General features: G+C 40.2%; 2 protein-coding genes and 1 pseudogene across 2 annotated transcripts; 1 reads left to right on the top strand and 2 right to left on the bottom strand.

Moving 5' to 3' along the window:
• The first annotated feature begins 4,354 nt into the window (after window positions 1-4,354).
• LOC127452948 (melanocortin-2 receptor accessory protein 2A-like) lies at window positions 4,355-17,935 on the top strand. Its single transcript, XM_051718861.1, has 3 exons — window positions 4,355-5,119; window positions 5,742-5,841; window positions 16,430-17,935. The coding sequence occupies exons 1-3, from the start codon at window positions 5,002-5,004 to the stop codon at window positions 16,863-16,865; spliced, it is 654 nt and encodes a 217-aa protein (XP_051574821.1). The 5' UTR covers window positions 4,355-5,001; the 3' UTR covers window positions 16,866-17,935.
• Window positions 17,936-18,363: 428 nt separating this feature from the next.
• On the bottom strand, window positions 18,364-65,861 carry LOC127453396 (centrosomal protein of 162 kDa-like; annotated as a pseudogene).
• A 9,335-nt stretch (window positions 65,862-75,196) lies between these two features.
• On the bottom strand, window positions 75,197-77,097 carry si:ch211-198c19.1 (uncharacterized protein LOC100151013 homolog). Its single transcript, XM_051718864.1, has 2 exons — window positions 76,957-77,097; window positions 75,197-76,205 (listed from the first exon to the last, which is right to left on the bottom strand). Exon 2 carries the CDS (start codon window positions 76,190-76,192, stop codon window positions 75,677-75,679), a length of 516 nt encoding a protein of 171 aa, XP_051574824.1. The 5' UTR covers window positions 76,193-76,205; window positions 76,957-77,097; the 3' UTR covers window positions 75,197-75,676.
• Between the last annotated feature and the right edge of the window lie 45,696 nt (window positions 77,098-122,793).

The following is a 122,793-nucleotide window of genomic DNA, read 5'->3' as shown; positions in this document are numbered from 1 at the left end:
AACATTTGTAAACATTTACTCCCTGAGCTGCCTGTTTTCTTAAAGGGACAGTACCAATTTAGTGCTTGCTATACATGTCAATGTAAACTCGCACAAGTGCATATAAACTAACATGTTACAAAATGTAGTAACATAGTATGTGTAATAAATGTGTAAATACAGAAATATTTAAAGGCACAATAATACATTGTGAAATATTTTAACTTCAGAAAACATTAAATATTTCAGAATTTAACAAATAGGCTATTCTAGGCTTTGGTAAAAAAGTGTTTTTGCATAGTAGTTTTGATATAGTTGCACTTAACTTATTATTTCTATAATATAATTATTTAATAAATGTTATATGCGTAATTCTATTTTCATTATTAGTTTCCAACCTTGTGAATATTTTGTTAAAATTGTGAACGAAATTTCAAACAGTGACAACAGCTTGTATTATTATTAAAAATGCGATTTCATGACATCATATAAATGGATAGAATGTGAAATTTGTACATTTGTACTTAAGCTATAATGTGATTAAAATGATCAAAAGTGAAATACTTTATGAAAATTTAATTCTCACGTAATCTCACATACTTTATTGCATGACATGATGTATTTGAAATCAATAAATATGTGAAGATGCCTGCTTCTCGGTTTTCTTAATATCTTTTTTCAGTTTTATTACACTTATATGTTGTCAAAAGTCTGGCGAGTAAAAACACAAAACAAGCCACTGGCGATTCTTTCTCCAACATGTCCGTAGAGGGTTAATCAGCTACCCACTATTAACATTTTTAAACATCTATGAGGCCAGAACCGGTATAAAACCAGCTTGTGACTTTTAAGATACTGTTCAGCAGTTTTCTCTCTCTCGTCTCATTGAGTCGATTTTTTGGAAAAATGAAAAATAGCAACACTTGAACACATGCCTCAGGGTAGAGAAATAATAAAATTTCCATTCATGGCTGAACCTACAGATGATATCTACAGAATTAATTGTGATTACCCAGTGGCTATATTTTAATTAAGAAAGTTGTAATGACATACCTTGGCACAGATAAATCAAATTCCTGAGTTCTGTTTTGAAGAATTCATTGTTTGTTTTTATTACATGGCTCTCTGGAATATTTGATTCTGATGGGTCAAATACAGCATTACATATAATGACCACTAAACTTTATAATTGATCATTTTAGCAGGCAACCAATTTTCTACATACAGCTGTGCTAGCTTCGTGTCTCTCACATCACTCTGCAGTCTCCTTCTTTTTATATAACTTAATGTTAATGTTCTTAATGTTAATTTTTTTGTTTATTTGGTAAGTAAGTATGTAATAAGCATGGTAAATGGGTTGTACAGTCAATGGGCTGTTATTGCAAAACAATAAGACCTGATCACCCTATCTGGGATTATTTTGCTATAATGACTGGCTGACTGTACATTATCCCTTACATTTGTGCTTATTGTTGTTTGATTTATAATAAACAAGGCAGTGCAAAGAACGAATGGTCTTTCTGCACAAATTCCCAAGATTACCGGTTTTTGTTTTTTCAGTCCTGGCAGGTACTACATCTGACAATGACGAAGTTTATGATGATATGACACCAACACCAGATTATGACTACAACTCTACTTTTGACTACTATTATTACAGTAAGTTGGCATGTTACTATGGACTGCTGGTGAGTACATTCATCTAATAGCAGGAGTTCCTATTGCTATAACATACTTGTTGTTTCTATTTCAGATGGCACTGGCCCAGCCATTATAAATTATGATCTGTATGCAATTCTTCATGAAACAAATGGAGATGAAAATATGGGCAGAGCAAACAATGTCTATGCGCAAGATACTAATAATCAAAGGAATAAGGTACAGTGGCATAAACACCATTATTGTAATCTTTTTCTAAAAAGGTAATTTCTAAAAATGTAATTAACCAGCCTCTGCTTTGTTTGGTCAAAAAGACTAACAAGAGCTACACCTTACAAGAATTAGAATAAAATGCTGTTTAGACAAGTTTGATTACTCTATTTAACCCCGGACACTCGCCAAACCTTTGGGTTTTTTTTAGGAGTCATTGCCAGTGTATAGACACTATGTAATGTTAACCGGACTGCTGGTACTGCAAGTCTGCCAACAGACATGAATTAGACAGTCCACAGTGGGCCTCAAAGGTGAGTTGAATCAACCAGTCCTACTGTAAGTCATAGGTGATGTTTATTGTATAGCAGCAGCTATGACACTGTTACTAAAGTTATTTTCAATTCAATTTGATAGTACTGGGACATTCATGATACCGCCTTAAGTCTTAAAGAAATGCTATTCATACAACTCTACATGTAGTTATAATTTTGTATCACAGCTCTTGATACAAATCTCTATTAAGAGCACTGTTCTGTATGACAAATACACCATAGTAGTCTAGAGATGCAGAAAGATTGTGATAACAATTTATGGTTGTGCTATGACAAGTAAACGGGTTCTTACATCTCTTTCTCTCTCTCTTTTAAAGAGATTAAGCTGCTGATGTAAGAGGAAGGGCCATAACATCCTATGTCTGCAAAGAAAAAGGTCAATATTGATGGATTCATTTTCAGTGAATCATCACGGAGCTTTGAAAAAAAAAATCTTTGTAAAAAATGTATCTTTTAATATGGCCGTTTTGTTTAGAATAATTGTTTCTTTTATATCAGACTTGAAATGAGCACAGATTTGACATGTTTTCGACCTTTTGCTATCCAAGAATAAGTACTGTAGATGTATAATCATTGTCTGAGAAAGTTTTCTGAGAAATGAAATCTTCACTTTCACATTTTTTTTTAGCCTTTTTAAAAAAGTGTCTTACTGATTGCTCAACCAACTCTCATGTCTAATTACAGTCTGTAACTTCCAGCAATAATGTGTTGACTTCTTTAATCTTTGACATAAAAAATGAACACATTTCAGTAACTAAGCAGAAAAAATAAAACAAGTAAAATGTGTCATAGAAAGAATAATATCAATGTTGATTAAAAAACAGAGAAGAAAAGCTAAAGCAACCAAATAAGCAATATATGAGATGTAATGTTCCAGTTCTGAAACTTCAGAACCCCACAAGCATCACTTCCTGTTAAACATGTCAACTAGAGAAGAAAAGTTTAGTTAAAGGTCTGACAAAGGCAGACTAAGATCTATGTAGTGTAGACAGAATATTATCATGTATGACTACATTTATTAAGCAACAATTATTTGCTCCCTGATCTTTGAACACCTGAAACTGTAGTCAAACATGCTGCTTTCATTACCATACAGCCATAAATAACATGCATCTAATTTACTGTGGGACAGGTCCCAGAGCTCTGATACCAAGGTCCTCATCAACCTGCCTGCAGATGTATACTGTCCCCGCTATCTCACTAAACCACACACAAGTGTATGACAGTTTCCTGAACAGACCACACAAATAAGCTTCTGTTTTCTCTGTCTTGTCTGGGCAACATAAGAGAGTCACCTTCTGGACTATCTCCAATCAATAGTTGAACCCAGACCAGTATATTACTCAAATTCTACAAATAAAAGGCTTCCCATTTGCATGAAAAGATGCTGTTATTAACTACTTCAAACTAGTGTTTGACAGGTTTAAATATTGGTCTATTCTACTGGACCATTTAAAGAAAATTAGACAAGTAGAAAAATAAAGCCACTGCAAGAAAGTGGTCTGTGCACAACCAAAAAGGATGTAAATGATCTAGTCTTTGTAAACATAACAACGATATATTACATGGACATTCAGGTCATCTACAGTGCCTGTTCCTTGGTCCTTTCATAAGACATTCAGTTATTTTGAATAGAGAAAATATCTAAAGCAATCATTACTGCATTATTTAAGCCTCTTATTATATGTGAACATCAATCATTGTAGAAATTTAGGAAATTTCTGTTTTTTCCCCCCTATTCTTTTTGGGAAATTATCTTTTTTCAAACACCTATTCCTTAATGTAACACATATGTACTTTTCCTCTTTGTTCTATATATATAAAATTAACATTCTTATCATAGAATTGTTAGAGCAGTGACCGAGCAGTTAGCATGCATGTTCTAAAATGTTGAGCTGTGGTGCCCATGCAGGCTGTGAGTTTGAGTCTGACTTGCAACACTTCCGGATCCGTTTCCTCTATCCATTATCTTATAAATAAAACAATATGGCCAAAAATGCAATACATAACTAAAAAAGTAATATAATTACAAGCCCAATGCAGGTCAATTGTAGAAAGAAAGAAAGAAAGAACATATGAAAATTGTGCTGTTGTGGCAGTGTGGTTGATTAATATTTATTTACTATCCTCTCTCCAGTATTCTGTCAATAAAAATGTTGCGAAACGGTAAAATAAAATAGAAAAATAGTCTAAAATAAATTAAAACGTCATAACATCACAAGCCATGAATCATATTAAGAAGAACAGAACAGAAGAAAAGAAAAAGCTACATGCAAACATTTAAGAAACGTGCAGATAGCCTAATGTCCACGTTCACATGTGTACAGCTAGTAGCCTATTAACTGAACAGCCATAGCTCAATCAGTAGCCTGTCAATTATCGTTGATGGTCACCATTAGCCGCGCTCACCGACGCCCCCTGCAGCGCTTTACTGCAGCTCCTGTCACATTTCCCCATTCACATGGAGCGCCTGGATTACAGAGAAGAGGAAGAGAGAAGCGTGATCTCATCATACATTCACCTCATTTCTCCTGATACCACTAGAGACCGCAAGTGGAGCGGCGATAGCCTACACGCACCTAACACACATTCATTTTTTCCTTTCATTTTTTTTTTTCTTCGATCATGCAAATGTAAGATTTTCTCAGGAAAATAAGGAATTATATTTTCTGGAACAATAGTCAGCTGCTGTTGCGCTGAAGGATCCAGCAGATGCGACTCTGGGCTCCTGCTGACCACACAGTGAGTGCTTTGTGGAACTGTGATGTTTTCTTTCTCTTAAGCTCCGTTATTGTCAGTTTCCATCTGCCATTAAAAGATGCAGAGGTTGCAGTATTTAAACAGCACTAGTATGCCAAACCACAATTATGAATGGAGCTACGAATACTACGACGACGAAGAGCCCTTGTCTTTCGAGGAACTCAAAGCACATAGATGTGAGTCTCTCCATTGTGTTTTGTGCATTATGTCTTGATGTGTTTTATTCTACTGCATATCTATATCTTATCTATTTTTACTAGGCTATTTTACCACAGCTTTATATAATATAAAATGAAATAATTAATTCAAGACATAAGTAAAAGAAATGAAACATTTATCTATCTATCTATCTATCTATCTATCTATCTATCTATCTATCTATCTATCACAAAACAACAAAGATAAATAATTTTTTTAATTATGTGAATTATAATTTAATAGACATTAGTATGTTTTATATTTATTATAATTTATTTGTGATTTTTTTATATTATTAAAATTATTTTAAAAAAGCATTTTATTTATATTTTTACTTTTTTTTAAATGTTCTAATAAAATACATATTTTATGTATGATATATATTTTAATATAATATTATGATATAATATTCTATGCATTTTTACAGATCTGATGTTAGCTGTAGTGTCATTTTGAACACATTTTTAATTTATGCGAATTCCCAATGTTTGTAATTTTGATGATGGGAGTAGAGACCGTAAACAAAATATGGGCTGAAAGACACATTTTAAGATCCATTTCAGTCCCACGTTTATGTCACACAGTTGTGTTTTCTTGCAGATTCCATTGTGATCGGATTCTGGGTGGGTCTTGCAGTTTTTGTCATTTTCATGTTTTTTGTTCTGACTCTCCTGACCAAAACAGGAGCCCCACATCCAGAGTAAGTACATGCAATTAACTGCTAAATACTGCTTTGCTTATTATCTGTAGTAATCAGGACAAAACAGACCAAATAAAAGTGAAAGTTTCCCTTTACATTCCAAAAGTCAAATTCTTTCTGATCATCTGTAGCACAATTGCGATGTACTGAACCAAGGCAGTGTTTCAGCATCCCCAGTCTGCCTGCACTTTGGCCACCTTGCGGCCTCATTATTTTGTCTTTGCTTCAGAGCGCTGTGTGTGTGTTTTTATGTGCTTCCACACAACCTAGTTGAAACCTCTCTACAATAACGGCAATATTCTAATATTGGCTATGGTGTTTGAGCCCCTCCTTTTAGAAGCAAAGATGTCCGCTATAAAAGCAGGCGCGCAAACACCATTCCTCAGATTTTTCTGACTGAGGGACAAAGAGCGCATCGCTCGCACCTCAAAGAACTCTGAGTCTTGTAGTGCGGCCAGCATTCGGAATGTCTCGTTCCCCTTCATCTCAGGGAACCGAGGTTACATACGTAAATGAGATGTTCCCTTACGACTCAGTACACTTGACATTGCGTTCTGCTAATGCATATGGGGAACAGAATCCCATCACGCAGCACTACACGACATAACCTCCCAGAGAGGAAACATGATGCTGCAGTCTCGTGGGACGGCGACTGACATGAGTATGCCGCAGTGAGAATTGGGTCAGGAGGGGAGCACTCCCAATGGATATATGAACTATAGCCATATAGTATGAATTAACCCCTTCATGAACCCAGTCGGGAAGGAAGTTTATTTATAATGAAAGTGTTTGTGACTTTATGGTAAATTACAATGGCCTGAATGCAGGCGGTTGTGTTAAATGATGGGGAGCCCGTACTTAAAGGGAGTGGCAGAAGTATATGTTTGGCAAATGAAATAGCAAGTGCTCTAAACAGAGAGGACTTGTGAAGAGTGAGATGTTATGTGTAAAAACACACCATTCGTCCATCCCCATGAGGAGGCCATGCCTCTAGTTGAGTGTGCTTTAACACCAATTGGGCAAATCTTACCCTGCGACTAGTAAGCCAGGAAACTGCATCAACGATCAAGTGAGAAAGTCTTTGCTTGGAGACAGACATTCCTTTTGTGCATCCTCCATAGCACACAAAGAGCAGACAGTCTGAACTGGCGAGTTAGCTCAACGTATGCGTGTAGTGCCAGCACAGGGCATAACAAATGCAAGGATGTTCATCATCCGAATTAAATGGAGGGAAGAAGGCTTGAAGGTGAACAACCTTTGCTCTGAAGGGTGTGGTTAGAACCTTAGGCACATAGCCTTTTCTTGGTTTGACAGTGGCTTTTGAAAGACCAGGGCCAAACTCCAGACATGAATTATCAATCGATAGTGCATGTAAGTCACTGACCCGTTTTACTGAGGCCAGAGCCAGCAGTAGTGTGGTCTTATTAGAGAGCATGCGCAAATCAACAGAGTCCAAAGGCTCGAAAGGGGGCCCTGCGAGCACATTTAGGACCAAAGTTAGGTCCCAAGTCAGGACTGTAGCTGGCTGAGGTGGATTTAATCGTCTTGCTCCTCTAAGGAACTTTTTTAAATCATGTTTGCCTATATTGGGGCTGGCTTCAGATGCGTAGTCGCCACATAAACTTTGAGCGCTGACAGAGTGAGTCCTGCATCTAATCGCTCTTGAAGAAATATGAGAATTTCATGTATGGGGCAGTTTACTGGGTCTTTGCCATGTGAAAGACCCCAATCAGTGAACACATTCCATTTTAGCGCATAGAGGCGTCTTGTGGACGGTGCTCTGATCTGTAAAATGGTGTTCATGACTGAATGCATTAGTTCTGGTGCGTGTAGCACACTCCGTTCAAAGGCCACACCTGTAGGCTTCGCAGCTCTGGCTGGGGATGCCAAACCATGCCTTTTGTTTGAGAGAGAAGATCTTTCTTCAGCGGTATTTCCCATGGAGGCCCGTCCATTTTGGCGCAATTAACAGAACTGTTTCCATGTCCACTCTGACTTTGCTGATGACAGAATGGAGGCGGCACACTGGGGGGGCCACAACTGTTGTGTTGTCCGAACGAATCAGAATGTGGTGATTCACAATATTGGAATGAAATCTCTCAAAGCTAGAAAGACAGCCAGTAGCTCTAGGCGGTTGACATGTCACGGCCGTTTCACACCTGTTTCCAGGTGTTGAAAGTCGGGTGTCCATTACACACCATGCCCCAACCTGTGTTGGATGCATTTGTAGTCAGCACTTTCTTTCTGAAAACTTGACCCAGCATAACACCCTGTTTGTAGAAGGTGGGCACTGTCCATGGTGCTAGAGCAGCCAGACAGTGGTGAGTTACTGTGATGAACATGTAATTGAAATGACTTCAGTGGTAATGTTTTTTCAGTTTGAATTGAAACAGACACCGAAGAATGGTCTGTAAATTCTCATTCATGAGGTGTGCATGCATGAACTCCTGAAAAGGAGATTTACTGGCTGGGGAAAAATGTTTTTTTTTGCCCAGTTGACATTAAACCAGATTTTCCATATGGCAAAGCAGCAAGTCTCTGATTGGCTAGTAATAACCAATCACTGAGGTAATTCAAAACACACACCGTTCATCTTCAATGGGGCGAGTGCCACATCGATACATTTCGTGAACGTGTGGGGAGCCAGAGTTAGACCGAAATGAAGGACTTTAAATTGATACGCAGTTCCCTTGAATGCGAATCTAAAAAGCCGCCTGTAACGCGGTGCAATTGGTACATGAAGTACGCGCCCTTCAGATCTATTGATGCAAATCAGTCCTGAGGATGGATGTGCGATAAGATCTGTTTCTGAGTTAACATTTTTAATGGGCGTGTCGCAAGCAAGCGATTCAAGCTTCTCAGAAATAGAATGGGCTTAAGCCTGCCTTCCTTCTCCAGTATGAGGAAATAATGGCTGTAAATCCTGCTGTGTGTGTCGCAGTCTGCGCACGCAACAGCAGCATATCGTGTGGTCGGACCACAGATTATGCTCGATCATTGTAAACACCAGCTCTGACATGCCCGTGAGAACTTGCCACGCATTCGCAACAGGACAGAGGGCAATTTGGTATGTTCATAACATGATATAATGCGCCGCTCACCACTGGGAAGTGGTTGCGCATAATGTGAGCCTCCGAAGAGGGAAAGCTCTTTATTGAAAAAAAGTGAGTGTCTTGTGCATGTGCAACGAGCGCTGTAATCTTTTTGCAATCTTTGTAATTCATTACAAGATATAATGCGCCACTCACCATTGGGAAGTGGTTGTGCAATATATGTGGGCTTTGAAGTAGGAAAGCCCTTTATTGAAAAAGTGTGAGCGTCTCGTGCGAGTGCTGTACTCTTTTTACAATCTTTGTATGTACATACATGATATAATGTGCCGCTCACCATTGGGAAGCGGTTGTGCATAATGTGTGGTCTTTGGAGTGGGAAAGCCCTTATTGAAAAAGTGTGAACGTCTCGTGCGAGCGCTGTACAGTTTTTGCAGTCTTGTATGTTCATACATGATATAATTGGCCGCTCACCATTGGGAAGTGGTTGTGCATAATGTGCAAACTTTATTGCATGTGATTAATGTGAGACACAGAAAACAACATATTGAACAACAATTTCATCAACAATATTCCTTTCATGACAAACAGCAGTGGGGAAGAGTGGAACAGTATTGTGTGTCAGGAGCACTTTGCTGCGTGGGGGGGTGGGGGGTGCTGAGGCAGTTGGTGTGGAGTTTTTAGCCGGGCGCTGGACCGAGACAGAGCGGGAGTGAGCAGTTTGTGATGATGTACTGCTCCGTTTTGGCATAAAATGTCTCATAGCCTGTGATTGTTGCTGAGTCGTGATGTAGCGCTCAGAAATTCTATTTGCAGAGCCTCTGAAAAGGCTGGCTGGAGACACAGGAGCATCAAATCAAAAAGAGCAGCTTTTCCTGTGTCACGCATTTCCGTGAGTGTCAGCCAGATGTGACGATCCAAAAACACCAGGTTGCTCATTGACTTGCCAATGGCCTGTGCAGTGAATTTTGTGCCTTGCAGCGCTAAGTCTGTAGTGGTGCGGAGCTCTTTGAACATCTCTGGATCATAGCCTTGCTCATCCATTTGTTTAAGGAACTTAGCTTGGAAAACTTGGAGCACTGTCGTCGCGTGGAGTGCTGAACCAGTTTGGCCCACCACTGAGTATGCTCTTCCAGTCAGTGCGGACGTTAGTCGACATGGCTTAGAAAGATGAAGGGAGTGTGAGTTCCATGCCCTGCTACACGCTGGGCAGAGATGTGCCGCTACCGCTTCTTTCAAGGTGGGTAGTTGGGCATTACCATTTTCTTTCCCGTGATCCACATTAGAGAGGATGTAATCGCTGCGCGGGTGAGCTGAATAGGGCACGCAACAGGATTTTGACAGTTTGTTATGAACTTCAGGGAAGAATGGGGTAGACCTACAGGACGCGGTCGCTTGACGGCATCCGGTCTGCAGGAACCATTCATTACGGCGAGATTGCGTAGGTTCCTTTGGAGGAGACCACTCGATATTGAGCTCTTCGACCACCCTTGAAAGGACGCAAAGCATCTCCTTGTCAGTGGCGCGTACACGCTCCTCGCCCTCGTTGGGGGAATCCATTGACCACTCGCCTGATGCAGCGAGAGACATGACATCGTCATCATCCCCAGCATCAGAACTGCCGAACAAGACGAGGCCGTGCGCTCCTGCAGAGGGCCGGAGCTCGTCACGCACATAATGTTCGGCATAGACGCATTACATAGAGATTGAGAGACTTGCGGGGCGTTTGCCAGCACGAGCACCACCACAAATTCATCCTGATCGACCTTGCCGGCCCCACTCTGCCTCCTCGTGTGATCCCTCGGGTGTCACAGGTGGGTGGGAGGGCGCGGGAGGCTGAATTATCCCTCAGAACGAGAATGATTCGCGAGTGAAGCATCTTGAGACTTATGCTCTCGCAGTGAGGGCAGTCTGTCTCCATGAGAGCTGACTCTGCGTGGGCGTGGACCAGACAATGAATGCAGCTCATGCTGATCTAACAGCAGAATATGCCTCTCGCACAAGGAACACTTACGGAATGACATCTTTAAAAAGACACGAACATGTAAGCGACTCTTTTATTTATATATATATATATATATATATATATATATATATATATATATATATATATATATATATACACACACACAATATAACAATATACAGTTGTTTATAAGGATACACAACTCCTGACAAAGCGCTGCAGAGAATCAGGATGCTGAAGTGGCCCATTCACCAGCGAAGCGTAAAATAGTGCCTACAAGATTTGCATGCACACAGAACGTTTTGTAAATGTGTAAATCAAGTTGCAACAGAGAAGTGAAATGAGCACCAGTGCTTTTGGAGTGTGGGAGTACCTTTAGCCATGTTTCATATTCTATCCTCCATCTGTGTGTGTGCATGTGTATGGAAGATCACATATTGCTTTTTCCCTTTCGGTGATCTTGAGTATAAGAGGTCGGTGCTGTGCTGCTGTGCTGTGTTAATGGATGACTCACATCTATAGAGTAGCTGAATTAAAAGACCACTAAACAGACAGCCGGCTTGGCCCCTAAACTACCCCACTGCTCCATTAGACCAGAGGTCAGGGGCTATTAGTGCCTCACTATTAAAACCAAGATGCCAGACAATAAAACCTCCTCAAAATTAAGAGTTAGGGCGTTATTGGATATAAATTTGCCTTTTAAATGAATTCTTTTTCCGTGCCAGAATGCAGGAGGTAATTGCGTCGGGTTAGTGTGTGGGCATACATGCATATGTACAAGCCCACAAGATGCAAGGAACCAGACTGGATTCTGTGAAGGTAAAATAGTGCCTAAATGATTTGCATGGGCAGAGTAAGATTTGTGAAAGCGTAAATCAAATTGCAAGCGTAAAAATAAATTACAACATTTTGTAAAGGTGTAAATCAAGATGCAAGTATAAGAAAAAAATATTAGCAATACTTTAACATTTTGCATAAGTGTAATTCATGTGTTGTGAATCTTAATTTCGTATTAACACAAAGTAAATTTGGTGTGTATTCTTCTGACTTCCTTTTTCTCACACTTACGGCACTGTTTTTGCACCTAAACATGGCCAAAAACATTGCAAACCTGCAATCAGCGATATGCAAGCAAAGGTGTCATGAACAGCAAAACGGATTGGCCGCATAGAATCAGTCTGTATGTGTAAAATATACTACTGCAAACGTGTGAATGACTTGTGTTTGTGGCATAAATATTTTCCAGAAATAATCTGATATACACTGTTCTGTCTTCCTTTTGTTGCGCTCACAATTTTGGCACAAATTTCTCACTGAAAAAGAGTTTTGCAAGTGCAAGGAGGAAGGCGGGTCTACCTGCTTCTAGTAACCAATCAAATAAGGTTTTCGTTGACCAGTTTACTCTGACCTGATTGGTTTAATAATGTGACAGACAGCTTCTTCTTCATATGGCGTTGTTTCTCTGGGTAGACCCGCCTTCCTCCTCGTGCTTGCAAAACTCTTTTCAGTGAGAAATTCTTGCCAAAAGTGTGATTACAACAAAGGGAAGATGGAACAGTGTATATCTGATTATTTCTGGAAAATATTTATGCCACAAACACAAGTCATTAATATGTTTGCAGTAGTTTATTTTACACACACAGACTGATTATATGCGGTCAATCCGTTTTGCTGTTCATGACACCTTTGCTTGCATATCACTGATTGCTGGTTTGCAATGTTTTTGGCCATGTTTAGGTGCAAAAACAGTGCCAAAAGTGTAAGTGCGGAAAAAAAGGAAGGCAGAAGAATACAGACCAAATTTACTTTGGGTTAATACGAAATTACAGATTCACAACACATGAATTACACTTATGCAAAACGTTAAAATATTGCTAATATTTTTTTCTTATACTTGCATCTTGATTTACACCTTTACAAAATGTTGTAATTTATTTTTACGCTTGCAATTTGATTTACGCTTTCACAAATCTTACTCTGCCCATGCAAATCATTTAGGCACTATTTTACCTTCACAGAATCCAGTCTGGTTCCTTGCATCTTGTGGGCTTGTACATATGCATGTATGCCCACACACTAACACGATGCAATTACCTCCTGCATTCTGGCACGGAAAAAGAATTCATTTAAAAGGCAAATTTATATCCAATAACGCCCTAACTCTTTCTATATTCAAATGTATTGGATAAATAATTTTGAGGAGGTTTTATTGTCTGGCATCTTGGTTTTAATAGTGAGGCAGTAATAGCCCCTGGCCTCTGGTCTAATGGAGCAGTGGGGTAGTTTAGGGGCCGAGCTGGCTGTCTGTTTAGTGGTCTTTTAATTCAACTACTCTATAGATGTGAGTCATCCATTAACACAGCACAGCAGCACAGCACCGACCTCTTACTACTCAAGATCACCGAAAGGAAAAAAGCAATATGTGATCTCCCATACACATGCACACACACAGATGGAGGATAGAATATGAAACATGGCTAAAGGTACTCCCACACTCCAAAAGCACTGGTGCTCATTTCACTTCTCTGTTGCTATGTTCACACAGCAGCAAAATAGTTGTCAGTCACGTTTTGGAGTGCTAAATACAGTTACGTTCACAAACAGTTCGGTTATAAATGAGAGTGACAACCGCACTTTATGTGAATATCAAACTGACCCCCTTACATTTTCAGAACTCACATCAGCACATTGCCCATGTTCACACAGCAGCAGAAAATGGTTGTCAGTCCGTTTTTAGAGTGCTACATGCAGTTACGTTCCCACACAGTTTGATAACTGACAGCATTCTAAAACCAAACTGACTTTAAATTTTCAAGACTCACACCTGTGCTGTGTGAAAGGAACCACAGTGGACAACTTGTTAACAAATTGGGAACTGCTCTCATCTGTTTTGAGGTTTGGGAATGACTTAAATGCGAAACTCTACACTCTGTTAAAAAACAAAAATAAGTGTTCAAAGCCAACGAATGAACTCGTACCTCGATTTTTTGTATCCAATAAAATAATTCAGCATTTTCCACCATCGGGCTGAACGTTTCTAAGCATGGTGAGTAACGGTTCCACTTGAGCACGGTTTGGTATGATACGATTACAAACTGTACCCGGTCTGGATTTCTCAGCATGGTTACCTAACCTGGGAAACGAGTCTTTCCCTGCTATTCCACATTTCAGAAATCCACGTCCTGTTATACAACTGTTTACAGGAGTCTGTATGAATGAATAACCTCAGCCAAGCCACTTTTCTATTCTCACGATTGCCTTGAGCAATACTTGTAACCATAGGCTGCGTTCACACAGTCAGTGTTTGGGATTGACAACTATGTTTACTAACAGGTTTGACTCTCAATTTGTCTTGTTTTTACAACAGCTTACAGGAGCAGGTCAAATAATGTCTGTATGAACAAATTACCCAAGTCATGATGCCTGTAATAAATATCAAAGATGTCAGCTTTCAAAATACCTGAAATTCAAATTTGTTTTGTTTTTACCATTAGACCGAATGGTTCTTGTTGTGAAACTGTGCCATTCCATACTGATCTGGGCTCGTTGACACAGTTACGTCTTTTTCCACTTTGGAGCTGCAATATCCAACGGTGGCCCAGGGGTACACAATAGAGTTCTGCAACCCGACCCAACAAACCGGCGGGTTTCGGACTGGGTTCGGGTCAGTATGACTACGGGTTCTGTTTGGGTCTAGCTGAACCCGTAAGCCTTCCTAACTTGTTTCGTGCACATGCTTTAACTCACATGCAAATGGACGAGTTAGGGGCCTTTCAGAAGGAATGTGATTTTGCGTGCATCTGTGCTGCATTTAAATTGTGTAAACGTGCTGGACGGACATCTTTGACTGTTGCATCGCATCTCACTGTCTTGCACAGGGCCACTGTATTATGTAGACACCATCTCAAGTTAGAAAGAACTTTCAAGTTTTTAAAACGCATCTTGAGATACTATCATTCTTTGTGCTGCGTTTAGCTTGTCGAGTCACAAAGATTAAATTTTCTGAAGGGGCTTCGTGCCATGTTAAAACTGTGTATGTTTTCTGTTACACATGTTGCCTACGATGCTTACATAAAGTACAGCCTATTGCAAGAATAGTTGCATGGAGAAGAAATTATAATGAGAGTGAGCGATTTTTGGAGGTCCGGTTTGGTATTAAAATCTGATGGGATGGGTCGGATCAGGTCCGGGCCTAAAATCTGACAGTAACGCTAGGGATGGGTCACAGGGCCTCGGGTATGGGTCAGGTTCGAGCTTCATTTTAAGACCCGTGCAGACCTCTAGTGCACCATATTGTAAAATTTGCAGTCAATAAATTCTGAAAACAGCACAATGAAAATAAGCCATACACAATGGAAATAAGAGAAAAGAGAAAAGCCTCAGTACAAGAAAATTATCCTATATATATATATATATATATATATATATATATATATATATATATATATATAGAGGACAAATAAGTACAGCATATATATATATATATATATATATATATATATATATATATATATATGTATATATATATATATATATATATATATATATATATATATATATATATATATATATATATATATATATATATATATATATATATATATATATATATATATATATATATATGCTGTACTTATTTGTCCTCAAGTAGGCTACTCTGAACAACTCATGTTGGGTTTCTTCCAGAACTCTTATTGCACATAACTTTATCATTTTCAAAGCTATCAAATAAATTTATAAATAAAAAAGAAATTTCTAGCAGACAAGGGATATTTTCTATTTAGACTTCCACGATGGAAAACCATTATGCATTGACCAAGGAACTTAGGGTTGCCAAGTGTTCTATATTTAGGCTGAAGTAAAAACATCTTGTACGGGACGCCTCTTATTCCATATTTAAGTGGTAAAACGCTTACATTTATTGTGTTTTGGCTTAATCTTGTTGTGTTGTGGCTTAATTTTGTTGTGTTGAAGCTTAATTTCGTTGTTGCGCATTAATTTTGTTTTGTTGTGGCTTAATTTTGTTGTGTTGTGCCTTAATTTTATTGCGTTGCGACTTATTTCCATTGTGTTTTTTTAATTCACTTTTTTGAGTATTTTGTCGTGCACCATTGGGCCACCATAGAAATCAGAATTAGAATGGACTGAGTGGGCAAGTGACCAAGTCACTTGCTTGGTGAGTTGCTACATCACTAAAAGCGATCTACCAGTATGGTTCTCTGTCCTGAGTATGGTCAGGGAAAGTACTACCTGGTTGGTTAGGGTTAGGTTTAGAGTTGGGTTGTAATTCTCTGACAAATCAGGGAGTGCTTTTCTGATGAATATTACTGATTCATCCTATCAGGTATGGCTTTCTTCATGAATATAAATGTCTGTTCCCAACATCCTACATTCCAGAACTTCGTGAACAAGACAATTAACTAGTCTATCCTGTTAATTGCCATTGTTGCCAAACACTGCCAGTGTAATCTTAATCTAACAGAAAGGCAAAATGTTGCTCTTTAATGCTGCTTATGATGCTTTGCTTAAGAGTTCAATTCTACCTTGCTCCTGTGTTGTCTCCAACCTGCAGGGCTGCCGAGCCTTATGAAAAACGGATGCGGCTCATCAGCTGTGCAGAGGGTCTGAGGGGTCAGCGTGTGGCAGACACCCGGACGGGTCTCTCTCGCCCTTTACTGGAGGAGTCCCAGTCTCTTTTTCACTGTTACATCAATGAGGAGGCGCGAGAAGGGGTAAGGACTCTGAATGATGTTAATGGTGCTGTCCATGGACGTACGGGAAGAGGTGACTCCAGAGGGCATGTGGAGACAACTGGTTTAGTCGTCCAGAATACGGTCTTGGAGACTAGGGTGGAAAGAGAGGCTGCACTCCTGGCCCATTTCAACATTCCCAACTTTGTGAACTCTGAACTGAGCTCGGCTCTGGGGGAAGAAGACTTACTGCTGGGTGATCCCCCAATCATAATGGAGGAGGCCCGTCCTCGTTGTACACATCACATCATTGACTGAATTACCGATTTTAGACTTGCGGTGGAGTTTGAGGATGTTCGAAGATGCCTTTATTCACTCATTATTGCTCCATTCATTATCTTCAACTAAGCCTTTGATCTGGTGGAGACTGATGGTGTTTTGCTTCAACACTTCCACACCTCACCTCCAAAATGAGCTGTGTTCAAAGACTGGGCTCAGAGTGCTTTAAGGCTGAGCTATTATCTCACTTTTGTGTAAAATGTTAGGTTAGGTCAGGCTGTCAGACTGCAAGATCTAAAGATCCAAATGGGATATTGCAAAGAATTCTTGACAGCAGAGACAAAAAAGCTAGAACAAGAGTGAACAAACAACAAAGACAGGATGACTTTGTTTGGAAACTAGTGGTTAGAAAGAGTCAAAGATGAAGTAAGAAAAAATGTAATCCAACAAGGACTCTGTTGCCAGAGTTACAACTGTTGGGAGAGATTCCAACAGATTGCAATGCCTTATTGGTTCATATCATTCCTATTATATGCATGATTTGAAAATGCTCTTCATGTGCAGTGGAAATACATTTTTTTTTTAAACATTCACATGCCATCATCCTTATGTAGCCTAATAGCAAAATTGCACCAATTTGGTATTGCACTGCCTAGTTCTCTGGGCTTGTCATGCGACCAAATACGCAAGTAGAAAATAGATTAGAGCTGTCTGCACCTGTTGGCTGAAACGGAAGCTTGCATTCTTGCTCCTCTTGATTGTCTACATCAGCTGCCTGAGTTGCTGTAGAAAAATTAAATAATTCAATTCTTTCTCTCCTGTTTTACTGAACACCTGTATACCGATAAAGTTCAGTTGAAAACACTTTGCAAAGCTTCCTGTGGTGATATTGCATGTGTTGTGAAAGCAGTTTGGACCCTTATATATCTGATGATGCTAGTAAGCAATGCCCGAGAAACCATCCAGAAAACCCTAGCGCCTGCACAGCAGTGTGCTACAAACAACTCAGAATACATAAGCAACCACACAGAAACGCCACTGTAGCAATACATTTTTCACAGGCAAACACCACTTACATTTTCTTCACATAGTATAAAAATCTAGTTGAAAGTACGCTTGTAGTTTATAGTTTGTTGTCTTATAGTTTTGGGATATCATGCAATACAATGATTAAAACCATCATGTCCTGAGTCCATTTATGATTAACTACGAAGACAAAATCGTATGTTATTTTTGAAGACCATTCACTGTCCATTTAAAAAGGTTTAAATTCAAGATATGGTGCTTATGTTGGGAAGAGTGATGTTCTTACACCATCAACTACACACAAATTCAGAATTTATACAGATGACAGCAAAGGAGAGCTTAAAAAAAAGAGATCTAAATAAAAATTAGCCGGTGACAAGTACTTCATTTAATTTAAGCCATTACCTGAATTTTAGATTATGCAAATGTTTGAATAAAACTTTTACATTTTTGGTTTAATCAAGTACATTTCCAGTTCAAAATTCTTCATAATCCATGACCTCTCCTCAAATGTATCTTTTGTCTCCAATTAAATTATATTTTCAGTACCTGTGGTGTTATAAAAAATACTGTATTCTAATCAACTCTTAATAGTCATCACACAATGTACTTACGCAATATATGGTCTCTTAGTTTGTTCATTAGCATGCAGACTGTGTGCAGTGAGCCCAGCTCTAAGGCAAGTAATAAATCCTGGCGTATGCGTTATTTGCCATCAAGCTGTGTAAATGTACTTTTAGGCAAGCTTTTGAAATCAGCTTTTGTTTCCAACTCTTTAGTGGGTGGTGTATCAACAGCATTAATTTTACTTCTTCACAGTTTGTTTCACAGCTTAACTTTATGGATTCTGATCAAGTGGATGCAAAACCAACAGAGCAGCAAAATATGACAAATAATTGTGCAATCAAATTAATTTTAATACAAAATATTAATAATTTAATTACACAAATGTGTAATAAAATGACCTTTATCTTACAAAAAAACATATAATTGTACACATTGCCATAGAATGTTCACTGCAGCCAAAGGAAGTCTGCTAGTCCAGAGCATAAGAGATATACCAATTTGTAGTAAAGTTTATATCCCTGTTCTGACTGGTGCAGAGCAAAGACAGCTCAGGATCAGAGGGGCAGGTATGTGCAGGTGGATGTGGATGTGTGTTCAGGGGCAGGGATAACCACACCCTTTCTCTGGAGCTCTTGGAGCACATCCAGTATGGAGTCCAGCTCCAGTCTGAAGGCCTCCAGTTCTTTCGCCCTACCTTGGCGAGACTCTGCCAGCGCTCCACTTCAACCTGCTGCTCCAGTTCCACCATCCGTCATGTGTCTGCAATCACCTGCACCACAATGGCAACCAACATCAGTTTTCCAGCCTGAATCGTCTAACAGTGTGTGTGTGAGAGTGTTTGTGTATAGTTGGGGTGAAAATCAATATTTGAAAGTATCACAATATTTTACCTCTTGATCCTCAATATTATCAATATTATAACATCAATATTTTTAGTTACATTTTTTTGGGGGGGGGAAGAAAAGCTATAAACGGTAATCCTCTATATTGCTAACACTCATATACCAATGTCTGCCTTTCAGCAAATCAGTCAGGGTGAACGTCACATAATTCCATTAATATTCATGACCCTTTTTCAGATATAAATAGGGATATTCGTTGCTACACCTAACCCCTAAATCTACTGCAAAGGCTTACCAGTATTCGTCAGTAGCTCATGAGGTCCAGGAGCCGGTCGTAAGAGTGAAGCCCTCTGCCTTCTCAAGCTGCGTACGTGCAATAGTCTTTGTCTCTTCATACATATTTCTCAACACAACTTTAGTAAAGTGTGAGCAGCAGTGTAAATTAAACTCCGGGTTCATTTTCTCTAACATGTTTTGGAAAAAGAGACTCTCCACCACAATTTGTATGCTTTCTGCCCATTGGCAAATCACTTGATAATTTTTTCGTAGAGTTCAAAGCTTCCGCAATAGTAGGTTGTACTTGTTTACTGTCTTTCTCTGCACATCCCTGCCATTCGCCATGACTTCTTACACACTGTTTTTATCCTGGTATTGGCCAGCTCCATCAACCCAGAATCTGAAATGACCTGAAACTCTCCCATTTGTTTATCTGCCATAACATTACCCACAACGAAACACCCTGCGAAACACCAGTTGCACAAATGTAGGGGTGACAGAAGTGACGATAACTCAGAATTAAGTACAGTAAATGTAATATCACCCCCTTGTGGTCCCCCAAAGCTATTATGCCATACTACATTAAACGGAAGGCCAACTGACAGTGAACTGAAAAGCACACAAATTAGGCATCTAATTGAAATGTCAGCTAATGTTAATATATACTGTATATATATATATGCCTCAAAAGCGTAACGGGAAAATAACATGCTGATCAATAAATGATATTTTATGACATTCCCAGCCATTTCAGATGCATAGTTGTCGCAAATTTTATTTTTGGGGCTAATTATTAAACTTATGACAAAAAGGCTAGAGTGACTGGTGTATTCTGAAAAGAGCAAGTGTGTGAGAAGATTAAACTTAATGTGGCATTAGTTCAATGGAAACTCAATTATTTCTATTTGACCAAAATACAAACAGACTGCAAGGGTTTTTGTGTACAGATACACACAAATCAAGGTGCACTCTTTCCTCACCCCGTTTTTTATTACTCACACTGATGTGCCTATGCTCTACGCAATTACTCTGGCTCTACTATTGAGTAAAGCAGGAAGTTCAGCACTTGTCTATGTATAGCACTGAAGTGCAATGACAATGAAGGAAAAACGAGTAAAAGATTTTACAATACATCACAGTTTTGAATCGCAATCATAAAAAAAAAAATTTTTTTACTCCAGATGATAATGTCGCTGCTGATTCCAACCCCCAGTATGCTGTTACCTGTTGGAGTTGTTCCTCACGTTGATTGTAGCGGAGCTCCATGGATTGAATCTTTTGCTCGAGACAAGTAAAGTGTTTTAGTTCAGGACTGTGGGCCTCTTTTGCCTGTTTCAACTCTTCCAGAAGCTTAGATAGCTATTGACACACACAAGAATGGGAACAATTGAGTAATATGCAGAGAAAATTAAAACCCAGTGTTGAACAAAGAAAGGCAGCAAGTAGAAAAAAAAAGAATCATTAAACCTTGGTAGCACAGTGAAGGAAAGACAAATATACAGTCAAAATCTGCCTCACTACCTGATTCTTCAAGGTTTCCTCTTTAAACTTGGAAATAGCCAGAGCATCTTTGTTTCCCTGGAGCTTTTTCACTTGCCCTTGTAAATGCTGTACGATGATGTACATTTGTACATTTTTTACAGTAATGCATTAAAGGTATATATTTGATCAGAAACGAACCCATGACCGTGATATTTTCAAATGCCATACAAAACGAACTAGCTAGTGCCAAACAAATGCACACAGCCATGTAAACAGATTTGTTGGAGAATCATAAACAACTAAGAATTCATTCGTTTAAAGAACCAACCTCTTGTGTGTTAATTTGATTGGTGAGTTCAGCCACTTTAGAGGAGGAATGCTCAAGGGCATGGCAAGCCACGAGGCGTTCAATCTCTTTATGATGTTCAGCCTTGTCCAAGGCGAGTTGTTAAGCATTCTGCCCCTGAACCCTGGAAACGTTACACAACACAAAAATAAATTTTCATACTGTTACTATTACATATCATTAATTCAGATTCATAGATGACTAAATCTTAAGGCAGACAACATTGAATGTGTTAATAAAAATGATATTAAAGGAACAGTTCACCTCAAAATATACATTTAATTATTAATTAATTCATAATTTCCAAACCCGTATAATACTGACCATAACTGTCAAGCTAAAAAAAAAAAAAAAAAAAAAAAAAAAAAAAAGCAGCACCATAAAAGAAGCCCATATGACTTTCTGAAATTTAATTTGTGTTCATATGTTGTGTGAAGACAGTTCGTATGTTGTGTGGAATATAGTAAAAAAAAATCTTATTTTGTGTTCCAAGGAAAAAATAAATCATGAAGCATATGGGCAAGGAATGACAGGATGGTGAGTAAATGTCAGAATTTTAATTTTGGGGTGAACCTTTCCTTTATGCTTTTTTTATTAAAGGTATAGTTCACCCAAAAATGAAAATTCTCTCATCATTTATCCCAGATGTGTGACTTTCTTTCTTCTGCAGAACATAAATGAAGATTATTAGAAGAATATCACAGCTCTGTAGGTCAATACAATGCAAGTGTATGGTGACCAGAACTTTGAAGCTCCAAAAAGCATATAAAGGCAGCATAAAAGTAATCAATACAACTCAAGTGGTTTAATCCATGTCTTCAGACGCGATATGATAGGTGTAGGTGAGAAACAGATCAATTTGTATTTTTTTAAATTTTTTTTTTTTTTTTACTATAAATCTTCACTTTCACTTCCACGTTCTTTTTCTTTAGTTTTTTTGGCAATTCGTATTCTTTGTGCATATTGCCACCTACTGGTTGGTGCTGGTCAAATGTGGAGATCTATAGTAAAAAGGACTTACATAATGATTTGTTTCTCACCCATACCTATCATATTACTTCTGAAGACATGAATTTAACAACTGGAGTTGTATGGATTACATTTTTTGCTGCCTTTATGAGCCTCAAAGTTCTGGTTACCATTCACTTGCATTGTATGGATCTACAAAGCTAAGATCTTCTCAAAAAAAATCTCATTTTTGTTCTGCAAAAAATAAACTATTCCTTTAATAATTTTTAATACAGTATTTAGTTATTTTGCATGTCAATTTTAAAGTTAAATCCTGCAATTTTAAGCCTTAATGCCTGTTTAGTTCCGTAACAGTTATTTCGAGGGACCTTTGAAATTAGTTTGGAACTCCCTTGTAATGGTGATTGATTATATTGCCACTTGAAGGGCACTGCAAAGGATTTACAAAAACCTGACTGGACCACACCAAAAGGCTCTACCTCTGGAGTTGACTCTGTGCCTGTGAGACTGCAGCCTGCAGGGAAACTCTATCTTGTTCTCTGCGTATCTCCAGCTGTTCCAGATTCAGCCACACACTACCATTCTCTAGCTGCACCTCTGAGATATGCAACCCTGCGAACGCTCCAGGATGGTACTCTTTCTCGTCCTGGGTAGGAGAAAATGTCTCAGCCATCGTTCTTTTGGCCTCTTTGGCTACATCCAAGTTCCGTTTGGCCTCCATAGCAGTTTGGTCAAAGCCAGGGGCCGAGAGCATTGTCCTCCTCTCTCTCTGCAGACACTCCACAGTGCGACTCAGCTCCTGGATGGTGTGGCTCTTGATGCACAGATCTTGGATCAGCTTCTCAATGCGGGTTGCTTGTGCTGCCTCCACTTGCAGCTGGTGATGAAAGGGGCTTCGGGCGGGCTTGTCGGATTGTGTTAAAGCCTGGGCCTGGTGGAGCTTCTCTCGCAGAGAAGCCACCTCTGCCTGGAGGGCACTCTCTTGCTTCTGATGTTCCTTCTTCAATTCTCCCAGCTCTATCTTTAACCAATGAGTTTGTGATTCAGATTCTTCTGACAAAATGGTGTGTTCGTTCTGGCTTTTCTTGGCCAAACACTGCTCCAGATCTGAGATCTGCTGTTTGTACTGGAGCTGAAGCGATACAGGGAGAGAACACACATCAGAAGTAAATATTTAATTCAGCTATCTTAAAATAGCATTTAAATATAGCAGTACGTAAAACCTGATTGCTCTTGACATAAGTGTTCATTTCTAATTATGACTTCTTGACAGAAAGCCAAATGAATGGAAAATGTCAGCATCGGATAAACATAATGCCTCTTTTACAGTTAAAGGAGCAATATGTAACATTGACATCAAGCGTTTAAAATGGGTACTGCAGTACAAATGCAAAATATTGGAGAGAGTTGTCTCCCCGTCCCCTCCTCCCCAGACTCGAAGCTCACGTGGGTTGCCAGGTTGAGAACATGCAACAGCAACGAGCAAATTGACAATGACAAGCGACGAGCCTTACACTGTAAGTTGATCTGCTAATGTATACGTTTGCAATGTTTTTATTGTTTGCAAATTATAAACCAGCTCATGTAGATTTTTTATAACTCTGTCAGTGTTAGCTAGATGTGTTGTGGGTGGGATCTCACAGTCCAAAACACAAACAGAAATTCTGGCCCAGAACAGACATTTCAAAGCAGAATATACTGGCTGTAGCATTGTTTTCGGAGAAGCCAGTATTTCAACTTAGCATGTTTCCTAAATCTCTGATAACATATAATTTTATGCTTTAGTACAGTTCCTGTATGCTCTTTTAAAGTGCTCTGCACTCAGAAAGCTATTCTGAGATGCGGGTTGGTGCTGTTTTGGCGGCAGGAGGGGGACGTACACAATATTAGGCAGGTGGTTTTAATGTTGAGGCTGATATATATATATATATATATATATATATATATATATATATATATATATATATATATATACACACATACATACATACATACACACACACACACACACATCAGAATGAGCTTTATTGCCAAGTGTTCTCACGTACACAATACTTTTTTTTTGGTGATCAAGTGCACACAGAACATTACAGTGAGACAGATTATAAAACAAGGTAAGAGTATAAATATACATACAAATAATAGGACTTATAACAGAATGGCGTATGTACATGTGCAAGTGGTAATTTATGTGCAAGGTAGGGAAGGAAAATGATGTTGATATATTGAAGCAACATCTCAAGACATCAGCCAGGAAATTAAAGCTTGGTCGCAAATGGGTCTTCCAAATGGATAATGACCCCAAGCATACCTCCAAAGTTGTGGCAAAATGGCTTAAGGACAACAAATTCAAGGTACTGGAGTAGCCATCACAAAGCCCTGACTTCAATCGGATAGAAAATTTGTGGGCAGAACTGAAAAAGTATGTGCGAGCAAGGAGGCCTACAAACCTGACTACAGTGAGACAGATTATAAAACAACGTAAGAGTATAAATAGACATATAAATAATAGGACATAACAGAATGGTGTATGTACATGTGCAAGTGGTAATGTATGTGCAAGGTAGGGTATTCAGATATATATATATTTATATATATATAAAAATCCTCAACTGTAATACTTTATAAATCGGATTGGATAAGCCACGATTAAAGTGTTTGTAAAATTGCTCTGTAACGAGGCAGACATGGAATGAGGATCTAAATGCAGCTTTTAATGGAAACCAAAGATAAACAAAGTAACTCAGAATAAAATGAAACTAAAACACGGGAAACCAAGCACAGAACATGACAACACATGTGAAGACTGACAAAGAAACCAGGGGAAACAAGGGCTTAAATACACATGGGCAAACAAGTAAATGAGGAACACCTGGGGAAAACCAATCATAAAAATGAAACTACAAAAAGGACTAAAAAGTAAACAGGAACTAAACAAGAATTTCAACATAAGTCAACACAAAAACAGGGAATATATGACAGAGCCCCCCCTTTTAAGGAGCAGATTACAGACACTCCAAAAAACAAAAACAAATTGTCCATGGAGTGTGGGGAAAAACAGGTAGTTCAGGGGGGCACAAGGGGCAAGGGGAGCAGAGGATCAAGGCAAGGTCAGGGAGGTTTGAAACCAAGGCGGAGCCGGAGGGATGGAGTGCCAGAGAGACACTGCAGGCTTGGAGGACCAAGTAGACCAGAGCAGATCAGGTGGGTGGCCAGGAGGCCAGGGAGACCAGAGCAGATCAGGAGGATGGCCAGGAGACCAAGGAGACCACAGCAGATCAGGCGGACAGCCAGGAGACCAGAGCAGATCAGGCAGATGGCCAGGAGACCAGGGAGACCAGGGCAGATCAGGCGGATGGCCAGGAGATGGCAGGCATGGGCAGAGACTCAGGAATGACCTCTGTGATCGTGAACATGGGCAGAGACTCATGAATGACCTCTGTGGTTGTGAACATGGGTGGAGACTCAGGAATGACTTCTGTGGTCGTGAACATGGGTGGAAACTCGGGAACGACCTCCGTGGTTGTGTACACGGGAAGAGACTTGGGAACAGAAACTTTTCTTCTCCTCTTCCGGATGGCCAAAGTTGACAACGCAGGCTCTGGGACGGATGAGGTTGGAAACGCTGGCTCTGGGACGAACGAGGCTGGCAACGCTGGCTCTGGGACGGACGAGGCTTCTAGCTCATTGGCCGTGGCAGGCGTGGGCGCTGGCTCGTTGGCCGTGGCAGGCGTGACCCTACGCACCGTCATAAGTGGTGAATAATTTAACTTGGAAACAAGGGCTGTGGGAGGCTGGGCTGTGGTATGGCGTGGAGTAGACTTAAACTTGGTGGTGATATGGCGTGGAGCAGACTGAGGCGTTGCTGTGACATGACATGGAACAGGCTGAGGCGTAGAAGACTCGGAAACTGGAACCGGGGTTGAGAGAGGAGGTTCCTCAGAAGCGAATGTCTCTAAAATGAACTCCACATATTCCTCCCACTTGTAATCACCAGTCTCTGGCAATTCCCTCCACTTGTGAGCTAGGAGGCCGATCTGATACAAGGACTTCAAGTGGGAATCGGTAAATCCAGTGTATCTGGCAACGGTGCTAAACAGACGAGAGTATTCTCTAATTGGTAAGTTTGCTCGGCTCAACTGGATATAGCATGCTGCTAGATCCATTTCGGATGGTCAGTCTTTTTGTAATGAGGCAGATGTGGAATGAGGATCTAAATGCAGCTTTTAATAGAAACCAAAGATAAACAAAGTAACTCAGAATAAAATGAAACTAAAACATGGGAATCCAAGCACAGAACATGACAACACATGTGAAGACTGACAAAGAAACCAGGGGAAACAAGGGCTTAAATACACATGGGCAAACAAGGAAATGAGGAACTCCTGGGGAAAACAGTCAGGGGAAAACCAATCATAAAATGAAACTACAAAAGGACTACAAACTAACAGGAAACAGGAACTAAACAAGAATGTCAAGATAAAAGTCAACACAAAAACAGGGAATATATGACAGCTCACATCTGTGACTGCACATCAGTTGAATTAGATATTATTGTGCTAAGTTGTGATGTCGCTTAGCAACAATAAACACCCTACACCACCATGTCTACACTAGGAGGGAGTGGCCTTAAAATAGAAAACCAAAGTGGATTTTGACTCAGTGTCTGTTTATGACCAGTGCCATGGTGTAGCAGAAACTTAATGGGCTGACACATTTCTACCAGCAGTACATATAACGTCATACCACCCAGCCCTAAGGGCAAATGTAAAACAAGCATTTTAGTGCCTTGAAACTCAGATCAGGGTCGGAATTTTATATGAACAGATAATCTAACTTTCAGGGCTCTCACCCAAAATTCTGTTTGCTTAATTTTGTGCTGTACTTAAACATCACATGCTTTCTGCAACCTAACTATGAAAGTACATAGGCCACATAACATTGGTGAGGTGTTTTACCAGCAATTTGTCTCGTTGTATTAAATTCAATGCCATTAAATATATAGCTTACCAGAGGCACGTCAGTCAAAGAAAAGCATTTATAATGGAGAGCAGGTGGTGGGGAAACTGGCATCTGACTCTATACTCAGACAAATGTGCTACTATTATTTGCAGAAATGGCTGCATAATTCCAGCTCTCAGGAAACAAAGCATAAAAGAAGAGAACATGCAACTACATAAGCAGCATCTGCAGAATCAGGGAGCTGGAAAGTGTAGAGATGTTGTGTCTGACCTGTCGCTCCAGATCCTGGACTCTTTTAGCTTCACCCGCCCTCTCCTTCGCCTTTTTCTGCTGTTCATTGGCTCTCCTGTTAAACTCCGTCTTTAGCTTTTCCACCTAAATGAAGACACACATCAGTTACATGCTTTCAGTTAAGTTCTCAAAACCAGTTAAAACACTGATTGTGCACATACAATAACAAAAACAACTTTCATATAGACATATAGATGACTACACGCGATCTGCAGCACTTTTATGCAGAAATATGTACATTTTAATTCTCTAAAATAAATAAGACTTATTGTAGGGTCACTTAGTTATTCACTTCCTAATAAATTTATATGTAAATATATTATGTGATGGAATGACACGCCCCTCCCTGGCATTGTTTGGCAGCACATGATAAGCACCTGAAGTTAAAGGGATAGTTCACACAAAAATGAAAATTCACTCATCATTTACTCACCCTCATGCCATCCCAGATGTGTATGACTTTCTTTCTTCTGCTGAACACAAATGAAGATTTTTAGAAAAATATTTCAGCTCTGTAGGTCCTCACAGTGCATGTGAATGGGTACAAAAATTGTTATGCTCCAAAATGCATATAAAGGCAGCACAAAAGTAATCCATAAGACTCCAGTGGATAAATCTAAGTTTTCAGAAGTGAAATGATAGGTGTGGATGAGAAACAGATCAATATTTCTGTCCTTTTTTACAAAATTCTCCTTAATGCCAGGAGGTGTTGGTATGCACAAAGAATGCGAATTGCCAAAAACAAAAGGATAAGAATGTGAAAGTGAAGACTGATAGTAAAAAAGGACTTAAATATTGATCTGTTTCTCACCATCACTTATCATATTGCTTCTGAAGATATGGATTTAACCACTGGTGTCATATGGATAACGTTTATGCTGCCTTTATGTGCTTTTTGGAGCTTCAAAAATTTGGTACCCATTTTAGAAATTTTTCTAAAAATCTTAATTTGTGTTCTGCAGAAGAAAGTAAATCACACACATCTGGGATGGCAAGAGGGTGAGTAACTGATGAGAGAATTTTCACTTTAAATAGAGCCTTATCACCACTGCCTTTAAGAACATAGTGCCCCTCTCCTCTAGCAAATTAGGTGCATCTCTAGGGCCTGCTTCTCATATAGGAGCACACGCGTGTTCTGTGCCAGGATACCATTCCCCTCACTCGCTGTGGCCCAGATAAGCCAGAGCACTTTGGAGAACCAGCCACCCAGATCCCAACCCTTTAACCTGGACAGAACCCTTTCTTCACTCCCTGACCTTCACAAAGCCTCAATTGCACTGCTAGGTTGCAAAACTTCCTGTTTATTTTGGACAATAATTCCCCCACAGACATAAGTGCCTGACGCCACACCCACTGTGTCTGTCTCTTGCTCACCCCACTATTATATATATATATATATATATATATATATATATATATATATATATATATATATATATACACTATATTGCCAAAAGTATTCGCTCACCCATCCAAATAATTGAATTCAGGTGTTCCAATCACTTCCATGGCCACAGGTGTATAAAATGAAGCACCTAGGCATGCAGACTGCTTCTACAAACATTTGTGAAAGAATGGGCCGCTCTCAGGAGCTCAGTGAATTCCAGCGTGCTACTGTGATAGGATGCCACCTGTGCATCAAGTCCAGTTGTGAAATTTCCTCGCTACTAAATATTCCACAGTCAACTGTCAGTGGTATTATAACAAAGTGGAAGTGACTGGGAATGACAGAAACTCAGTCACGAAGTGGTAGGCCACGTAAAATGACAGAGCGGGATCAGCGGATGCTGAGGCGCATAGTGCGCAGAGGTCGCCAACTTTCTGCAGAGTCAATCGTTACAGACCTCCAAAGTTAATGTGGCCTTCAGATTAGCTCAAGAACAGTGCGTAGAGAGCTTCATGGAATGGGTTTCCATGGCCGAGCAGCTGCATCCAAGCCATACATCACCAAGTGCAATGCAAAGTGTCGGATGCAGTGGTGTAAAGCACGCCACCACTGGACTCTAGAGCAGTGGAGACGCGTTCTCTGGAGTGACGAATCACGCTTCTCCATCTGGCAATCTGATGGACGAGTCTGGGTTTGGTGGTTGCCAGGAGAACAGTACTTGTCTGACTGCATTGTGCCAACTGTGAAGTTTGGTGGAGGGGGGATTATGGTGTGGGGTTGTTTTTCAGGAGCTGGGCTTGGCCCCTTAGTTCCAGTGAAAGGAACTCTGAATGCTTCAGCATACCAAGAGATTTTGGACAATTCCATGCTCCCAACTTTGTGGGAACAGTTTGGGGATGGCCCCTTCCTGTTCCAACATGACTGCACACCAGTGCACAAAGCAAGGCACATAAAGACATGGATGAGCGAGTTTGGTGTGGAAGAACTTGACTGGCCTGCACAGAGTCCTGACCTCAACCCGCTAGAGCACCTTTGGGATGAATTAGAGCGAAGACTGCGAGCCAGGCCTTCTCGTCCTACATCAGTGTCTGACCTCACAAATGCGCTTCTGGAAGAATGGTCAAAAATTCCCATAAACACACTCCTAAACCTTGTGGAAAGCCTTCGCAGAAGAGTTGAAGCTGTTATAGCTGCAAAGGGTGGGCCGACGTCATAATAAAACCTATGGATTAAGAATGGGATGTCACTTAAGTTCATATGCGTCTAAAGGCAGATGAGCGAATACTTTTGGCAATATAGTGTATATATATATATATATATATATATACACACACACATATACACAAACATTTGAAGTCAGAAGTTTACATACACCTTAGTCAAATACATTTAAACTCATTTTTCACAATTCCTGACATTTAATTGTAGAAAACATTCCCTGTCTTAGGTCAGTTAGGATTACTACTTTATTTTAAGAATGTGAAATGTCAGAATAATAGTAGAGAGAATTATTTATTTCAGCTTTGATTTCTTTCATCACATTCCCAGTGGGTCAGAAGTTTACATACAATTTGTTAGTATATGGTGGCATTGCCTTTAAATTGTTTAACTTGTGTCAAATATTTTGGGTAGCCTTCCACAAGCTTCTCACAATAAGTTGTTGGAATTTTGGCCCATTAAAGGTTTGAAGGCCTCCTTGCTCGCACACGCTTTTTCAGTTCTGCCCACAAATTTTCTATCTGATTGAAGTCGGGGCTTTGTGATGGTCACTCCAGTACCTTGAATTTGTTATCCTTAAGCCATTTTGCCACAACTTTGGAGGTATGCTTCATTGTCCATTTGGAAGACCCATTTGCGACCGAGCTTTAACTTCATGGCTGATGTCTTGAGATGTTGCTTCAATATATCCACATCATTTTCCTTCCTAATTATGCCATCTATTTTGTGAAGTGCACCAGTCCCTCTGGCAGCAAAGCACCCACACAACATGATGCTGCCACCCCCATGCTACACAGTTGGGATGGTGTTCTTCAGCTTGCAAGCCTCACCCTTTTTCCTCCAAACATAACAATGGTCATTATGGCCAAAAAGTTCAATTTCTGTTTCATCAGACCAGAGGACATTTCTCTAATAAATAAGATCTTTGTCCCCATGTGCACTTGCAAACTGTAGTCTGGCTTTTTTATGGCAGTTCTGGAGCATTGGCTTCTTCCTTGCTGAGCAGCCTTTCAGGTTATGTCGATATAGGACACGTTTTACTGTGGATATAGATACTTGTCTACCTGTTTCCTCCAGCATCTTCACAAGGTCCTTTGCTGTTGTTCTGGGATTGAGTTGCACTTTTCACACCAAATACATTCATCTCTAGGAGACAAAATGCATATCCTTCCTGAGCGGTATGATGGCTGCATGGTCCCATGGTGTTTATACTTCCATACTATTGTTTTTACAGATGAATGTGGTACCTTCAGACATTTGGAAATTGCTCCCAAGGATGAACCAGACTTGTAGAGGTCCACAATTTTTTTTCTGAGGTCTTGGCTGATTTCTTTTGATTTTCCCATGATGCCAAGCAAAGAGGCACTGAATTTGAAGGTAGGCCTTAAAATACATCCACAGGTACACCTCCTATCAGAAGCTAATTGTCTAATTGTCTAAAGGCTTGACATCATTTTCTGGAATTTTACAAGCTGCTTAAAGGCACAGTTAACTTAGTGTATGTAAACTTCTGACTTCAACTGTATACACTGGACGGCCAAATGCTTCGGCAGGAAATTGGTACTTTAATTCACCAAAGTGGCATTCAACTGATCACAAAGCATAGTCAGGACATTACTGATGTAAAAAACAGCACCATCACTATTTTTTTTTTTATTTAAAATTTTTTACAATAAATTGTAAACATATATATATATATATATATATATATATATACATATATATATATGTATATATACATATATATATATATATATATATATATATATATATATATATAAATAAATCAACATTTAAACCCCACAACCCCCCTCCCCGACCCCCCCCCCCCAAAAAAAACAACCCTGTGGTCAATATACATACATACATATTCAAACATAAATACATATACATATATATACACATTCATACATACATACACACACATAATAATCATACAAACTATAATACACTACTCTCTCCACACCCCACCCGAGAGCCCTCCAAAAACTCCAAATACCTGCCCCATTTCCAAACAAACTTATCCAAGCCACCCCGTCTTCCAGATGACACCTCCTCATAAGCTGCCACCCTCCCCACCTCCGTGCACCACTCCGGATATGGGGGCACACCAGCTGACCTCCAACCCCTCAAAATAACCTGCCTGGCGATCATCACACATGTCAGAACCCAGTTCCCTATATGGCCATCCCCCACATTGATGACCGCCCCATCACTCAGAACACAAAGTCTGGGGCAAAATGAAACCTGAGTGCCCACCACGTCGCACACAAAATTCTGAACCTTCGACCAGAATTTTTGGATCTCGACATACCACCAAAAAACATGGGCCATGTTTCCATCCTCCAACTGGCATCTCCAGCAGGTGGGTGTGTCTTTAAGACCAAGCCTATACAGACTAGAGGGGGTCCAATAAAATCTATGCAAAATTTGGAATTGTATAAGACGCACCCTTGCATCACTAGATGCAGACTTAACGTTTTTAAGAATCTTAGCCCACACTCCTTCCTCCAATGCCAAGTTGAAATCTTTCTCCCATACTCTCTTGAGAGAAGTTAAGGCTCCGTCCCCCATACTCTGAATTAACAGGGAGTAGTACACTGATGCCTCATGACCTTTTCCAAAAGCCGCAATCACCTCTCCCAAAGCATCTGCCTCCTTAGGGGGATGTGAGCTACTCCCAAAAATAGTGCAAAGCAGGTGGCGCAGTTGTAAATACCTATAAAACTGAGGTCTGGGGATCCCAAAATGTTGGACCAAGTTTTCAAATGATCTCAACACACCACCTTCATATAGGTCACCGAGTGTAGCAACCCCCCTCACAATCCACTCCGGCCAGCAGAAAGGAGACTTGCCAATACATAGTCTTGGGTTCTGCCATATGCTCGAGGCAGCATTTAAATAAGTGTCCAATTTAAACAATCTGGACACTTTAGTCCATACCGAGTGTAAATGCAAAATAATGGGGTGTAACTTAACTTTTCCGATTAGTTTGATAGAGATGCTTTGTAATGGCGAAATAGGGGCAAGAACTGCCTGTTCAATAACAAACCAGGGAGGGGCTCTCTCAGGTGGAAGTGACCAATGAGCCAAATGTCTGAGACTGAACACATAGTAATAAAACAAAATCTTGGGTAGGCCTAGCCCTCCTTTGTCTATCGGCCTATGTAACTTATTAAAATGCAATCTGGGACGTTTACCATTCCAAATGAAGGACTTCGCTATGCTATCAAATTCCTTGAAATAAGAGAGGGGGACATCTACAGGGAGAGATTGTAGCAGGTAGTTAAATTTTGGAATACAATTCATTTTAATAACATTAACCTTCCCAATCATCGATAAATGTAATGAAGCCCACCTGCTGACATCGCTCGAAAACTTTTTTATTAAAAGGTCAAAATTAACTCTGACTAAATCAGAAAAATTTGCTGGGAATAAAATGCCCAAATACTTAATGCCCTGTTTAGGCCACTGGAAGGTGCCTGGCTGGAAAGCTGTTACTGGGCAGTACGCTGTCAGAGCCAAAGCTTCGGATTTAGACCAATTGACTCTGTATCCCGAGAACTTTGAAAAGGAATTAATAATTCTGTGGAGGCAAGGCATAGATCTAATGGGGTCAGAGACGAATAATAAAATATCATCTGCATAAAGCAAAAGCTTATGCGCCATACCTCCCGCCACCACCCCTGGAAAATCATCTTCCCTTCTTATAGCAGCAGCTAATGGTTCCAGGGCAAGACAGAACAATAATGGGGAAAGAGAGCAACCCTGCCATATGCCATTATCCAGAGTAAAATAATCTGAAATTAAACCATTTGTTTGTACCGCCGCTACCGGGTGTCTATAAAGTAACTTAATCCATCCAATAAAAGTATTCCCGAACCCGTATATTTCCAAAATCTTAAAAAAATAATCCCATTCTACCATATCAAATGCCTTTTCGGCATCAAGTGAGATGGCCGCGACCGGAGTCTGATCATTCGCCACTGACCACATCATATTGATGAAATGCCTAATATTATCAGAAGAGCTGCGGCCCCACATAAACCCCACCTGATCTATATGTACGTATAAGAGATGTCATAACTTAATCAGTTAGCCAGAATTTTTGACAATATTTTTACATCTAGCTGGATCAGGGAAATTGGAAGGTAACTCTTACACTCGCTTGGATCTTTGTCCTTTTTAAGGATCAGACTGATCCGGGCTTGTGTCATGATTGACGGAAGCTTTCCATTCTCAGTTGCCTCCGCGTCTGAGACCGTCAACCCACGCATCTTATCACGTGGCTTGTTGAGCGCATTACCGTGGAGACATAGCACATGTGAAGGCTTCACATCATCCACCACGGCATCCACGCACAACTCATCACGCGCCCCACCGAGAGCGAACCACATTATAGCGAAAATAATATTATATTACACCATGTGACTTTACCCTCCCTAGCAACCAGCCAATTTGGTTGCTTAGGAGACTTGGCTGGAGTCACTCAGCACGCCCTGGATTTGAACTCGCAAACTCCAGGGGTGGTAGTCAGCATCTTTACTCGCTGAGCTACCCAGGCCCTCAGTAGCTTTCCATTCTTTAATGATTCTGTATAAACTTATAACAAAAGTGGAGCCAATTCTGTAGCATAAAATCTAAAAAATTCTGCGGCAAAACCATCTGGCCCCGGAGCCTTACCTGCAGGCAAGGCCTTAATTACCTCACCAAGCTCTTCCAAGTTTATCTCAGAATCAAGAGAATTTTTTGCTCAGTTGTTCGTTTAGGGAGTTCTAATTGTTCCACAAAGTTCCTAATATCTTCATCAGTAGAGAAGATCAAGATAAAATTCTATAAAAGCATTATTAATATCAATGGCCGAGGTAAATATTTCCCCACCAGCAGATTTTACTGAGGGAATGTTAGAAAAAGACTCTCTCTGCTTTATGTATCTAGCCAAAAGCTTCCCTGCATTGTCTCCCGACTCAAAGTATGACTGTCTTGCCCTGAATAGCCAAAACTCCACCTTCGGCGACAAAATAGTATTATATCTGTATTTCAATCGGGTCAATTCTCTGCGGCCATCAGATGACATTCAGCGCTTCAGCTCTGCCTCGGCACTTTTAATATTCCCTTCCAGTTCTCTTGCTTTGGATTTTTTGGTGAATGATGCATACTGTACTATCCGGCCCCTAAGAACCGCCTTAAGTGCCTCCCAAGCCACACCCACAGAGGACACTGAGGATCAGTTGGTCTCCATATAAACATTCATTTCAGCCTTTAACATTTGTTGAAATTCAGGATTTTTCAAAAGGGTTACATTAAAGCACCAACTATATGATTTCTTTTTCTCTGAATGTGGCGACACCTCTAAACACACCAGGGCGTGATCTGAGACTAAGATGTTTCCAATTGAGTGATCAACAACAGATGAAATGAGGGACTTAGATATATAAAAAAAAAATCTATTCTAGAATAAATCTTATGGACTGATGAAAAACATTTATAGTCCCTACCAGATGGGTTCAAAAGTCTCCAAATATCTGTAAGGCCAATATATTTACACATCCTGAGAAGCGTCAATGTTGCCCTAGGGGGCTTGCACACAATTGCTTCACTATGATCAAGGACTGAGTCCATCAAAAATTAAAGTCTCCTCCAAATATTATATAATGAGGGGTGCCAGCGGCTTGCAACATCCCTTCAATATCAATAAAAAAGCCCTGGTCATCAGCGTTAGGTGCGCAGATATTAGCCAAAATCAACCTTTGCCCCTGAATTTCTGCTAAAACAATAATGAATCTTCCTAAATTATCTTTAATCTGTTTGAGACATTTTAATTGTAAAGATGTTTACTTATCAATGTAATGACTCCCCTGCTCTTACTTGAGCCAGCACTAAAGAAAACATGTCCACCCCATATCTTCACAAATTTTTCAGCTTCCTGCAGGGAAAGATGCGTTTCTTGAAGAAACACTATATCATATATCTTACATTTAAGAATAGAAATAACCTTCCTTCTTTTTATGGGGTGCCCCAACCCATTCACATTCCATGTGGAGAGAGAAAATCCACTCATATTAACATTTGACATATTAGAAAAAATAGATTGTATGTCAAAAACAATATTATAAAGACCACATTCCAACATCAGTGTAACAATCAAACCCCAAACCTTTCCCCCGAACCAAACAAAGAAAAAAAAGAAAAACGTGCACATTAACCCCGCGCACGACAGCGCCAACCGGCGTCCACCCCTCTAAACTCAAATAGTCTATGTACGCCTACTAGAGTCCCCGTGACAACTTGCCGTCATATTGCTCAAGTCTGGTGTTTCTAATCAGATTTTGTGAGACAGAATTTCACAGCAAAAAATAGTCTATAAAACAAACTACAGCCAATAAGCGGAATAAACACAAAATACATGTAGATTCATCCACATAACTGTTCCGAAGGAGTTTTCCTCCACAGAACAAGCTCCAGCCGCTAGCGGAACCAGCACAAAAAAAAAAAAAAAAAATTCAGTTTCCCTGGACAGTCAAACAAATGTTCAGTAAGCCCGCCCATTTGGCCGATAAATGAGTACAACAAAAGACCCAATCACTCCAATGTCCTGCAAGAGATGTTCCACAAAACAAACTCCATGCCACAGGAGGCATAAGCACCAAAAACGTGCAGATTTATCCACAAGCTGTCCCGAAGAAATCATATTACACAAAACAAACTCCAGCCGCTAGGTGGAACCAGCACAAAAAAAACAAAGAAGGCGCCCAGCTTCTTCGGGCAGTCGAGTGTATGTTCAGTGAGTTAGGCCCACTAAACAGAAACATGAAAATCACCAAATGGCTAACTCACTCCAATGTTTTTATGAAGGACAATGCTTGCTGTTGGCATGTAAATTCTCTACAGCCATCCTTAGTATCTATTCTCAGTTTGGCCAGAAACATCAGAGCAAAAGCGATCTTCCTTTAATGTAAGAGATTCTTGCATTCCCTGAATCGATCACGTTTCTCTCTTGTCGAATTTGCAAAATCTGGGACAGGAAAATGCTGTAGTTCTTCCAAGAAATCTTTCCTTTACTCATCGCCTCTTGTAACACGAGATCTTTATCGGATGATCTCAGAAATTTGGCCAGAATTGATTGGGGCCTGTCTCCCTAAGCCGATCTCCGAACCGGAACCCTGTGAGCTTGCTCGATTTCCAGCTTATGGCCTGTTATGTCGAGCAGACTCGGGAAGAGCTCGTCTAGGAATTTCACCATATCTCTGCCTTCCTCATGCTGAGGAATTCCAACAATTTGGACGTTGTTTTGTCGATTATGATTCTCCAAATCCTCCAGTTTTTCCCAAACGTGCTGCAAATCTGTCTTGGTCGCTAGCGGGTTAGCAGCTAATTCCCTCTCCGATGACTCCAGATAATCGATCCGTTTCTCGACGTCCGACAATCTTGTAACCAACTCAAAGAATTTTGTCTCCATGGAAGTGATCGATCGACATATTACAACCAGATCCTCCAAGTCTACGATGACCTTCGCCAGCATTGCAGACATGCTGGACATTTGACGCTGAATTTCTCCCGCCGCACCATCCAAATTGAGTCCCTGGTCTGTGGCCTTGTCAGGGATATCAGCATGAGCACGTAAGTGTCTTTTAATGTCTCCAGAGCCTGAGGATTTTGAATTCTTTGATATACTGTCTTCATAAAACAGTTAAGAATCAGGGTGTATCGAATCTCACCGGTTTATGACATAAAAAGTATTAAAAACTAGCAAAGTGCGCAGAGCTTGCCGTTCACACGTCCGAACCTCTCATGGCGTCACGCGACTCCCGATCAGCCACAACATTAAAACCACCTACCTAATATTGTGTAGGTCCCCCTCGTGCCACCAAAACAGCGCCAACCTGCATCTCAGAATGCTAAAACTCAAAAGCTATTCTTCTCACCACAATTGTACAGAGCAGGTATCTGAGTTACCATAGACTTTGTCAGTTCGAACCAGTCAGGCCATTCTCTGTTGACCTCTCTCATCAACAAGGCATTTCCGTCCACAGAACTGCCGCTCACTAGATGTTTTTTGTTTTTGGCACCATTCGGAGTAAATTCTAGAGACTGTTGTGTTTGAAAATCCAAGGAGATCAGCAGTTACAGAAATACTCAAACCAGCCCGTCTGGCACCAACAATCATCCATGTGATTATCTAATCAGCCAATCATGTGGCAGCAGTGCAGTGTATAAAATCATGCAAATATGGGTTAGGATCTTCAGTTAATGTTCACATCAACCATCAGAATGGGTAAAAATTTGATCTCAGTGATTTGGACGGTGGCATGATTGTTGGTGCCAGATGAGCTGATTTGAGTATTTCTGTAACTGCTGATCTCCTGGGATTTTCATGCACAACAGTCTCTAGAATTTACTCAGAATGGCACCAAAAATATCCAGTGAGTGGCAGTCCTGTGGATGGAAATGCCTTGTTGATGAGGTCAACAGAAAATGGCCAGACTGGTTCGAACTGACAAAATCTACGGTAACTCAGATAACTGCTCTGTACAATTGTGGTGAGAAGAATAGAATGCTATTCTGAGATGCAGGTTGGTGCTCTTTTGACGGCACAAGGGGAACCTACACAATATTAGGCAGGTAGTGTTAATGTTGTGGCTGATCCTGTATATATATACAGGATCGCTTGGAACCTCGACCAAGGTACTATCCACAGTGGAAAACCCCCAAAAAGTGAGCAGAGTTGAGTCGAGCCGTACCGTGCAGTGGAAAAGCCCCATTAGATCTCTATACAACTGTAGTGAGCAGAACAGCATCTCAGAATGCACAACACGTTGGACCTTGAGGAGTATGGGCTACAACAGCAGAAGACCATGTTGGGCACTTTATTAGGACCATTGTATTCCTAATAAAGATGTCGGTGAGTGTATGTTCATACTGTTTGCATAATTTGTCAAAATTACAGCTTGATTAAACATAACAAGCAACAAAAATACTCTGCTCAAAAGGGATATTTAAAGGTATGTTGCGCTTATTTATGAATTATAACCTACTAAAGAATAATACTTATGTGTGAAAAGTTCACACACAAGTTTTATGTGCAAATACGAGCCTACGCACAGTTAGTGAGTGAGACCCAGTTTCTGTGTGTGGCCCCACATGCAAGGTGAGTCTCTGAGTCTCAGCAGTGGCAGCTCGCAGTCTGGCTGCATCTTTGTCCAGCAGCTCCTGGTTCTCTGCATACCACTTCAGCCTCTTCTTCAGCACTGTCACCTCCTCCTGATGTTTCTCCTGGAGCATCCTCAGCTCGAAAACTTTATCACCTGCCAGATGCAGCTAGACGCTTTCTGCTTTCAAACTGACAATTATACCCCACAGAATATACAGCCACTTTAACACCTCCACATCTGATACTCCTACCTGATATGTAAACTGCTTGCTCTTTGGCAAGGTCTCGCTCTTTCCTCATCATCTCCAGGTCTACATGCAGGGCTTGTTTCTCCTGTTTTAGCCTACGGACTTCGTCTTGCAGTCTCTCCTCATTTCTCTGCATATAAATATGTGACATGATGACATATCTCGATGACCTTCATGTGAAATAAATCCAAAACCTTGTAAGCTACTTTGTTGTATTACTGCTAAGGCAGCATGCTAACTAAAATGGAACCTCATAAGTAGCTGAATTGGACCACTCTAGGTAGACACCACCAAATCATGGCACACACTGTCCTCATGAAAAGCCCACATTATCACGTTAACATAAAAATCAACTGCAAACACAAATAATGGGTAAAATAGTTGGTTGTAACTACCTTTTGTAACAGTTGTTCAGTAGCAAGCCTTTGGTGCCTTAAAATGCTAAGTAGGCAGCTTATTAGTTTTCATAACAGAGCTACTGTACTGATATTGTGTGGTCTCCTTACAGTACCTGTGCAGCTTGCACCTGACTCGTCAGCTCTGCAATACTGAAGCTTTGATCAGCAAAGCTTTTTGCAGTTCTTTGGCTGCTGTTCGTATTCAACTGGACCCTGACAGGGAAATTGATATTGCTTTTATCTCTGCTACAGCAAAGAAGAGTGTGAATACATAAAGCCTGCTGTGATATGTATTGTAACACTCTATACATACACTCAGAGCACTGACCTGGTGAGGACAAGCTCAGTCAGAAGTTCTTTGCTTCTCTATGAACAAAGCCTCATTTTGTTTGCTTTGAGCCTGGAGTGCTTTTATTTGCAGATAGAGTTTCTCATTCTCCTACATGGTCAAAACCATCAAAATATTAGGAATACGTTTCAGACATGTTTTACTCTGAATCCATTTGTAGTACATGAATACTAATGTCCAAATGCAAATATATTCAGCACATTTATAGTTATAGATAAGAAATAATTGGATGTGGTTTGTGGAAAGGCCATGACTACTTCTGTCATTAAAGAAAGTATGAGCAGCAATTACAAATGTGATTCTAAATTGTTAGTGGTAATATTGTAATCTTATCACTTATAAAAAGAACTATGTTTAATGACCTGCCTCGTTGTGTCAAAATGAACTACAGCGATCTGAAAGCTTAAAAGTTTTGTGTAGTATGATTATCTGACATTTAGCATGCAGAGCGCAACAATAAGGATAACCTGAATTGTGAGAATACATAATGAGATAATGATTTTTATACTGTAGGAACTATAGATTCTATCCCCTAACCCTAACCCTACCCCTAAACCTAACCCTCACAAAAAACTTTCTGCATTTGTACATTTAAAAAAAAAATACAGTTTAGTATGTTTTTTAAGCAATTTGAATTATGGGGACACTAGAAATGTCCTCATAAACCACAATTATAGCATTACACCCTTGTAATTACCAGTTCGTAACCTAAAAAAATGTCCTCGTAAACCACCCAAACCCGCCCACACACACACACACAAAAAGAGTAAATATATATATAATGTTATTTTGTAATGTAACAAATACTACCATATTATTATTATTATTATTATTATTATTATCATAATGATAGTTTTGCAACATACAATTGGAGGCTTAAGAGTAGAAAAGCACTTTTTGTTCAAGAACCATTTCTGAGGCTGTACTGAATTATGATGCACAAATGACAATTCATTGCATGTCATTTGTTACGGTTATGTATCCACCTTTTTCCTGAACGTGGAAGTGTTCCTGTTTTCAGTTTCCGGTCTCCGGTGTTTTTACTCCTATCAGCATTTATTTTTAGCAGACACTATGATGTTTAGCACATTCACTGTGTAAAAATTGTGAAAAAATCATGTGGCATTCGTGACAACCTTTTTTGACAGTGCCTCACTCATCAAAGTTTAACGAGTGGTTGCATGACGTGGGGCTATGAAATGAGATGAGTTATGTTGATCTCAAAACTATTTCAAATTGTTATGACAGCCATGGCGGTGCACAGTGGTTAGTCAGAAAAACTGTGGATGAAGCCATAAATATTGCAATAAAAAATGTCAAAATAAATTGAACCTGCACTGTTGCATTCACAATGCATGTAAACACAAACTGCTCCTTCTTATAGACGACAATATTCTAGAAAACTGAAACAGAGAAGAAACAGTGAGAACTCTGTGCATGTGTATGTTCTGTGAGAAGAGCCTGCGCTGCGCACGAGTGGCAGAGTGCCACTGAACTGAATTGAACTGAATTTTTGTCATATGTCTCTCCGAAACGTCTTACAGTTCGCCTGCCACAAATAAAGAAAAATAACCAACAAAAAAATCCTTATTGTTGAGGATCAAACCACCACTTCGAAGAATAGATCTAGAAGAGAGAAAAAATGACTAAACCTATACAAAAATGACTAGAGAGATGAGTAAAGACAGAGAGACAGTGAAAGAGAGAGAGAGAGAGAGAGAGAGAGAGAGAGAGAGAGAGAGAGAGAGAGAGAGAGAGAGAGAGAGAGAGAGAGTGTGTGTGTGTGTGTGTGTGACACACCTGATGGTATCCCTGAATCAGAGTCTCCTGCTCCTTCATCTCTTTCTCGATGAGTTTCAGTTTCTCTTCAGTCACTGGGTCCGAGGCCTCGCCAAAATTCTGCCTTCCTTTCTTACTGGCCTCCTCTGCACTGTGTAGCTGCAGAATCAGCATTTAACAGGTCAACATGACTTTGGTAAAGGGATGGGATATTTTTGCCCAGAGAGCTCAGTTAGTAGAGCATTAGACTTTTGAATTGAGAGTCCAGGATTCAAGGCTTTGTTTGGGAGAAGGCTGTTCAGATTAAAAGGTGGGATATTGAAGGGGTGCTGTGTAAGGCTATCAAAACTATGAAAGTCTGGCTGGTGATAAATTGCCACACCTATAATTGCAATTAACTAATTCATATATAAGAACTCTTATGATCCAAGAGTAAAAAATAAGAGATTATTACATATCAGGGGCCTCATGCATATAACTTGGCGTAGATTTCATCCTAAAAGTGGGCATACTCACAAAAGTCAGATTTTGCGTATGAACAAAAATTTTCACCACCGGAACCTGCGCAAAGTTCCCTTTATTAGTTATCTGAAGATTGTGTACATGCACATGCTTTATTCCCCACCCCATCCTCCCCACAAAATAACCATATATGCATGTACAATGCCTGTTTTTGCTATGAATAACATCATTTGCATTTAATTATCATATGCATATTGCCATCCAGACATGTGATACTGCCGCGTTTAATGGTATGAGAAAGAAGATAATACACACTGACGCCTACATGTTGCATGTGAATAGATGCTGCTGCTTAAAATATTTTCTTAATCTTTGTCTTGTTTTAGTGTATACATATTTAAACATCCGTTTAACAAGATCAATTTACCTGAGAAGCATAATTATATTATAAGTCTTGTTTACAGAGAATATGTTCTATTTAAGTTTCTTCTTACACAATCAGGACATTTTTATTTTATTTTATTAAGCATAAACCTAACCTAACTTATGCAGTTTTGCTACTCAGGTAATTTTTAAAAATAGTTTTTACAGATCCTTAAAATTAAGATTTTTTTTTTTTCTGGAAGCAAAACTAAGATAGTGATTAAGAAAAATATTTATGTTGTGTAAAACACTATCTGATAATCAGATCACAACCTTTTTTTAAATAAATAAAATGTGCAATGTGTAAGCTTATCTTTTGATTTATATGGTATTTTTCATGTTTTTCAGTACCACAGGGTTGTCATTACGTTCCACGTCTGTATTACTGGTAAATGGGACAGAAAGGACATTATATGCCTATTTGTTGTTCAGCAGACAGCCTAGCACCAGTCTTTCAATGGTCCATTTGTCTACTGATGTGTTTATTTTACCTGGCCATTCCACATCAGTTATAGTTAACATCACAGATCATCTTTATTTGAATGTTGGCTTTTGCCTCAAAACATGGTTTTCTGTGATGAAACACAATTCCAAAATAATGGTCTTTGGGAATCGAAAATATCACAAGCCAAGAAATCCTTGCTGTCATTAAAAGTATGTTTCCTCTGTATGATGCAACGGGAAAGACTTCCAAAAGCAGCGCATCCATTGTAACATTGTAGTAATGGCAACAGGTTTAGTGTTGTGGTTTAATGATTAAGGTTCAGGGGCCAGATGCACCAGCCATGAGTAAGTTACAACTTAGCCAAGTTGTGGCATAAATAGGCACTAAGTAACAACATTCACAGGAGTAACATATACTGTATAAACCGTAGCAACCTAATGTAATAATTTTTTCTTTCTCACATAATGATAACCAACGATTGCACTTTAACAAAGCTGTGGATAAAAGGTCTTCATTCCCATATTCCTCAATGTACAGGACTAGTTTACATTCATATCCTGTTGGAGAAAATGTTTCATGTCAAATGAAGACATTATTTGCGAGCACAACAAAAACCACTTCAGAAAAAGAACTCACGGCACAACTTTTAAAATAATGCTATATTTTTCTGATAAGTCCTTCAGAAGGAACTAAAAAAAATACTTAGAAAAAAACCCTACTTACATAACACACCTGCGCTAAAAGCACAATCTATTATTGGCAAGATATTGAACAGCTATTTAAACAGCATACGAGTGAAAATTAATGTATGTACGTGGGTGGAGTATCCATAGAAATACATGTCTTCAGTGAATGCTATAAATATATGCATTAACAAAACATTCACCTGCAAATACTGATTGCCCTTTTACAGAAGAAACACTAATGTTGTTTGTTACAAAACCTACAATTTGGCATTCATTCATACCTGGGGAGAGCTGCTAGAGAGCTGAAGGTTTTCTGTTGAAACTTAAAAAGCTCATATGTGCAGTAAGGCAATGAAAATGGATGAACTTGAGTGGACATTTCGTCTTTATTCAGAACCAATTATTAAGAGGAAGAGCTGACAGCTCCTTGAGGTTTTTTTTTTTTTTTTACAAAGTCTGAACACACAAAAATACCTGTGGGTGATAAAGTGCCATGGCAACTCCCTGAAGCAAGACCGTTCTCCAAAAGCATGACTTGCTCAAATTTTCCAGAATGTTAATACATTTTCATACCTATTCATATGTGCTCTTAATTTATATTACTTAATTTTTAAAAGGGAGATCTCTGAAAATATGATTTTCCTTGGGCTATTAAAATAAGAGTTTGGTGTAGCACACACTCTTCTGTTTAATTTAAAGGAATAGTTGACAGTGAATAACTTAAATTTAATTCTGATGAACACAGAATACTTGGAATAAAATGCAGAAGTTTAATTGATTACTTTTAATGTGATTTTATGTTGTTTTTTTGGCCTTTTTTGAGTCACTATTTAAATTCATTATATGGCAAATAAACATTGTGAAAACGTATTAATCATTCACTTTTTGCATTCCATGGAAGACAGAAAGTCAAAAGTGTTCAGAGCAACAATAAGGTGTGCAAATATTGATAGAATTTCCATTTGGGGGTGAACTGCTTCTTTACGATATGCACGTACGCATGCGTGTTTGTGTGTGAGTAGAAATGTAACTGTGTCAAGGTTTCATGGTATACCATGGTTTTAAAAAGAGACTGTTATCAAACCATTGACATTTAAAATTCACAGTATTGCATACATGGTATTACTTTAATTTAAATGTAATAAAATAATTGCTTTATTTCATTCCAAGTAAAGGAATGAACGTTTCCATTGTAAATATCAGTTACGGCTACATTTACAAAGCATCATATAAACTTGATAAAATAAATCTCTAAATTGCGACATATGTCTCCTGTTTCACTGAACTATCACTTCATTTTAAAAGCCACACACGCGAACTGCACGGCAGAGAGAGTGCAGCACACTGAAATGTCAAGGCCTGAAACTTTATTTCCCTCCTCCAAGCAGCTGAAGTCCATGGTGTGGGAATATTATGGTTATTTAAAAAACCCACAAGGCATCATCAATGTTGATGGTCAGCCAATTTGTAAACTTTGTCGACAAAAGTGTGATCGGAATCGGAGCTGATCAAGATCAAAGCAGCAGCGCAGCTCTCTTCCTCTCTCTCCACCTCTCACTCGCTCACTCACTCACTCACGCGCGCGTGTGTGTGTGTTTGTGCATGCACGAGACAGGACATATCTTTTGCACTCTTCGTATGGTGGATTTAATAACCATCGTAGCTCAACAAGATCACCATCGAGTGCAACAACGGAATGAAACGCGAACACCAGCGAAGTGGTAAGTCTACTGCATCTAAACTGTTTAAAGTTTTTAGAAACTTGCCAGTCAGACACAAGTCAGTCAGACAATTGTGGATGCGCGAGACAAACCGCGTGTCCCGAAAATGATAGAAATTATGTTTTATCTCAAATGTAAATCTGTATATTGTGTGAAAATATGCAAAGAGCATAGAGATGTAGGCGCAAAACAGTAGAAAAACAAGTGGTTTAAATGTTATCACAAAGGGGGAGAACAAGATGACAGAGGATTTTTTCCTGTCTTACCATTATTGTATTCCAAAACAGCAAAAAAAAAACAAAACAAAAAACATGCAGAACTGTATCCATTTCACTTGGGATTGTTTTTCCTTCATTCACAAGATGCACCTATTCGGAATTACCTGGAAAAAAATGTCATATTTTAATGTAGGCCTATGTATTATAACATTGTGTAACAATTGTTTATAATTTTTTTGGTTCCTGGGTAGTAAGTGTTATTTCCTAATTAATTATGCCTCAAAAGTATAGAAAATGACTATTATTCCCCACAAAATTTGCTTTTGTGACCAGGACAGTGATATTTTTAAATTGACCTATTTCCAATGAGAAACGTTCACATAAAGTCAGAAAAAAACAACATATGAATCCAAATTAACATTATATACTAAATTAGCATTTATACTAAAGTAATACAAAAATGACTACAAAAGATTTAGGAGTAGCTTTTCGAGATTTACGATTATACTGTAAATCACTAACATGAATCAGCCCCCAAATGTTGTCTCCCATCATGTTCTCATTATACTGTCCTTGGTAGCGGCTTTCAAAGTCCAGTATATCCTGATGGAAGCGCTCGCCTTGCTCCTCTGAGTACGCTCCCATGTTCTCCTTGAATTTATCAAGATGAGCATCAAGGATATGGACTTTAAGGGATTTCAGAGGTGGAGCTGAGGAGAGGAAACTATACTACCCCAACCAAAAAGACCTCAACGACTTGATTAGAGATCTTGGTCTCACCAAGTCCAATGCCAAGCTTTTGACGTCTAGGCTCAAGCAATGGAACTTGTTGGATGAAAGTGTGCAAGTCGCAGATCAGAGGAAACCTCACCAACCTTTTTCCAACTTCTTCACCCATCAAGATGGGCTCTGCTTCTGCCACGATGTGACCAGTCTGTTCAAGGCAATCAGAATCGCCTGTAACCAGAATGTGTGGCGCCTCTTCACTGACAACTCATCCAGGAGCCTCAAAGCCGTTCTGCTCCATAATGGTAACAAGTACCCGTCTCTTCCCCTGGCTCACTCGGTGCAACTCAAAGAGGATTACAACAGCATCAAGACCATGCTGGATGCCTTGAAGTATGATGAGTATGGCTGGGAGGTCATAGGAGACTTAAAAATGGTGGCATTCCTGATGGGTCTCCAAGGCGGTTTTACCAAGTTTCCCTGCTATCTTTGCCTTTGGGACAGCAGGGACACCAAGGCGCTCTACCACAGGCAGGACTGGCCACAGCGGAACGAGTTCTCTGTGGGGAGGAACAACGTCAAGTGGTAGCCACTGGTGGACCCCCGGAAGGTGCTGATGCCACCACTGCACATCAAATTGGGCCTTATGAAACAATTTGTCAGAGCTCTAGATAAGGAGTTGGCAGCCTTCAAGTACCTTCAAGACTTCTTCCCTAAGCTGTCTGAGGCAAAGGTCAAAGCCGGTATCTTCGTCGGACCACAGATAAAGAAGATCCTGGAGTGCAATGAATTCCCCAAGAAGCTCACTAGTAAGGAGAAAGCGGCTTGGAACAGCTTTGTCGCAGTGGTTCAAGGCTTCCTGGGCAATCACAAGGCCGAAAACTATGTGGAGCTGGTTGAGACTCTGGTGAAGAACTACGGCACAATGGGCTGTAGGATGTCCCTCAAGGTCCATGTCCTTGATGCTCATCTTGATAAATTCAAGGAGAACATAGGAGCGTACTCGGAGGAGCAAGGCAAGTGCTTCCATCAGGATATACTGGACTTTGAACGCTGCTACCAAGGACAGTATAACAAGAACATGATGGGAGACTACATTTGGGGGCTGATTCGTGAAAGTGATTTACAGTATAATCGTAATTCTCGAAAAACTACTCACTTCTAAATCTTTTGTAGTCATTTTTGTATTACTTTAGTATAAATACATGTTAATTTGGATTCATATGTTGTTTTTTTCTGACTTTGTGAACGAAAAGACACAAATCCACCCGTTTTCTCAATGGAAATAGGTAAATTTCAAAATATCACTGTCCTGGTCACAAAAGAAAGTTTGTGCGGAATAATAGCCATTTTCTATACTTATGAGGCATAAGCAATTAGGAAATAACACTTACTACCCAGGAACAAAAATTGTGTTACATAGTGTAATTTATAACGTTGCCTGCGTTTAAAAAATCATTTAGGCACGGCATCAATGAACTATAAAGATTTCAAATGTATTTATTTATTCATCCAGAAAAATTCCCCAATATCACATCCTGGGCCATCATCCAGTCAGACGGCTCGTTGCTGTATTTTTCTAATAATTTTAGCAAAGCACCTTAATACCGTGATACAGCGATATATTTTGTGAAGGTTATTCTGCTGTGAACATTTCATACCGTTACACTGCTATGTGTGAGTTTCTGCACAGACAATGCACAGTGACAGAACCTCTCAAGAGAGTAAAGTTTTCCCCTAACGCAAAAAAAAGAGACATGTTCTGCTAGAACATTAGATCATATATCCAACACTTATAACACATTTTTCAGACTGTATAATGAAGTACAGCTATACAAAAGAGCTTACCTTGCTCTGCAGTATGAAGTTTTCCTGTCTGAGTGCTGCCAGTTCTCGGCTATGCTCTTGTCGCAACAGCTCTTCTCTCAGGTGGAGCTCTCTCTCTTTCTGGGCAAGCTGCAAACGGCAACGTTCCAGTGAGGTGTGCTCCTGCTGAAAGGTCGGACCACTTTCTGTTTCCTCCTCTATCGCCTGAGGCTGACAGGCAAACAGAATGGATCAGGAGGTTAGCAAACTGGAAGACTTGGTCCAATGCTTCAGTTAACCAGTTAACACACTTCTATTTCAACGTGGGGTGTGATCCTGTCTGCTTGGTGAGGGCTGTCATCCTGTAGACTGCTGGCTTGAACCTGATGCTGGAGGAATGTAGCGAAGGACTGCATGGAGGCCACCAGTTCCCTGCTTAGCCTTAAACTTGTGTCTAAACCTGTAAGAAAAAAAAAATACTTTAGTAAAGGACAGCTTACCATTTACCACCATGCAAGCAAAAATTAGGGCTGGGTTTTGCTAACTACCTTACCATACAATACACATATACTAAGGTCATAAAGTATTGATTAGTGACTCACCGATGTGGGTTTTTTAATGGCTAATGCCAATACCGATATTCAGAGAGAAAGATACAATTTAGATAGCAAATAAGATGTGAACAAAATTGCAGAATTTAAATTAACACTTATTTCACACAAAACGTACTCAAAACACAGTTATCAGCCAATGCCAGTAACACCAAAACAGCAAAATTGCCTGGCCAATCTATTTGTCTAAAAATAGTATTAATGCAATATTGTGAGAAAGGCAAATATAGTGCATCAAAGCACAGCATTGCAGGTACCTTTCACTGTTTGTGTCTGGCTGAGGATTTGAGTCTTTTTAGGGAACTGGTTCTGAGCTTTTCTCTGCGTTAGATGTGAGGGAGGTTTAGCAGCTGTTGACTGGTTCTGCTGGGTGCAGGTGCTCTGGGTAACGGCCTGCTCTCAGCACTTTTGGTCCTTAATGATGGAACAGGAGCTTTTCTAGAAGGAGCTAAAAGGTGTGCAGATCCACTGGGTCTGGGAGGAACCTGAAAAAGAAGTTAATATGCCCTGTTATCATAATTAATGTGATTATCACAACCATGTGAAGAAGTAGTTACCCTTTAAAATTATCCCTCATTTACTTTGCAGTCTGTGCACCTACCTTTCAATTTTCACTTATCAAAACCATTAAAATTCTAGAATCTAAGGCTCACTTACACACCCGCAGTACCTAATTCTGATATTCTGAACAACTCCAATGTTTGTAAGGTTGTTTACATGAACTTGTTGATTTGACCCACATAAAAACTGGTCTGAACAGGCAACGATCCTACACTGAAACATATTCATATAGCAACCTACCCGGCAACTGAGGCAATTATAGTGAAGCTCATGAGTAGTGGAGGCCTGCATCAAATTGTACCACATAATTATGTGGACAAGGATGCGAAAAGGGGCAAAAATGTAATAAGGACATTTTATGGGGGGCCTGGGTAGCTCAGCGAGTATTGACACTGACTACCACCCCTGGAGTCGCGAGTTAGAATCCAGGGCATGCTGAGTGACTCCAGCCAGGTCTCCTAAGCAACCAAATTGGCCCGGTTGCTAGGGAGGGTAGAGTCACATGGGGTAACCTCCTCGTGGTCGCGATTAGTGGTTCTCGCTCTCAATGGGGCACCTGGTAAGTGGATCACGGAGAGTAGCATGAGCCTCCACGTGCTCTGAGTCTTCGTGGTGTCATGCACAGCGAGTGATGTAATAAGATGCACGGATTAACTGTCTCAGAAGCGGAGGCAACTGAGACTTGTCCTCTGCCACCCGGATTGAAGTGAGTAACTGCGCCACCACAAGGACCTACTAAGTAGTGGGAACTGGGCATTCCAAATTGGGGATAAAAAGGGGATAAAAAAAATAATAAAAAATAATAATAATTAAAAGAAATAAAATAAATTAGGACATTTTATGTACGACATCAATCAAATGGAGTGTATGTGTGCACAATCAGAGCCAGACATGGTGGGACCGTGGCGTATATGTATTATCTTCATCTAGAACATTAGGATGTCCAAAGTGACTCTTTAAGAAATAGTTCACTCAAAACTTCAATTCTCTCATCATTTACTCACCTTCATGCCATCCCAGATGTGTGACTTTCTTACTTCTGCAGAACACAAGCAAAGATTTTTGGAAGACATATATCAGCTCTGTAGGTCCATACAATGCAAGTGAATCGTGACCAAAACTTTGAAGCTCCAAAAAGCACATAAAGGCAGCATAAAAGTAATCCTTTAGACACCACTGTTAATCCATGTCTTCTGAAGCTATCCAATCAGTTTTGGGTGAGAACAGACCAAAATGTAACTCTCTTTTCATTATAAATCTTGACAATAGCAGTCTCATTGGCGATCATGATTTCAAGCTCAATTACACTTCCAAGTGCCATCAAGCACTCTGCGCATGTGGCAAGCACTAGGGAGTGTAATCGAGCTTGAAAGCATGATCGTGCCCAGAGACTGCAATGGCAAAATGTACAGTGAAAAAGAAGTTACAATTTGCTCTGTTCTCACCCAGAATCGATTGGATCGCATAAGAAGACATGGATTAAACCACTGAAGTCATACTTTTATGTTGCCTTTATGTGCTTTGAGCTTCAGAGTTTTGGTCACCATTCACCTAAAGAGCTGAGTCATTCACATCTGGGATGGCGTGAGGGTGAGTAAATGATGAGAGAATTTTTATTCTTATTTATTTTATCAGCATGTATAGGTAGATCTTAATTTTGATAAATGTCAACAAAAATTGACGAAAAAATGACTGTTCACCTGAGAGTTCACACTGAAGTTCAGCTGTCAAAATATTTATTTCAGCTTGAAGAGTTACTGCGGCATCCACTGAAGCTTTTGCAGCATGCTCCAGATAATAAAGCTATACAATAGCCGTTTAGGGTGACTGTATTGCTTTGGGTCTCTTTTCTCTTTTAGCCATGCAATCTCTCCTTTCAGGCTCTCTTTAACTTCATTTATCCTTGCATTGATTGTGTTACATATTTTTGGCTTTAACTGCCTAATTTTGTATCGGAGAGATTCAACTGCCCAGAGAAATAGGACAATTACATTGATGTGACTTAGGGTTAATGCTCTCAGGTGAACCAGAAGCTGCACACAGACATTCTGTCCACTGCTTTCTTTTTTTCCCCGGTCTTCATGGAGGCATTTTAACAGGTAGATTTGGGACTACACTACCGGTCAAAAGTTTTGAAACACTTGACTGAAATGTTTCTCATGATCTTAAAAATATTTTGATCTGAAGGCGTATACTTAAATGTTTGAAATTTGTTTTGTAGACAAAAATATAATTGTGCCACCATATTAATTTATTTAATTATAAAACTAAAATGTAATTAAAAAAAAAAGTTTTTGAAATTGATGTCTTGGACCAAATAATAAAGAAAAGCAGCCAATAAGTGTTCAACATAGATGAGAACTACTTCAATACTGTTTAAAAAGCCCAGGGTGATACCTCAAGAAGTTGGTTGAGAAAATGTCAAGAGTACATGTCTGCAAATTTTAGGCAAAGGGTGACTACTTTAAAGATGCTAAAATATAACACAGTTTTGATTTATTTTGGATTTTGTTTAGTCACAACATAATTCCCATAGTTCCATTTATGTTATTCCATAGTTTTGATGACTTTACTATTATTCTAAAATGTAAAGAAAAAAAAATTATAATAAAGAATAAGTGTTTCAAAACTTTTGACCGGTAGTGTATATCTTTGTATATTAATGCTACAAACAATTGTGTGGATTCTTTTGTCTTGTTTTCATGAAAAAAAAAAAAATGAAAAAAAAAAAATAATAATTCACAGGAGTTAGCAAAAGTGTCTCTTATTCTATACACCCCGAAAGTTCTAGCTTTCACACTGAAGTCATATGGCAATATGACTCTGATGCATATCTGATTTATTTCCACATATGAAAGTGGCCTGGATAAGAATTTAAAATGTCAGATTCAATATGATTTTTTCTTTTTACATTGTCACCAAAATAGAGCTGTCACATGTGAGAGACAAAAACAGATTTGGGTCAACTTTGGTGTAAACATTGCCTAATTTAAAAAGGAAATTCACATTCATAATAGCCCTGTGCTTGTCTCTCACCTGGCGCTTCTTTAGTCTGGGAGGAGGAGGCTCTACATAGGCACTTTCCTGCTCCTCCATCAGCCATTTGATCTTCTCAGCAATGCTCTTATGAGTGGACTGAAGGGAGGCTGCATGTTCCCCTCCTGCTAGACTAGCTGTATTACCTCCTCCAATGTCATCATTAGCAGAACTGAAAGGGCTCTCATCTGAAGATATCCTTAATTGACTAGGAGTCGCGCTGCCTCTAGGCCCTACCTCACTGTAAGAGAAAACCTGCCTCAGCATCTGTGCTTTCATCTAAAGCAACTGTATTGTAATTTTATGGCTCATTCTGTGTGATGGTGTCAAGCAGACTTGCATTATGGGCTGGAGAGAAAAGCCACGGGTGAATCCAGAGTCAGGTCCTATTGGGCGCATCAGTTCCTCAGCAGTGGGTAAATCTGTGGTACATAAACAAGAACCTGGTGACGCATATCTCATTAAGGCTAATAATTCTCACTGGCCAATTTTCATTTGTAAGCTTCATTTACATTGACGTTGTAAGGGCGCATCTCTCAGCAGGGGAACATTAACAGCCCTAGCAACTCAACTTACTGTTGAGTAATGGCCTTGCCAACAACTTCCAACTTGTTGTAATTATCACTGGTAGTCACTGTGGCAGACCCTCGTAGCCGTGCCAGTGACCAATGTGCTTCTTCTTACACTAAAGCACTGACAAGCCATTGTCCTGCTGGGATCTGATCCATACAGTTTTTCTCAGCAAACACAACACATATTGCAAATGCCGATTGTTAAAGTGTTAAAAGTGAAAATTATTTGAACTAAAATGAATGAATATAACTAGAGGCAGACCGATATATTGGTTTTACTGATTAATTGTTGCCGATATTTGCATTTTGGAACTATTCGTTGTTGTCAAAAATCTATCCCCAGTGTTTTTAAGGCTTGTTTACATTTAAAAGTCCCATGTTATGCACCAAATCTTACTTTTTCCTGGTCATTATGGGGATTTTGGTTGCACAGTAAACTGTATTTGGGATTTTATTCATTTTGGCACTTGTATGCCTCAATGTCTGAGCCCTTCATAGTAAGGAAAGACTAAGAAAATTTTGCAACATTCTATAAATCGATTTTAACGATCTGCCGATTAAACAGTTATCCACTTTTCCACCACATTTGTTATCGGTATCGGCAAAAAACACAATCAGTCGGTCTCTAAATATGATATGATGAAATACTGACTAAATTTAAAGGACATCTTGGTCAAAAGACAAAAATGATGACTAAAATAAAAAACTGTAAAAATGAAAACTGGTTTATTTAATGTAATTCCTTTTCTAATATACTTTCAACAGCAAGCCCCAAAAGGACAAATGCAAAATAACATGCATCCACAGGGTAAAGGTACTCTATGAATTACATTTTAATTCACTCTATTACAATATTGTTTATGTTTGTGCAGTACTCCTGTCCTTTTTGTTTTGCATAGATTTGTTGCCAAAATGCATGCCATCTCTGACATGGAATCAGAGAGAAATGTGAGAGGCAGTCATCTATTCCCTCACCCCTATTTCATTCTTAACTGGTGACCTCTGAAAGAAGAGGCCAAGATTTAATCAAAAACTGTTGATATGTGTGACACCCTCCAACCAAAAATCGAGTTGTTTTCAGTCAGCTAGTTGGATGCCCATGGTACAAACAAGAGGGTTGGCAAAAATCTCACGTCCTTTGGTTTAAACTATTACTGGAAACATTTGCAGAGAAAAGGCTGCTAATCAAAAGGTTCGAAGCAGTGGCATGAACACCGTGACTGGCAACAGTTAGCTTGATGCTGAGTCTGACCTGACTCTGCAGTGGAGGCAGGTTGGAGGGTAGACGGAGAGAGGGGAGTCCTGCTACCCCCCACATGCCTCTCCTCGCAATCCCCCACTGATCCACTGATCTGCCTGTACACCTCCTACAGTGCCTCTGTTTCGCTCGCAGCACTCTGACTGTATGTTTGTCCTTCAAAGAGGTGATGAATAGAATGTATTGCGTCACTCATTTTATTACCAGTCAAAGGTTAACTTCAACAATACAAGCTTTAAGAAAATAAATTGTCTCTCAAACCTGCAGGTTCCAGTGCTTGCGTCTCAGGTTTTTTGGGGTCCAACCATTTCTTTTCCCCAGAAGCCAAAATGGCAACAGGAGTGGGTAGCGCTCCATCTGTGGAGTTTAGAGAGTCATGTAGTGACACTAGGACAGAAAAAGTGCATTTAACGGACTGATCAGAACATACACAGCTTAAAGAACATTTTTAATCAAAAAGCTCTTTACCTTTGGCCAACATCCCACGTCTTTCAGGTACCTTAAACAAAGTGGAACAGATTAAAATTAGGGCTCCATGATTTGGTCAAATAATGATTTATTTTGAGACACTGTGATTGCAATTTGAACTACAAAATGATACACATTGAAAATTGAATTTTGTTAATGCTGAGACAAACCTACAAGTACACAAATCCATTCAATCACTTTGAAACAGAAGCTCTCATGTTCAGTAGGGTGTATAAAAAAAATACAAACTAGCCTTCATGAGGTTCACATCACATGCTTATTGTAGTAGACTGCAGACAAAACATAATGCATGCAGAATCTGTTGGATGTAAGGGATAAAGTATAAGCCAGTCAATACTGCAAAATAAACAGGATGGATGAATAGACAGGACGATCAGGTCTTGTATCACCCTGCATTTTTTTAATGGCTGTACATTATCCCACTTACATGTACCAAACACATAAATAAAAGGAAATTAAATATTGATTTGAGTATTTTTATTATGTTAAGAAAAGAATGTGCAGTGCTACAAGAGACATGACACCATCACAGCTATGTAGGAAATCGGTTGCCTGGGACAACTGAGCCCTTGTTAAAATATTGCTGTGTAAGTATTAGTTGCTTATTTCTTGGACAGTATATATTATTAAGTGCAGATACAAATATCTGTCAAAAGCAATTTGTTTCAATGGATATCTGCATAATGCAGGGCTCGTTTTACTACTTAAAAGGGCATTCAAAATATTGATTTACCTTCTCTTGAGGCTCTTCGTCACTTTTCTCACTGGCCTCTTCTTCAAAATCTTCACTATATGCAGGAGATGCTGCCACAAACACAATAAACAAGTGTTTTATTGCTTTAAGTAATACCAGCAAATCATATCTAATCAATTTTACATTCTCTCTGCTGTGCTTTTACTAGTATCTCTATTCTTCCTCTGTTCTTCCTCATTTGTTGAATCAATCTCTTCTCCCCTGAAAGGAACACAATGAAGTTAAATTTAAAGAAAATGAATATGCAACTGTTCCTTCACAAACAGCAATCATAGTGCACATTATGCTTCTTCTCATTTCTTCAGACAGCACAAGCACCTTTGTGGGGAGGTGAGGGTGGACTTCTCTCGTACTTGGTTTGGTTTGGAAGAGTCGATGGAGGATGAGGTCTCCTTCTTCAGTTTGAATAAAAACCTGGTCTTGTCCTCCTCATCCAATGCATCCAATCCTAGAGCACCTGTGCTTGCTCCCGGTCCAGACGCCATCACAGAATCTATATTGAAGTAATCACAGATGGTGCTGGTCAAACAAACAGAGCGGTTGTGGACTTCAGCACTTCAGAGGTAGGCTGGGTGAAGGAGCATAGACTGAGCATAGAGACTGACCCTCAGGCTCTAGACTGTCTCTGCTGAAGATGACCGGATCTCCTTTTCCTTCATCCTCCAAGACCAGCTCTCTTGACTGCTGTTCATCCACCTCTTTAACAGATGGAGTCTTCCTCAAGGATATGAGGAAGGACTTTCCTGAATATGTCATCCCTACAAGTGAATGAGACCAAATGTTGTAATCTGCAGGTCTGAACTGGAACATATTCTACACTTTCGTAACATCTATTTACGAAAGGTTCACTTTTAATGTTAGTCAAAAGTTTCTTGCACAAAAAAGGCCATTATTTAGTGCTACATGACCATTTTCGACCCCCTTTCTGAATCTCAGGTTTAGACTTTTTTACTATTGTACCTTTAAGATATCTATACGTACTGTTCTCTATGCACATCAATATAGTTCACATTGTCATTCAACAGTCTGGCCCAAATTGCTAAACGCTCACAAAAAAAAAAAAAAAAAAAAAAAAAAAAGATATAAACATTTTCTCATGGTTTCTGTTTCATGGAACTATTTTTGCAATTTAGATTTAATAAATGGTTAGAGGGACAGTTTGTCATTGTGAACTTTAGAGTATGTTAACACAGATCACCAAACCTTTATTTAAAATGAGCTGACAAAATCCTGTTTCAATTATATGTATAATTTAACAACCAAATTTTTTCTAAAGAAAAAAAAAAAAAACAGCACAGAGTTAAGAGGTGAGGTGAAGTTCAAAACGGACTCTCTTGATTGATAATGCATGACTAAAAACAATGTTTGAAACACTGGCCTTCTATGTGGCCTCTTATTATTCTGAGCCACACGCATTCAAGAGATTCAGACTTAAGAGAAATTACTGGCACAGTACGTTCTTCAAACAGGCACTAGGCCAAGGGTTTGTTTACTGCAAAAAAATTTTCTTAAAATATTCTGCTGCAATTACATGTAACCAAAACAACTGTATAACACAGCACTGGTCTACTGCGAATAATTATGTGTAATGGTAAAATTACAAAGAGCATTTTCCCCAAAAATATAAATTAAACCAGCATCTATCTATCGATCTACAGTATTTATCTATCTATCCATCCATCCATCCCACTAAACATCTTAAATAACACAAAATCTACTGATGCATCCCTTTGTCAGAATGTCCACGTTTGTTTTACAACATGACATTTTGAAGTGCCACTGACTCTTTACCATTTCCTTTCTCGATTGAATAACCACCACTGCCCTTCTTGGGTAACTCAGAGTCCATATGGATGGGACTCTTCTGTCCTGATGTACTGGAGGAGTTGTCAGGTGCTTGAGATTGCACACAGCGAGAGTCTTCATCTGATACCCTTTGCTGTTCTAAACAGTTAGAGTTGTCAGGTGATGGCCTCTTTTCATCAACTGCATCATGTTCAGGACTCTCCTGCCTGCCTGTGTCATGGGAGGCCTTCTTCTTTGACAGATGAATATTGGATAACTGGCAGACCCTATCAAGGACTCTGCTACGAGGTTTAGGGGTGGGCTTACTAGGTACTATTGTGCTGAAAAATGGCCAAGAAACAGAGTGAGAAGAAATAACACAACAGAAGTTAAACAAAAATCTGGTACACAGGAAGGCAACAGGTCAATATAGTGACAGACACACTGCCAAAGAGGGCTCATATAGGTGTTACAGTTGCAATCAAATATATTCAACCCCACTGACCAGCAAAACATTCTGGTGATGTGAATTAAAAACCATCAACTAAAACCTCAGTAAACAGTCAAAGTAAGTTTTTAATACACATTTGACTGATTTTGAGAACAAAGTGTTCAGTTTACCCAAATTTTAAAATAAAAAATAACTAATTCTCTCCACAAATGTCATGTCAAAAATATTCAACCCCCAAAGTCAATCATTTGTGGAGCATCCTTTATCCTTAATAACAGCAAATAAATGTTTCAGGTAAGTGTTCTCAGGCTTCAGACACCTCTCTATTAGAATTTTTACACATTTCTCATGAGCAAAAGCTTCCGGCTCATTGACATTCTTTGGTTTCTGTGCTGCCACTGCTTACTTGAAATCCCAACAAAGGTTTACAATGGGATTTTAATGATGGACTGAAAGGGCCATTTAAGGACATTCCACGACCTATCCCTGAACCAGATTTTGGACAACTTGGATGTAACCTTGGTGTTATTGTCTTGCTGGAAAGTCCAGTGATCACCGAGCTTCAATTTACACACTGAAGGCATCACATTTTTCATGCCAAAATGGCCTGATACCTGAAAGAATCCATGGTGTCAGTCACATAGTCAGGATAGCCGTTTCCTGCAGCCGCAAAACACCCCAATAACAGGACTGACCCACCTACATGCTTGAATGTGGGGATGGTGTCATTCTTGTCATCTTACTCCAGACGTACTGCTGACCCATGGGTCTAAAACTAATTTTCAGTTTAGTGTCATACGTCTATAAAACCTTCTTCCAGGACTCCACAGATCTTTCCTACTTCTTTCCTATTACTTCTTGAATATTCAAGTCAACATTTCCCTTGGTGAAGTTTTGCTTTCTTCCACACCCCAAGAAGGTTGCTGTTGTACCATATTTAAAAAATGTATGAATGGTGCTGCCAACTTTGTCTATTGGAAATTGAAGTGCCTTGGAAATGTACTTTTAGCCATGACCATTCTTGTGTAATGAAATAATCTCCTCTATTAGCTTTTGAGACAGCTTATTTTTTATTGCATTTTTTGCATAGAAATACATTTTTGCTTACAACACTAAACTTACATTTTAAAACTTAAATAAGTACCACTGCAGATTGATGACTTAATTTTGTTTTAAAACAATTACTTGTGTAGCCTTACATATTTAAGAATCAGCTACATGCAATAGTGGTTGAATAATTATGACATGGCTGTATTTTTTAAAAATCCTGCTATTTACAAATATTAGGTTATATATTCACACTATGACTTGAATGTGTCACTCAACTGATATACAGTTGTGCTCAAAAGTTTGCATACCCTTGGAGAATTGGTAATATATGTACCATTTTTAAAGAAAACACGAGTGAGCAGGCAAAACACATTTCTTTTATTTCTTATGGGATTGATATTCAACTGTAGGTTATAACAGAATGGCACAATCATAAAACAAAACATGGCAACAATGGAAAAAAAAATGAAATGACCCCTGTTCAAAAGTCTGCATACCCTTAGTTCTTAATACTGTGTATTGCCCCTTTTAGCATCAATGACAGCGTGCAGTCTTTTGTAATAGTTGTCTATGAGGCCCCAAATTCTTGCAGGTGGTATAGCTGCCCATTCGTCTTGGCAAAATGCCTCCAGGTCATGCAAAGTCTTTGGTCATCTTGCATGAACCGCACGTTTGAGATCTCCCCAGAGTGGCTCGATGATATTAAGGACAGAAGACTGTTATAGCCACTCCAGAACCTTCACCTTTATCTGCTGTAACCACTGGAGGGTCAACTTGGCCTTGTGCTTAGGGTCACTGTCGTGCTGGAAAGTCCAAGAGCATCCCATGCGCAGCTTTCGTGCAGAAGAATGCAAATTGTCTGCCAGTATTTTCTGATAACATGCTGCATTCATCTTACCATCATTTTTTACAAGATTCCCCGTGCCTTTAGGGCTCACACACCCCCAAAACATCAGTGAGTCACCACCATGCTTTACAGTGGGGATGGTATTCTTTTCACTATAGGCCTTGTTGACCCCTCTCCAAATATAACGCTTATGGTTGTGACCATAAAGCTCTATTTTGGTCTCGTCACTCCAAATTACAGTGTGCCAGAAGCTGTGAGGTGTGTCAAGGTGTTGTCGGGCATATTGTATCCGGGCTTTTTTGTGGCATTGGCACAGTAAAGGCGTCTTTCTGGCAACTTGACCATATAGCTCATTTTTGTTCAAGTATCGTCGTATTGTAATCCTTGAAACAACCACACTGTCTTTTTCCAGAGCTGCCTGTATTTCTTCCGAGGTTACCTGTGGGTTTTTCTTTGTATCCCGAACAATTCTTCTGGCAGTTGTGGCTGAAATCTTTCTTGGTCTACCTGACCTTGGCTTGGTATCAAGAGATCCTTGAATTTTCCACTTCTTAATAAGTGATTAAACAGTACTGACCGGCATTTTCAAGGCTTTGGATATCTTTTTATATCCTTTTCCATCTTTATACAGTTCCATTACCTTGTTACGCAGGTCTTTTGACAGTTCTTTTCTGCTCCCCATGGCTCAGTATCTAGCCTGCTCAGTGCATCCACGTGGGGTTGAATAATTTCGATTGCAACTGTATAGGCTGAGAGGTCATAAAGTAAAACGTACGACAAAAGAAACATGCGACAAGAACACTGGAAGCTCTGGAAAACAAACTAGATCCTGATGTTAAGTGTGATACCACAAAAAAAAAAATAAATAAAAAAAAGATGGATCCAGAATAGGTCTAAGTCAGGGAAACACTGCGGATACATCAGGAATCTAAGGGAATAACCTAAATGGACAGATCACCCCTCCCACCCCCCCCCAAAAAAAAAGAACATTCTGTCATAATTTACTCACCCTCATGTTGCTTTAAACCTGTATAACTTTCTTCCATAGAACACAAAAGGAGAGGCAAAATATTAGACTCGATCAGCATTCAGTTTTATTGTATGGAAAAAAAAGATTAATGAAAGTGAATGAGACAGAGGATAAAATTCTGCCTAACATCTTTTGTGTTCTATGGAAGTCAGTCATTCATGAGGGTTTGGAAAAACATGAGGTGAGTAAATGACAGAATTTCCATTTTCAGATGAACTATCCCTTTAAGGATATTTAGGTAAAATCATTAAATAATGAAAGTGTACCCAGAGGGGGACTTTCTCTCTGTTTGGTTTCATCCTGAGGATTCACCGCTTGGGACTTTTTTATTTTAGTGAATTGTTTTGTGGCCTTACCTGTAAGAGTTAAAGAAACAGAAAGAGAGAGACAGAGGGAGTGAGAATATAAGTGAAAGAGTGAGAGAGAAAACAATATACTGCCCTAATAGCACAGACAAGACAATTGTCAAATACAAAAATAATCTCCAGAGCTGGGTGAAACGTGAAATTTGACAAAGTACATAAGTGCTGATGGCAGAGGAAATGTTTTCATTTGTTGAAATGCTCAACAGTAACAGCAGTAAATGATATCTCTATGAGGACATAGTGGAAGACAATCTTCATTCTTGGAAATGTAAGAAGTTAACATTTACCAGACACACAATGTTCTTTTATCAGCTTACTATGCACTCGTTGAACACAAAACTAGATGGGTAGTTGACACATACCTGTACGTAATATGTCAATGGGTTTTTAAACGTCAAGATTTTAGATTAGCAGTTGAATGTAAGTGAAATGTTAGGTGCTATGACTGGCTTTTCACCACTGTTTGCATTTAAATAGTAATAATATCTTTTAAATAGTTTTTCATAGCATAGTATTCACTACTCAGGACTGCATGTGGATTTTCCTAAAAGTATTTCATGTCAACTCCCCACACACAAAATTTGGAGGAAATGTATTACTTTCCTTAGTTCTTATTATGGACTGCTCTTTGATTTGAGAAAAATATACAAAGCAATATTTAATATATAAAAAAACAAAGCAATATTTGTTTAGTCAGCATAAAAATATCGACTCATTTCCTTGCTGATAAAAGTTCTGAAAATGTTTTATAGGTCTACAGAGTGATTTTCAGAAGTCATTCATGTAATTAGATTAAAGGCTTACAGAGACAAAAGAAAGGCTAGTTCATCCACATTGTGTTTATGTAGTAGTAAAGACTTAAATCGCTGCAAAAAGAGCAGAACAAAACATAATGTTTTTCCATTATGCCATACAGCTTTAATGTAGTTAAAAATACACTTGTAAGGCACATTAGACCATCCCAAAATGTTTTATGTTAGGTGTTGATAGGCAAACAAAATCTAAAGGCAAGCAAGTGCAAAGAAACAGTGACACCAAAAATCCAACACAAAACAATTCCTTTAAGAGCAGACTGTAATGAGAAAACCACAGTTCTTCATTCCCGGAGGACAAATTAGCCTGCCTAGATGACTGTCAGGCGAAGACCAGGGTAGGTTTATTCATATCAATAAACCAACTGCATCAGCTTATCTCTTGGATTATCTATGCAAGATAGCTATCCAGCTTCATTCATGTTCTAATGTGCACGCCAACAACCTAGCAGCTTTTATCATGGACATAAACACGGATTAGTCAAGCTGTGGATTTGGAGTGGATTAGAAACAAAAGCCGCACATTTCATGGTTAATCAGATAATTTTCTTGCATCCCAGAGGAACCCTAATCTGGAGCTGAAAGTGAAAAAACAGCCTATACTTTTGAGCAGGGAGACAAGTTTTGCCATGATTTATTTTGTCTACTGCTTTGTACTTGCTTCCCTCAAGTGGACAAATGCCTTAACTACAGTTTTGTTTTGAATACCTCCAAGATTACTGTAAGATAGTTGAATGCCTCATTAAGGTAACACTTTCCTATCCAAAGAGACTTACAATACAGTTATTTAAAGGTATAGTTCAACCAAAAAATAAGAATTCTTCATCATTTACTCACCCTCAGGCAATCCCAGATCTGCATTACTTTCTTTCTTCTGCAGAACACAAATTAAGATTTTCAGAAAAATATCTCAGCACTGTAGGTCCATTCAAAGCAAGTGAATGGTGGCTAAAACTTTGAATCTCCAAAATACATTTAAAGTTGGCATTGAAGTAATCAATATGACTCCAATTGTTAAAACAATATCTTCTGAAGCAAAATGATAGGTGTGGGTGAGAAACAGATTAATATTTAAATTCTTTTTCACTGTAAATCTCCATTTCCACTTATACATTCACATCCTTTTTTTGTTTGTTTTTTTGGCGATACGCATTCTTTGTGCATATATTACCAACTGGAGAGGGCTGGTCAATGGTGGAGATTTACAGTAAAAAAGGACTTCAATATTGATCTGTTTCTCTCTCACACCTATCATATCGCTACAGAAGATATGGATTTAGCCACTGGACACTTATGGATTACTCTGAATCTCCAAAAATCACATAAAGCCAGCACAAAGTTCTGCCCATCATTCACTTGCACTGAATGGACCAATAAAGCTGAAATATTCTTCTAAAAATTCTTCATTTGTATGTGTGACATAAATTCCATCATCTGTGTGCATCATCAGTGCATGCGCCGGCCATTGACTGTACTAAAAGAGTATCACAAACAAGTTGTCATGGGCATGCATCAAACGCGTTCATATTCGCTCGCGGTCAGAAGAGTATACTCACAAAGGCAACGTGGTCAACCAGCCGCGAGCTGATCTGGAACCCGCAAAAACTAAGTATACCAGGGCCTTAAGGCAGTGTTTTCCAAACTTGGGTATGCGTACCCCTGGGGGTACACGAGGTGACAATAGGGGTTTGCGAAAATAAATTCTGAGATTTACAGTTCTTTTCATTTTAACCCAGTCTAAAAGAACATTCAAACCGAGTTTGTGTATTTCTCACTGGCAAAAAATAATACTGTTTACCCTCTAGTGTGGAAACACCAAAATGGCAAAATGGTAGTCATAAAGATCAGATATATAGCATGCAATGAAATAACCCTATCTTTTGCAGTTCATCTTCTCATGCGTCGTGAGTGAGTACACAACATAATGTGGTGCAAGATTCTTTTTTTACAAGCCCAGCACACTGCAAGGTGACCTAGCTAAGTGATAGTTAGTAAAACGGATACTTCGCTGTTTTATCAGTGTCGCACTTGTCAGTCTTTCATGATTTTAGTTAATTTTTGTTTTTTCAAGTTTAGTTTGAAACATAATTTGTATATAAGGTGAGATGCATAGTGAGTTTTAATTTTGATGGTATAAGTTCACAAGTTTTAAATTTTTCTGTAAAGTTGTTTTGAATCAATGTGTGTTGTGAAAAGCACTATATAAATAAAAATGACTTGACTTTTGACGACAGGTGTCACATTTTTTTTTTTTTTACATTCACACTCATTAATTGTCCCCCGCATTTGCTCGGGCCCTACAGCCTTATTTTTTCACTGATGCATGATTTCTTCTCTCAACAAATGAGCTCAACTTTGATGATAGTTTCAAATGTGACATTAAAAAGCACCTTGAGCAATTGCATAGATACTTTCCAACAATGATAGAAGTTGGCCTGCAATAACATGTAAATAGTATGAACAAATATAACATGTTTAACATAAGGGAGTTGATTTACAATGCTAATTGTGTTAATGCGTTAAACATATTTTCAAAATTCTTTGTGTGATTGTTATCAATGCGTTAGAGAGAGGATGCACAAAAGGATGTTTAATGTTTGGAGGGGTACACCACTGCAAAAAGTTTGGGAACCACTGCCTTTAAGGCATTTCAGCAGTTTCATGAATCACCCCACACCTTATAGAGTGTAAAATGAAAACTTTAGCTTTCTAGCCCAGTTGCAACAAAACACCTTAACTAGTGGTTTGATGTGACTGGTCCATTACTTTCAAACACTAGGCAACCATTACTGTTCTCTTGCTGTTTTAGGCAACAGAGTATCACTAACCTGTTCCCCCCTCACTGTCATCATCATTCTGCCACCAAGGCACAGACACTGGGGCCTTCTTCACTGCCCTAGTGGGGGTTTTCCCAAGCTGTCAAGAACACTGGGGCCCAATTCAACAGTCATCAGTGACAGACTGTTAAAAAACACAGTACCTTAAGCATCAATGCATAAAATCAAAACAACTTAAAGTACACCTGTCATGATCCCATTAATGCAGATATCATCATTACACATTCAAATGCGTTTAAACAAACACCCACCTGTGACAACAGTTAACAAAAGACTGTAAACAGTACATCTTTCAGGAATTGCTCATACTCTTGATTCAACTCCTCTTTAGTCAGTCTATGGGCCATAATTCAACACACTGACATACTGCAAGATAAACGTATAAACATTATAAGTGTTATGAACAGATGCTCTTTATAAGAATAAATAACTAGCTGTAGGCATACCACACATACATTGATACCAGTTAAATGCCTTTTAAAAGTTAATATCCTAGACAAAGAGCCTGAGAAAGAGAGTCCACCCGTGCGCCATAACAAACATAATGTTGTTTAACTGTTTGAAAATGAAATAAAAAAGATGTTTATGTGTTGCGAATCTCGGTTTAGCGCGTTAACTCGATAGTCATGGCAACCGGGAAAAAAGGAACACCTACCAAAATAAAGGAAACATTGGAAGCAAAAGGGACTCACCAATACAAAAGAAACAATTTCAGATTCAAATCAAATAATGTTCACATTATTTTGAAATTATGCTGTTCGTCGTAAGACTCAAAATGTTTCTCTCACGCTGCGACAACAAACGGGGGATTACTGACAGTTTATTGGTCATGTTACGTCACGTGCGTCCGGGGATTTGATTGTTCAGCACAGTTGGCCTGGGTTGCCATGTTGGAGAAATCTTCATGTTTGCACATAGGAAAAGATGATGCTCAGACTTGAGGTTTTTCCAAATGATTTCGTTGCAAACCCACAGTATTTTTTTTTTTTTTAAATAATATGTTCTTGTACAGGTATATTACTAAATGTACTTTAAATTTATTTTCAAACATTTAAAGAACAGAAAATACCGTGTACGCTCTAATTTGAAATGTTCTAATGCATTGGCGGTTCATCACCTGTAGGGGCAGTGTTGTTCCATATATGAATATTTGCTGCACTCTAGGTCATAGTGTGCGTACAACCAGGTCCATTGCAGAAAGAAAGTTGCAAAAATATGACAACACTGAACAACATAAAAAAATAAATAAAAAAATAAATATATATTTTTTTATTAATGCTAACGTTACTCCTTAACATAACTGGATGTGGAAATAAAAAAAAATCTTGATAATATTAACTTAAAGTTAGTTTCATGTTGTAACCGGTGGGTCGCAGGTCTGTTCGGATAGGGTCGTGGACAGCAGGGAAAGAGCAATGTCATGGTTCTCCCTCCATTTGAAAAACTTCCTGTGGCCACCCAAGTGTAATTTCGGGGTGCCTAGGCAAATTTCATGATATACTTGCATTCAATGCTTTATACACACTAAATATGTTTCTGATCTGCTCTGCCCTAACCTAGTGTGTCACTGGAGAGCATGTCTGTAAACCAGACTTCCCTCGATATTGTGGTGCAGATCACAAAACTGATGCAACCCATTCTATTTAGAATCTTCTAGTTTAAAGCACAATGGAGGAAGTCAAATCTCTCAAACTATAGACTGTTCCAAAATTAAAAACAGCACTTTGGAGGAAAAGAGCTATGCACTAAAATAAAGATTTTTCAAATTACACATTATCTCCATTGCTAAAATTTATCATGATTTTACAGTATACAGTAACTGTAGTATCTTGCCAAAAATGTAATATTTTTAGATTAAATAATCTTAATCTATTGCATATAATCTATTAGACCTCATTTTAATTACAACTGTGGCAGTTGTGATTAAAGTTTCTAAATGTGTTTAGGCTACTTTTTTCATAACAACCTACTATAATTTATTATTTTATTTTATACTATTATGACATCAACAACAAAAATTATGTCACTTGATACATACCCCTCTACTTGAAAACCATGAACAAAACAAAGATTAAAAAAAAAAAAAATTGTGACCCAAGCTACATTCAAGTTTTTATATATATATATATATATATATATATATATATATATATATATATATATATATATTTTTACATGTTGGGTCGCCACTTGATGTCCAATGCAAAATCTGGGTCCTGAATCAAAACCAGTTGAAAACCACTGGTCTAGAATTAGACCAACACTATGTGTATATTAAAATGTAAGAAACAGCCTAAAAACAACATCTAAAACGTGATTAAGATTTTAAAAGAATTAAGCATGTGGTGTGTAAATGACTGAAACTTCAGTGTGTGAGATCATAAAACCATATAAAAACTCCAGCCCAATCTATTGTACATCATTTGCCTTGTCATTTGTATTGCATTAGCCCCCCGAAGCATGCCTGAATGGGACAATCAGCAAATCACAGCCGTGAATTCGGTGAAGCAAACATCTGAGAGTGTGATTTACGCACATCTTTGTCTCCGGTTTCTCTAAATGAATGCATAATGCATTCTAATCGTGACCCTGGTGTCATCAGAGTTCTATCTAACTCTGTCTCAATGAGATAACTGAATGATTGATTAGGATGTGAACGTTTCCCTCTGCCCTTGTTTCACATGTAAATGTGCTCCCACCATCCACCAAATGCCCATAACTTAATGAAGGCAGTGTCCTCTCTTGTCACCTTGACATTGGGATGCTGGTGAGCTCGCTGTTAGCCGGACAAGATCTCCCCATCTGCCCCACCCTCAGTGTAATTCATATTCATGCAAGGCGCTGTTAATATTTTTGGTGGGTTGAGCATCTTGCAAGGGGGGAGGGCTCCATTACAGATAATTGGACTGATCTTCAGTTGTATTTTAACGTCATGCACAACATTGACATTGGTCGTCCTTTACCAAACTTATACATTTGAAAGCCACATAGAATACATTACATTTCACCAGGCTCTGCTTTTTAAAGATTGCTATAACTCCAAGTTTAATTCACCAGGCAAAGAACTTTGAATAAATCTATTGTATTGATGACCATTTTTTTTTTTTTTAGATGCTATGGTGCTGTTTAAGTAAGGTCACACTATGAACTTTGTAGTGCTGACAATATGTAGTACAAAGTCTGAAATGTTTCCAGAAAGCATTGATTATTGTAACAATTAACTATTTTCTCTTAGAATCATAGTTACTATTAATAATTCACCCCAAAATGAAAATTCTGTCGTTATTTACTCACCCTCATGTTATTCCAATTGCTAATGACTGACTTTCTATGGAACACAAAAAGAGATGGTTGGCTGAATGTTAAGGACTGATAGCTTCAGTCTCCATGCACTTTCATTGCATCTTTCACTCATACAATAAAAGTGAACAGTGATTGAGGCAGGTTTGGAATAACAAGAGGAAGAGTAAATTATGTCAAAATTGTCATTTTTGGGTGAACTATCCCTTTAAGTATTTAAATTCCTGTTTTAACATCTTTTTTTAAATTTAAAGTAATTTTTTCTTCTTTTATATGTCATTTGGTAATATCTGCTGGCAGGGATGTGCACAGACATTTTGAGGGGCAAGGGTTCTAAACCTCAGGGGCAGTCGCTTCATAATTGACTGTCAGGGTGGGGGGTCGATGAGACATTACGATCTCTGTTGGAGGGGCACCTCAGGAAAGGGTCAGAGGCTCGAGCCACCAGAGCCACACCCTCTGCACGTGCCTGCTGCTCAGGAGCTACAGTTTAGGGACTACAGAATATTAGCTTTAATAGCCGAACTGACACATTTACAAAATGTTTATCCATCTGCACTGACCCAAAACATGCAGTAACAGCCATTAAATGTGACATTATCACTATCTTCATCATCATGTCTAGATGATCTGAACATGCAGTGAGATTTCAGCCCTGCAACATGACTATGGCCACTCTTCCCACTTTAATTAATTTGTTGGAAATTTAGTGTCACCCACTCTCTTTAAAGAAAAGAGGAATACAAATGTGGTTTCTTCTGTGAATGTGTCTCAGATGGTGTTGGTGGTGAAGGAAAATTACTCTGCACATTTGAGTATAGATGAAGCCCATTAGACACTTGAGCTGGCAGTCTCTCCAGACATCATCTCCTTCACTCGTGCTCTTTTCCTGGCTGATCAATTACTACTGCCTCCTGAAACACTTTGGCGGGGGACACTCAATCCTGGCAGCCTGTGTCATCATCAGCTTTCTGGGCTTGTTGCCTCAGGCCCATTGCTGTCACAAGAAAGCTGTTTACGACAGTAGGGTAGGGGATTTGGCAACTGAGATGGGTGTGTCTATTTTCATTTACATATAAGTTTTAGTGTACGCCCGCCTGTTCAGTTTTGTTAAAGGGATAGTTAATTAAAACATGAAAATTCTCTCTTCATTGACTCTAAAGTACTGTACTGCTGCATTATTCCAAACAGTGGTGTAGTAGGAGTGTCTGAAGAGGTGGGAATACTGTGAATTTTTCAAGGATTCATTTATTTAAGAAATAAAATGTGTAATATTCATTAAAGAAAAAAATTATGGTCTGTTGTTATTATGGTCCCATATGAACTTACAAAATGTTTAGCAGTTTCTCGCTGGTATGGTGTACAAAAACCTACACTACTAAGTGAACCATAGTATGGTATGGTAACTTGATGTTAAATATCTATTTAAATTAATAGGTTTCATTATTGTTCTTTTTATTAATAGAAATGGGTAATAATTTATAATAACTCTAAGTTAATAAACAAATACATACATAATATGCAAGGACGGATTAAGACTTGAGAGGCCCATGGGACGATACACCGCGGAGGCCCTCCATGACTTAACTACGTTCACCTTTATATGCTACAGGACGCTTGTCAGATTTGGTTGGATTTTTCACATAGATGTAAGAAAAGTTTGTAGTAATGTCTGACACGGGCAATTATATGTACTTTTTAATTATGAACCGTTTCAAAATCATGCGTTATTAATAGGGATGTGCACGGTATTCAAATATCAAAATCACTATTCGGAGATCTTCAACCTGATCTGAGTCCGATGGTACCCGACAAACCTACAGGTTTTGGGCCAGGTTCGGGTCAGTTTTACAAGTAAGCTATATGGCGAGTTACGGGCTGTTCACACGTGCGTCTGCGCTGTTTTTAAATGGTTTTTCTATGTAAACACGCACTGGACGGACATCTTTGATCACTGCGCCGCGTCACAACACAGGACCGTCACGAGACACCTGTGCTCTGTTTTACCATTTGTTGCGCTGCATCAAGCTTTTTCAGCGTTGGTGTCACAAATCAACATTCTGATGAAGTTCAAGTTGCAAAAAATGTGACTGTTACACAGGGGCGGACTGGCCCTAGGGAGAACCAGGACTTTTCCCGGTGGGTCAGCTGCAAAACGGGGCCAAACGGGAGGTGATAAGCTGAAACGGGCCGCAACTGGCTGAAGAGGGTCACAAAACCGCGCCATGAAATGCAGAAAAGGACAGCGACACAACCCCCACCCTCACATAGCTCACTGTGCACTTTATTCCCTGCTAATCTGAGATTGTGTTTGACGCATCCATGGCAATAAATGTTCTTTAGTTCCAAGTCCCGACAAAGAACACAATAACCGTTCGTGAACTCTCGCGGTTAACCAAATATTACAAAAGTTTACCGTGCACATACTCAGGCATTAAGGCATCTTTCGCTTTATCATTTAACATTAAATGCATGCACGATTTAAACATTTTAAAGTCATCTATACTGGTGCATGAATTCTGTTGCTTATATTAATTTAAACCATCAGCCATCATTTGTACACAGCCAGGGTAAACTGCACCTTATCTTTTTGTTTGGAATCGTTTTGTAAATCAGACGCTGTTCTCTGTAGTCCTTCAAATAAACACACTGCACCTGTGAAACGCAGATTACCTGAGCGTGCACTCGAGTGCCTGTGCTCGTACTGCTGTTGTCCAGCATGCACTCGGCCGAACAAATGGTATTTCACATAAGGCTGACATTTATGTGGATTTATAACAGAAATCTCAAAATAAATAAATAAATAACTGATTTAGAGCTCGGGCCCTTTGGGTTTAGAGGCCCCCTAGGCAACAGCCCAATCAGCCCGGTGGTTTATCCGTCCTTGATAATATGTAAGAAACTGTTAAGCTTTATACAGCTATGAGTGAATTAATGTTCACTTTTACTATCATACTGTATATTACTATACATAAGAATTTATGGTTATTTGTTGTACTTGTACGATGATGTGCTTTTATGTGTATAGTGAAATTGTTTTCCTACTTAGAAATATAAATTGAAATGATTTGATATCACGAGAAAAAAGGCACCACTTAAAGCAGTAAAAGGCTGAAAAAACGGACATTTGATATAATTACGGGACAGCTCAGTTAACTGGCCCAGCATCTGTGAAGATCATCAAAAACTAGCACGGGTGAAGTCAGTATTTACACAAAGTTTATTAGCTAAAGTTATTTAAATGCACAAATATTTTCATTTTTAGCAGTAAAGTAAATATACATTGCAAATTATGACAACTCAATCGCTGCTGGTGCATCAGCATTCCACTGAAGACTCTAAAAGAATGTCCCACCCCTCACTGAAATGGAAAATATAACTGGTTAGCATATTTCCAGTTGCGTCTGAAAAGAACGTTCTGATTGATTTCTCAGCTGAGTCCCACTGTATAAGCGCTCCCGCCTTCCGTTGCTCCGTGCGCTTTTAGAGAGAATCACAATTCACTCAACGGTGCTGCGGCATCTCCCTAGTAGATTGAAAAGTGATGGGTCAAAAGCCTACTTGGTGTTCTGGTGGCCATATTTATCATTACTCATTGTAGGTGAGCATACGCAAAATCCTTAGAAAGATAGGTGGGCATACGATGTATGATTGTGCTCAACCTGCTCCAGGTGGGATTCAAACCGGCATCAGTCGGCATGGGAGGCAGGCACGCTAACGAGAAGGCTAAAGGCTATAGCCTCTAGTGTCAATCGCTTTTACACCTCTTGAAGCCAGGGGAGTGAGGGTTACACATACTGCACAGCTATCATGTACCAGCTGGCTCCCGTTACAATTGTTGCACTAGACTACACAAACCTGTATTACTTTCTTGCTTGCGTGGAACACAAAATGAATGTCGAAGCTGCTCTGTCCCTGGTCACCATTCACTTTCATTGAACAAAGCAGCTTGGACATTTTGCTAAATATCTCTGTTTGTGTTCATCACAAGAAAGAAAGTCATATGAGTTTGGAACAACATCAGGGTGAGTAAAGGATACAGGATTTTCATTTTTGGATAAACTATCCCTTTAAACTTTCAGAATATCTGATTATGAAAACAAAGTGTTTGGGAGTTATTATTAAATAAATGGAAGAATATGTGGGCAGCGTTGGGAGATATTTCTATAAAAAGTAATGTGTGGGATCCTAATGTTTTAATAAACAGAGATGGCCTGTAGTCCTGTTTAAGAGCAAGATTTCCTGGTTTAAATTGTGTTTCTATGAAATATTTAATGCATTTAAAATACTAAATTTAACCATTAAATATGTACAACACCGTAAATATTTAATACCGACCCTTTGCTATATGGTCAGATGTTCATTGGCATTCTGCTGTGGATTTAAATGGGCAGTTCTCTGGGGAATGAAAGGTGGACCTATGCTGCATTTTAGCACATTATGCAGCAGGGAGCGCAAATAATCTCTCTCTCTCTCTCTCTCTCTCGTTTCTCTCTCTCTCTCTCTCTCTCTCTCTCTCTCTCTCTCTGTTCAACTCTCTTCAATTTTCAGCCACTCTCCACTATATCTGTTTGAGACCGATAGCATTCAGCGCCTTTGGTGGTTATCCACATGCAGGCTATATTGGGGTCCAAAAGTCCACATTGAAAATCTGGGATTTCAAAATCTAATTTAAATCTGAAAATAAACAAAGTTTTAAGAAATTTAAAAATATATATAAAACTAAGAAACATTATGACATAAAATGACTAAGATATGCATGACACTGCACTATTTCTAGTCACTAATCAAATAAGCAAATTTGTGTTTTTGACCATGTTAATTATTTTGTACAAGAGGTCAAATATTTTTGTTTCCATTGAAGCACACAAGATGCTCTTTTAAACATTCTAAGATCATTCTGGGATAACATGAATCATCAGATTTTGCAAAAACGTATCAAGTCCATGCCAGCTTGAGTGCATTTAAGCAAAAAGTGAAACCGACAAAATAATAAGAAATTCTAAAATTCATGCCCACTTTTCAGTTAAAATTTTCACTCAAAGTGTTATACTGATATTTTTTTTCATATAATTCTAATTATAAACTGATATTAGAAAAGTGCAAAATAGAGGCATTCTCCTATGTGGCCCTAGGATTTTGGAATCCACTATTATGTAATAAACAGTGATAAAATTAGATAAAAAAAAATTTACCTGTCATTTTGAATTTGTTCGTTTTCATTTGTATTTTTCTGTACATAGATATGGTACAAGGTGTGAAAAAATATTATTGAATTCCTGGAGGAAAAGGCTTTTATTAGTTTGGTTGTTAGTGGGAACTACATTTCCAACATCTATCAGAAGGGGGCAACATTGCTCTATGCCAACGTACATAGCTCCAACAACCCTCACCCTGATAAACAGTCGCACTTGGCTTCTGTTCATCTTTTCTGCCCCTCTCCATCTCTGGGATTTAGACATAATCCCCTGAGGATACAAACCTTCCCTCCAAGCACCAAAGCCCATTGGTTACCAACTGTAACTGTCTCAAGACCACTACAAAAGCACCCAAACTCCTGTCATAACAGTACACTACTGAGACAAAAGAACAGCAATATTCAATATTGCTCATTATCTCTACAAAATCACTTCTTCAGACTACAACTTATCTCTCAGAGGTCCTTCATCTAAAACTCTTCTCCCAGCGAGCTTTCCAAATCATCATGGTCTTAACATTCACAAGCGCTGAGATTTCAGATTGCACATTATCGCCTCATCCCACGGAGTCTCTGACTCTTTGCAGCTCACCGTCCCGTCAGAGTGCGACAGGCAGCAAGACACAAAGCTGGAGGTTAGCCCTGACTCTGGGGGATGAGAATACGGGAGGGAGGGACTCTGGCTCTGCACAGTAAAACTCTGGAGAGGAGGGTGCAAGAGGCACAGGCGCACTGCTCAGAGGAGTGGAAGAGAGGCACATTAATCATCCCAAGACATCTGTTCTTTCTGCTGCTTTAGAATTCTGTCAAAGCGCTTCTGACTTCCACCCATAGTTGCAGAGAAAAAGGGTGGAACAAAAGAGAAAGGTGGAGGACAAAAAAGTAGATATTTTTTGTCATGAGTGAATAGTGATATTCCATGATAGTGATAGTCCATGAGATTCATGCCCCATATTCCAAGTCTTCTGAAGCTATGCAATAGGTTTTGGTGAGAGACATTAGTGCTATAAGAGAAGCTCGTTCATAGTGGCAATGCAACAATGCAAGTTCTTGTGTACAACAAACATTTGTGCCTTTTTTTGGGTAAAATATTTCTTTAAGTCTCAAGTGTCAATTATGATATTCACAGAATGAATGCATGTATATAGAGCCTTACAATGACTCAGTTACAAATTAAATACAATATTGCTTTTGTCTCGCATTATTCAGCATTACTCATTATATGTCATTGTGACATATGCACATGCATATACAAAGGGAGATGTTTACATTATTAAAAAATGCTGTAGGCTGTTGTGTTTTCAGTATGCCTCGTTAAATTTTTAGGAAGGAAAATGTCTTACATCATTATTTATAAACAGAATTAATGAATCAGTCAGGCCTGCTATCCTTTTGTTCACGTTGTAACTCTTTCACATGCACCCAGTAGCCTGTTCAGGTAACAATCCTTGAATTACATCAAAATCAAAGCCTATAAATCTAGAATAAATGCAATACTGATTATGGCAAAAAGTTTTAAGATATTTTATATTAAAATATTACTGTAATCACATTGCTGTAAACAGTAAAAACAGAAAACCCTCCAAAGACAACACATTAAATTTCTGAAACTTTGAGAGCAGAAGTTAAAGAAGAGGTAAATGTTAAAGGGTTTTTATTATAGAATTTTGTTAAAAATAGTTGGGTTTTGTGGCTTGTGATCGAAAGAATGAAAAAGAGAAGTGCAATACATTAGGGAAACACAGTGGGGAAGACATATTCAGAAGTGAAAGTTGACCACCAAATCAGTAAACTGAAACTGCAAAAACTCACATCAGAATAGTAGGGTCTAGATAATCAGTTATTCCCAGTCCTGAGATTCCATCTTATTATGAAATGTTAAAGAAATATTCATTACTACTTAAATGAGACATTGTGTGTTTTAATGTTCATTGACTGGCCCCATTCACTTCTATTGTAAGTGACTTACTATAACCGCAATTTTTAAATAAACTAGTCAAAACTATTTTCTGTGGTAATCAACATTATGCCACAAATGCTGTCACTTGAGCTTAACTTGTACTGAACCTGGAATATTGCTTTAATTAAAAGACATTCTACTTTTTTAAATTGATTATTTATAAAATTATCTGTTTTGAGTTCTCAGTTCGCCGTAAGTCTTCGATGAGACGGGCCCCTAACTGAAAAGTTCTGGGAGGGTTATAGTGCTCTGATATGTAGATCTCCTCAATTTTGTTCTTGTTCTTGTTGAGCTTGACAATGACCCTGTCCATGTTACTCAATTGATTATGTCGATCATAGTATTTCCTCACTTCATAGGGAAGATCCTCAGCGTGCTGGTAGTGAAGGTTTCCTACGGTGAAGTATGCATATGTGTGTTTGTCCTTCAACTTGGGGAGCAGGGGCCCACTGTTATGGAACACATGGAACCCAAAGACTCCTGCCACAGGATCACAGAGAGCCACCATGTTATTGTCAATGCATGTTTTCACATACCACTTAAGTAAGGCGAGTCCGTGTCGGGGTGGTGGATAACCAAATCTTGTCTCTGTGAGCTCCTCTTCAGAGTTTAACTCTATTATAGAGGACACGATGACCAAGATGGTAAGCAAATGGCTCACAAGTTTCATCATTGCAATATGCAATCTGTAGGGAGAATGTGAAATCATAATCATATCCAAACTGCTGGAGCAGATGACTACAAGCCTCACCTGTATGTCTTTGTGGAACACAAGAATAGATGTTTGGCACCATTTACTTTCATTGCACCCCCTTTTTTCCCTCCCGTACAATGACAGTGAATGGTGACTGAGGCTGTCATTCTGCTGAACATTTCTTCTTGTGTGCAACAGAAAGTCATACAGAATTGAAACAACATGAGTGTGAGTAATTGATGACAGAATTTTCATTTTTGGGTGAACCCATTAAAATTAACATGAAATTAAATTATCCTATTTACCTTCTTACACTGATACACATTCTTGGACTTTTTTTAATGATTCATCTTTACTATTCACATTTATTTTAAAAGATGTGGACGTTTACCCTGTTAGCTTTTTTCAACTAGCATTTATTATCATGTGTGCAGAAAACAAAACATGCAGATCATGTTTCATTTTCTTTTCTTACAACACTTTTCCTGTAGGGACAAATTTTTTCTCAATTATATAAAATGATCTCTCTGGATAAATAATAATTCTGTAAAAACATACAGATAGCAAACTTAAACTAGCTCAGCATAAATATCAACTATGACACTGCTGTCAAATTTCAAGGTGTTTCTGGCAGAGTAAACAACTTGCATCTCATTTATGGTTTTTAGAAGCTGTGCTGAGCTTTTGAAAAAGAATACAAGCAAAAAATCCACTACTGAGGAACTATATTAATGTTAATTTACCTGAATGAGTCAGCAGAAAGTGGGGGGTGGAATGTCTTGAGGCTGTGGATATTTTGGGAGGCTAACTGAGTCTGTAAAGAGTCTTCTCAGAATATGCAAGCCCTTGGTTTGAAAGATATCTTTTGTAACTCTTTTACTCCACTATCTTTCTCACAGGAAGTGGAACTGCCCTGTTGGCCACTCTCAGTTCCACATTCAAAATTGAAATGTAATACAGAACATGACAGCTGTGAAATTACAAAAAAAAAAACAACAACAGTATGCTGACTGAAAGAATACATTTTCTATCTTGAGAAAAGCAAAACAATTGCATACACTAACCATCAGGTGATCCATGATTTTATATTTTTCTGATTACATGTGAATATCCTAAAGTGCTTTACCTGCCCACAGATTATGTAAACCTAGAGGAAAATGTTATTGCTCAAAGGTTGCTCTTTCATAGCTCTGGAAACTTTGGTTGTTTTCTTACTGGGCACATTTGCTGTGGTCCGAGTCTGAGTGCAAATGTTCCCGGTGCACCCCCACAGCGTTGGTCTAGTTTCAGACTCACCCATTATTCTCTCGAACCCCATTGCTTTTTCATCATCAACTTGGTCAAACGTGCACATGATAGAGAACACAATGGGGGTCACTATATTTGTGTGGTTTTTATGAAATTTGTGCCATTATGCACAGTAGCCAATGGAGTGAAATCAAGAGTGGGCTGACATGAGCCCCTTGACATAAGCAGCATTCTGGACCATCTGCAGTGGCTTAAACGTACTAGCTGGGAGGCCGGCCAACAGGGCATTACAGTGGTCCAGTCTTGAAATGACAAGAGCTTGGACCAGGAGCTGTGTAGCATATTCAGACAGGAAAGGTCTGATTTTCCTGATGTTGTAAAGAGCGAACCTGCAAGACCAGGTGGTTGATCAGATGTTGGAAGTGAAGTTACGCTGGTCATCCACCACCACTCCCAGGTTCCAGGGCTGTCCTAGTTGGCGTTAGTGTAGTTGAACTAAGATGAAATCCCCTCACCTCTTCTGTCCCTCAGTATTCCCCTGCCACTCATAGTGCACCTGTGTGTGTGTGTTTGTGCAGCTGATGATGTTATCATGTTTAAATCGGCAAAGACACATGTGCTACTTATTTTACTTCCTGCAGACCAGAGTACAGGTTGCTTTCTCACTCATGCAGACTGTGCCACAGATCCATTGAAACCAAACTCAGACCACTTCCTACAGGTATTCTAAGATTCGGTACCACGGACTGCTCTCTGGTCCGCAAAATATCCCGTTCAAGATGCTGATGCAAAAACGCATTCTAGCGAGTGTCCGGCATCAAGATTGGTCGTTTTCACGACCACCGGCCACCATTCCTTTATGGCAGGTATGGCGCTCCAGGGGCGGCCCCCCCTGCCCCTGCATGCCCAGCTATGGCACAAACACGGCCACACCAGGTTGGTTCCAACAGACTGTGGGGACGATATTCCTCATCCCCCCTCCCCGGCCAATCCTATGGTGGTATCAGGAGCCAGGTAATTGCTTCGATGTCCCTGGACTCAGCATGGCCACAGGGCTTGAGCCCTCTCGACGTGGTGCCTCAGGCTCCACCTCCACCCAGGTGCCAGCCCAGGTTCAGCAGCGTCTGCTTCACCTCGGTGAAGGGCGAGAACGCCGCTATGTTGCGTGTGGAGATCGCTACCCTTCTACGGAAGGGTGCGATAGAGCCTGTCCCTCTGGCCGAGATGAAGAAGGGATTTTACAGCCCCTACTTCATTGTACCGAAGAAAGGCGGTGAGTTACGGCCAATCTTGGACCTGCGAGTACTGAACCTGGCTTTGCACAGACTCCCGTTGAAGATGCTGATGCAAAAACGCATTCTAGCAAGTGTCTGGCATTAAGATTGGTTCTCAGCGGTAGACCTGAAGGATGCGTACTTCCACGTCTCGGTTTTACCTCGACACAGACCCTTCCTGTGGTTTGCTTTTGAGGGCCAGGCATACCAGTACAAAGAGCAAGCTCTCCCCAGTTCAGAGCATCTCTTTTCTCGGCTTGGAGTTGGACTCGGTCTTGATGTCGGCGCGCCTCACGAACGAGCGTGCACAGTCAGTGCTGAACTGTTTGAAGGCGTTCAGACAGAGGACAGCGGTTCCACTGAAACTTTTTCAGAGGCTCCTGGGGCATATGGCATCCTCAGCGGTGGCCACAACGCTTGGGTTGATGCATATGAGACTGCTTCATCACTGGCTTCAGACTTGAGTCCTGAGATGGGCATGGCACCACGGGACACATCGCGTGGTCGTCACGCCGATCTGTCACCGCCTCTTCAGCCCTTGGACCAACCTAGCATTTCTATGGGCAGGGGTTCCCCTACAGCAGGTCTCCAGGTGCATCATGGTTACGACGGATGCCTCCAAGACAGGCTGGTGCACCGGCACATCAACTGCGTTGGCACATCAACTGCCTCAAGTTGTTGGCAGTACTGCTCGCCCTGCGGAGGCTCCGGCCATTGATCCAGGGCAAGCATGTGTTGGTCCGAACAGACAACACGGCGATGGTAGCGTACATCAACCTCCTCTGGAGTCAGCAGCTCCTCAAGTTGCTGCGAGCCACTCACATCCCGTGCGACCTCAACACCGCAGCGGACATGCTGTCTCGACAGGTTACGCTCAGGGGAGAGTGGAGACTCCACCCCCAGGTGGTCCAGCTGATTTGGAGTAGATTCGGTTGAGCACAGGTAGACCTGTTTGCTTCCTGGGAATCCTCCCACTGCCTGCTTTGGTATGCCTTGACCGAGGCATCCCTTGGTATAGACGCGCTGGCCCCCTGGCCTATGTAAATATGCGTTTCCCCCAGTGAGCCTGCTTGCACAGACCCTGTGCAAGGTCAGGGAGGATGAGGAGCAGGTCATCCTAGTAGCACCCTACTGGCCCACCCAGACATGGTTCTCGGACCTCACGCTCCTCGCAACAGTCCCCCCCCCGCCTGGCGAATTCCCCTGAGGAAGGACCTTCTTTCTCTGGGAGGGGGCACCATCTGGCACCCACGACCAGACCTCTGGAATCTCCACGTCTGACCCTTGGACGGGACATGGAAGACCTAAGTGGACAACCACCTGTGGTAGTAGACACAATCACTCAGGCTAGGGCTCCCTCTACGAGGTGCCTGTTTGCCTTGAAATGGCATCTGTTCACTAAGTGGTGTTCTTCCCGATGCGAAGACCCCCAGAGATGCGCAGTTGGATTGGTGCTTTCCTTCCTGCAGGAGAGGCTGGAGGGGCGGCTGTCCCCCTCCACCTTGAAGGTGTATGTAGCCGCCATTTTGGCACATCACGATGCAGTAGATGGTAAGTATTTGGGGAAGCACGACTTGATCATCAGGTTCCTGAGAGGCGCTAGGAGGTTGAATCCCTCCAGACCGCACCTCATCGCCTCGTGGGACCTCTCTGTAGTCCTTTGGGGTCTACGGGGAGCTCCCTTCGAGCCCCTGCAGTCAGTTGAGCTTAAGGCACTCTCTTTGAAGACTGCCCTCCTGACTGCGCTCACTTCCATCATGAGGGTAGGGGACCTGCAGGTGTTCTCTGTCAGTGAAACGTGCCTGGAGTTCGGTCCAGGCTACTCTCACGTGATCCTGAGACCACGACCCAGGCTATGTGCCGGTCTTAGGGATCAGGTGGTGAACCTGCAAACGCTGCCCTGGGAGGAGGCAGACCCAGCCTTGGTGTTGCTGTGTCCGGTGCATGCTTTACGCATCTATTTGGATCGCACGCAGAGCTTAAGAAGCTCTGAGCAGCTCTTTGTCTGCTTTGGCGGGCAGCGGAAAGGGAGCGCTGTCTCCAAACAGAGGATCGCCCATTGGGTCATTGACGCCATCGTGATGGCATATCACACTCAGGATGTGCCGCCCCCCATGAGGCTACGAGCTCACTCTACTAGGAGTGTGGCGGCCTCCTGGGCCCTGACCAATGGCGCCTCTTTGGCAGACATCTGCAGAGCAGCAGGCTGAGCAACACCCAACACCTTTGCGAGGTTCTACAATCTCTGGGTTGAGCCGGTCTCGTCCCGTATATTGTCAGGTACGAGCAGGTGAGTTCCGGGACAGCTGGCCGGGTGTACCACTTGCTCATAGCGCCTTTACCCTCTCCTGAGGTGAAGACGTGGGCTTTTGACTCCCAGTCGTGTTCACAAGTTGTGGTCCCTGGATGACTTTCCTCCTTAGCCCTGTGGCAGGCGAGTTTGCGGAGAAATTTGCTGCCGGCCCAGTACATGTGCTAACTAAACCCTGTATGGGGGTAGGTGCTCCACATGCGCTGGTTCCCCATAGGTGACCCCATGTGATATATCTGCCGCTAAATCGTTTCCCTGTCGGTAAACTGCATCTTCCTTGGGCAGAGGGTCCTCTACCTCTGGTCACCCTGTTTGTAGAGTTCCTCCCCTCTCGAGTAGGACCTACCATGGGACTGCTCCACATGACATACTTCCGACAAGACTCAGTAAGACCATGTGACGTATTTCCACTCGAAATGCCCTCCTCCCCCCCGGTCGGGGTGTGGTCTCCGCCGTGTCTTCCCCTTGGGAGTGACAACCCCTGACGTAGACACTTATGGCCCCCAGCCGGTAAACAAAATTCCACTCTTTCTGAAAAAAGAGGAAAAGAGGCCATGGCTGGGCTAGCCTGTCCCTATTTGTTGGGCAAGTTCGACTCTCATAAGATCGTTGGGGAAGGTTACGTGACGGCCTGGTGCGCTGGCTTCGAGGCACAAAGCGGTCTGCCCATCTCGCACCGCCAGTCCACGTGACACAGTTCAGCTTATTGTGCCGTTTCGTATAGGGACCCCTAGTGTCACTACATCGACACAACGTCGAGTGAGTGACAGATAGGGAACGTCCTGGTTACTTTCTTAACCTCTGTTCCCTGATGGAGGGAACGAGACGTTGTGTCCCTCTTGCCACAATACTGAACTACCTGCTGAAATGGCCGGGACCTTGTCTCGGCTCCTCAGCACAAAACCTGCATGAGTGGTTGCGAGCCAGCTCCTTTTATACCCGTATGTCCGGGGGAGTGGCATGCAAATTCCACTCGCCAATTCCCATTGGCCTTTTTTCAAAATCAGAGGTGTTTGGGGCTCCCAAGAATGACCCCTAGTGTCACTACATCGACACATTGTCTCGTTCCCTCCATCAGGGAACGGACGTTACGACAGGACATTTTTCCACCCTTTCCCTCACTCTTACCATTTTCACTACAAAGTAATAGCTTAGCATGTGCCTTGAGGTGGGAAGAGAAAGTGACAGTTACTCTCCTGTACACATTTCCTGTAATACAGAAACAAGTCTTTTTTTTTTTTTTATACAGTCAGCTCATTCCAACTCAGTGTCATATCAAAGCCTCCCCACTTCATTACAAATAAATTATACTTTTAAATGATTCCCAGCATGCCAAACAAGCCCAGCTCTTAGAGAAAGGTATGAATAAAAGAGAGAGAGAGAGAGAGAGAGAGAGAGAGCAGGCATTTCATTTCTGAAGTAAATGTTCAATTTTGCTGCTTTTATTTATTTATTTTGCCATCTTCCTGCTTACATTGATGCACACATAAAAGCTCGCTGGGCTATTCTTTCTGGCAATGCAGCAGCGCTTGCTCTCGGGTTGTTTTGTTAATTCCTCTGGTGTATGTAGACACGACTTTAGGGTCACACCATGTTAGTTCCCCCAGCCTCTGGGTGTTATAAGCTATCCAAAGCTGCACAGAGTATAAAGATCAGTTTCTTCCATTCCATGCTGAGTGTGACCTGAAGTTAACCAGCTGAGCCCGACAGAAATGACTCACTGAATTACAAACTCTCTGTTTATAAGCCCCCTGGTTGGGGGATTAATATGTATGGATTTAAATTGTAAATTATAATTCCTAAAATCCAGAATAAAATAAGAATGGTTTTAAAGAGGTAACAGGTATAAAAAGACTTTTATTGGATGTGAGAAGCTGCTTCCAAACCTTATACTGGTAGTTTTAATTACAAGTCTTGCTGTTCACGTCCTCATTTGACACTCAGGTTTTGATCATCAATGGTGATGAAATGAAGGATGTTTTAGACTATTTAGGTAAAAAGGGAGATTTAACATTTCACTGGGTCCCACCTGATTAGGTTAAAGTTAAATCAGTTCAAATTAAAGGTGCATTAAAGCTGCTCTCTCTGTTCAAACAGTTTCTCCTATCCCATCTTATTGTGCAGAGACAACTATAAGTGAGCCATTCATAGGTTGATTTCACCAAAAAGTTGTAATTAGATTACATGTGCATAATCAGTCTTGCCTTTCAAAGAACCACAGAGGGCTGACAAATAGCAAATTGTTTTTGATTTAATGTTTGCTAATGTCATCTCAAATAATACACACGTTTTAACAGAAGAGTTAATGTGTGTTTATACAATATTAAGATAAACATTTCTGCCTTTAAATTTTTATAAAAATGGCCCCATTCACTTCCATTGCAAGTGCCTCACTATACCCACAGCTTTTTATTTTTTATTTTATTTGTATAATTTTTAATCAGTACCAGATTACATTCCAGAAGTAATCTACTCAAAACTGCATATACATGTGTTACATAAGGAAAGGAAGGAATGTTAAGGAACACAAAAATGAGGCAGCGAAACATGACTGAAATGACGTACAGTCTCTTTAAGTAACAGCTCCTTAAAGTGGAGGAAAAGTTACACACGAGTCTAGATCATTATGAGGTTAATACGTAGATACAACTAAATTGATATAGGAAGGTTATAGATGTTGCACATTAAATTGTATCTCCAGCAAGAGCACCTTCACCTACTGTATGTGTGCGTATTCTGATGAATGCACAAAATAGTGAGCGAATGTCAATTTTTCTTGCTCTTTTTTGAAAGTATATTTATATCTCTGATGAATTGACAGGCAAGTCCATGGGAGACACAATAGGAACACAAGCCGGTGGATCCTTCAGTGTCTGTCTGCATTGACTGCGGGGGCCAGAGAGGCAGTAAAAACTCTCATAAGCGTGTTTGACACTTCTAATGCAATGCTGCCAAGCGCTCCGGGGTCCGATTTATATTTTATCCCCTCACTGCTGTGTCAGCCTGCACGAAAAGGCACTTTTTAAATTGCTCTGCACACTCAATTTACACAGTTTCTCCCCAATGAAACGGCTCTCCATCAAACCCACAGCAGAAGCAACATATAATCACTCTAACACATAATAGTCACATAATAAATCTAGAGTTCATCATCATATTGCATGTTTCTGATTCTGATTGCATGATGAGGACATCTCAGTAGGTTCTTTATATGTGTGTGTGTGTGAAAAGGCAGGGATTATGGTTGTAGGTGGTTCTGCATGTAAAATTATGCAATATCTCTGGTATGTGGATGTGGTTTTTGCATATGTGTGAGTGTGCATGTACTTATCCTCCATGATTGATAGGGGTAGGGGAATAGAGACATTGTTCAGGTTAGTTTTCTATGTATAAGTTCAGCTTTATGTCAGGATCAGGAATTAATGAAAAAATTATTTATTATAAATATTTTATCTTTCAATTTTACATCAACAGATCTTGTTTTTTGTATGCACATTAACACTTAATTTTAGTTTAGTTTTAGAGTCATTGAGAATCTGTGTGTCTGGGTCTGTTCGCTTGGAAAAGAAATAAAAGAATGAGCAATTTTGGGTTTGGGTTAGGTTTAGTCCTAAGATTTGACAGTATTAGTGGGCCGAGTCAGGTCATCAGGTTTATGAGCTGGATTTCAGCTTGAATTAAAAGGGATAGTTCACCCCAAAATGAAACTTCTGTCATCATTTACTCACCCTCATGTTCACGTTCCAAGCCTGTATGACTTTCTTTCTTGGGTGTAACACAAAATTAAACATTGAGCAGAATGTCAAACCTGCTCTGTCCCTGGTCACCATTCAATTTCATTGTATAGATTAGCTTGGATATTCTAATAAATATCTTCATTTGTGTTCCACGGAAGAATGTCATGTGAGTTTGGAATAAATGATTCATAATTTTCTCAACTATCCCTTTAAACGGTCAGAAAATATGATTATGAAAACAGTGTTTGGGAGATATTAAATAAATGTTTTTAACCCCTATGACCTTTCTTCTTCCATGCAGCACAAAAGGAGAACCGTTCACTTACATTTTATGGAAAAAAAAGGTCTAGCATTGTGTGTGTAACGTGTGCTGGCTTCTGACAATGATGATGACAAAGACGATGACAGTGTAGAGAACCCAAGTGCAGATTATTTACAAAAGTGAATGCCCTAACTATACATGTGAACTAAACAAACATGAACTTGATAAACCTGACTTGATAAACTTGGCTTGACATAAACGTGGCCTGACATAAACATCTATACTCACATTCAATACTTGAACCAGACACAATGCAAACATGAGGGCTTAAATATAAGACATGGGAGAACATAAACCAATGAACAAACAGAACTCATAACAAGCTAATTAATCCATAAACCAATGAAAACATGACACATGAACATGGAGGGAACAGAAATCACATGACAAGGGAAACAGGAACTAAACATTTCAAAATAAAAGACATGAATCAACAAAATACACGACATATCTCCCCCACTAAAGGGTGGCTCTTGACACCCCAACACAAACAAAACACGTAAAACATGACATAAATTCAAAGTTCTGTAGGGAGCTGGTGGGGGGGGGGGTGTCTTGAGGTGTGGGGCGTGACATGGCGAGAAAGGGCGAGGGGCATGGGACCAAGGCAACGTGGGGGGTGGAGCCATAAGAGGCTCGAGGGGCGGAGCCATGGAACTTTGTGCCCGGAGAGTAGCCGAAGACTCGAAGGGCCAGGGTGGAGCCGATGGCAGGGAGGACCAAGGCGGTGCTGGAGGCTCAGAGGAGCAAGGCGGAGCTGGGGGATCGGAAGACTGAGGTGGAGCCGGTGGGACTGAGGACCAAGGTGGAGCCGTAGGGAAGGAGGTCCCCGGTGAAGCTGACAGATCGGAGGGACGAGGCGCAGCCAGTGGATCAGAGAGACAAAGTGGAGCCAGGTGACCGACAGACCAAGGAGGAGCCGGAGGGACGAGGGACCCCGGCAAAGCCGACAGGCTGAAGGACCGCAGTGGAGCCGAGGGAACGCAGAGCTGAGGCAATGTCGAGGGACTGACAGGCCAAGGTGAAGTCCAGGGCTCGGAGGGTCCAGGCGGGGTCGGAGGGCCGAAAGTTCCCCTTGCCTGCTCAGGAGAACTAAGGGTGGGTAGAAGGGTGGGAACCATCTCCAGGTCCCACTGCTCAGGTGTGGCTGTGACATGGCATGGAGCAGGCTGTGGCGTTGCTGTGACGTGGAGCAAAAGATGGCGCTAGCTCAGCAACCATGTTGTGGACCTCTGGCTCGGCGGCGGCCATGACGTGGACCTCTGGCTCGGCGGCGGCCATGACGTGGACCTCTGGCTCGGCGGCGGCCATGACGTGGACCTCTGGCTCGGCATCCACCTCCCCCACAGTGAACGGGGAACCAATGAACCGTAGGGCGAGGTTGATATATTGAGCCAGGCTGAGGGAACTGCGACCGCCAGGCATCAAAAAAGAAATGGACTCATTCAGTCCAAATCTAAAACAGTCTTTGAGGGCAACCTCATTAAAGTCCACCTGGAAGGCCAGATCGCAAAAGTCCTCCACATAGTCCTCCAGGGGACGATTCCCCTGACGTAGGCGCAGAAGCCGAACTGCTGGGTTCATGGTTGGGTCAAGTATTCTGTAACGTGTTCTGGCTGCTGACAATGATGATGACGAAGACGATGACATAGTGTAGAGAACCCAAGTGCAGTTTATTTACAAAAGTGAATGCCCTAACTATACACGTGAACTAATAAACATGAACATGAACATGAGATAAACCTGACTTGATATAAACTTGGCTTGACATAAACATCTATACTCACATTCAATACTTGAACCAGACACAATGCAAACATGAGGGCTTAAATACAAGACATGGGAGACCATAAACCAATGAACAAACAGAACTCATAACAAGCTAATTAAACCATAAACCAATGAAAACATGACACATGAACATGGAGGGAAAACAGAAATCACATGACAAGGGAAACAGGAACTAAACATTTCAAAATAAAAGACATGAATCAACAAAATACACATGACAATGTGTAACATCTCTTTTTGTATTCTACGGAGGAATGAAAGTCATATTGGTTTGGAGCAACATGAGGGAGAGTAAATGATGGTGAATTATACATTTAATGTCCATGCAGACCCCAGAGGGAATGTGTTTATTTATTTATTTTTTGCACAGATCTTCTATTCAGTAAGTAAAAAAAAAAAAAAATAAAAAAATAAAGTGGCTTGTAATTGCTTTTACAAAGGCTCATCATTTAAGCAGCAAGAAAACAACTTTAGTGAAGTAACTATATATCTGAGCACTATTTTATTTTCCTTCTATTCCAATTTTTTTATTTATTTATTTTTTTTATTCTTTGAGCAGGGGCTCTGAAACAGAAATAGGTATGTCAATCACAAATTGAAAAGTTGAGTCATTATGCATTCTAGTTTTACATCCAGGAAGTAAAACACAAAGAAAGAAAATGAACTTTGGGTTTGAAATTAGTTTGATTAGTTTGAACAAATCCAGGTTCTCTGCCCAAAAACAATCATCAAGGAACCAGGCCTTCTTTTTGAAAATCAAAGAATAATGATGGAAAACATTTGTCACATTACATATTGGAGTAGCATTTTTATGGACAATGATGCATTGCAATAATTTCATTCAAATGAGAGCTCAAACAACAAGTGATTTCTATTCATCATACACATTTCACTGTAAAAGACCAGGATGCCATTACAAAAGATAAATTTAAAAACCAATCTCACCACCTTTTGTATAATTAATGAAATACCACAATCTGTGCCAATTAGCAAATAACAATTAAACCGCATCAAGCTGGAGAACAGGACCTATCACAATGAAATACACAGCAAAATGTGGCAATCTTTTTGTCATAATTTTTTTATCAATTTGTTACTTTAAAACTACACTATGGAACTTTTAGAACTGCAAGTTACTTGCGGAGGAACACTGTTGTTGGTAATGGTAATTATGCCAGTCTGGTCGAGCTCTGCTCTTCTGTGCGGATGAATCTGATGGTTTGAGGAGTACCAGTGTAACCATGGTTACAGGTGATCAACTTTTCAGAGCGAATGTCACAAACAAAAACAAAACTCGCCCCTACCCTCAAAAATAAATAAATAAATAACGAAAGGAAGAAAAAGATGGATATCTGAAATACGTGTTTTATGAGCAGGTAAGTAGCATATCTTCCGCTGATGTTTTGACTTGTTTGTTTCAATAACGTAACAAAAGTTAGGCAACAATGACGTTAGACATAACGATTGCTATTCATATCAGATAAAGTAAAACGGTGGAAACTATTAGAACGTAGCAAGCAGGCAAATAGTCTAAGGTAGTAACTGGTTTAGAGATTGGCATTGTAACCAGCATAAAGTTTATTTTTTTCCATTGTCCTTCCTTGAAAATGAAGTCAGACACTGCAGTACCACAATCCATAATAAAATGCCCCATTAGAGTGGCTAATGCTATCTAATGAAATTCCGCGCTAGGAGAGCTTATTGGCTAACTATCGGTCCAATAATATATCTTACCTGTAGAGCAAGAATAAGCCATCTCTGGATTGGTTTTAAATCCTTTCAGATCTCAGAGTTATCGCCACCTCTGAAATGCCACGTCGATGTTGATTCATGTTTTATTATGGGGTCTGTCGCTTTCCATTTTTGCTTGCAGACCCTTCTTGGTCTCTTTATTCTGAAAACGGGTGATTCCCCAGAAAGTTTTGGAATGATCAATGGTTAATGATGCTCATTTGTTTTGGCTACAAGTTGTCAGTTTCAAACTACTACCACCAGGGGCGGACTGGCCATAGGGAGATCCGGGGGGCCGGCCGTGAAATACATGCATTGAATAGTGGCACATGGCAATTATATTATTTAATATGGTGGGCTTATATACTGTATGTCTGTGTTTGTGTAAGCCTCACCAGGGCAGCAGAACATTAACTGATGGGCTTTTAGTAAGGGGTGAGGGTGCAGTGGGGTTAGAGAGATGTGGAGGGCTGGCAGTTTGCAAAGCATGTCGATTTGGGCAGATAAAATAAATGGGAGGAAGATGGGAGTGAGACCTCCCTGAGGCCAAGAGGGAGTAAGCTATTAAGAGATAAATGAATACTAATGGAAAGATGATTGGCACAGAAGATGGGACACAAATGGAAGGGATTGTGGACAGGGCTCAGACTGTGAGTGATCACAAACCAAGCGCTCCATCACTGCCCTCTTTGCATGTAGAGCCAGGGGCGGACTGGGAAGAAAAATCAGCCCTGGACATTCTGTCCTTTTCTGCATACCGCAGCGCCGTTTTGCAGCCCTATTCAGCCTGTCGCGACCCTGTTCGGCACGGTTTTGTGGCCGGCCCACCGGGAAAAGTCTCGGTTCTCCCTATAGCCAGTCCGCCCCAGTGTAGAGCCACCCTCTTAAAGGTTGGTCTAAAAACATTACACAGTTTGGCTGTGATTTGCTCCTTGTAGCTTGAATAACAAGGTGTTTTTTAGGTTAAAGAAGAAAAACCCTATTGGGACTTGGTTCTTGGCTGACCCTGCTGGAATCATGACAGTCCTATCTGAGAACAATGTTACCAGGTTTAAATCTAGGATTTTTGGTCTAAGTGTTAGACCAGTGGTTCACAACTTCAGCTTCAAAAACCATTTATATAAAGTGAAGATTCAACTCAGTAGCAAAAGTGTTTATTCACACATAAGAAAGCAAAATGTCCTTAAAATCAAATATTGAAATGTATTAATATTTATAATAGTAGGCTAAAATATTATTAAATACAAATAATAAGTGCATAATTCATTCATTATTTGCATTAATTCATAACACAAAATACATGCTGTGCTCCCATTTTTAGTGTATTCTAGACTGCTTCTTATTTCACCTTGCGTAGTTTTGTTCATGGTTTTTGAGGACTAGGTCATGTCACGCAAACTGTCCATATTGGCATCTGCCTAATTTGGTGAGGTTCTACCCACTCACAGATAAATTAATGCCAAAATACAAAATTTGACTGGATGCACCTTTAACAACAATAAAAAAATATGGGAAGCATTATGTCTCCATTTTAAAAGTTAATTAGCCTATTTTATTGCTATCTGAACTATGCATGATTATATGGTTAGTTGGATTTTATTATTTGCATTTAACATATTTTTTAGAGTGCACAAATCAACAGGAAAACTTCTAGGCATGTTTGTCTTTCTAAAAAGTACCCCAAATCTATTCTTTTTATTTTTTCTATATAAAATGAGGTACTAACTATGGTAACTGGGAACTGTTATGCTGACAGACTGATCTAACAGTAAAATCAGAAACAGTAGACTGACTTTTCTTTAATTAAAATCTGTCTGTGCTTAACGAAATGCTAAACACTGCTCTCAGTGGCAGGGCTGTTTCTATCTATGAGTGGTGTAAGCAGCCGCTTAAGGCCCCCAAGCCACCAGGGGGCCCTGCAAAGCAAGTTTTATGCAAATAAGAATTAGGTAGCTGTTATATCTTAATTAGACAGTTATAGGGGACCCCCTTGTAGCCCGCAAGCGAAGGTAGAATGTAACTGCAAGGAGAGAGTTATAGCTAGATGTGACACATGCACCTACAAGTCGGGAGCGAAAAAAAAGGAGAAACGCTGCTGGACCACTGGTAAGAAATGAAAAACAGCTACCTGGCTACATGGTGTTTGTTCATTGTCATGCATTAAATTGGTGGCTGGGTTTGGGGGGCCTCCAAGTAGGATTTTGCTTAGGGCCCCCATATGTTCAGAAATGGCCCTGCCCAGTGGCCATAGCGGTAATTGTTGTTGGATGCATCACGCATGGGCACGTGTGAGCTCCATTTTCAGGGTGTATTGTTTTCAGAGGGGAACCAAAGAAGAGTTGTTTTCAGCTGTACAGGCTGTAATACAGTAAAAAAGGAATGCATATTTTATAAACTGTACCCCCCAACCCAAACCCCAAACTGAAACCTAACCATCAGTGGAGCAAAATGTAATGTTAGAGGCAAAAATTCAACCTCAGAATTGCACTCGTCACTGATTATGCGAACATGATTACTTCCTGGTTTTAACAGGGGATTTGAACAAAGGTCTACCAAGCTGCTGACACAATGTGCTTCCAGTCGCACCACAGGAGAATGTAAGCACATTGGAGCTGATGCAAAAATGTCTGATATGAGATGCCGCTTGTTGGTGAGTTGGCATAACGAGGCAGATCCAATGATCTCTTGCATACAACATGCTGACTTCCAGTGTGATCATGTTAATGCTAAACCACAGCTAAATTGTAAGACTCGTTGCCAACAGTACTGTATATGGTTATTAAAGTTGAATTCACTTCATATTTCAAAACATTATTCTCAGTCCAATATCATGGAAGTGTCCACCTTCTGCCTTAATTACAAATTAAAATACACTCCAAGGTTTGGTTGAGAGACCCCATATTTTGAACACTTTGACCTGTTTTGATCTGGCCATAAGCCTTTGTTGACTGAATTAAACATGGAATAGATCTTCTTTAACTAAGTGAAACATAACATTTAATCACACATTTTAAATGGCATTTCCTTAATTTCTAAAATACATGGGTCTATTTTGGATTCTCACATCAGTGGCTCAAAGGTGCGGCCGACAGTAGATGAAAGGGAGATGAGTACATTCCCTCTTGCCCAATGAAATCCAGTGGATCTTAATAATTTAAGAATCCCATCCAGACAAAAGGCCCTCATCCATCCCCTGCTCTTTCAACACATACCTCAAACTTTTTAACATCGGATTAAATAACAGCTTTCCAAACAAAGTCTGAAATTTACTGTCCAAAATGAGAAACACATTGATTTGTTCCACTCTCTGAGCCTTGGCTTTGAGTTTAATTTATTTTTGGAGCGAAGAAAAGAGATGATGGTGAGGAAAAAATGAAAGCACAGGAACGGGAGACAAGATAATAAATTGTGTCTATCGGGGGGCAAAACCAAAGATGAGGGCTTCTATCTTCAGATTCAAGGTTAATAAGATAAGAAAAGGAAATGTGTGAATAGTGTGTGTGTTTGAGTATGGAGCGGGGTCCTTTTGCCACCAGGAAAACCGATCTGGACCATTGGACATTTAAACTTCACATCTTTATATCTTGCTTCCGGACCATCAATTATGGTTTGGACTCTTATGGCCCCAAACCTCTGGGCAGAAATGACCTTAGGGTTCTAAATGGAATTTTCACAGAGAAACAAACGTGGTTATGAGCAGACGAATGAAACAAATATGAAACAAAGCAATAGGGGAGGAAATAAACGTAGTGGAAGATTTTAATGAAACATCGTCCCTGTAGCTAAGAAACTGATCACTTCATGTTTCTAGAACCAGTGTTACATTTTATTGCTTATTATGGGTTTCTCCCTAGACATGGCCAATTAGGGCTATTTTATACTTGCTAAGAGAGACTGTTGGGGTATATTATCTAATGTTGCAGGATTTTTCTTTAGTTTTAAAATCAAAACATGCTGTATAGGCATCTCTGTAACATTATACTATTTATACAGTGATTCCCCCCCCCCAACAAAAAAAATTATAATATTTGGACACTTCAGCCACACTAAAGATGTTTGAATGTCATTGCATTGGTCAACAATTTCAAACCAAGTGACATCTGCAAACAAATAATGCTAGATCTTTTCTCAGAACTAAACACTTATTTTTGCTACCAAGACCATTTTTAGTGGATGTAAGAAGTATTGTCCAAATTTTTTGTCTTAATTTTAAACATTATAATTATTGGCAATGTTCACACAGTCAGTGTTTGGGACTGACAACTGTATTTACTTACAAGTGTGAGTCTTGAAATGTCCTGTTCATACAACAGCGTACAGTAGCAATTCGAATGCTGTCTTGAACAACTGATGTCAAAACCATATTCTAACGGCTGTAACCATAGTGACAGTGACTAAAAGATGGCGACGTCTATAACACCAGCCGTGTTATTAAATAAATAAGTCCCATGGAGGCGCGAGTTCATCCATAAGATTATAATTAACCATCAGTGGCTTTGAATGCTTTTTAACCACGTACAGAGATTTTGTGTCATGCGGCTTGTGACATCGAGCAGCTCTGCTGGAAAACAGCGTCTGAATCTTCGGATGACATGCAGCACATTTCTCTGTCTCTGTGAGTTAACGAAACTGCACATGAAACATGCGTGTACAATGCAGCATGGCTCTCACTGTACATGACATAACTAACAACTAGTTGTCCAGTACGGTTCCATTCACAGTACAGGTTAGCAGAAACTGCAGTTGTGAGACCTGAAAATTTGCAGGTGTCAGTTGGGTTATAGAATGCGGTTGTCACACCTGTAAATAAACGTCCTGTGTGTGAACGTAACCGTATTAAGCACCCAAAACAGGTCTGACACCCGTATTCTGCTGCTGTGTGAACGTAGCCATTGTTTCTTAATTTAATACCTCACAAACTTATTTCTGTGAAATGTTAGCTTGAAAAGGGTTAGTGTCAGTGGCAGAGCTAGGGGATGACCAGGGGTGGCCGTGGCCACCATGGACCAAAGCCTGGCCACCCCATTGGCCACCCCACTTGCAATTGCCATTTTGGTCATTTTTGTCTTGGGCACAATTTGGAACCGTCTCTGTACAACCGCAACACACAGGAGACTTGGCATGTGCGTATTTAACATATTTCATTAAAATACATGCTACTTGGTTTGCTTTAATGTTATCTTGCAGTGACAAACATTTGTAACAGTGGTTTAAGTGTCCAAATATTTTTGGGGCCACTGTATATAAGAATATGAGCTCAAATGTATTAATTTATTAATCACAGTACATTTTTGGAATTAAACTATATTTCCTGTTATCCCAAAAAGAGAGGGTTCTCTCTTATTAGTAGAACGTAAGCTTTGATCCTGAAGCAAACCACTGCATCACACATGCTCAAAACCTATTAACAACTATAAAGAATTACTACAAATATTACAGGTAAAAAGTACATTTCTCAGTTGTTTTCATGTCTTCACTGAATTATTGTTAGATATGATGCATGAATTGTCAGGGGCTGAAACAGAAGAACCCAAACACAGACAGTAATAAACACAAAAGGGGTTTTAAGAAAAAAAAAACAAACAAAAAAAAACAATGTCCAGACAAAACAGGACACAAAACAAAACAACCCATAATAGGGAAACCAACAAAAATGCAAAAAACAGGCATAAAACAAAATACAGGAACAAACCAGACTGACAAGAAACCACAATCAGACAGAAATCACAAGGAAAGATCCAACACAGAACAAAGAACCCTTCATTTTGAGCTTGTTTTTCCAAACCAGGTCACTTCTTTCTATTGTGAGATCTGGCAAAAATGCAAATATCACCCACCCTTAGCACAGAGTACTGTCTGAGTACGTTATTAACCATTCTTTTATTTCGTTCTAACAGGTTAACATTTGATACGACAGGGCTAAAGGCTACGTGGGGTAAAAGGCTCCATTGATATAATTTTTTCACAAAACACTGAATAGCAACAAAAACTACCACAGTACTTTCCCAAACACCTGTTTGTCTCTACACGCTGCAGAATTTTCCTGATCCATGAGATCTTTGTGTGTAATGTCTAAAGTTTGGTTTTAAAGTACATTTTGAGGCAGTTTAATCAAATTTTTAATATACACTACAGGCCAAAAGTTTTGAAACACTTGACTGAAATGTTTCTCATGATCTTAAAAATACAGCAACGAATGAGGCTGGTATCCCTTCAGCCAACCGCCAGAGGGAGTCCTCTCCCGAATACTGACACTGAACTTTCTTGAATTTTCTTCTATGGTGACTTCCTGTTTGAACCATATAAATAGGCATGCTTTTCCATAGTGACTTTGTGAAATATTGCCAGTTTCACTGTCTTACCAGGTGTTATTCTCATTGCCTACTTGTTATGACCATTGTGCCTGCATTACTGAATTTGGATTATTATTTTGTTCTGTTTGCCTGGTTGGACTGATTACCTGTTAACAATTACTTTGCCTGCTTCAACGATTATGTCTCTGCTTTGTGTTTTGTATTTGTATGCTGATTGTAAATAAACTTCCTGCATTTGGATTCTACTTTTGCCTCCATGTTGAGTCCCTCACTGAATACTTTGCCACCCATGAATCCAGCGGAAGTTTCTCATCAGCAGGCTGCATTCGCTTACCAGAGTGAACTTCTCAAGAGTTACCAGGAACAACTGAATAACTTAAGAGCTGCAAATGAGAACCTCACCCACTATATCTGTTCTCTTCCATCGCCACAAGCTACACCGGTAAGATTCGCTCTTCCTGATAAATTTGATGGCTCACTAGAGAAATGTAAGGGATTTTTACATCAATGTAAAATATATTTCTCCAATCAACAAGAGTCATTCAGTCAGGAATCCAAGAAATGTGCGTTTATGATGACGTAACTTACCGGAAAAGTGCTAGACTGGGCCTCAGCTGTTTGGGAGAGTGATAGTCAACTTCAAAAGTCATTTGATTACTTCGCTTCCCAGATCCATGAAGTGTTTGAATACCCAGAGGGAGGTAAAGATGTCTCTGTTCAGCTGTTTCATGTACGCCAGGGTTTTTGTTCTGCAGCTGACTTTGCCATACACTTCAGGACATTAGCGGCCCAAAGTGGATGGAATGAGATCGCACTCAAGACTGTGTTCAGAGAGGGACTGAACTACAATCTGCAGGCCGAACTCGCATGCAAGGGTGAGGATTCAACACTCATTGAATTCATTTCATTGGCTGTAAGGATTGATAATTTACTACGTAACTCACCATGCTCAAAGTTGAGTTCCAAGTCACAAACATTGGTCCATAGTCAAGTCCAGGCATGCTCCAATGCCCCTGAACCTATGCAGATCACCTATGCCAGAGTTTCTGATGAAGAACGCGATCGTCATAAGGAGCGACTGTGTTACTGTTGTGGTGAGAGGAATCATCGAAACTCCGCATGCCCTCACAAAGGCAAGAAATATCCAGATGTTAGAACTAATGTGAGTACCAAGAACATTTCATCTCCCACACACCACAGTTTCTCCCTTCCCATTGAACTCTCTTTTGATAAGCTGAATTGTGTTTCTACACTCGTCGACTCGGGGGCTGCTGTGAATGTGATTCACCAAAAGCTAGTACAAGAACTCCATATCCCTACAGTACCTTGTATACCCACCATTAACATCACTGCTGTGAATAATGCACTTATAGGCAAAGGCATCACTCACCAAACTATTCCAGTTACATTATGGATTGGATTATTTCACACAGATCATATCTCTTTGTCATCAACTCACCCAAGCATCTTCTCATCCTGGGTCATCCATGGCTGGCTATCCATGATCCCATCTCCTGGAACCAGAGTTAAAACCATGATCAGATTATTGTCAGTCAAACTGTCTTCATGTCACTGTCACATGCCATGTTTAACTACTAGCATTGAAAGTCCTGAGAACCAAGCTCAAATCCAAGTCCCCAGGGAATATTCTGAATTCGCCGAGGTATTCAGTGAAATCAAGGCAACCCAACTACCCCCTCATCCTCCGTGGGACTGCGCTGTGGAGTTACTTCCCAACATGGCACCCCCTATGAGCAAAGCCTAGCTATTGTCAAGACCTGAAACCATGGCCATGGAGACTTATGTCGAGGAGGCTTTAGCTTCAGGGTTCATTCGTCCTTCTACCTCACCAGCTGCAGCAGGCTTCTTTGTCGAGAAGAAAGATGGAGGGCTCCATCCATGCATTGACTACCGAGGATTGAACAAGGTGACAATCAAGTACAGGTACCCACTCCCTCTTGTGCCGTCTGCCCTAGAACAACTATGTGAAGCACACATCTACACAACTGGATTTGAGAAGTGCTTACAACCTGATTCATATTAGAGAAAACCGAATTTGTCACCACTAGGGGACACAATGAATACCAGGTGATGCCTTATGGCCTGGCCAACGCACCAGCTGTGTTCCAGTCATTCATCAACAAGATCTTCAGAGACCTCTTCAATAGATGTGTCATTGCCTACATTGATGACATCCTCATACTCCCAAGATAATGCACAAAGACATTAAAATGGTCATCTCCCACCTTCTGAAACACCAACTCTATGTGAAAGCAGACAAGTGTGAGTTCCACGCTACCCATACAACATTCTTGGGGTATATCATCAGTCATAAAGGTGTTTAGATGGATGACTCCAAGATCCAGGCAGTCACGGAGTGGCCAAGACCCAAAACTGTTAAGGAGTTACAACGTTTCCTGGGTTTTGTGAACTTCTACAGGAGGTTTATCCGCAACTACAGTCTAATCTCTGCTCCTTTAACGTCATTGCTCAAGGGAAAACCATCAAGGCTACCATGGAGTGACTCCACTCAAAAAGCCTTGACACCCTCAAGACAAGTTTCACGACCGCCACCATTCTCAAGCACCCAGATCCTAACCAACTGCGGCATAGGGGCGGTTCTCTCTCAACGCCACGGTAACCCTGGTAAACTTTATCCTTGTGCTTTCTTTTCCTGTAAACTGAACTCCGCTGAAAGGAACTATGATGTTGGAAATAAGGAGCTACTCTCCATGAAGGCTGCTCTAGAAGAGTGGCGCCACTGGCTTGAAGGTTCTGTCCATCCATTCAAAGTAATCACCGAACATAAGAACCTTGAATACATCAAGGGAGCAAAACGTCTGAATCCACGACAAGCCCAGTGGTTACTCTTCATAAGGTTTCATTTCACAGTCACCTACCGCCCTGGCAGTAAGAACCGCAAAGCTGATGCTCTTTCCCGTCATCATGATCCTCTTCACAACACCCCTCAAAATGAATCCATACTACCACCTTCTGTTATCATCGCACCTATAAGCTGGGACATCATGGAAGAAATACAAAGAGCCCAACAAACAGCCCCTGCACCACCAGAATGCCCTCCTACAAAACAGTACGTACCATGCACTCTACGCCAAAGAACAATCCAATGGATTCATACCTCCCTCAGCACTGGACACCCTGGAATTCAGAGAACTATAAACCTGGTACGTAACTCATTTTGGTGGCTTTCAATCATTAATGACATCAATGCATATGTTAAGGCATGTCAAGTGTGTGCACAATCAAAAACCCCTAGAGAACTGCCAGCCGGCCTTCTACAGCCATTGCCTATCCCTCAGAGACCCTGGTCCCACCTGTCTGTTGACTTCATCACAGATCTGCCAAACTCCAATGGTTATACCACCATCCTTGTTATCATTGATCATTTCTCTAAGTCATGCAGACGAATCCCCATGAAAGGTCTACCCACTGCCATGGAAACTGCTGACGTTCCTTTCCACCAAGATTTCAGGATCTATGGTCTGCCAGAAGACAGTGTCTGACTGGGGACCACAGTTCACCTCCAGAGTCTGGCAGGCTTTCTGTAAACAGCTAGACATCAACGTCAGCCTCACATCTGGTTATCTTCCTCAGGCAAACGGACAGGTGGAGAGGTTAAACCAGAAAATCAGCAGATATATCGGGTCTTACTGCAGTCGAGAACAACAGAGGTGGTGCGACTTTCTCCCATGGGCTGAATATGCCCAGAACTCCCTCACACACTCCTCTATGGGACTCACCCCCTTCCAATGTGTGCTGGGCTACCAACCTCCTATGTTCCCTTGGTCAGGTGGAACCCTCTACGGTGTCAGTGGTGGATGACTGGATCAGGTGGAGGTGTGGGACCGTATGCACGTCAGGTTGCAGCGGGCCGTCTGGGCCCAACAGATCCAAGCTGATCGGAGGCATCCCCACCCCGACTATCAACATGGCCAGAGTGTCTAGCTATCAACCTGGGACCTCAAGTTGCGGCTACCCTGCAAGAAGCTCAGCCCCAGGTATGTTGGTCCTTTCAGAATTGTCAGACAAATCAATCCTGTAACTTACTGACTGAAGATACCTGCTAACTACCGCATCTCTCCTTCCTTTCATGTGTCATTGTTGAAACCTGTCCACCCGACATCTGGCTCCGGAACCACGGATCCTGAGCCTCCTCCATTGGCGCTCGACGGATCACCTGCTTGCATGGTCAGAGAGATCATAGACTCACGTTGTCAAGGAGGCCAGATGCAGTACTTGGTGGACTGGGAAGGTTATGGACCAGAGGAGAGATCATGGGTAGCCGCCAAGGACATACTGGACCCATCCCTGATCCAAGACTTCCAAGCGCACCCGAATCGTCCTGCACCACGACCAAGGGGACGACCATGAAGAAGAACACCAGGAGTTGTTTGTGGTGTGGGGGTACCAGCCTGTAATGAATGAGGCTGGTATCCCTTCAACTGACCGCCAGAGGGAGCCCTCTCCCGAATAATGACACTGAACCATTTTCTTCTATGGTGATTTCCTGTTTGAACCATATAAATAGCCATACTTTTCCAATGTGGATTTGTGAAGTATTGCCAGTTTCACTGCCTTACCAAGCGTTATTCTCATTGCCTGTTTCATTGCCTACTTGTTATGACCATTGTGCCTGCTTTACTGGATTACCAATTTTGGATTACTGTTTGCCTGGTTGGACTGATTACCTGTCAACAACTACTTTGCTTGCTTCAACGATTACGTCTCTGCCTTGTTTTGGATTTGTATGCTGATTGTAAATAAACTTCCTGCATTTGGATTCTACCTTCGCCTCCATGTCGAGTCCCTCACAAATATTTTGATCTGAAGGCATATGCTTAAATGTTTGAAATTAGTTTTGTAGACAAAAATATAATTGTGCCACCATAGTAATTTATTTCATTATAAAACTAAAATTTAAAAGTTTTTGAATTTGAAAAAAATATTTTTAGTCCCTGCACATGAGTGCAAAAACTGCATCAGAATCCATCATTATTAACTTAAAACTACCTTTGGGAAAGAAAAGCCCTCTTTGTAATTTTACAATAACAAAATGTCAACAGAGCACATAATATAAAACACTTTATATATAAAACCATAATTGAAGCTTTTTAAATATTATGTCATAAAACCCTGTTGCTAGACCTTACACTTAGCTCACAAGAAAAACATTTTTTTTTTCCATTTGTGCTTGAATGAAAAGCACAAATTAAAATTAACAGAAAGAAAGAAAAGCCTCATGGACAAGAAATGCTCCTTACTGCTTTGTACGACTTCAGTGTTTTGTAACAGTTTGCACAAAATCAATTTGGGCGACGTTCCAAGCTGCTTTAAGTTGAGGAATAGAAGAAAGGATTTTGAGCAGTGGTTGATGAATGACTTATGTGGGCAAAATTTTAGATCAGGCCTATTTATCTGGACTACATAATATACCATCAATTCCAACTCCACTTTCTGGTTCTTAGATAACATTTTATTCAATTCGGTTGTGCCTTTTCTTTTGATTAAAAGCCACTCAGCAAAGTCTGACTTGTGTAGAACCGCTCTCCTTCTCTTAACTTATATAAAGACATATTTTTCTCACACCTTGCTGTAGAATTAGAAGAAATGTGGGTCAGGCAAATTGCCTGTCTGTAGAATTCATTGTTTAGTTGAACCTCTCTTGACAGGATCCCTCTCAGAGGTAGTGTAGCCAAATCAAAATCAACTTTAGATGTCAACAAACTGTATATGGAAGTTGTCTCAAAGAAAGTACATTTAATAGCACCATATGAAGGTGTCTGAAAAGTGAAAGAAATATGAAGTTGGGCTGAACTTAAAACATAATTTTAATCACTATTTTCTATTATAGAAAAAAAGCAGAAATCTTTTCAACTTTTCAGCACATTTTATTGCCCAGAAGTTGCTCTTTTATTGCTTTATTGCTCAGCAGACCTAATGGAGCTATCAGTTGTCTTTAATTTAAAGATTAACATTGTCTCTGATATTTCTATTAAAATTGTTTTGAAGGAATAAAAATAAACTCAAATGAGACAATTGTAGACAATACAATATGAGCAGGGCTGTGCCGATAATCATATAATTGATCTATAGTAGGGATACACTGATGTAATGGCCACCAATATTTATCGGCCAATTAATGACCAAATTAGAACCATCGACATATTGGTCATCAGCATGAAAATGCAGATATGAAAATATGATGGTTTTATTTATCATTAATTACATTTTAATTCTAATCTATTGCATTGTATACAGTATAATATTTTTTCTCTGTGTGTAATATAAAGGAATACCTACCCCAATAAATGAAATGCAAAAAAGCAAAGCATGTCGACTGCATGTGAATTTGTAATGTTCTATCACAATGTGAAAAACATTCTATAAATTAGAATGGCAAAAAACAGAAGTGAAAAATTTTTTTTAGAAGTTCAAAATAATTTTTCCACTAACATCAAACATTATCACTTTTTTGTCTCTTTTTTATTTCTTTTATCTTGTTTTTCTTTCATTGTGGTTCGCTTACATTTTGGCCTGTGATGTGTTCAGTGGATCCAATCCATGTTCAATAGAAATTATTTATTGTTAGAACAATAAAATAGCTTTTGTACCTCATTGTACATTTTAAAATCACAATTTCAAAGCAAAACGAAAAGTGATCAAATGACAATATAAGGTGAGTAAATGGTAAGTGGTAGTTTTTTGTTAAAAATGCCATTAGCCAAAAAGGTTCATATCGGTGCATCCCTAATACATAGCAATACTTTTCTCACAACATCATATCACTACTGTAGATCCCTGTATCAATATTTTTATGAATTTATTTGTGTATTCACATGTTGCATCGTGAGGTGTTTGGCAAAACCCAGCCCAAAATAAGAATAGCTATAAAGTTACCTAAGCCCAGATAATTTGGTCTTGGAAGAATTTGATGAGAAATATGTTAATATTTACTTTTGAGGACTTGACTAATAATCTGAGCAGAGCTTGTGAGACTGTTGAGATCTCTTGTAAAATGTGTTAATAAAATGTGAGGTTACTGGAGTTTCTCAGAAGAAAATCTGAGAAAGTCTCCATTTGGTCTCCATTTAAAGTCACTGCTGTCTAGCTAAGTGAAACAATTGAGATATTACTGTAAAAAAAGAGATCTCATTTGTGATTTGTCTTTCCTACAGGCCACAAATATTTTGTGCTTGAGTTGACTACTGTGTTTTGACAGAGGAATGATGATTTTGATTGGATTTTGAATCATGCAAAGCAAAATTTCACATGCTGATTTTAAATCTATAAGCTAATTCTGGTTCCCAGAGTCAAAAAGAAGTGACCACACAAAGTCAAAAACATAAAGGAAAGTGCCTCTTCTGCAACTGCAAAGACATAACGCACTATGATAACACTATGAAACACAATTTTTGTTCCTGGGTAATAAGTGTTCTTAATTGCTTATGCCTCAAAAGTATAGAAAATGGCTATTATTCCCCACAAACTTTGCTTTTGTGACCAGGACAGTGATATTTTGAAATATTTCCAATGAGAAAACAGCCGAATTTGTGTCTTTTCGATCACATAAAGTCAGGAAAAAAAAAAAAAAAAAAAAAAATTAATTAATAACATTTGTTACACAGTGTAATTAGTGTAGAGAATTTGCGGGTGAAGCTATAAATGAGAAGCATTCAAATTTATCATGGAACACACCTGGTAAAATGGAACATGTTATTAGAGCTTCAATGACATGAATGAAGTGTGCAAGAAAAAATAGAAAGAATGAAAGTGGCTTTGGATGTGGTCCAACTGAAGGTCCACAACGATAAACTCAAATAGTTGCATATTTTCAAGAAGTAAAACGAAACTAGGCAGGTCTTACGTTGTGAAGTTAACAAGGCCAGGTGTTTTCAGGCTGACGTGTGGGACAGAGAAAAAACACCATTTAACAATGCAGTGAATGGAACAGGAGTTTGGCAGTTATTTATGGTTGAACCTCTTTAACAATCTGAGGTCCCCTCAATCAGAAAAGTACCCTCAGTTGATAAAGAGCCCAAATTGGCATCCTCTGAGCCTGGCGCAGGTGTGCCTGTCAAACGCTCATGCAAACCAGCCATCATCAGAGCAGACAGTCTCAGCAGCCACATCGGAGGGACCCAGCAAACCCACAGAACAGCAGGCAAAACGATAATCGACTTCTGCCTAAGTGACAGCTAAGATATCACTGAGCCACCTAACCATTATTATATTTCTCTCATAAACACGTTTACTTTTTTCGGCATCTACTTGGAAAAAAGGAAAGTGAAATGTTACAATGTGCCCCGTAGATGGGGCACGTTGTAACAGGCGAGGAGCACATTGTAACATGACCATTATGACAGCTTAAAATCCCCCTCTAACAACTATATCTGATCCAGTTAAAATAAATAGCAGATGAACTAAAATATTATGTCAGTAAAAGCCATTTATTAACTTCGCCATATATAATATAGCAATAAGTTTGACACTTGACAATGACTACACAACAAAGCCACGGCATTGGCCGAAATAATGATTGATTACACAAACACACACACACACACACACACACACACACACACACACACACACACTAATATCACTTTACGCATAGGCATATGGGTCCTCTATTATCAGGCCAATACATTTAAAGTGTAGTGTCTAATTTCTGTTAATCTTTCATTAAAGATTTCTGTTAAATCTTTCATCAGATTTGCAAAACTAACAAACCCACTTGAAATTTACACTGGTTGAGCTAGAAGTTTACATTTCTGACTCAAGGTCTCAAGGTTTGGCTGGTTAGCATGGGCAAGTTAGTTCCTGATGGAAGATGCCACAACTTCACCATTCTGGAGGCATTAAGCATCTTTTTCTATTAATGGCCATTCAAAAGTAGTTGTTTATTCTGATGAATGAACATTTCTGCAAGCAAGAAATTATTTGTAAAAATGTCATTATAATATACTATGTTATACCAGTGGCCAATTTTTTTGTTGGAGGGCTCTTACAATCATGAAATCATGTTTGCTGCCTTTGGCATCACAGCTCGGGATAGTTGCTAGAACAGGGCTTGGTACTTTTTTGGGGTGCCATCGGGCAATCACTGTTGTCATGATGTAATTTCCATGCAGCTACAGAGTGATTAGTCACATGGTATTTACGGCTCAGGTGATTGGCTCAAATACTGGGACTGGGTAACGATGAGCAAAAGATGGCAGATTTCACATTGCGTATGTCCTGGGCATCCTGCAGCCGAGCTTCTGCCACTGAGATGAATGCGAATGCTAATGGACCTCCCTGGTTAGACCTCTCAAACAACAGTGTAAAGTTTTGAAAGTGCCACAGAGTTTACCTACGAATGGCTCACTTATACAGTAGTTTTCTCTGCACATTAAACTAGGTTAAGACATCCTAGTCTCAAGACAGCTCGTAATAATTAGTTTGAGATGGCGAAATCGTAATAACTTGGAATTCACTAACTTTGTCTTGTTCCAAACCCAGATGTTTTTTTTCCCTGTGGTACGCAAAAGTTATTTTTCTATTAAAATCATGGTTAGGTTTTAGAGTTGGGGTTAAACTTAAGAAAAATCATAAGAACGATCATTCAAACACGATATTTCTCTTCATTCCGAATTAAAATTATGGTAAGGTTTAAGTAAGGGTTAGGGTTAAACTTAGGAAAAATTGTTAAAACATTGTTTGTTGGTTCTTGATTTAGTACAGTATATATTTTTCACTATGGGAGTAAAAGTCGTAAGTAGCTTTTATAAGAGCCAAAATTCTTACAATTTCGCAGTCTCTGACTAATTATTATGACTTGTCATGAAACCAGGTTGGGTAAGGTAAAGTACATCAGGAACATAAAAAATAGAAAAATAAAAATAAAATAAAAAACACCACCCTTAAAAAAAAGTTTTTTTTTTGTTTTTTTCAGTTTGAGAAGCTATTGGTGTATAAAGTCTATTAAATGCTTAATTCACAGTCTTAGATGACATGCCCTCGTTAAAAGTTTTTCTCAGCTTCTGACTGATCTTCATTTTCCACATACTTCATATTAAAAACAAAGCCCACAGCATAAGGAGAGCATGAGGAGAAAGAACCGAGTACAGGTAGTTCATCGCTTGCCACTGTTATCTGTTTATGCCACAGTGCTTGACAGTGAAGGCCCTGGGCTTCAGTCTTCACTCTTGTGTTTTATCAGCTGCCTTGTGGGGTCCAGTATTACTCTTTGTTGTGTAATATCCTTAAACCATGTTTTTGTTATAAAGGGATATATCACAGACCAAACAGCCCAGTTTCTGACAAGCAGTGTCCAAAGTTTCACAGCGTAACTTTGTTAAACGGAGAGTAGGGAAGACATGACTGATTTAGATGGTCAATAAAAATTGGCTCTCTTCCTCACCACATCTAATATATAAGTACACATGAAAACTGAGGCAGAGAACCAGAAGAGAAACTCCAAGTATCTATTGATCTGACCATGACAGACAATCAAGACAAATATCATTCAGTATGTATTTAGTTATACACTGAAATACCATTAAGCAGTTTTAAGATGTGATGAGCCAACAGCAACTGTCAGCATTAGTTTCACTTGATGCAATTGATTGGCTGAATAAGAGATTAACTGGCTTATAGCAACCTCACTTATTCACAGTCATCACAGCAGGGCTGTTGAATACAGGCACATACACATTATAGATGTATTTGGGCTAAGAGTCGCCCACCACTGCTGTGCACCACTTATTTGTCACAATTAGGAAAGTGGATGCAGAAGAGCTAAACCCATCATGGCCCCAATCTGGACACTTGTACTTAAGTCACATTTAAAGGAATAGTTAATCCAAAAATAAAAATTTTCTTATCATTTACTCACCCTTATGCCATCCCAGATGTGTATGACTTTCTTGAATCTGCTGAACTCAAATGAAGATTTTTAGATATTTAGAAGAATTTCTCTGCTGTTTTAATCCATACAATGCAAGTAAATGGGTGCCAAAATGTTGAAGCTCCAAAAATCAGCAAAAAAGTAATCCATAAGACTCCAGTGGTTAAAATCAAGTATTCAGAAGCAATATGATAGGTGTGGGTCAGAAACAGATCAATATTTAAGTCCTTTTTTACTATAAATCCTTCACCCTGCTCAGTCAGTCTCCACTTTAATGCTGCATCACAATGTGCACACTATCCACCCTAAAAAGTGATAAGAATAGTATGTCTCAAATGGTAGTATGTTTAGAAAAAGGGTTCCAAAATAGCCCGGATGGTCTGCTATTTCCAGTAGATTTGAGAATTGTGGATCCGTGCACACTTTTTCGGCTAATATTGCCCGCAATCCCTTGCTTGACAGAAGAGGAGTTTGATGGTTCGCTTCAGAACTACAACTGTGAAACGTGAAAAACTACAAATATGGCGGTGATAACATGGCGGCTTCATCAGTTCTTAAATGTTTTCACATCTTAAGCTTCACGTAAGTTTAATGGTTAAATGCTGTGAAAAGATACTTCATTGACACTGTAGGACGAAGACACTGCTTTTAAAATTGCGAACGATCGGCTGCTCCATTTACATAATGAACAAAAAAGGGTTTGAGTGATTAATAATCATTATAATATTACCTGCAAGCTTTTATGTCCATCTACTGTATTTGTATTGCTTATGGATACACATTGTTTTTAAGAGCTTTCTTTCTTGAAAATAATCATTAAGTAAAAGTGTCAGCACTATGTGGATTTAAACTGGAAAACTCTTAAACACAATTGTATGTTCTCATTTTATTTTTGCCATTTATTGTATCACACTGAAATCAGATTCCCTTTCAATGGACTGTTGAATAATGTACCCGTATGTGACGCTTCAAAAGACAAAAACAATAAACAAAGTGATCCAGCACAGTTCCATACAATTGTTCTGTCTTTCTGAACTGTTTATGACTTTCAAGATATGACAGATAAAACGATTTTTTAAAAAAAAATTTTTTTTACTTTAGTTGATTTTGAATAAGTTCACATTAACTTGTTCAAAAATATTTAGTTCATGTTTTACTTATTAGATTTAATCTGGAACACATTGTGAACTTCACACATTCTTCAGTGGAGATAATGATAGCAAAATATCATGTTTTTGTGTGTTTACACGGAGACGATAACGGCATCGTTTTCAAAAACTTGCACTTTGAAACCCGTTTTCAAAAGTTTGCGTTTTCAGGCCCCAAAACGCTGTTGTCGTGTAAATGAACAGCCAAAACGCATAAAAAGTTTTCCCTTTTTAGTTGAAAACGTTGTCGTGTAAATGGCCCCTAAAATGATACCAATTTCACCTCGTTTTAAATAAACACTAAAAACAGAGTTGAAAATTTACTTTCATGTGAATTTTTACTTTTGCTACTTAAAAATGTACTTTTGGCGATATCTTCCAATGTTTTTCTTAATTTTGGCACAATTTTTTCTCTACATAGTGTTGATATGGCAACAAGTAAACAAATTAAGTTTCGTCTTACCAGCGTGTGTGGAAACGTTTAAACTACGTGTGTTACTACTAGCCTGCATTAATTTATGTCCCACTCTCCCCCTACTGTAAAATATCAGTGGATCTCCACATGAAAGACCCCAATCTTCAACAACACGCTGCTTCTTCCCTCCAATACAGTAGGAATCATTGTGGGGTAGCATAAATTGAATGAATGATGAACGTGTATGTCATGACAACTGCAAGAGGATGATTGACAGGTCGGTGTGTCGCAGGATGCAATTGACAATTAGGGCTGTGCGATAGGACAATTTAATTGTATATCGACGATATCTTACAAAGAACCTGATGCTGATTGCAACACTCGATTGACCGATGATGATCGACAATATCTTGAAATGGCAAAACCATGGATCTTGGAAGTCAGCAAATATATTAAACAGTAGTCCAGGGTGTGAAACTAGCACCCGCCAAATGTGTTGAGGCAAAATCCAGTTCGCAAGCTCCTCATCCAAATGTATTTCATGCGCGGGTAATTTTGCTCATCTACCCACAACAGGCGGGCGACAGACGTCTAACAACTTAGTAACACACTTTATAATATTTGTAAGAACAGACAAAAGAAAAGACCTCAATGCTCATGTCTGATTCTTTGTTTGCTCTCGTGGAACAGGCGCATGTAAAGAGTTTTCATTTTCATTCATCTGAAAACTGTTTGCAAGAATAATGTCATCTATGAGAATGCTGCAAATGATCTCTGATCATCTCAAGAGGTGCTGTGAGTTTAGTTTGATTTATTTCCATGGACCAGTTCACGGTTAACATGCATTGTGAACACAACTCTGCAGGTTCAGTAATATATATCTTTGTATTAAAGAAACAAAGATGAAAGTAATTAAATCATAAAATAATACAAGACATGTTCACCTTGAACCTAAAATTGAGTTCTATTTTCTTTTCTTTAGGCAGCATTAACTGTATTACCAACATGCAAAACAAACCAATTAGATAAGAACACACATTTAGCAGCATTATGGGAACACAAGGGAATATATTAGGCTTTATTATTATGATTATTATTATATTCACATTTATAATTGTCTTTAGTTTTTAATCTGTAGGCTATTAGTAATTTTCCACCTGTTGTTGTTGATGGATACTTGCATAATGGCAAATGGAGCTATTGCAGATGGTGAACGTTTGGATTTGGGGAGGTGGTTACATATAAGATTGCTTTTTTTGTTTAGTTAATTAGAATTTTAAGTGAAATTTGAATATAGAAATGTCTTTTGTTTATGTTTTTTGTGTTTCAATAAATGAATTGAATTTTTAAAGCAAAATCAATAAAAGAAAAAAAAAATTCACTAATGAAATAAATTGATATTGCAATGATTTTTAAGGTGATTATCGCTAAAATATTTTTTACATATCGCCCAGCCCTAGTGACAATGAGACCAAGCGGTCTGTGGTTTCAAGACACAATTTTATGACGTGAAAGTATGTCTCAATACTTGCACATTCTCTAGCTACACATTCAAAAGTGTGCACTTTTCCATAACAAAAAAAGTAGATACTCTAAGGGTGTAGTATAAGTAGGCCAATCAGGACGCAGGGTAACTTTCACTTTCACATTCCTCTTCTTGTGTTTTGGTGATTCACATTCTTCATGCATATCTACGGGGCAGGGAGAAGAATTTATAGAAAAAAGGACTTAAATATTTATCTGTTTCTCACCCACACTTATCATATCACATGGATCAAAACACTAAAGTCATATGGAGTACTTTTTGCTGCCTTTATGTGCTTTTTGGAGCGTCAAAATTTTGGCACCCACTCACTTGCATTGTATGTACCTACAGAGCTGAAATATTCTTTTAAAAATCATAATTTGTGTTCTGCAAAAGAAAGAAAGTCATACACATATGGGATGGCATGAGGGTGAGTAAATGATGAGAGAATTTTTTGGGTGAACTATTCACCTTCACTAGCGTTCGGATGCGTGTCTCTAACTCATAAACCTTCTCCGTCAGCCTGACTTCCTGTTCCGGTTGCTGCCGGCACACTGCATGAGTCTGTGTTTGTAGCTTGCTAGCCTGCTTAGCATTGCTTATTCTTCTTATACGTTCATCGTATTATCCTTTGCCATTTTAACATGTGCTTAGTTTTTTTTTATTTTCTACTGTTTCAACTGTGTATTTTACAGCTCGCAACAATTTTCTCTCTTTTTCTTTCCTTTTTTTCTCCGATTGTCTACATCTCGCATCTCGACTACGTGGATTTGTTTTCTCCACTGTGTTTTACACAGATTATTGCATCAATTTCAACCCTCTGCTGATCAGGAACCCCATCGAACCACATCGATCTGAAACCCTCACTGCTCAAGAACAACCATAACAACAACAACAACAACAACAACAAACGATTGCGGTAAGTCATGGCATCTGCTCATGTTATTTCTTCCAGCATTGCATGCCACATGTTTACTATAGCTTCTTCCATAAGCAGTGAGGGATTTACATGTGATAAATGCAAGGAAATAGTCAGGCAGACGGAGAAGGTTAATGAGTTAGAGACACGCAACCGAACGCTAGTGGAGGTCAGTGAGAAAGAGAAGCCGGTAGATACTGTTTTGGATGCTGGTAGTACAGCAAGCAACACACACACTTTGGTTCCGACTGTAGAGCCCCCGCAGCAGGGCGTTTGGGTGACGTCTTGGCAGCATACTCGCTCAGCAAAGCTACACCACTCTCCCATTCCTGTTAGGGTTTCCAATCGATTCTCCCCACTCAGTGATGCACCCATCCAATTTTGAAAGAGCCTTGGTCATAGGTGATTCTATTGTAAGGAACATGGAAATAGAGACTCCAGCCACCATTGTTAAATGCATTTCCGGGGCTTGAGCATCTGACATCAGATCAAATTTAATTTACAAGTGCTGGCTAATACTAAATGTAGATTTTCTAAAATTGTTATTCATGTTGGCACTAATGATGTCCGGCTTTGCCAGTCGGAGATCAATAAAGATAATGTTAAAGAGGTGTGTGAACTTGCAAAAATGATGTCAGATACTGTAACATATACTGGCCCCTTCCCTGCTCATCGTGGTGATGAGGTTTATAGTAGATTAGTGTCACTGAATAGCTAGATGTCTGAGTGGTGTCTGGAGAATAGCATAGGATTTATAGACAATTGGAAGAGTTTTTGGGGTAGACCTGGCCTGATAAAGAGAGATGGACTCCATCCCTCCAGGGAAGGTGCCGCTCTCCTCTCTAGTAATTTGGCTCATAGTCTCAATAGTGATAGTATTTGACTACCTTCCTGGGGCCCAGGTCAGGAAGCAGACAAACTGGTTAATCCGAATATCTGCTAGCTGCCTTGAGACATCACACAGATCACATAAACTACAGCATATAGAGACTGTATCACCTAGATATCATATAGAGACTGTGTCTGTTCCCCAAACTACCAAACACAAAGCCCTCACTAAATCATTTAGAATTTTTTTTATTAAGGTCAAACTTGACAAAAAATAAATAAATAAAAATAAATAATAATAATAATAATAATAATAATAATAGAAATTGAAGATAAACATCATATAAAGGTAGGGCTACTAAACATTAGATCTCTTTCAACCAAAGCACTAATTGTAAATTAAATTATTACAGATCATAGTTTGGATGCGCTCTGTTTGACTGAAACATGGCTTAAACCGGATGAATATACAGTATTAGTTTAAATGAATCTACTCCCGCAAGTTATTGTTATAAACATGAGCCTCGTCTGAAGGGTCGAGGAGGTGTTGCTACAATTTACAGTGAAGTTTTTGGTGTTACTCAGAGGACAGGATATAAGTTTAAGTCTTTTGAACTAATAATGCTTAATTTGACACCGTCAGATGTAAATAAAAAATCTCTGTCTTCTTTTGCCCTTGCTACAGTATATATATCACCATACTCAGATTTCCTTTGTGAATTTTCTCATTTTCTATCAGATCTTGTAGTTAATGTAGATAGAGCTTTTATTGTTGGTGACTTCAACATTCACATACATAATGAAAATGACACATTGGGATTAGCATTTATTGATATTGTCAACTCTCTTGGAGTCAGACAAAATGTGACAGGACCAACTCATTGCCATAATCATACGCTAGATTGAATTCTGTCATATGGAATTGATGTTGATACTATAGAAATTCTACTGCAGAGCAATGACATCTCAGATCATTACCTCATCTCTTTTTTGCTGCGATCAGTTAATGTCACTCAATCTACACCACACTATCATTCAGGTAGAACTATTCTTTCGACTACTAAAGATAGCTTCACTAATCTTCCAGAATTGTCTCACATACTCAGTATGCCAAAAAGTCTAGAAGAACGTGATGTAGTAAGAGAATATATAAATACAGTCTTCTGCACTCTTGAAGCCCCACACCATGGTACAATGATCACACTCATGCTCTCAAGAGAGCAGTTTGGAAAATGAAGCGCAAGTGGAAGAATACAAAATTAGAGGTATTTCACGGTGCTTGGAAGGATAGTGTCTGTAGCTACAGACAGGTACTAAAAGCTGCCTGGTCAGAATATTATAGCAAACTCATAGAAAATAACCAATCCTAGGTGTTTATTCAGTACTTTGGCTAAATTGGTTAGGAATAAAGCATCGACTGAACCAGATATTCCGTCGCAGCACAATAATAATGACTTCATGAATTTATTTACTGATAAAATAGAAATCATCAGAAATAAAATTGGAATTATGCAATCTCACAAGCAACTTCAATCCTTCGCTGTCATAGGTCATGAAGAGCTAAAAAACTTATCAAAAAATCAAAAGCCACAACATGTATGTTAGATTCAATACCAACTAAGCTCTTAAAAGAGGTATTCTCTGTAATCTCAGAACCTCTTCTTAATATTATTAACTCCTCACTGGAACTAGGAAATATGACAGTGTTTCTCCGGTCCTGGCTTCTTTGCACTGATTACCTGTCTCATACAGGATTCAGTTTAAGGTTTTATTGTTGGTATATAAGGGCTTCCATGGGCTGGCACCACTTTATATTTCTGAACTTCTCCACCAGTATCAGACTCCAAGGTCTTTAAGATCGTCTCAGAGTCTACTGTTGTGTGTTCCAAGGACTCGTCTTAAAACTATGGGTAATCATTTTTTCTGTCATGGGCCCTCGCTTGTGGAATGCTTTGCCGCTACTGATTAGGTCTTGTCCAACCTTAGATCTTTTTAAGTCTAATCTAAAGACCCACCTGTTCTCCCTTGCTTATGAGTCATTGTAACATATTGTGTAGTATCATTTTATGGTGTTATCTTATTTTGTTTTACTATTTATTACATGTTGGTCAGTTTTGTACAGCACTTTGGTCAACATTTGTTGTTTTTAAGTGTGCTATAAAAATAAATAAACTTTGATGAACAAGTGGCATGTCTGCTACACTGGTGCCAAAACCTGAGAAAGGAGGAAGAGCACGCTGTCCAGGAGAACTCATCGCTGCCGTCGGTTGGGAGGCTGAGGAACCGCTGCCGGCCACCAGGGGGTGAAGGTTCCCCTGGCCTGAATCAGCCGGTGGGGGTATGTGACGAGGAGAACGTGGCCAGGCTGAGAGGATGCACGGTGCTGAGTTGCCCAATCAGCGGGAGAATGATAAAGGAGGAGTGGTGGATGCCAGAGAGAGAGAGAGAGATAGAGAGAGAGAGACAGAGAGAAAAACTGCCTCGCCGGTCCCCCCAGAGGTACGCTCGCTCTTTCCCTCTCCCCTCTCCGTCCCCTCATCCTACTCAGATTCCCAGGAGGTGGGGAAGACTGGCCAACAGAAGAACGGCCGAAAGGGCAACACCTCCCCTCCAGGAAGGGAGGGGGGGAGTAAGTCAGGCCGGAATCGGGTGTTGGGGGTATGTGACGAGGAGGAGGGTGTGGCCGGGCAGTAATGATGGACACCAGCGCTGAATCAGCCCAATCAGCTGGGAGAGGGATAAAGAGGAGCCAGGGATGCCAGTTTGTAGAGATGCATGCAGCCGCTGTGTGTGTGCGTGCGTCAGTGTTTATGAGTGTGCTTTTGTTATGCTGAAAAGCAGTTTTATGTTGTGTTTTGTTTAATTAAAAGTCCTTGTGAGTGTTAACCCGGTTCCTGCTTCCTCCTTTCCCGATGAACAAGAGGCATGTCTGCCACAGATCGGAAAAAGTTATTTTTATTTAAAAAGATATAAATATTTATCTGATCACTTATCACTCCCATTCGCATTGTCGGTCTTCTCTCCATTTGGACATCTGAAAGAGTATGGCCAGCTCAATACTGTCTATCTCTCTGATGGAAACAATATTAAAATGTCTGAATATCATTGCGTATTCTATATACAAAATATCAAACCAAGTGTCCAAATATGTTTTTATTTTTTAATGTTAAGTTGTTTAATAGTGAATAAGGACTTAAATTTTGGTCTGTTTCTCACCCAAAGCATGGATTACTTTTATGCTGCATTTCTGTCTGTTCCACAAATAAAAGAAAGTAATATGAGTTTGAGGCAGCATAAGGGTGAGTAAATGATGAGAGAATTAGTATTTTTGGGTGAACTATCCCTAATCAATCCCTCTATGAAAAAAATTAATGTGTTTTACTTCCGGAACCAGAATGTATTATCATTTGAATACTAACAAACCTTTTATATTATTTTTATCTATTTTGTTTTGGCTTGAAAAAGGTATTTGTGCTGTACTTCTTATAAATAAATGCAACTTTGTTTGATTTTTTGTTATCTGATGCAAAGACATCCATACATTTTGATGTTTTTGTGAGCATTTCCTTGTTGCCTAAAACAATTCTGCATAAAAAATAACATTTGGTAATATTTCCTGAAGTTTGAGGTGTCAGAAATGTATTAGGAAGAAGATCGAATCATTATGAGAAGAATCAGAGGTCTTTCAAGAGTACTTGACCCACTACTTCCCACCATTCAGCTCCGCCTATGTGCACTGATTGCACTTGTGAAAGTATTTGGGCATCATCACACATGCTCATATGCTTATTAATAAGCAGATTGGCATGACCACAGATGACACCCTGAGAGGACGGCCAAGGCCGGCAACACAAACAACTTCCTCTGTCTCCAGAGCACCATAGAAACAAAACAGATCTATCATTACTGTGACATCACTGCATCCTGCCTGCATTCATACTGATGATGGCCTTCATGGAGAGCTCAGATGGAAGTTTTATTCAAATGATATGCTGTGCACTCTGGAGGAATCAGCCATCAGGAGTAATTTGTTATTGTTGAAATGTGGACTTTATAGCTTGTGAAAGTTTATTAAATTAAGCTGCTCTTTATAAGTGAGTATCAAAGCACAGCCTTGCACTATCTATAGAGTTTACCCATTTATATCTACATAAAACCTAACACAAACAGTAGCCCCAGAAAGTATTTGGACATCTAAGGCATGCTTAAAGGGAGTGTTCACCCAAAAATTAAAAGTCTCTCATTTTTTTATTCATACTTATTTTGTTTCAAACCCATAGAACTTTCTGTCTTCGGTGGAATACAAAAGGAAAGTTAGCTTTGAGAAAAGCTCTAGCATCATATGTTTGCAGTTTCACACTTAGTTTAATATTTTGTATCCAATGCAATGGCATTCGCACTTAAAGGAATAGTCAAGTAATTTTTATTTGTATAGCACTTTTCACAACACACATCGTTTCAAAATGGAATTAATTAACAAAGGTTCGGGAGGAGCATGTTAATTTTAATCTGACAAATCACGGCCCACGAACAGGAGTATATAAGCCGCTGCTTACCTGCTTCCCGTGACAATTCTCCTAACATCCCTCCTCCGCCCCATCTCCACAGGTTCTATAGATTCATCAATTATCTAAATAAGTAAAGTCCGGGGGGTAATCTTGACTCGAGTCGAGTCTCGAGCTCCGAGCCCTCCAGTAACAGACAGCAAGCCAAATACGTTTACCTCTTCTATACAAGATTACATTAACATATGCACTACTGAAGCAGCTTTACACAAAATCATGCTTTAAAAGACAATGAAACTGTAATATCTATAAAGTCTTAGTCTTAGAGTCATCATTGTGTAATTTGATTAAATATGATTGTAAATTGTGTATAAAAATAATTAATTAAATAATAATTTAATTTAGAACCCCAGTGAGCAAGCCGAAGGCGACTGTGGCAAGAACACAAAGATGTTGGTTAATGGAGAAAAATAACCTTGGGAGAAACCAGGCTCACTGTTCCCCTCTGGCTAAACAGCATGAATATAATGCCAGTATTAGTTATACGTATATGTGCAATGCAAGTCATGGTTTAAAATGTGTAAACTAAGTAAGTGTTAAGGTCCAGTGTTTTAACAAATTTTCTGTATGAACTGTAAGATTAATGACTAATGTCTTTGAAGTCTATCCTCGATTAACTGCAGAAGTTCACATAGATGCATTGTCCTTTGTTAGTTGGCTGATGAAGGCTTTGTTGGCAATTAATTGTTAGTCTATGTATTCCATTTCAAGTGTGTAGTCCATCAATAGACAAAGGTCTAGAGATCAATGAGGTGCAACACAGTTCAACAGGCAGGTCATTTCGGTGAGGTTCGGTTTGGTCCATCCTAAGTCCAAATTTCAGGTAGTGGCATAAGTATCCGATGTTTTACAGTTGGAGTTGGCATCAGTTCATCCTCTGAAGTCCATCGTAAAAGACCGAAGTGATGTCTGGCTAGCACTGGCTGTAGTTTATCATCATCACTCTGTGACACGTAGCAGTGGAGTCCGACACCAAACAGGAACGGAACTGGATCTGGCTGGCTCTGGTAACCTCGGAATATGAATCCTGGGGTTGAGACAGGGAAACAAATGAATAATATTAGCTTAGATGCCATTCAATTTATTGCAGAGTTATAGATTATGAGAAATGTTTGGAGCCAAATAGGAAAAGGATCTACCTCCTTTTGTGGATTTTGATATTCTAGGAACTATTAACAGGCCAGAATTTTGTGATATAGTGTGACGGAAGGTCACTTAAGTACTGTGGGGCTAGACCATATAAAGCTATATATATAGTTAACAGAATTTTAAAATAAATACGTAATTTAACAGGTAGCCAATGTAACAACGATAGAATGGGGCTAATATGATCATATTTCTTGGTTCTAGTCAGCACTCTGGCAGCTGCATTTTGAACCAATTGAAGTTTATTTATTGAACTTGCTGTACATCCTCCCGGTAATGCATTACAATAATCTAGTCTTGAGGTCATGAACGCATGAATTCGTTTTTCGGCATCAGCAACAGAGAGCATGTGTCATAACTTTGCAATATTTCTGAGGTGGAAGAATGCTGTTCCCTGTCAAAAGCTACACTTAATGCTGCGCTTGATTAAGCACTTATGGGAACGTGTTTAGAAGTGACCAGCTGTGAATATATGTGCAACACGTCAATGAAATTGACTAGATACTTTATAGCCTCTGATGGTTACATCGTCAGAATGCGCCAGTACCTGAGGCTATAAATAGATGTGCCACAGGTGCATCATCAGGTCTTTTGTCTTCAGACCACTCTGTGTTGTGTTTGTGCTTCTACAGCTTTTCAAGCTCTCTATTTTTCTTCTGATAAGAGTTAGATTTATCAGGCAGTGTGCAGAAAACTTTCTCTTTCTCTGTCATTCAAGTGTGGAAAAGACAAAAGAAATAAAAAAATAAAAAAAATGATGAGTGATCAACAAAGCAAACGGTGTGTGTTTCCATGCTTACGTCCTATGGCTGAATCGGACACACACCAGTTTTGTTTTGTTTGTTTGGGGGAAGAGCATGCTGCTCTTGCATTGGAGCGAGGCGAGTGTGAGCATTGTGAACTGTTCACAGTGAAGATGCTGCGCGCTCGTCTCGCTTACTTCCAAAAGCCAGCACCCACCATTCCAATGTGGGGCTCGTGTATGGATCTGGCTGAGGAGTGAGAGACGGGTCCGTCCCTATCGCTCGCTCTCTCTCCAGACTCAGTTTGTACCTCGCGTGATCTCGAAGCGCACCCCGGCGCCTCTTCGGTTCATGAGGGGGACGATGAATCTCTTGGGTCTGCGGACTTTGAATTGAATACCTCTGAACGTTCCTCACGTGATAACAAAGCGGTTGAGGAATTACTCAAGGTGGTTACTTGTGCGGTGGCCAGATTACAGCTTGACTGGCCACACGAACAAGAGACCCCCAAACGATCGAAACTAGAAGACAGATTTCTGTCTGGTGGCTAGGGGAGGGGAAAACAAAGTCAGTCTCTCCCCTTCTTTGAAGATCTCCATCACGAGTTGACTCATTCATGGGGGAAACCTTATACTTCCTGTATCTTTGTGCCTTCAACGTCGACATATTCGACTATTGTGGGTGCTAAGGCATGGGGGTATACGATGATGCCACAGTTAGAAGAGACACTCGTGGGCTATCTCTCGCCTGGTTCGACATCATCATTAAAAAGACCAACGCTTGTGGGGAAAGCTTATCAAGCAGCAGGTCAGGCTGGTGCTGCGTTACACACCATGGCGGTGTTACAGGCATACCAGGCTGATCTGTTGAAGGACCTGAGTGCGGGTAGTACAATCGACGAGGAAGCATTCTCAAAGCTTCGTCGAGCCACAGATTTATCTCTCCGTGCAACCAAGCAGATGGCTCGTGCTATCGGCCATCCAATGGCTGCTTTGGTCAGCACGGAGAGGCATCTGTGGCTAAATATCACGGGCATCAAGGATAAGGACAGAGTATTCCTACTTGATGCCCCGGTCTCATCTTCCGGCCTGTTTGGCGATTCGGTGAATACAGTCATCACCAGGTTTCGGGAGGTGAAAAAACACGAGGAAGCCTTTGTGCAATTCCTTCCTCGCCGCACTCAGGGGGAGGGGCTGCCGGCCACCCAGCCTCACCCCGATCCTTCTAGAAGGGAGGCTCAAAAACAAAGTGTGGCGAGTCACGCTCCCCCTTGTAAAGATTGGGGACCGGCTCATCGCCATCAGCAGCCTCCAAAGCGAGACCTCAGGACCATTATTTCCAAAAAGAAGAAGGTCTTGCGCCCAGCATTGTGGGGGTAGCCCCCCTTGGGACGGGATGCGCAAAACATCTACTCTCTCCTTCCCGACACCCCCATGAAACCTTTCCATCCCCACCGCCTCTAGTGTTTCGGGGGGCTGTGGTTTCTAACGAAATGTTGAGTGTTCCCATGCTTTCTGTTGTTGCCCAGGACATGGAACACCCAACATCCCCTCACCGGGAAGTATCAAAATTGGTATCCATTTCAGAGAACCTGGCAGCGTGGAAGCTACTGCCAGGTATTTCTATGTGGGTCCTAAAGACAGTAGAAAAGGGCTACAGAATTCAATTCGTTTGCCGTCCTCTGCGTTTCAACGGCGTGGTCCCCACTACCGTGAAACCGGAACAAGCACATTTACTTTCACAAGAACTGCAATCTCTTCTGTCAAAGGGGCCATAGAACATGTTCCCCTTCCAGAGAGAGAGTCAGGTTACTACAGCAGATACTTCCTGGTTCCCAAGAAGGATGGGGGATTGCGTCCGATTTTAGATCTTCGAAGCTTGAACCGCTCAATCAAGGCGCTCAAGTTCAAGATGCTAACTGTCAAGACGATCATGTCACAAATTCAACATCGCGATTGGTTAGTCACGATCGATCTCATGGACGCATAATTTCATATAGAAATACTGCCACAACACAGGAAGTTCCTGAGGTTTGCTTTCAGGTGCGAAGCTTACCAATATCGGGTTCTTCCATTCGGCCTAGCCTTATCACCTCGCACATTCACAAAGTGCATGGATGCAGCACTGGCTCCATTGCGACTTCAGGGCATCCGCATTTTGAATTACATAGACGACTGGCTGATACTAGCACAATCGCAAGAACTGGCATTACAGCACAGAAATGTTGTCTCTAGTTTCTCTGGGGTTGAGACTCAACGACAAGAAAAGCGTTCTTTCTCCTGCCCAGAGAACGACATATTTAGGGATCGTATGGAATTCGGTCACGATGCAGGCACAGCTATCTCCCGCTCGAATCGAGACCATTCAGAATACCCTGAGCAAAGTCAGGCTAGGCCAAGACTTCAGTATCAACGAATGTTAGATCTTATGGCATCTGCATCCTCTGTGATCCCTATGGGCCTTTTGCATATGAGACTGTTTCAGTTGTGGCTCAAAGCCAGGGGATTTCATCCAAGGGCCAATCCACGAAGGCAGATAAGGGTTATGTGCCGCGGGCTACTAACCCTCTCTATGTGGCTCAGACCCCGGTTCCTCGCCTCGGGTCCCAATCTAGGTGCGTCTTGCCGTCGCAGATTGTTAATGACAGACGCCTCCCTGTCGGGCTGGGGAGCAGTCTTAAATGGTCGTCCAGCTCAAGGGGAATGGGAGGGTCATCAGCTCGATTGGCACATCAACTGTCTCGAGTTGATGGCTGTATTTCTGGCCCTGAAGTACTTCCTCCAGCATCTGAGAGGCTGCCATGTCCTGGTGCGGGTGGACAACGCAGTGGCAGTCTCTTACATAAATCACCAGGGAGGTCTGCGGTCGCACCAACTAATCAGACTAGTGTGGCAGATTTTTCTTTGGGCTCAGGGTAAGCTCCTGTCACTCAAAGCAGTATATATCCCTGGATGCCTGAATGTGAGAGCGGATTTACTGTCCAGACAGAAAATACAGACAGGAGAATGGAAACTCCACCCCAAGGTAGTAAATCAAATCTGGTTAAGATTTTACAAAGCAGAGGTGGACCTCTTCGCCTCCCAACAGACAGCGCAATGTCGCCTCTACTTCTCTCTGAGTCACCCAGCCCCCCCTGGGTCTGGATGTGATGGTGCATACATGGCCCAAAATGTGCCTGTATGCGTTTCCTCCGGTTTCTCTGCTCCCGGGACTTCTAGCCAGAGTTCGTCAACAAGGATCTTGCCTCTTACTGATAACGCTGCATTGGCCGAACAGAGTATGGTTCTCGGAGATAGTATCTCTCCTCGACGGCTTGCCTTGGGCGATACCGGAGAGGAGAGACCTTCTGTCTCAAGTGCAGGGGACAATATTTCATCCCCGGCCCGAGCTGTGGAACCTTCATGTTTGGCCCTTGAAGGGTACCAACTGAGGGACACTGGGTTTTCACCTGAAGTTATTGAGACCATTCTGAGTGCTAGGGCTCCTTCCACTAGAAAAAGTTATGCCAATAAATGGGGTATCTTTGAAAGGTGGTGCACTGCACATAATGCAGATCCAGTTAACTGCCAGATTGCTTCAGTTCTGGACTTCCTGCAGGAGAAATTATCAGTAGGCACATGCCCCGCCACTCTCAGGGTTTATGTGGCCGCTCTGTCGGTTTGCCACGCCTTGATTGATGGGGTGCCACTGGGGAAACATCCTTTGCTCGCTCGCTTCGTTCGTGGGGCCATGTGACTGAGGCCTCCCGTTAGAACCAGGATCCCTTCATGGGACTTAGCTATAGTCCTTGAGGGTCTGGTTGAGACCCACTTTGAACCTCTAGAGTCAGTGTCTGACTCTAAAGATGGTTTTTCTTAGGACTATCACTTCATTAAAAAGAATTGGGGATTTGCAGGCTCTGTCTGTCTTGCCATCCTGCTTAGACTTTGCCCCAGGAATGGCGAAAGCGATATTGCATCCTCATCCTGACTACCTGCCTAAGGTTCCTTTCTCGGCCGTACATCCGGTCACTCTTGAGGCTTTCTGTCCTCTGCTGTTCACAACGCCGGATCAGGAGAGACTTCACAGACTGTGTCCAGTCCGTGCTCTTCAGGCCTACGTCCATCGTACTAGCCGGTGGCGTAAGTTAGGGCAACTATTAGTTTGTCATGGGGCCATAACAGGGGGCGGCTGCCACAAAACAAGACATAAGACAATGTTACATTAGGTGAGGGATGCTATTGCCCTTGCCTATGAGGCACGCGGTCAAGCTTCGCCAGTAGGCATCAGGGCTCATTCTACCAGGGGGGTTGCTTCTTCTAAAGCTTTGGTGGGGGGTGCCCCTCTGCAGCATGTTTGTAATGCAGCAGGCTGGTCCTCTCCGCACACATTCATAAGATTTTTTTTGGGGGGATTTTTCCCCTTTTTCTCCCAATTTGGAATGCCCAATTCCCAATGCGCTCTAAGTCCTCGTGGTCACATAGTGATTTGACTCAGTCCGGGTGGCGGAGGACGAATCCCAGTTGCCTCCGCGTCTGAGACAGTCAACCCACGCATCTTATCACGTGGCTTGTTGAGTGCATTGCCACAGAGACATAGCGCGTGTGGAGGCTTCACGCCATCCACCGCGGCAACCATGCTCAATTCACCATGCGCCCCACCTAGAACAAACCACATTATAGCGACCACAAGGAGGTTACCCCCATGTGACTCTACCCTCCCTAGCAACTGGGCCAATTTGGTTGCTTAGGAGACCTGGCTGGAGTCACTCAGCACGCCCTGGGATTCGAACTAGCGAACTCCAGGGGTGGTAGCCAGCGTATTTTACCACTGAGCTACCCAGGCCCCACATTCATAAGATTTTATAATTTGGATGTTCATGCCACTCCGGGCTCTCACGTCCTTGAGTCGACATCACAAGCTCATGTCTGAGACCTTTCGCGTTCTTGTGAGCACACACTACACAACCGTAAGGGGTCCAGACACCCACAGTGCGGTGCCGTGGGTATTCTCATTCCCATAAGCGCTTAATCAAGCACAGCATTAAGTGTAGCTTTTGACAGGGAACGTCTCGGGTTACTTAATCGTAACCTTTGTTCCCTGAAAAAGCGGAACGAGATGCTGCGCTGCATTGCCGCACTGAGTATGTCCCAGGACTGCTCTTCAGACAAATAAACCTGATGATGCACCTGTGGCACATCTATTTATAGCCTCAGGTACTGGCGCATTCTGATGATGTCACCATCAGAGGCTATAAAGTTTCTAGTCAATTTCATTGACGTGTTGCACACATATTCACAGCTGGTCACTTCTAAAGACGTTCCCATAAGTGCTTAATCAAGCACAGCACCTCGTTCCGCTTTTTCAGGGAACAAGGGTTACGATTAAGCAACCTGAGACATTCTACAAACACTGGAAATGTGATTTTAAAAGGACAGATTGGTATCAAATATAACACCTAAGTTCTTCACTGTAGAAGACGAAGTAACAGTACATCCAGCGAGAGTGAAATTAGATTTTAGCGGCTTATTTTTAGAGGTTTTTGGTCCAATAATTAGTACCTCTGTTTTGTCGGAATTGAGTAGAAGGACATTTCTGGCCATCCAATCTTTGATTTAATTAATACACTCTGCTAATTTGGAGTATTGTGAAATTTTGTCGGGTTTAGAAGAAAT

The sequence above is a fragment of the Myxocyprinus asiaticus genome, chromosome 15 (genome assembly GCF_019703515.2).
Source record: "Myxocyprinus asiaticus isolate MX2 ecotype Aquarium Trade chromosome 15, UBuf_Myxa_2, whole genome shotgun sequence".
NCBI lineage: Eukaryota > Metazoa > Chordata > Actinopteri > Cypriniformes > Catostomidae > Myxocyprinus > Myxocyprinus asiaticus.
The sequence above is the reverse complement of the archived record's forward strand: the minus strand, read 5'-3'. Positions and strand labels throughout refer to the sequence as shown.

What these genes read in the sequence shown, in the direction of transcription:
- LOC127452948 (XM_051718861.1), top strand. Translation starts at nt 5,002, where the DNA reads ATGCAGAGGTTGCAGTATTTAAACAGCACTAGTATGCCAAACCACAAT. An exon ending in GGAACTCAAAGCACATAGAT is followed by an intron (nt 5,120 to 5,741) that starts GTGAGTCTCTCC and finishes GTTTTCTTGCAG; the next exon opens with ATTCCATTGTGATCGGATTC. An exon ending in ACAGGAGCCCCACATCCAGA is followed by an intron (nt 5,842 to 16,429) that starts GTAAGTACATGC and finishes TCCAACCTGCAG; the next exon opens with GGCTGCCGAGCCTTATGAAA.
- si:ch211-198c19.1 (XM_051718864.1), bottom strand. Translation starts at nt 76,192, where the DNA reads ATGATGAAACTTGTGAGCCATTTGCTTACCATCTTGGTCATCGTGTCC.